General features: G+C 40.6%; 2 protein-coding genes across 6 annotated transcripts; one reads left to right on the forward strand and one right to left on the reverse strand.

The window, feature by feature from the left end:
* The first annotated feature begins 352 nt into the window (after positions 1–352).
* Positions 353–43,047, forward strand: AKNA (AT-hook transcription factor). 4 transcript variants are annotated; one of them, XM_075184887.1, is made up of 22 exons: positions 353–444; positions 6,117–6,538; positions 6,650–7,560; positions 8,363–8,437; positions 9,815–9,971; positions 10,919–11,067; positions 12,503–12,562; positions 12,979–13,106; positions 14,438–14,636; positions 14,905–15,044; positions 15,299–15,778; positions 19,260–19,476; positions 25,516–25,616; positions 26,047–26,267; positions 28,222–28,357; positions 33,715–33,825; positions 38,362–38,453; positions 38,851–38,940; positions 39,027–39,128; positions 40,941–41,045; positions 41,398–41,536; positions 42,553–43,047. In XM_075184887.1, the coding sequence occupies exons 2-22, from the start codon at positions 6,169–6,171 to the stop codon at positions 42,791–42,793; spliced, it is 4,224 nt and encodes a 1,407-aa protein (XP_075040988.1). In that variant the 5' UTR covers positions 353–444; positions 6,117–6,168; the 3' UTR covers positions 42,794–43,047. The 4 variants fall into 4 exon arrangements, with proteins under 4 accessions (XP_075040988.1, XP_075040986.1, XP_075040989.1 ...); XM_075184885.1 differs by lacking the exon at positions 353–444 and adding an exon at positions 5,578–5,667; XM_075184888.1 differs by lacking the exon at positions 353–444 and adding an exon at positions 5,578–5,667 and having other exon boundaries at positions 40,944–41,045.
* Positions 43,048–55,885: 12,838 nt separating this feature from the next.
* STXBP1 (syntaxin binding protein 1) lies at positions 55,886–109,866 on the reverse strand. 2 transcript variants are annotated; one of them, XM_075184889.1, is made up of 20 exons: positions 109,713–109,866; positions 93,327–93,376; positions 90,207–90,288; positions 88,457–88,533; positions 86,202–86,280; positions 85,977–86,080; positions 81,048–81,196; positions 80,297–80,381; positions 78,949–79,079; positions 77,290–77,397; positions 76,487–76,547; positions 76,322–76,387; positions 71,618–71,698; positions 71,353–71,491; positions 70,101–70,210; positions 69,594–69,695; positions 69,190–69,275; positions 68,829–68,983; positions 63,320–63,452; positions 55,886–57,495 (listed from the first exon to the last, which is right to left on the reverse strand). In XM_075184889.1, exons 1-19 carry the CDS (start codon positions 109,747–109,749, stop codon positions 63,343–63,345), a joined length of 1,812 nt encoding a protein of 603 aa, XP_075040990.1. In that variant the 5' UTR covers positions 109,750–109,866; the 3' UTR covers positions 55,886–57,495; positions 63,320–63,342. The 2 variants fall into 2 exon arrangements, with proteins under 2 accessions (XP_075040990.1, XP_075040991.1); XM_075184890.1 differs by lacking the exon at positions 63,320–63,452.
* Between the last annotated feature and the right edge of the window lie 34,313 nt (positions 109,867–144,179).

Raw genomic sequence — 144,179 nt, forward strand, 5'->3', positions numbered from 1 at the left:
GTGATACAGTGAGTGGCTGTGGTGTGTGTAGCAGGCACACTGTGTATAATACAGTGAGTGGCTGTGGTGGGTGTTGCAGGCACACTGTGTATAATACAGTGAGTGGATATGGTGTGTGTAGCAGGCACACTGTGTATAATACAGTGAGTGGATATGGTGTGTGTAGCAGGCACACTATGTATGTGATACAGTGAGTGGCTGTGGTGTGTGCTGCAGGCACACTGTGTATAATACAGTGAGTGGCTGTGGTGTGTGTAGCAGGCACACTGTGTATGTGATACAGTGAGTGGCTGTGGTGTGTGTAGCAGGCACACTGTGTATAATACAGTGAGTGGCTGTGTTGCTGTGGAGACACAACCCTTCCCTGACTCGAGTTTGTATTGCGCTGCTCCTGGCAACCTGGACTGAGCTGGGACACTGGGAGCCGCAGGACCCTCATCTCAGGTCACAGTCATCTATTTTCCCATAAACTATTTATTGCTCTTTGTATGTAACTTGTAGTTCTCACCTTATCCTCTCTCCGGCCCTTCTACTTCCCCCAGTCGTTCTTCTGCCTCCCCCCTGTCTTAGCCTAGTCCCGGCGTGATTTATCTCCTTCTCCGCTTCCACCTTGTCTATTGTTGTCTGCTCCTATCTACTAGTACTAATACTTCTTGCACCTTCTGCCCCTAATCCCTCTATTGCCCCGTGCAGTCTCCCTCCTTGTATTGCTCTCCCACCCTCATATAAAACTTATTGTTCCTCTTTTACTTTTGCACAAGAAATGTGCGGTTTTCTGCTCCTTCCGTCTATGCTGTGTGTAACCCCTGCCCTGCTGGACGGGATTGCAGAGAATGAGTAAACACTGAATATATAATTTAAGTGGTAGGGCAAAGGGGGGATGGGGTGTGATGGGATTGGCATATTGAAGGGCCATATAAAGCATGCCTATTGGTATGCACTTTGTGATAGACAAATGTTGCAAATCGTTGAAGCTTGAATGATTTCATTTATTGTGTCTGCTATAATTAGGTCTTTGTTGTTAGTGGATTTGGAATAAAGTCACGCTTGTGTCTGCTCAGAACTGCCATAGTATTGACAGTGGTGGCTATGTTTGTATTGTGCAAATTTGACCCATTACCTAAAAAAACATAAAGCATCATTAAATCATTGGTGGAAACATGTACAAACAGGTCAGCCAGATATGAGCATTGTCATGCTCATATATGAAACACCATCTGCCCAGACTGTGGGGACTGTTGTGTAATTACAGCTGGTGGACCAGCTACCGAGCATTGTATATAGGCTGCAAGCAATAACTTTTGTATATTTAGGGCATTGTATAGAGACTGTAAGACATAACTTTTTCCTATTGTAAGTAAGGGGCTTCATACACAGTACTAAAGCTGATTTGTGGCCTTCCACTCAGCCTTGCCTTCTGAGTGCTATATAAAAAATAATTTCAGATTTTTACAGCCAAGGTACAAGAGAAATACACACAGTATTAAAAAAATGCGATGCCCTTTAAAATATATTCTGCACTCCCAGTTTAGCTGTTAACAGGAATGATGCTTATCACAAATTATGATTACCAGCAGGCTGTAGAAAAAATGTTTTACGATTTTCTCATCAGTACAAAACATAGAGATTAGTAAAATAATATATATATATATATATATATATATATATATATATATATATATATATATATATCTTGCACATCTAAACTGCACATAATATGAGCTTAATGAGCTTAGTGGTTTGATCTTGAGTTCTGAGTTTATTTTCAGTTTCTGAGACTATTTTTGTCCTCTACATTGCAGAATAAATAACATTTTTTAGTACATTTTCATATTACAGAAATAATATGGCTGTAAAAATGTTTGGTTATTAGTATGTTTTCAGAATGTTTTTTTAAAAAAGATTTTCAAGGGTTAAACCTACCACAAATGCAAACAACAAACTACTGCTATGAATAAACCCAAAACTTTTTTCAAGTGAATATTTTTAAAGTAACCAGATGACATGAAAGCCTGGATTTGCATTGTTTTTGGGGTATGCATTAAGCTTATAGCATCTTACCAGCTAAAGGGGTGAATATTTTCGTTCACCTCTTTAAAATTACTCCAGAATGGGGGCGGGGAATGGGAGTTCCAATCAGAAGCTGCAATGCGTGAGTGGGAGGACCAATCAGAAGCTGCAATGTCCATGATTGGGCCTCCTTCTCTCACACCCCTTTTGTGCGAGTTTCACTTAAAAGCAGCAGGTGTTCCATCATAGGGCCCCTGTTTTTGTACTAGATGGTGAAGGAGAATGATGGTGCAAATATGTTTAGGAAGAGTTCCCCTTTAAGTACGGTGCCTTTCCACACTTTTTCTTTTCTATACCTGTGTTGTGGCTGGCGGTTCTGACATGAACTCCTAGAACAGATGGTAGAGGTCCTCGCCTGTAGCTGCCACCTGACTCGTAGAGCATGTTATGATCACAGGTACTCGGATACCCCCAGGTCTTCAACTCAGTGTAGTGGGAGCTTATGTACAGAAACCGTAGCACAGGGAATAGGAGGAGTAACCGGAATACGAGGGACTAAATCAGGGACAGACCGAGGGACATGGGAACGAAGCAGTCAGAATAACCATAGATAGGCCAAGGGTTAGGGCAGGATGCAGGCAAGGAGAGTCCAGTAAATAGGCAGAGGTCAGGGGCAATCGGCAAACAGCTGGGTCCAGAACAACAGGTATCGGTCAGATTACAGGCAGAGTATCCACAGGGATATGGAGCCGGTCAGCAAGTGTGTGAACAGAAGCTATAACTGGCAGGGAGGCTAGGCCCTCCCTGCCCTATATACCCACACTGACCAATGAGAGACCAGAGCTCAGATTGGCCTAATACCTCCTCAGGAGGCTACTAATTAATGCCACAGAATGCGCACAATTATGTGCTGATTAGAGAAGTGACCCGGCCGTTGCCTTGGTGACGGCCGGGACGGAAAAGAGGGAAGTGACGTCCCGGTCACCATAGCGACGGCTGGGATGACCCGCTGTGGCGCGGGCAACGCTGGGACTCGTGGCAAAATGCTCTATAAAAAAACAAAGATATAAATCATTCTGTACAGAGACATCTTTTCTTCCATGTATATTTTCATTTATCTATATGAATAGGAGCTGCTGTGTATTCAACTGAGGTATATTTAAAATATTGGTACTAGACCCCACTGAAATAGTGCTTCCTGTAGCCAATCGTTTACATAAAACTGTTGAGAACTTGCTTGGCATTATTAACTGTTTTTTGGGCATTATAATTTGTGCAAGTGTTTTGACCATACTTGCCAACTCTCCCGGAATGTCCCGAAATCCGGGTCGGACTCCCGGGAGAGCAGACAACTCTCCTGCATCCGGCAAATACCTGGCCAAAATAATGCGATTCGCAGTGAATGGCGTCATTTTGGCCCTGCTCCCCGCATCAAAACATCATTTTCAATGTGGGGGGGGGGCAAAATTACGCGATTGACCGTGCCCCGCCCCCTCCCGCCCTCTAGTCACGCCCCCTGTCCAGGATCTCCCGGACTTCAGTGCTTAAAAGTAGGCAAGTATGGTTTTGACTTTTACTTTTATACTGCTCAGTTTTACTGTTGCTTCTCTCTCTCTCTCTATCATGGGCCCATTTGTTATAAAGGAAAGATAGCTAAGTGATATTCAGCTACCCAGCGATACTGGCGGGTAGCGGTAAGAGAAGACTTCGCTGGTCTTGGTGGATCTCCGCATGCGTGACCAGGCACGCCGGCTCACACATGCACAACTGAAAGCCCTGACATGAGCTCACAGTTCAACATGTCAAAAGAAAAAGTAAATATATATAAAAAAATAGTTAAAATATTTTTTTTTAATATTAGTTTCAAAGTAACTGTAAAGAGTAAAGACATTCTAGAGAGGAAGATTGGAATACAAAGAGAATTGCAAAAGCCTCTTTTTGTTTGTTTATTTTTTTTTACTTATGTTTTATTGATTTTTATAATTATACACAACCTTAACTTACAAAAATAACATTGATTTACTTTATTCAAACACAGAATCATACATATACAGTTGTAGTTATAAAACATTTTGGGCTTGCGTCATTAAGGAGAGTTAAGCATTAAAAAGGAGCAACTTTGCACCTGGGCAAAGCCATGTTGCATTGGAGGGGAAGTAAATTTAAAAAGTGGGGACAGGTTTATAGTTGGGGTAGGACATGTCCTATATCAACTTTAAATTTCAGTGTAAAAATAAAGCTATCAAGTATTTGTGTGCTAGATGAAAAAGCAGCCAGTATTTATCTTATGTGCAAAATAATAAACTAATTTGCACCCCTTGCACTGTAGCATGGTTTGTTCAGGAGCAAACTTACTCCTTTTATTTTTTGCTTTGCTCTCCTTAATGACTCAGGCCCTTTGTGTTTATCACATACGCTTTAGGCTGGGTACGCACTACCTAGCCTAAACGACTGAAAGTCCTGATCAGCAGCCGATTCATGTGTACACACTTACACGATTTTACACGATTTACTGTCAGATCTGTGCTCTTCATCTGTCATAACCATCGGCTGAAAGACTCTGTACACTCTATGGAGATCTGCCCACACTGCTGGTCCTGAGTGCATACACACTGCAGAATTTGCCATACATGCCAACTCTCCCGGAATGTCCGGGAGACTCCCGAATTCCGGGTAGGTGTCCCGGAATCCCGGGAGAGCTGGCAATTCTCCCGCATCTGCCGGCATGGAGGGGTGTATGGGCAGAAGGGGGGGCGGCCCGTTGCGATTCACGTCATTTTGGCCTCGCCCCCCATAATGCCTGCTTTGGGTCTTTTTACCACTGTAACAAGACCCCAAACAGGCATACATCACTGGGGAGCGGGGCCAAAATGGCGCGAATCGCGAAGCCCGCCCCCTTCCGCCTTCCCTTCACACCCCTCTTCAGTGATCTCCCGGAGGGAGCCTGTCAAAAGTAGGTAAGTATGGAATTTGCTCGACATCGTTCCATCATTTATAGAGATCTTTAGTCAATTTATAAAATCAAATCAAACGATACAATGTGCTTTGGTACGGTAAATCATGATTGTTGGAGCTAATGCGATATTGGATCTAACAGTTGTTTATCGTGTGACCAGCCCCGATAGTTGGGTGAAAAACCTGTAGTGTGTACCCAGCCTTACAAGTAAACTTCACATACTATATTGCACTTGTGTCAGATGTGACTATGGGTAATGATAAACATCACTTCTTTATAATGAAACAAAACATATTAGAATGATGAAGTCATCGCTCTCTAGTACTGCAGCCCTGAGCCAGCGACACATCACTAAAAATACTTTTAAATGTCTGCCAGTAAGAAATCCTATTTATTAAATGGGACAGCATGTGTGTCAAAAGGGCAATTATCAGGATAGCCAAACTGTCTGCTCTGTACACACATAAGAAGTTACAGGACGTGGGTTTGGTAATTGCAGTGTCCACAGGTCAGCCCTAAGGTTCTGTGGGTATAGTACTTTTGCTTCACTGGTGGAGGGGAAGTAAAGGGGGGAAGCTGGGGATGTGGTAAGAAGGGGGAGGGATGCTAAGAGAAGCTTTTATTTTTCGTCAGCTGACTTAGCCGGGAGAATCAACAGAAATGGCTGTGAGACGGAGAAAGCACTTGGAGAAGAGGCAGAGGTATGTGTGAGAGAGAAAGAGAGAGAGAGAGAGAGAGAGAGAAAGAAAGAGAGAGAGAGAGAGAGAGTTGCAAAGCATCTGGTAGAGTTAATAAGGGAGGAAAAAGTGACAACGTCTGAGAAAATGTGTGCAAAACTGCAAGAGGTTGTAAGAGATGGAGAGGTATATGAAAGAAAGAGAGAAATAAAGTGGATGATGAAAGAGATGGGCAATGTAAAATGTACTAAACTAACCGGAAAGAACTGAGAGAGTAGAGGAAGAAGTAGGCAGGAAGAATCAAAATGTGAAGGGGGGGGGGGGGGAGGACAGGAAGAAAAAAGAGCAGAGAGGATTGTGCATCTGTTAAAAATACAATCAATTCATTCTCGTGAAGCATTTGAGCAATTTCTGATTGGAGCCCTGCTCGTTTAATGTTTCTCAGTTGATAGAGATGTGTTTTTTGTCTACAGGTGATATGTCCTCGTGGGATGACGTGGGGAGCACGTGTCCCTCTCCCTGATCATGGACAACCACAACAGGCTGCTTCAGAGTGATAGTAGTGAGGATGAGGGTAACCACTTTACAAGGTACATGGATGACAATGGAATCATTGGAATGGAGGAAGGAACGGGTTTGGAGCTGGCTGACCAAGAGGTTTTAGAATCGGAAGAAGATGAAGAACAGAAGATGTTGGACTTTGGTGTGGAAAGGATGGTGGAGCTATATGAAGATGGTTTGCCATATCCAGAATCTCCTTCGGAAGGTGACGGATCAGGCGCGCAGAGCTGGAAAGAAGAGTTCAGTTTCTCCCAAATGGCAGAAGAACAAAGTCATAGCGTAATAGATACAGAAACTTTGAGGAACAGTGATATTATCATCAATCATGATACAGGTAAGTTTGTCCTACATCAGCCTGAGTGTCCCATTTAAAGTACCAGAGTTGTATTGCAAAAGAAAGAACCTTTGGTATCAACCTCTCACTTATTCACTCTTAACTTTTCAGATGATCTCAGCTTTGCAGAACACCCCAGTATGTCGGTCACTTTGCCTTCTGCATTAAACCGACGTCCTCCAAGCAGAGACCTGCAGTTGGATATGACCGAAGATGAGGTGGATAGAGGGAGTTCCTTGGGAGCATGGGATGGGGATGAAGATGAGAACTGGAATCGGGAGCACTCAGAATCTCTTTATGGTGAAAGTCCTGGACTTGGGCGATATGAGGAAACTTCAGTACGAGAAGAACAATGGGACAACAACCCTGGGTCACCTGAACAAGAATATTCTGAAAATCAAGGGAACCAGGAAGATGAAGCTGTTAGTGAATCTTTATCTCCATCTCCCCCTCCCATTCCCAGCACCTGGGGCACCAGAATTATGAGCCATTTTGGTAGGTTGAGCCTGACCCCCCGTATAGAAGATGAAACGCTTCCAGAATCCTCATGTGCAGACAGCGGAGAAAGCCCAACAGCCGTTCCTGCTAGAGCCCCTACCATTGCCTCCAATCTTACGAAGGTCTCCAAACAGGACAACACTTTAAGAACTAAGCCCACCCGCTCACCTTCTTCATCTCTCAGAACCCAGCATGCAGATAACTTAAATGTGAAGAAAGCTAAACGTTCTAACATTCCACTCTATGGGAAAGGACAACTTAACTACCCTTTGCCTGATTTTTCCAAAGTTGGACCACGGGTCAGATTTCCCCGCGATGAGCAGGGTTATCAACCTCCTCAGCCGCGTAGAGTAGACAAACAAAACCAAGGGGCTCCTGTTATCTTCAAATCACCAGCAGAGATAGTGAGGGAGGTCCTGCTGAGCAGCACCGAAAAACCTATCCAGGAACCAGTCATACCACCGACAGTACCGCGAGAATTCAAGTCCCCACAACAAGCCACTGAGTTGGTCCATCAGCTGCAGGTGATTATTATAGTGTCTTGTCAAGTTCATAGTAGGTCCTAATAGGAGGTCCTATGTCCTCTTTATTTATATATTTTCTTACATTTTTTTTAATACAACCAAATAGATTTAGGTTATTTTGCTAAAAAAAATGTATCTCTTCTTAATATAAAAATCATACTTTGGCTTATTAAATATCATGGCACTTCAGTTCATAGCAGCTAATTAGATATTAGAGTTGATCTGCCCTTTGCAGAAGGCTACTTAATCAATCATAAAGCATATGGCAGTATTTATCAAATCAAACCTGGTGCAAAGAAAAAAAATTGCTACACCCAAAAGCAAGTTTCTACCTGACATTTTTATTGCAGTTTAGAAGATAGAAGCAAACATCTACAGATTCAGGCGGTCATGATGAATGTGACACAAATTGTGTTTTTTGGCGCATAATTTGCCTATATATATATATATATATATATATATATATATATATATATATATATATGATCATGTGCACAAAGTACTATTTTCGGAATCAGTGGTTTGTGCGGTTGTCCAGAAGTAAAATATAAAATCATTCGCCAAATAATTTGTGTCCAACTATACATGAGCCCCTTTAGTGTATAAAATTGTGTTGTTCCTTTTTACACTGTAAGTGTGACTAATAAGAAATGAATTTGGATAAGGAAAGTAACATAGTTTATTATTACTCCTAGATGCACTCATTACTCAATTCTGTTTTTCTTTAATTGACTATTACACTTAATATGTAATCTCCCTTCCTTAACCTATATCCCCCGCCCTCCTTCTCGCTTCCTTACAGGAGGATTACCACAAGCTGCTCACTAAGTACGCAGAAGCTGAAAATACTATTGACCGTCTGCGACTAGGAGCTAAAGTAAGACCTCTAACATGGAGATGGATTGTCTAGCTCTGTCAGCTCATCTCCGTCTTAAGTACATACTGGAGGTTATGTTGGCCTTTAGTTGGTTGAAGCATGGGGGGGGGGGCATTTTGCTTGTCCTTTGCTCTAAGCGAGGGTTAGTTATCAGTATGTCGTTCATTTTGGAGAATTGTTTTATTTTAAGTTTTCCTGTTGTCTACATGCAACGCAGGCGGCCATATTGTCGGCTTTATCAGTATACGTGAGAATGCTTCTGTAGTGTCACCGCTTCCTAGTGCATTGTGCATTTCCATCAATATTGGTTACACACACAAAATGGCTGCCTCACTGTTTTTGCAATAGGTGCACTTTACATACAGAAATAACTGTGCATAAATTATGAGAGCACTCAAGTGACAGGGCCCTCTTTTAATGCTTATTATTAAAAAAAGTCTGGCTAGTATGGCATTACAGCCACTGCTGCGCCCTCCTTCTCTGGCTCTGTGTCAGCACTCTAGTCCAGTAAGTCGTGCTGGCATGGAGCAGCGTGGGCGACGGTGGAGAGAGAGAGTACTTCTCAGTATGAGGTGAACTTACTGAGCATTCGTCCTAGCGTCCCCTCTTCCTGGCAGGCTGGTGGAATGGGAGCACAGTGGCTCAGTGGTTAGCACTTCTGCCTCACAGCGCTGGGGTCATGAGTTCAATTCCCGACCTTGACCTTATCTGTGTGGAGTTTGTATGTTCTTCCCGTGTTTGCGTGGGTGTCCTCCATGTGCTCTGGTTTCCTCCCACACTTCAAAAACATACTAGTAGGTTAATTGGCTGCTAGCAAAATGACCCTAGTCTCTCTCTTTGTCTGTGTGTGTGTGTGTGTGTGTGTGTGTATATATTAAGGAATTTAGACTGTAAGCTCCATTGGGGCAGGGACAGTACAATCGAGTAATCGATTCCTTCTAGTCATCCCTGCTTTAAGGCTTATTTAATAGCATAGTTTAGATAGCACAAATCTGCTATAATCATAATCAAAGACCCAATCAGACATTAATTTTCAGTAGTTTCGCTTGAACTGAGACTGGATGATCTGGGCCAGCAAATTTGTGTTATTTTTTTGCATCATGTTATTCAGCTGTTGTTTTACTTATCACATTTTTTTTATACTTTAGTGTGTGTGTGGGCCCTTTGGCAATAAGGTGCTTACAATGAAATGTACTTATGTATTCCTGTGCTGTGTATCCCTATTTGTTCTATTGCTCTCAGTTAGCAGTTGGGTTGCTAGGCTATAATGTGTAAATCCCAGTTTCACAGAACACCACTTTGCATATAAAAGACTGGAACAAGGAAACTGTATTACTTCAATAACTGTGCCTATACATCATGTTCTCACCCTTCCAGGTTCATCTCTACTCCGATCCTGCACAACCAAGTCACAGTGTTCAGATGGGAACAGTCGTCCACGGGTCAAAGGTTATGGAGTTCACCATACCTCACATGCAGACAGCAACTATCACCTCAGCAAATGAACATCATGTGTTAACTGAAGAAGAAACTGGTAAGTGAAGTACTTTTACTGCTTGGGTGTATAAGAGTGCCTGCATATACAAACATTAAACTCTAAGGAACATATTTTTGTGAATAAAATCACCAGCCTGGCTGATTTCCTCTGTTAGATACATTCTTTGGTAGAGTACATCTAACAATTTCTCTCACCTCAGTGCCTTCATCATCACCATTTATTTATATAGCGCCAATAATTCCACAGCATTTTACAGAGAACTCACATCAGTCCCTGCCCCATTGGAGCTTACAGTCTAAATTCTCTAACATACACACAGATAAAGAGAGAGAGAGAGAGAGAGAGAGAGACTAGGGTCAATTTGATAGCAGCCAATTAGCCTACTAGTATGTTTTTGGAGTGTGGGAGGAAACCGGAGCACCCGGAGGAAACCCACGCAAACACGAGGAGAACATACAAACTCCACATAGATAAGGCCATGGTCGGGAATTGAACTCATAACACCAATGCTGTGAAGCAGAAGTGCTAACCACTTAGCCACCGTGCTGCCCTTAAGCAGTTTCCATGGGAACAAAGAGTTCAGGTTCCGAACTCGGCTGCATAGAAGCTCTGTCTAACAGTACTATTCCTTTGTGAACAATTTTATTTTTGGGAACTTTAAATATAAAATAATTATTTTTTCCCAATTAAACCCCCCTACCTATCTAACTAAATACACTCTCTTGTAGAGTGTGCTTAGTATTAACTGAAACAAGCAACAATCATGCTCTCCTCTGGGTTCGGAAGGATAGCCCTTTATGGGTACCAATAATACCTCTACTGCCCCCACCACAGCCTCATCGAGCCCAACACAACACAGCCCCAGCTCACCAGCAATCTACACAGCCCTTATGGTATTGACCTGTAGACAATATAGATAAGGTCTGAGTAATGCGGAGCCATAATAAATGTAATTAAGGAAAACTTTCTGTATTTGGTTGTAGATTCTTTTTCCCCTTCAAAACTTTCATTGACTCCCTCCGAACCCACCTACCCCAATACCTCTGGTATATCCTCTCTACATCCACCTGAAGATACACCTGAAGATGTCACCTCCACCCTCATGGAACACTTAGAGACCCTTCACCAAGAGGTTAGTGATGTGTGTATTGTGTTGTACACCTTTGTCTCAAGTGACTATTACTTTTGTATTATAATCATTCTTAGGTAGTACTGAGAGAAAGCTAAAAAGTACTGACATATATATATATATATATAATACTATCTGATATGTCGTTTTCCATGTTCCAAGGTCACACTGGCCCTTTCCCAAGGTCACATAAGTTGTCGGTCGTGACATGCAAGAGTAGGGCAGGAAATGTGCCATTTAAAGACTGCTCTTGCAGAGTACGTAGAAATATCTGCACATCTGCAGTGTGTAAACTACCGCTCTAGGTGCAATATCACTGCTCACCTGTGGGTTTTGGGGCCATTATGGTTTAACAGCTTGTTTGATGCTCATATTATTATTAAAGAATTTGGAGGTGTGAATGGCCAATAGGACTATGCTTTATTCATTTCTTTTTTGCCAACTTTTATTCCATTATTTTGTGCCAATGATTTTCCCATTGATTATCCCACTTTATGTCACCATGGGGCACTGGAAGATTGTCCAATTAACTCCCCCTGTGCTCATTATTTTCTTAAAATTATATTTATTCTGTGGTAATATGTGGGGACTTTGGTAAGAATCGTACTTACCACTAGCTGGTATTTCAGCACTGTGTGCCTCTACTGCCATCCTTTATTAGTCATTGGTTTACTAGGCACTAACTTGCATAGCGACCTTCCCAGTTCCACTGGCATTCATGGGAGGTTGATAGAATGTGTTTCATCAAGTGTTAGTTAAACTGAGATGGTTACTGTGCATAGCAATCTAACAGGTCTTATAACAGGAGGATTCTGGGAGTGCAGTAATGTGCCTGATTTTGCACTTGAATGCAAACATGAGATATTCTAATGAGCTACTAGAGGTTGAGACTGCACATAATTGGAAGCATTGGCAGTCTTATTAAAGCAGTATCTTTTCCACACAGCCTTGTAGGTTGTGGGGCACCTTTTAAGCCCTCTAGGCTCAATATGCACTATAATATGAGAAAAAGGGAAAAAGTTGTTATTGAATAAATGGGAAATCCAACTTTATCTGCCAAGCCCACAGAAATGATCTGTTGTTGTATCACCATATTCTGCTGTACAGAGAATATTTAGTCAATCACATCAATCCCTGCCCCATTGGAGTTTATGGTCTAAATTCTCTGCCACACAAGCCCACACACAACTAGGGGGCATTGTTGCCAGCAGCCAATTAACTTACTAAGATGTATTTGGAGTGTGGAAGGAAACCCACGCCAACACGGGGAGAGCATGCAAGCTCCACACATATAGGGCCTTGGTCAGACCCGAACCCATGAACCCATCTCTGTGAGGCACAGCGCTTCCCTTGTCATTTGAGGTGACGTGGTAATGTTTGCTGACATGCATATTTCTTTGGTGGACCAACACTTATAATAATGTTGCGTCATTTGCAGGTTGAACTTTTTGAGGAATTGTTACATGGTGGTAATTTGACCCCTGGAGAACAGCGACAGGTAAGATTTCCATTATGAAAGCCTGTTGGAAGGAACATGATAGGTCTCAGTCAGACTTTCTACCTGATGTGTTCCTAAATCCTATACTCGGAGCCGAAACAAAATTGCCGCCCTCCTAGCCCTCAATTTTAACCAAACGAACCTAAAATATTCATAAATTGTGCCCCCTTCAGCGTTGCGCCCTGTGCTGTCTCCCCTATCGCACAGCCCTAGTTACGGCCCTGCCTATACCCTTTTTTGCTACAATTTCTTACGGCTTGAAGGTGTAGTCTTTACATATCTACTGTAATATCCAGTCCTATTATTCTTTTCTGGTTCCAAGTCTTTGCTCTTTCTCTATCGCTCTGTTCACTTAATACCTCTCTCTACTGCCAGTCATTCCCTATGACCCTCTATCTTCTCCGTGACACCTCTAGGCTGTGAGGGAGCTCCGTGGTTCTCTGGATGTGCTGGAGCGCAGGTATTTAAAGGCGCAGGAGCAATATCGACAGGAGCAGAGACGCACTGGTACTGGGCACCCGCCTAAGGAGCTAGATCCCAAAAGGTAAGGGAGGAACATGACCAGTCTGCATAAGCCGTGCAGTCATGTCCAAAACCCAGGCTTGCCCTTCTTGTAATATTATCATGTGGATAAAAACCTTGTCCTACTAATCCTAAATACTAATTCCATTATGTCAAACAGCTTATAACACACTTATTTAGCAGCTTATCACAACTGTTAAAAATTGATATCAAGTTGTAGTTGGAGGAAGGTAGTAAACAGCCTTCTCGTTTGTCAACTTAGCGAAGGACACCGCAGTCATCCACTTGCTTGGCCTCAGCTTCATAGCATATGTAAATGAATGGTAATTATCCCAAATTTAGATTTGTGAATATGATTGATGACTCGTTTTATATAAAACAAATTATATTCTAGTGGTAGTGGCCTGCTTGTATAAAGAAATATCTGTGTTACCTTCATTAGGCTTACCAATACAAGTGCCGAATGGGCCCACTAATCAAATATAAAAACCTCCTCCCATGTTGGCTATAATAATCCTTATTTCACAAGTAGTGGTCTTCTACCTGTACATTCCTTAATTCTTCCACCCGAGACACCTATCAGTTAGCTAAGGACTCCATGCTTCCTGTAATGCTCCTAGCTACCATATTGCTTTCAGTGCCCTTGTTCTGTCTGCTCCTGCAGTTCAACACACCTTTAAATGTTGGACAGGCCAATATACCATCATGGGACCATAAAGAACTTAGCACATGTATTCTGTCAGTGTGCTGTAGCTTTGGTGAGTTAAATTGCATCTGGTAAAAGTGCTGGATAGTGTATGATCTACTCTCCGATAAACAATAATTGCACCTGATGTTGGGGTATCCACACCTAGTTAATTTGTTAATTTGTTGGTCTGCCCATGCAATCAAGTTGATTGGCAGAATTTGGAAAATGTATTGATCCATCAGTCTGCCCTTCTTAAGTTGATATGTCCTGCTTATGAAGTGTACAGACCTGTTGGTGATGTACATATATTTGGGCAGCACGGCGGCTTAGTGGTTAGCACTTCTGCCTTACAGCACTGGGGTCATGAGTTTGATTCCTGACCATGGCCTTATATGTGTGGAGTTTGTATGTTCTCCCCGGGTTTGTGTGGGTTTGCTCCCACACTCCAAAAACATACTGGTAGGTTAATTGGCTGCTATTAAAATTTACCTTAGTATCTCTCTCTGTGTGTATGTTAGGGTATTTAGACTGTAAGCTCCAGGGGCAGGGACTGATGTGAGTGAGTTCTCTGTACAGCGCTACGGAATTAGTGGTGCTATATAAATAAATGATGGTGATGATTTGCTCTTCACATTGTGTTTAGAATTGGCATTATGTCTCCACAGGGAACTTGAAGAAGTCATATTCCAACTGGGTGTCCAACTGGATGAGTTACAAGAAAGAATACACAATTCTGCCCTGTCCTCTCCAAACACCCAATTAAAAAATAATTCGGTGGACATAATTACAACTCACCATTTGGGAAATGCCCCAGCTCCATCAGCTGTGGTGCCCATGCCAGCTCTTCAAACTCCATACCCACAGGTGAGCAATACAATCCGCACACCTTCATCTTGTCTAAGCTGGGCAATCTTCCAACTACAATATAGGCTCTCTACTGAGCAGGGCCCTTCCCACCTTTGTCTTCATATCTTCGTTTACCTTGTATGTCCCTGTTTTTCCCACTGTCCAGCTCAGTGGCACCTTACAAATCAACAATAATAATAGAATAGTCTCTCCATACCACACAATAACTAGCACTCTAGCACTAGGTCCACATCAACCTAGACCTCTTACATTACTATCCCTGCAGGTCCCGTCTCCAGAGCCCCACGGACTCTCTGGTGCAGATGTGGGGACGTTAAATAAGGAGGATCCTGCGGAGTACGTACCTCAGCCTATACGCCACAAGCACATGCAGGTAGAGAGAGACTACGGCACCTTGATGTCCACGTAAGTTTTCTGACAGAACTCTTGGGATGTGTAGGCAACATGTCTCTGTTTTTGGTGCATTTGTGTTAGCGGACTTTTTTTTGCCATGTAATTAAGTAACTAGACCAAAACTTATAGGGGATATCCAACCTCAAACAGGTTGTATTAATTCATAGGTATCCATATTCTCTTCATCTTGTTTCTTAGTCATAATCATTATGTGCATTTCCTTAAGTATTATTACATTTGTTACCTGAGTATTGTTCATGCCCCAGATACAGCAGCTTCAAGTCTCTTCCTGATGCTCTGGGTTTAGAGCAGGACGAGTGGCCACAAGAGCTCCCACAGAATGCCAGACCCCATGGCCAACCCCAAGATGTCAGTACTCAGGGTCATGTGCAGTCTATCAGGTCGCAGGACCATACACAAGCTACAAGACCACTTCTAGATCCTATGACATCTGGCAGGCCACAGGTTCATCAGGATCACTTACAGGCTGTCAGTGCACAAGATCACCCGGCAGCTCCGAAAACCAGACGGCACTCACAAACGGCCAATCAGCAGAGGCGTCCCAGGACTGTTACACCGCAGAGCGGTCAACCGTCTGGGAGTTCCATGGACAACCTGCATGGCGGTAGACCAACTAGTGGGACCAGTGTTCGGCACACACCCACTCCCACCCACCAGGGGAGAAAAACTTCTATATCAAGTGTGCAGAGGACTCCAGATGAAGGGAAATACTCAGCGACCAGAAGGTACTGGTGCCAACAGTGAGGTCATGTGTTTATATGTAATAAATTGAGACTTATTTATTTGCCTTACATTTACTATAACCTACCTATCACATATTGGAAAGAGTAATTTCTAGATCTTGCCTACTACCTCTTAGGTCCACCACCTTCATTTATTTCATCTTCCTTTTTCACCTAAAATACTGCTTGGTCAACCCTAGTTTTCAGTATGCTCTTAAATTAATCATGAAAGTGTGGTGGCATTAAAACTTTATTTATTACATGTGTCACTTGTGTGTCTTTGAATGTTTTTATTACATAATTATTTGTGCACATATAAATACACTTAAATGCATCTGGATGGTACAACACATGTCCCACTGATAGTATAGGTTTGTCTGTCTATCTATATGTCTGTCTGTTCTGCCTGTATGTCTAGTCTATTCTATCTGTTCTATATGTCTGTATGTCTATCTATATGTCTATTCTATCTGTCTGTATGTCTATCTATATGTCTATCTATTCTGCCTGTATGTCTATCTATATGTCTATTCTATCTATTCTATCTGTGTGTTTGTCTATCTGTTCTATCTGTCTGTATGTCTATCTATTCTATCTGTCTGTATGACTATGTATTCTATCTGTCTGTATGTCTTTCTATTCTATCTGTCTGTATGTCTATCTATTCTATCTGTCTGTATGACTATGTATTCTATCTGTCTGTATGACTATGTATTATATCTGTCTGTATGTCTATCTATTCTATCTGTCTGTATGACTATGTATTCTATCTGTCTGTATGACTATGTATTCTATCTGTCTGTATGACTATGTATTCTATCTGTCTGTATGTCTATCTATTCTATCTGTCTGTATGACTATGTATTTCTATCTGTCTGTATGTCTATCTATTCTATCTGTCTGTATGTCTATCTATTCTATCTGTCTGTATGGCTATCTATTCTATCTGTCTGTATGTCTATCTATTCTATCTGTCTGTATGTCTATCTATTCTATCTGTCTGTGTGACTATGTATTCCTATCTGTCTGTATGTCTATCTATATGTCTATTCTATCTGTCTGTATGTCTATCTATATGTCTATTCTATCTGTCTGTATGACTATGTATTCTATCTGTCTGTATGTCTATCTATTCTATCTGCTCTATCTGTCTGTATGTCTATCTATTCTATCTGTTCTTTCTGTCTTTATATCTATCTATATGTCTATCTATTCTATCTGTCTGTATATCTATCTATATTAGAGATGCTCAGGCTCGGTTTCCTGAGAACTGAATATACCCGAACATAGAGGGATCCGAGTACCGAGCCGAGACGCACCTCTGCACCTTTGCGTTTTTTTCGGATTTGAAAACGAGACAAAACGTCATTGTGACGTCGTCGGATCTCGCAAGTTTTGGATTCCTTTTTAAGATCCAACATAACGGAGGGTGGGAGGGAGGGTGGACCCCCATTTTTCTTATCTGCCACTGCTGTGTGCCAATGTGTCCTAGATGTGCTAGGAACTGCAGTGTGTTTGTGTCATTGCTCTGTCGCTTACCATCGAGCCAGGTCGCTGCAGTATTTGTCCGATAGTGTGTAGACAATAATATTGTGACCTGTGAGGTGGTCAAAATTGACTGCAAATGACTTGAAATTAGGGGTATTGAGGTTAATAATAATTTAGGAATAAAAAAAGAGCAAAATTATGTGATTTTAGCATATTTTAGGATTTTTTTCTAAAAAATCCAAAACCAAAACACACGAGGGGCGGTTTTGCCAAAACCAAAACAGGAAGCTAATCCAGATCCAAAACCCAAACCAGTTCATGGAGGTCAGTGAGCATCGTCTAATCTATATGTCTATCTCTGAAGCGTAAATGAGGAGCTGCATGAAAACATCTGGTGGTGCCAATTAATTTGTACTTATGTACTTTAGTGTGTTTGACATTTTGCACAACGTGCCTCTTCAGATTTCTCATCCTCCGCACACGCCTAGCGCCTGTCAAGCTGGTGGAGGTATCTTCAGGAGCAGTAGATGTGCGCTGGGCAGACCCTTTAGGTGCATCTGTGCAAAACCAACGTTATCATCCATATATATCTGTGTATCAGTCTGTCTCCCATCTATCTATCTGCCTATGTTTTCTCTGATACAAGAGGCTCCAGAGACCTAGGGCTAGATTTACTAAGCTGCGGGTTTGAAAAAGTGGGGATGTTGCCTATAGCGACCAATCAGATTCTAGCTGTCATTTTGGAGAAGGTACTAAATAAAAGAAAGCTAGAATCTGATTGGTTGCTATAGGCAACATCCCCACTTTTTCAAAACCGCAGCTTAGTAAATCTAGCCCCTAGTCCCCATAGCTATTACTCTGTAGATTGGGGATGTTATACATTCCATCGTCTACTACACTTTCAGAATGAGTGACGCTAGCCAGTGGGAGGGGAAGAGGATTCAATTGTGCACATGAGACGTTGCGGGATGTTACAGTTCTAATATATTGCTGATTTTTGACCACATCTCATAGACCATGTCTTACTTTCTGTTATACCCAGACGTGCGCACACCACGCGGGGCCCCGTTGGAAATTCGCGCACAATTGAATTCCCCCTAGGTGTCATTCCTCTATATAGGAACATGTTTACAGAATTGTCAGATGTGCACTCTGAGGATATAGAATAAATATAAAATGCACTGAAAACAAACACTTTGCTAGCTTAACTTCCATATAGTGAGGAAAATAATTATTAGCTCTGTTTGTTTTTCCTTTAATTGTGTGTTGTATCTCTAAATATATGGCAAAAACACTGTTTGTGTTTTTGTTCTATATCAAAGAAATTAAAACAGTATCGTGGGGTTGTATTATGTTCACACCATGTTGTTCGAGTGAATGTCAACTCAGACTGCTACAGACTAAGGGGTCTATTTATTAAGCTGTTTTATCCACAGAATGGCCATCACAGCTCTTAGTTTTTAATCTATAAAGGGGTTAAGTAGGAGAAATCAGAGATATCTTCTGCCTTAACCTTTTTAATGCTGGTCATTGCAGTCCCCGTAGACTTCTATGGGGACTGCGATATGACCCAATTTAACAGGCAAAGCTTTTCACTGCCAGCCTTTTAAAATTAGCGCTCAAGATGCTTGAGAAAGGGCGTTTTGGCGAGTCGTGGCAGTCACGGTGATTGCTGACATGATAAATACAAGCGACAGTGCATTTTGTATCTCTGCAGTGTGCAGTGATTCAAAGAGACACTGCTGCCAATTACCCACCAATGATAAAAAGAATATTATTACCTATATATTTATTCATTAGAGAAATACTGTGAGTATATAAAAGTAATATAAGTAAAATATCAGTGGTTCATTTGAGTGTGTTCAGCCCGCCTCATCTATCACTACTCATTATGTATCCATCCATATTGCCTAGTATGTGAAATAGTCTGTAGTGTGTTACTCTGATCTCTCCAGCTGTGGGTGTATTATATCTGTGTCTCTCTGTGTTCTGTCAGGATGTCACATGGCTCAGAGACATTTCCACAACCTGTTTCTCTGAGGTCTCCATCGCTCCGGCTCAGAGAGCAGTCCTCCAGCGCTCCCAAAGCTGTGCTGTCATTCAGTGAGGAGAGCACTCAAGGTCCCCAATCTCGTAAAAATAGTAGCAGCAGCAAGAGTGTCAGCCCTTCAGCCCAGAGAGAGCCATCAAGGAGTAAAGGAGACATTGCTCAGGTAAGACAGGGGATGGGACTGTATATGCACATTGATGTTTATCACTCTGTTGTTTTGTATTTTTCATTCAAATATTGTATTATATTTCCATTTCATGTGACATTTTCATTGAGGTTTATGTTCAGTTGTTCACGTTTTCTCTGTGTAAGTGATCACCAAATCCATGGTCCTCCTCCTCCCCACACGGTATAGCAGCCAGGGTCCTCCTCCTCCCCACACGGTATAGCAGCCAGGGTCCTCCTCCTCCCCACACGGTATAGCAGCCAGCGTCCTCCTCCTCCTCCCCACATGGTATAGCAGCCAGGGTCCTCCTCCTCCTCCTCCCCACACAGTATAGCGGCTAGTGTCCTCCTCCCCACACGATATAGCGGCCAGTGTCCTCCTCCCCACACGATATAGCGGCCAGTGTCCTCCTCCCCACACGATATAGCGGCCAGTGTCCTCCTCCCCACACAGTATAGCAGCCAGGGTCCTCCTCCTCCCCACACGGTATAGCAGCCAGCGTCCTCCTCCTCCCCACATGGTATAGCAGCCAGTGTCCTCCTCCTCCTCCTCCCCACACAGTATAGCAGCCAGGGTCCTCCTCCTCCCCACACAGTATAGCGGCCAGTGTCCTCCTCCCCACACGATATAGCGACCAGTGTCCTCCTCCCACACGGTATAGCAGCCAGTGTCCTCCTCCCACACGGTATAGCAGCCAGGGTCCTCCTCCCCACACGATATAGCGGCCAGTGTCCTCCTCCCCACACGATATAGCGGCCAGTGTCCTCCTCCCCACACAGTATAGCAGCCAGGGTCCTCCTCCTCCCCACACGGTATAGCAGCCAGCGTCCTCCTCCTCCCCACACAGTATAGCAGCCAGGGTCCTCCTCCTCCCCACACAGTATAGCAGCCAGGGTCCTCCTTCTCCCCACACAGTATAGCAGCCAGGGTCCTCCTCCTCCTCACATGGTATAGCAGCCAGTGTCCTCCTCCTCCTCCTCCCCACACAGTATAGCAGCCAGGGTCCTCCTCCTCCCCACACAGTATAGCGGCCAGTGTCCTCCTCCCCACACGATATAGCGACCAGTGTCCTCCTCCCACACGGTATAGCAGCCAGTGTCCTCCTCCCACACGGTATAGCAGCCAGGGTCCTCCTCCTCCCCACACAGTATAGCAGCCAGTGTCCTCCTCCCCACACGATATAGCGGCCAGTGTCCTCCTCCCCACACGATATAGCGACCAGTGTCCTCCTCCCCACACGATATAGCGGCCAGTGTCCTCCTCCCACACGGTATAGCAGCCAGTGTCCTCCTCCCCACACGATATAGCGGCCAGTGTCCTCCTCCCCACACAGTATAGCAGCCAGTGTCCTCCTCCTCCCCACATGGTATAGCAGCCAGGGTCCTCCTTCTCCCCACATGGCATAGCAGCCAGGGGCCTTCATCTCACATGGTATAGCGACCAGTGTCCTCCTCCCCACACAGTATAGCAGCCAGGGTCCTCCTCCTCCTCACACAGTATAGCAACCAGGATCCTCCTCCTCCTCACACAGTATAGCAGCCAGGGTCCTCCTCCTCCTCCTCCCCACACGGTATAGCAGCCAGTGTCCTCCTCCTCACACAGTATAGCAACCAGGATCCTCCTCCTCCTCACACAGTATAGCAGCCAGTGTCCTCCTCCTCCTCCCCACACAGTATAGCAGCCAGGGTCCTCCTCCCCACACAGTATAGCAGCCAGGGTCCTCCTCCTCCTCCTCCCCACACGATATAGCGGCCAGTGTCCTCCTCCCCACACGGTATAGCAGCCAGTGTCCTCCTCCCCACACGATATAGCGGCCAGTGTCCTCCTCTCCACACAGTATAGCAGCCAGTGTCCTCCTCCTCTCCACACAGTATAGCGACCAGTGTCCTCCTCCTCCCTATACAGTATAGCAGCCAGTGTCCTCCTCCCCACACGGTATAGCAGCCAGTGTCCTCCTCCCTATACAGTATAGCAGCCAGGGTCCTCCTCCTCCTCGCACAGTATAGCAGCCAGTGTCCTCCTCCCTATACAGTATAGCAGCCAGGGTCCTCCTCCTCCCCACACGGTATAGCAGCCAGTGTCCTCCTCCCCATACAGTATAGCAGCCAGGGTCCTCCTCCTCCTCACACAGTATAGCAGCCAGGGTCCTCCTCCTCCTCACACAGTATAGCAGCCAGGGTCCTCCTCCTCCTCACACAGTATAGCAGCCAGGGTCCTCCTCCTCCTCCTCCCCACACAGTATAGCGGCTAGTGTCCTCCTCCCCACACGATATAGCGGCCAGTGTCCTCCTCCCTATACAGTATAGCAGCCAGGGTCCTCCTCCTCCCCACACAGTATAGCAGCCAGTGTCCTCCTCCCCACACAGTATAGCAGCCAGTGTCCTCCTCCTCACACAGTATAGCAGCCAGGGTCCTCCTCCTCCTCACACGGTATAGCAGCCAGGGTCCTCCTCCTCCTCCTCCCCACACAGTATAGCGGCCAGTGTCCTCCTCCCCACACAGTATAGCAGCCAGGGTCCTCCTCCTCCCCACACGGTATAGCAGCCAGGGTCCTCCTCCTCCTCCTCCCCACACGGTATAGCGGCCAGTGTCCTCCTCCCCACACAGTATAGCAGCCAGGGTCCTCCTCCTCCCCACACGGTATAGCAGCCAGGGTCCTCCTCCTCCTCCTCCCCACACAGTATAGCGGCCAGTGTCCTCCTCCCCACACAGTATAGCAGCCAGGGTCCTCCTCCTCCCCACACGGTATAGCAGCCAGCGTCCTCCTCCTCCCCACACAGTATAGCGGCCAGTGTCCTCCTCCCCACACGATATAGCGACCAGTGTCCTCCTCCCACACGGTATAGCAGCCAGTGTCCTCCTCCCCACACGATATAGCGGCCAGTGTCCTCCTCCCCACACAGTATAGCAGCCAGTGTCCTCCTCCTCCCCACATGGTATAGCAGCCAGGGTCCTCCTTCTCCCCACACAGTATAGCAGCCAGGGTCCTCCTCCTCACACAGTATAGCAGCCAGGGTCCTCCTCCTCACACAGTATAGCAGCCAGCGTCCTCCTCCTCCCCACACGGTATAGCAGCCAGTGTCCTCCTCCTCACACAGTATAGCAGCCAGTGTCCTCCTCCCCACACAGTATAGCAGCCAGTGTCCTCCTCCTCCCCACACGGTATAGCAGCCAGGGTCCTCCTCCCCACACAGTATAGCAGCCAGGGTCCTCCTCCTCCCCACACGATATAGCGGCCAGTGTCCTCCTCCCCACACAGTATAGCAGCCAGTGTCCTCCTCCCCACACGGTATAGCAGCCAGTGTCCTCCTCCCTATACAGTATAGCAGCCAGGGTCCTCCTCCTCCTCACACAGTATAGCAGCCAGTGTCCTCCTCCTCCCTATACAGTATAGCAGCCAGGGTCCTCCTCCTCCTCACACAGTATAGCAGCCAGTGTCCTCCTCCTCCCCACACAGTATAGCAGCCAGGGTCCTCCTTCTCCCCACACAGTATAGCAGCCAGCGTCCTCCTCCTCCCTATACAGTATAGCAGCCAGGGTCCTCCTCCTCCTCACACAGTATAGCAGCCAGTGTCCTCCTCCTCCCCACACATTATAGCAGCCAGGGTCCTCCTTCTCCTCACACAGTATAGCAGCCAGGGTCCTCCTCCCCACACATTATAGCAGCCAGTGTCCTCCTCCTCCCCACACAGTATAGCAGCCAGGGTCCTCCTTCTCCCCACATGGTATAGCAGCCAGGGGCCTTCATCTCACACAGTATAGCAGCCAGTGTCCTCCTCCTCCCTATACAGTATAGCAGCCAGGGTCCTCCTCCTCCTCACACAGTATAGCAGCCAGTGTCCTCCTCCTCCCCACACAGTATAGCAACCAGGGTCCTCCTCCTCCCCACACAGTATAGCAGCCAGGGTCCTCCTCCTCCCCATACAGTATAGCAGCCAGGATCCTCCTCCTCCTCCTCCCCACACATTATAGCAGCCAGGGTCCTCCTTCTCCCCACACGGTATAGCAGCCAGGGTCCTCCTCCTCCCCACACAGTATAGCGGCCAGTGTCCTCCTCTCCACACGGTATAGCAGCCAGTGTCCTCCTCCCTATACAGTATAGCAGCCAGGGTCCTCCTCCTCCTCACACAGTATAGCAGCCAGTGTCCTCCTCCTCCCCACACATTATAGCAGCCAGGGTCCTCCTTCTCCCCACATGGTATAGCAGCCAGGGGCCTTCATCTCACATGGTATAGCGACCAGTGTCCTCCTCCCCACACAGTATAGCAACCAGGGTCCTCCTCCTCCCCACACAGTATAGCAGCCAGGGTCCTCCTCCTCCCCATACAGTATAGCAGCCAGTGTCCTCCTCCTCACACAGTATAGCAGCCAGGGTGCTCCTCCTCCCCACACAGTATAGCAGCCAGGGTGCTCCTCCTCCCCACACAGTATAGCAGCCAGGGTCCTCCTCCTCCTCCTCCCCACACAGTATAGCGGCCAGTGTCCTCCTCCCCACACGATATAGCGGCCAGTGTCCTCCTCCCCACACGATATAGCGGCCAGTGTCCTCCTCCCCACACGGTATAGCAGCCAGTGTCCTCCTCCCCACACTATATAGCAGCCAGTGTCCTCCTCCCCACACGATATAGCGGCCAGTGTCCTCCTCCCCACACGGTATAGCAGCCAGTGTCCTCCTCCCTATACAGTATAGCAGCCAGTGTCCTCCTCCCCACACGATATAGCGACCAGTGTCCTCCTCCCCACACGATATAGCGGCCAGTGTCCTCCTCCCCACACGATATAGCGGCCAGTGTCCTCCTCCCCACACAGTATAGCAGCCAGTGTCCTCCTCCCCACACAGTATAGCAGCCAGTGTCCTCCTCCCCACACGATATAGCAGCCAGTGTCCTCCTCCCCACACGATATAGCGGCCAGTGTCCTCCTCCCCACACAGTATAGCAGCCAGTGTCCTCCTCCCCACACGGTATAGCAGCCAGTGTCCTCCTCCCTATACAGTATAGCAGCCAGGGTCCTCCTCCTCCTCACACAGTATAGCAGCCAGTGTCCTCCTCCTCCCCACACATTATAGCAGCCAGGGTCCTCCTCCCCACACAGTATAGCAGCCAGGGGCCTTCATCTCACATGGTATAGCGACCAGTGTCCTCCTCCTCCCCACACATTATAGCAGCCAGGGTCCTCCTTCTCCCCACATGGTATAGCAGCCAGGGGCCTTCATCTCACATGGTATAGCGACCAGTGTCCTCCTCCCCACACAGTATAGCAACCAGGGTCCTCCTCCTCCCCACACAGTATAGCAGCCAGGGTCCTCCTCCTCCCCATACAGTATAGCAGCCAGGGTCCTCCTCCTCCTCACACAGTATAGCAGCCAGGGTCCTCCTCCTCCTCACACAGTATAGCAGCCAGGGTCCTCCTCCTCCCCACACAGTATAGCAGCCAGGGTCCTCCTCCTCCTCCTCCCCACACAGTATAGCGGCTAGTGTCCTCCTCCCCACACGATATAGCGGCCAGTGTCCTCCTCCCACACGGTATAGCGGCCAGTGTCCTCCTCCTCCCCACACGATATAGCGGCCAGTGTCCTCCTCCCACACAGTATAGCAGCCAGGGTCCGCCTCCTCCCCACACATTATAGCAGCCAGGGTCCTCCTCCCCACACAGTACTTAAAGGAAATCTCATTTGTGCACACTTTCAAGTTGGTTTCAATAAAATAATTATAATAATAATAATAGTTGAAGTGAAAGAGTTAAATTAAGTTCTTGACTACCGTTAGTGGTCTAGTCTGGACATTTCGATCAAAGTAAAGGTCATCCAATGTACAAAACATGGTGTGAAATATAGACCCATTTTAGTTATTAGTATGCATGTGTCTCTTTTGTTTTTCCTTGTTGGCTTATTTTTTCTTATGCTATTATTTATATATTTTTGTGTTTTTGTGTGAATTGTTTTTAATACGTTTGTTATTGTGCCACTGTCTTCCCCAAACTGAAAAAATTCTTTCAATTTTAAGAAAAAAAATCTCTTGACCTTCTATTTCACAGAGAAGGATTTTATCCCCAGAAACTGATAGCGGCTTTCTTGGGTCAGAAAGTGGTCGGTCACTTCTCCTCCAAAAGCAGAGAGATCAGCTAAGCCTCAACAGGTAACACTGCCTGCGCTGGCTTTAAAAGTATTCGCCCCCTTTGACATTTTTGCATGCCATCATCACTATCACTCGGAACTTACACCTGTAGCTGGTTCAAGTCATACAACAGAAGATCATGTACCTTAGAGATGACAATAGCTTGAATTGTGTGCTGCTGTGCTCGAGCTTGGCCATGCCCTTACTGTACATTGACTATGGGCATCCTCCTATTTCCCTTCTCAATCCACCCATGAAATCTTAGGCTGCTATAGGCAACATCTCCATGTTTCAAACTTGATAAATTTACCCCAAAGCGTCATGTGGTGAAACGAAACAAAAAAGACCATTGGACACCACCCTCGGAAGCTACGCCCCCTGTCCCCCATGCAGTTTCTTTTTCCTCTGTATACAACCAACATCTCTCATCTCACTCTCCATTTCCCCTCAGGGACAATCCTGCAGAATTACCAGGCTCCTCTGCCCATTCTCCTATGAAGAGAGGGAGACGACTCTCTAAACCTGAAAATGACCAGTCATCCAGGACACGCAAAGCATTATGGGAGAGAACAAAACAAAATGGCCACTGGGCGGGTCTCTCTGAGGTTAGCTCTCCTTCCCCGGGCCCCAAGAGCCTGACTGAAAGTGAGAGCAGGGATCGGAGTGAGACTGGTGAGTGGTTTACTTCATGTATTCAGACCTTGGGGTTTATTTTGAAATTATTTTTAAGTTTGTTCTTTTGGTTTAATCCATAGCCATATTCTGCTCTGCATCTAATGAGCTGATTTAATGAATTTATAGAATATTGTCTCATCCCACAAAATTACCACCTCTGTGTGCCTCAAGAGGGCCTTCAGCCTCTATTCCTAGTGAATTCACGGTTTGAATTATCATGACTATTGGTTTCGTCCAGAAAATGGCTCTAGAATTGATGGCTCTCCTCCACCGCCTCTGTGTTCTATTACTAAACTCACATGGCCTGACTAGAACTGCTCAATCACAATACCTCAACACACTAAAAATAATACTATTGTCTGTACACTGACACAGGTGCCTGAACTATATACTGTATATATTTATTTTACCCTCCGTAAATATTGAGTGGAATTGTTGCTTGAATAAATCAGGGTTGTTGGCCTCACATTCAACCTGGCAATCTGCCTCTGTTGGACAGCCTGTATAACGTGCACCCTAAAATGCATGATTCTCCTAAATGGTCCACGATGGTTGTCCATCTCAGGAGATGTCTCTGCAAACTCAAAGTGCTCATAGCTGTGTGGAGAGGCGCCCTGTGCAAATGTCCCAGCAAGTTTTAACCCCCCTTTCAATAAATACAACTTTTCAGTATTTTCCCTGAAGTACTGCACAGTTTAGCTTCATTTAAGGTTTGCTAAGTGGTTAGCACTTCCGCCTCACAGCGCTGGGGTCAGGAGTTCAATTCCCGACCATGGCCTTATCTGTGTGGAGTTTGTATGTTCTTCCCGTGTTTGTGTGGGTTTCCTCCGGGTGCTCCGGTTTCCTTCCACACTCCAAAAACATACTGGTAGGTTAATTGGCTGCTATCAAAATTGACCCTAGTCTCTCTGACTGTCTGTGTGTGTGTATGTTAGGGAATTTAGACTGTAAGCTCCTATGGGGCAGGGACTGATGTGAATGAGTTCTCTGTACAGCGCTGCAGAATCAGTGCCGCTATATAAATAAATGGTGGTGATGATGATGATGATGATGAAATCATGAGAATCTTTGGACATTTGGGACATTGGTTACTAGATGTAGCACTTTTGTGTGTTTGAAACTTTACTTTATATTGTGCAAAGGAGAAATGCGTTACTCTGCCCAAATGCATCCATCAGCTCAGAGCTAGTGTAGAAATCAAGTCCTTTTACAGAGTAGGAATGGCCATACGTCTTTCCACACAGCAAGGAACACTATCACCACCCCTTCCTTTCATTTCAATAATCTCGGCAAACTGAATTCTCGGTTTGGCACTGTTCTCCAAAACAAGTTGCACCAGCGGCCTCACTCCACCCATCGGCTGAAGCAAACTTCCGCTCCGCCTCAAACGTGGTCATCTTGATCCATAACTCTGTGCGCTTTGGAAGAAATCTAAGCACGCTTCCACAAGGTGAAGATCACGGCACTACCAAAGAGGGTTTTGTGCTGCACCTTGGCCGTTTTTTTTAATTTGCTTCATAAATGAGGCCCGTTGTGTATGGCTGCACTATAACCACTGACATTAATGTTCCCAAATTGTTTTGGTTGAGCTGCCCTATGCAATATGTCCTAGAAATATATTTTAAAATTGGACATTTCATCAAATATCATATTTGGGGAAGGGGGGGAATTCACTATTACCAATTCACTATTATAGTACGGTCATTTTAATGCGGACTTTTGCTTGCGGCTCACGGGGCGTTGAAATTACCGTACTATTGGTAATAATTTACACTGTTACCGTAGTAACTTTAATAGTGCGCGGAACATCGCGGTCAATTGAATCCTCCCTTGTTGTAGTGATAATTATTACAGTGAGATGTATAATATTCCGTATAGATACTAAATAAAATGAAATGTCAGTCACTGTCTAGACATTGCCCATACTTACCCATCTTTCTCTTGTTGTTAGATGAATCAGACTCTGAGCAGGGAGCGTTTAATGACGTCATGAGGGACCCTTCCTCTGGGGTTACCCCATTACTTTCACCTATTGAGGAGCTCTCCCAGCCTCATGGAAACGTTCTGGAGTCTCGCACAGCAAGAGAGTAAGTCAGGACAAACTATATATATATGTATTTTCATTTTCTTCTTAATGTTAATCCTCAGGTAAATCACATCCTTCGCTTCTCTTACCTTAATGATTTTCCTTTTTTTTTTCCTTGTTGCTACATTTTTCTACTTTTAATTATTTTTGTGTTTGTTACCCCACCTCCCCATAGCATACATTATTCCCAGGCACAGCTTTGCAGATACATTTAAAATATAAAAATGTGATCACTAAGAAAGGAAGGAAGGGAATAATTGGCGATTCCAGATTTTATCTTCACAATCACAATCTCCCTTTCTTTTGTACCTCTCTCTTCTAACAATATGAACTTTTAGGCCTATATTTTAATGCAGCTATTTATTCACTAGAAACTAGTGACATCACTGAGGGATCGGAGATGACACTGATTCCTTGGAGGGAATTCAACTAGCCATGAGGTGTCTCCGGAACGTCCGTATGACACTTCATGGCAGAGATGTGACAGAAATCTCCGCTCATTTTTTTTTAACACCCCATAGAGGCGTCGATGGAGAATGAGCGGAGATTTCTTCCATGATTGCCGGCAATGTGCGCGGCGCAATGTCTGCATGCCACACTGCCGGCAATTGAATCTCCAACCTAGTAAATAGGTATGCACATTTTATTATTTGTTCGGTGCACCAAATCTTTGTCTCCGCTGTGCCTAGATGATACATCCCCCCCAACATGTCAGTCATCAGGAGCATGACAGGGGGTGTGGCCACCTCACGATGCGCTACCTATTAGATATCTCTCTTTGCCCAACATTCCCTCCCGCAGGACAGACATGACCCCAGGCAGGACAGCAGGACAGAGCCCTAATATGGGGACTGTCCCACTGAAATGGGGACAGTTGGGAGGTATGATGGGTCACTTCAGGGCATCCAATAGGCTGACTCGTCTGCAGCCTAGGGCGCAAGGCTTTTGGGGGGCGCAAAATTGGAGGCGGTATAAACTGAAATTAATTTTAAAATATAAGAGAATAGTTGTTCTCCAAACCCATGAGAAAAATTGAAAGAAAATTTTAGTAAGGTTTTAATCTTGATGTGTTCCCATGGTAAAGACAATGAGTCATCCTAGGGCGGGCACTTGATGATAAGCAAGTAGGAGAGACAAGGATGGCGAGGGTGCAGGTGTGGTAGCCCCTCCCCCTCTTCACCTTCAGTCACTCCAGGTGTTGTGAAACTTCAAGTCCCAGCATGCTCTGCCAATATATAGCAGCTTATTGCTGGAAGGATATGCTGGGACTTGTAGTTTCACAACACCTGGAGTGTCACAGGTTAGCCAACACTGTGCTATACAGTTCTGATTTGCAAAGATTGCCATGATCCTTTTAAAAACCCAAGTGGAGCTGAGTTTTTAAAAGCACGGGAACATAAACATTGGTGGGGAGGTGATATAATCCGGATTTTAAATTAAGGATGAGTTAAGTTTATTCCATCGCTTATTAGTCTGTCATGGAAGGTGAGGGGTCCCTACGAGCTTATTAGCCTGGTGCGATCTGAACCCTTAATCAGGACCTGGGCCAGTTACTATATAGTCCAGTGCTCCTCTCAACTGTGCACGTTTTGCTAATTTTGTACCAATTCATTTCAGCTAGATCAGAAAATTATTTTTTTTTTGCCTGCAGTGATATCACATACTTGCCAACCTTTTGGAACTTTTTTCCAGGAGATCCCAGGCAGGGGCGCGGGGTTGGAGGGCGGGAGGGGGTGTTTTTGTTGCGGGGGCGGGGCCAAAATGCCACGATTCGCCGCGAATCGCGTCATTTTGACAGGAAGATGCTGTTTGCGGGATATTTGCCTGCTCTCCTGGGAGTCCGGGAGACCTACCCAAATTTCGGGAGTCTCCCGGACGTTCCAGGAGAGTTGGCAAGTATGTGATATCAACCCAATCTTATATTTTTTTATGTACCTGTATGTTCCTTCCAGACTGGACAAAATCCCTAACTAGCGTTCACTTAGTTCTAATGGATAAATAGTTCACTACAAAAAAATAAAAATTTAAAGAAGTCTTACAGCAAATTAAGTCACTATACTGAATTTGATGCTTTTACTCCACGAATGTAAGACTATATTCATGCGAATAAATATTATGTTGAATTTAAAAATGAAAAAATACAATGATTTTCCTGAATGAATATACTGAGGACCAAAGTCTTCCAGGTGATCTCCTTTACTCTGGTACATTGGCGCTAAGTCTTTCATCTAATTGGGTCCCTGCAGGATTTCTCAGTTCGCTAATGCACCTGTGTATATGTTAGTTAGCAAAGCCAGTAATTATTCCACTGTTCGGAGTGGGATTTGACGAACACATCGTCAATTATAGATGCTTGTTCTAAATAACAATCTGTTGTATTTGTTTTACTGCAAAACTTGTTTATATTTAAATACAAAGAACGTGTATGGAAGTAGAATACTCTTATTATACATTAGTCATCTTACAGGCATTATAGTAAGTAGTGTCTTCAGGTTTAGAGACAGTAATAATATAGTCATTTCAGGCTAGGCTATATCTTCCCTTTAATGGATTTAGGCATAGTTGGCAGTACAGGCAGTTTGGCCCTACGGGGCCCGGGGGTTAGGGGAGCTTAGCACTGAAAGTGAGCGACAGGTTACCAGCTATTTGTAAGTGCCAGGATCCTGCTAATAGAGAGAATTGTGGGATCCCAGCCAAAGTGCTACTTTGGGTTTCCTCCGGGTGCTCCGGTTTCCTCCCACACTCCAAAAACATACTGGTAGGTTAATTGGCTGCTATCAAAATTGACCCTAGTCTCTGTCTCTCTGTCTCCCTCTCTGTCTGTCTGTCTGTGTGAGTGTGTGTCTATATTAGGGAATTTAGACTGTAAGCTCCAATGGGGCAGGGACTGATGTGAATGAGTTCTCTGTACAGCGCTGCGGAATTAGTGGCGCTAAATAATTATATGATGATGATGGATAAAGAAAGTTATTTAATAAGTGAAAAATCAATTTAATCTTCCATTTTTAGCATGACCACACCATTATGCTTATATTGTGCCGGTAAAGAGGACATTATTGCCGGTTTATTGTATTATTATATATTTTGATAAGTATACATGTACATGGTCTTGTGGAGTACATTTTATATATGGAAAGACATTTGAAACGGACTAGAGAGAAACAAATTTGATGATAGGTTTAAAGAGAAGTGAGAAGCGGATAAGGGATTATCATCATCATTTATATATATAGCGCCACTGATTCCGCAGCGCTGTACAGAGAACTCATTCACATCAGTCCCTGCCCCATTGGAGCTTACAGTCTAAATTCCCTAACACACACACAGACACACAGAGAGACAGAGAGAGAAGGAGAGAGAGACTAGGGTCAATTTTCTAGCAGCCAATTAACCTACTAGTATGTTTTTGGAGTGTGGGAGGAAACCAGAGCACCTGGAGGAAACTCACGCAAACACAGGGAGAACATACAAACTCCACACAGATAAGGCCATGGTCCGCAATTGAACTCATGACACCAGTGCTGTGAGGCAGAAATGCTAACCACTGAGCCACTGTGCGTCCTTCCCTCTCTGTAACACTCCTATGTCTCCTCCAACTTCTGTCTAACCCATCTACTCTCATCCTCCAAGCGCTCCTCTCTCCCTCTGTGCTGTGTGTTCCGGAACAGGCCATGTTGCTGCGTTCTAGGGAGGCAGGATTCTGGCTCTGCTGTCTATATTCATGCAGTGTATACATCATGTTCCTTATTGTGGATAAACCGTCACCCTGTATGGACTGTGTATATAATTTACGTCCCTTTACTTGTACACGTGTGTGTCTGATGAGACATGGAAGACCCTGGTGACCTTGTCCCTAGAGTACAAAGGATGATCTTGCGTTTCTCACTTTCCCTTTCTCAATTCATCCACATATTCATCCACCCCTGTCACTGCCCATCCCAGTTCTTCTATTGTAAGTCCCATCCAGAATCTTTCTACAGGATGACTTCCCTCCTGTCACCTCCATCCCACATATGACTTTTACCTATATCCTCTCGGATCTGTTCTTCCAAACAGTTCTTTTTTTTTTTTTTTCATTACACCCCCCGCCTTTTATTTCTATCTCCCATCCTGTATCTCTCTTACATCTAGCCAGCTCTGGACAGTCCTGAAGTATTGGGGCCCACATGCACTTTTTCTGTAGCTGATCACAGGCTGAAACACTGCTGGGGGTCCGAGGGGAGGTACTATAATTATCATTAAACCACACTGCATGCCCTTCATCCCAAATGTATAAATATACATATCAGGACTTACATTCCTGTAATAACGTCTCACCAAGTATATTGGGATATATAGCAAATAATTCATCCTAAGTTGACCTTTTCTTTTATCGAGGTCATACTTGGACCCCTGAGTTTCAGTGGGAAAGATCTAGCTACCACTTCAAACGTCCTTCTAATTTACCACTGTTTGCATCCCACCTTCTTCCTAAGTTTTCTATATTTTCTAAACGTTTCCTTCTCATCTTCCTGAGAAACTCTCTTCTGGTCTGTCTTTCTGTCTGTAGATGGTAGAGGTGAGCTGTCCGTCTATCTGTCTGTACAAGGAATGTATGTACATGTTTATTCTCTCCTGTGTGACGAAACAGACCTATCATTTTTTAAATGTAAATTAATTAGTTCTAAGAACTAGTCATCATATATAGGCGTGTTTTACTTTCCTCAATTTGCTATACATTCCATAAGAGATTATGTTCAGGTCATCCCTAGGCTAATACACTGATAACACCCCTACACCTTCCACACCAGGCTAGTGTGCAGAAGGTAAAAACTAACTTAAAATGACTTTCACATTATACCTCTCCCTATTACAACTTTGCAACCCCCAAAATTTTGCACCCCCCAAAAGCCTTGCGCCCTGGGCTGCAGCCTAGTTAGCCTATTGGCCAATCCGGTACAGCCGGAGTAGTTGAAGCATATTAAGTGTGATCACTAGGCAATTATTTGAAAAATAGGCCTATAAATATTTAGGGGTAACACATTTCAGCAGTGTGTTGACCACAATGTCTACAACGTAAGATGACCAATCTGGATTCAATTAAACACAAATTTTGCCAAAATTGGGGGATTCCAACCTGATGACAAACTGAATCCTGGATTTTGGTGGTTCTACAGAATTTTTATTTTTGAAATATTATCAGATTGGTGCCACGATGTGTGTCTGACAATATGTTGTGCAATTTACAATGGGTAACATTCCAAGAAAAGAAAAATCACAATGGGTTTCCTGAACGCTTTGTTCTTTTCTAACACTTCACTTACTGTTATATATTCCTCTATTGCTGCCTTTATTTTACATTTCATTCTCTCCCTCCAGTCGGGCTATCCACAACCTGCAGAAGGAAGTGATTCAGCTCCGTCAACATCTAGAGAACAGCCTGAACCGGTCACCCACACGAGGAATACTGGGACAGTCAGCCGCCAATCAGTGAGTGACGTTTGATGGGCTTGGGCTGTGCTTACATCATAATGCTGGAATCTGAAAAATTACTAGTGACCAGCATTCCCTAAAATAAGTTGGTTCCTATCACAACTGCTCTTCCTTTTCACCACTTAAGGCATGTTTACTTATTTTTTTTTTGCAATCAGGTTTTTATTGAAAGAACAAAAAAAAAATAATGAAAAGACAACAGGGTATATTTACTAACCTGTGGGTTTGAAAAAGTGGAGATGTTGCCTATAGCAACCTATCAGATTGTAGCTGTCATTTATTTAGTGCATTCTACAAAATGACAGCTAGAATCTGATTGGTTGCTATAGGCAACACCTACTACAAGATGGGTCCCAGGGATCGTAGCCTAATCTTTTATGAAGGTTGGCTATAGGGGTTAAACAAATATTAACCTGTATAAAAAATAAAATAGTTCATATCATAGAAAATGATAACTTATTTGGACAAGATGACATGTATCTCAGATTCTTGAAAGTCTAACCATCTGATCTGAATAGTATAGTAGTAGGCCTGTTTAATGCATCTAAATACTTTGCTAAGCTGTGAATGAGCAAGAGTGTTTATCATAGGGATCAATGATCGCTCAGACATAAGCATCACTCCAGGAGCCAACACTCAGGTATAAATGCATCCTAAGGGAAGGATTGCCTGAAAATCTACAGAATAAACTGTTTATCAGTTATTAACTTTATCGGTAACTGATTAAATGATTTTTCTATAGGGCTCCTAGCAACTAATTCCTGGAAACCAGCCTTAGTAACACAAAGGGATATATTTACTAAACTGCGGGATTGAAAAAGTGGAGAAGTTGCCTATAGCAACCAATCAAATTCTAGTTATCATTTATTTAGTATATTCTTCAAAATGACAGCTAGAATCTGATTGGTTGCTATAGGCAACATCTCCACTTTTTCAAACCCGCAGTTTAGTAAATAAACCCTAAATTCTCTCTTGTTTGATCACTGGACTTGTGCAACTTATTACCTAAGGGCTTAAGTGAATAGCAGGATATTATTTTGTATCGAAGCAGCAATATATTTTTTTAAGTACCTCTTTAAGAATGCATCTTTTTTCTTAACTATCCCTTTACAAATCATTATCTTCATTTCAAATTGCGTCTCTTTAGCAAACAAAAAATGTCTGCCAGGCACAGAAACAGGTCAGGATGCTACACAGACACAGTCTCAGCGTATCATGTGATGGTAGAGGTGGGTTGAAGGAGGATGTCACAGTGCTGAAAGAGCTCAGAGGGGTGTTCCAAAGCCTCTCTGCTCTCTACAGCATGTGACTGTGGTTGCCATGGTAGTTCAGAATTATAAATCATTACTTATAAATCAGCCTGAAGAAAAAAAATGAAGAATAGTAAATACCAACATTCTTCTTATAGCCTGCTACAGTGACTTATATTAAAAAGTGTGATTGCTGCTTTTAAATGGGCAAGATAGAAAAGTGGTGATTGATTTTGGGCTTTAGTGCACAAAAAGAATGCCCTGGAACTAGAGAGAAGTAGAAATAAATTAATAAGGTATGAAATCCTCAATGGCTGCCAAGCCGTTTTATTTATGTAATGTTAATTAAGAATAGATATGATTACTATGTATAAATACACTCTTTGCTCAGTGTCAGCTTTTTGCTGACAACACAAATGTTTCACCTTCAACTGCAGCAAACGTTCCTTATAATTCTAGTTTTCTCTAATAAGAGTAGTAATCAATGGAATGCACAACCACAAGAGTTGGCCGTACCAATAATATAAATGCATTTAACAAAACACATTATCACATTATACTTCCTCTGGATCAGCTGACTAGGAGTTATGCAGATGAAGGGTTGACATTGAGGTCATCTGTTTTGTGTTCAATCTAAAAGCCATAAAGCTATGGTTACACACATTGTACATTCTCTAACAATGCAACATTTCAGCCCAAAAAGCAGAAAGTACTATAATAAGTACCAAAGTGGAAGAATATGTTCTTATACCAAGTAAAAACTATTTTAATTGGTAGGTAGAAGATAAATTGTTGCATAAAATACCTTTATTATAAATAAATAGATTAAATCATCCTAAAAAGGTTGCAAGTTGATTCCCTATGAGAATTTATAGCAGTCCTCATCAGCTGTGAGACGGACTCTGCAGTCTTCAGATTTGAGAAAGTGATAATGAGTTTTCGTTAGTGACTTACTGATTTCCAACCATTAATAGTAGAAAAGGTTAAGTCCGCACTAGACAAAGACTATCCTGTGTTATTCTGTAACGCAGTGTTTCCCAAACTCAGTCCTCAGGGACCCCTAACAGTGCATGTTATCCAGATCTCCTTGCTGGAGCACAGGTGTAATCATTACTGACTGATACAATGTAACAGATCCACAGTAGGTATAATTACAATGTGTCAGCCAATAATGGATACACCTGTGCTCCAGCAGGAGATTGGAAAACATGCACTTTTAGGGGTCCCTGAGGACTGAGTTTGGGAAACACTGCTGTAAGGCATTCAATTGCTACTCACATTTTGTTAGATGGGGTGCTCTTCCAACTAAATACATAATTACTTAAACTTCAAGACTAGAATTGTATACAAGAAGGCACACCAGTCCACTGGATATTTAAAACATACAATTTTATTCTTATTTATTTAAAACATATGTATATGTATACATCTCTACATTATTGGATATTTGAAAGATTTCCAACCATGCCACCTTATATACCAGTATGTTGTTGGGGAGATCCTCTGGTCACAAGTTCAGAGCCAATCAGAGGAGTAATAAAGTATGTTGTATTTACAAACAATATGAAGTTCTTTGAAGAATGCAAAAGCAAACAGGAAATAAACACAATCTCTAAAGTGATGTTGGTATGATGATTAAACACAAGGTAACACACTAATCACGCAGTAATATGACAGTCTGAGTCAATGCAAAATCTAAAGTATAACACTGAAGATATTTCTGGTGCAAGGTTACACAGTCTTAGGCAATGTGAGTTAGTAATTATTGGCTCTTGTAGCAAGGCTGGTGCAAATGTTCACAGTGTCCAATAATAATCATTATTATTATTATTATCGTAGATTTGTAAGGCGCCACACTGTTGGGCAGAGTGGTACAGTAGGGAAAACGGGACATACATAAAACAGGGACATACATAAAACAAGGACATACAAGGCAGACAAAATAAATACAGACATGAAAACAAAGGGTATGAAGGACCCTGCTCATTAGAGAGCTTACATTGTAAGTGGAAGAGGACACAGCTGAAACAAGAGGAGCGAGTGTGGCTCAGAGTGGAGATTGGGACAGTTGTGAGGGTGCATTAGTGTAAATAGTGTTATCGGAGATAAGGTCATCTCTGAAAAAGAGATGGGTTTTTAAAGAGCGTCTAAAGATTTGAAGGCTATGGGAAAGTCTAATTGAGCGTGGTAGGGAATTCTATAAGTGGGGAGCAGCACGGGAGAAGTCTTGTAGGAGGGAGTGAGAAGTGGTTACCAGAGACGAGACAAGGCGCAGGTCAGGGGTAGATCTAAGTAGATCAATAATAACTGGGAAGCCCTACTGGAGGGCAAAGAATAACTACTGCAGTCCTTGTCTGAGGATCCTGAGTTGATACAGAGCAGAAGACAGAAGATAACAGAAGCAATAAAACAAATTGAATAAAGCAACCAGGTTTCAGTTATCTAAAATGAGTAAAGCCCAAACCAGTAAAACTGTATGGTGTAGCCCATACATTAGGATACAATTAATGTTGAAATATTAACTGATGCAGGGACAGGAACAAACAGGTCAGGATACAGGAGCCAAGAACTTGCGTATAAAACGCATACCAGTGCAGGTCTAAATAGTGAAGTGTTCCAATAAGCTCCCAGGGGAAGGCACACCTGCACTGCAGCTCAGACTTCCAGTCTACGAATACCCTTAAGTTTCAAACAATGTACCAATGCGTTTTGTCTTTCATCAAACTTCACCTAGGGGATGACACTGGTCCATTCTTGCTTCTTTCTAAAGGGAACATGGAAGGGACAAATGTGCATCACATTATATGGTTAAGATACATCTTCCACAAAATATTATTCATAATAAAAAAAACTCTACAATAAAAAATAGTATTTAATCAATATGATAAATTACAGCAATACCAATAAAAGTAAAAATAAAAATACCAATAAAAATCAATAAACAAGCAAAATGAAATAAGCAGTGACTGACATAAGGTCCGTCATATAAGATTTTAATAAAATATATAGATATATAAATAATATATAATAATATAATAAAATATGTCAGAGTTTGTCCATAAAAGCAGAAATACCAACTGATAAATCCAGTACAGTAGTACTCAGGTAATGAAAGTAGTTCCTTATAAATCATACAGACCTGGGAGAATGTTCTACCCTAATAATTAGTCCTACTGCTCTATATTTGATTATTTGAAGGTCTGTTTAACTTATTAGTGATTTGGTTTATATACTATATATTGAGGACTGACTGTGTTTTATATGTATTGTTAATTATCTACAGGAATCATCATGAAGAGAAAATTGCTCACTTTGCCCCTGGCTTGGGTTCTCCTATATCTACACGCGGAGCTCCTCTGAAGGAATCTAGAGCAGGTAAGTGTCTCAAGGAAGAAAGGATTCCCGTCAGTACTAGAACACGAGGACATGCACTTAAACTGGAGGGAAGTAGGTTCAGAGGAAATATGAGGAAAAATTACCTCACAGAGAAGGTAGTGGATAAGTGGAATAACCTCCCATCAGAGATGGTAGAGGCTAATACAGTAGAGCAATTTAAACATGCTTGGTATAGACATAAGGATATCCTTACACAGAACTAGGGATCAAATAGGGTTTGAGGTTACCATAGGTTATAATATGGGCAGACTAGTTGGGCCAAGTGGTTCTTATCTGCCGTCAAATTATATGTTTTTACGTTAGCTGCCCAGGGATTTGCCTTTTTGGTTGATACTGAGCTTTTAGGGTTTATTGTTCCCTTACTTCTTATACACAGAGCATCTGTTGTCCAGCGCTGTGTCACGTGATCGCGATCCTGCTCACCGAGCAGCACAGGCTGGAAGAGGAGTCCGGGGGCCGTATACAGGTGGGCTAGCGGAAGAACTCGCTTTAAACGTGAGTCTGTGGCTTTTATTATCTCATTTATCCTATTTTTTTCATTTCCCTTTTTAGGGTCTCGGTACCACCTGCTAGGATCCCCTTCCCTGGACCGGACTGAACAGGTCACTGTCCCTCACTGTCAGAGATGTCAGGAGAATGAAAAAAAGGGTCCAGGTATAAGCAACAATGACCCTTCCTCCATATAAAGACTATATAAACACGGGTGGTTTTACTATATAAATGAATAAGAGAAAAAAGGTGGAAGGAGTTTTTTTTAGTTATTAATACACCATACAGTCAGTAATTGAGCAAATGGACTTAACCTATGAAGACAATAAGCAATGTCTGTTCTCACACAAAATTGACTGTACAAATTAATTACAAACTCTTATCACCTTCCATTTTTCATACAAAAATTGTTTTTATTACTGGGTGTTTATTCTATAAAAATCACTTAAAAAAAAAAAAACAGGCGGAAAGTCACATTCTAAAAACATTCACTCCCTGTTACTGTCACTTTTACCATATGAAAGTTGAATTCTATGTTAATGGGGTATGCTAATGAGATATGCTAATGAGGTATGAGCGTTACATAACACTTAAACAACATAATACAGTACACAGGACGACATTCATCAGAATTATACATCCCAGATGTATAATTGCTCATATGTATGTATCCTGAATGGGAAAGGAAATTAGGGGGGTACTATAGCAGAATGGGGAAGGGTATAACAGATACATACTGAGCTGTAAGAACGAAGGATAAAGTGATAGATTTATCAAACTTTAAAAGGAAAAGTGGAGATGTTGCCCATATCAACCAATCACATTCTAGCTATCATTTTATATAGTGCATTCTAGAAAATGATAGCTAGAATGTGATTAGCTGCCATGGGCAACGCCCCCACTTTTCCTTAATCTACTCCACAGTATCTAAATCCCGTTATGTATTGTTGAAGTAATAATTAACAAAATATATATATATCAAATATATACTTATATATTACTAATACAGAACTAATCTAATTTTATGTGTCTGTGCTTTTAAGAGGAAAAGTACTGACCTTTACTCTACATATTACACAATAGAATAAAACAACAAGAAACAGGTTTTTAGTAAATTTCCATTATTTCACAATGGCCGGACAAGGCCAAGGACATTGTTGCTCCAAATAAGGTCAAGAAGACCCTTCCAAAAGACCCCTCCAAGAACATGTCACTTTAATGAAGATTAATGGTACAGACTTAGGGCTAGATCTACTAAGCTGCGGGTTTGAAAAAGTGGGGATGTTGCCTATAGTAACCAATCAGATTCTAGCTGTCATTTTGTACAAGGTACTAAATAAATGAAAGCTAGAATCTGATTGGTTGCTATAGGCAACATCCCCACTTTTTCAAACCCGCAGCTTAGTAAATCTAGCCCTTAGAGTGCCAGCAGTGATGTTAGCTGGAAGGTGTGTTTTAAGTAACGATGAGTAACATTTTCTATAAAAGAATGACTTAATCTAATATAGATTGTCAATTGGCATTTGACACCCTGGGCGTATGTCTGCTTCGTCCAGCATGGCTGTATCTATGCATAATATATTTAAATAAAGAATATAAATATTATATTTTGGAAATCTGCTCATTTATTATTTAAAGAGAAGAATAGAAAAATCTTATACAGTATATATACTATATGTGTACCACCCATTTAGACTAAGGAAAGGAATGAAGATCTACCAAAAATATTTTACTGTCTCCATAATAATACATTTGCCTCTGGAAAACTATGATAGGTATCGGTGAGTGCAATGATTTTGATAAAGGTAAAGCTTTGTCCTAGTAAAGAGCAATGGTGATGAATTTGTGAGAGGTGGTGTAATTAGTTATAGCACCACTGCCACTTCTACAGATGAGGATCTTCCATTAGAATGTGATTAGACTGGAGTGCATTTTGTTTGTTATCCTTCCTGACATATTCCATACTTGTGTTCTCAGCAGTGTCCGTGAAAACACCACGGGAGGCTGAAAGTGCTCTGCCCATACATCCAGCCTGTCCACTTTGCCATGGGAACAATGAATCTGATAATACTCCAAGAACTGGTGAGTCTCACTTAGACTGCAGAATCACATTCATGTCAAGTGAGAGAGATACTGAATCACTTCCTGCAGCAATGATATGTGTATCACATCTCTTGTGTAATGACTCACATCTCTGCAGGTGCTTACAGAGATGGTTGTTGAAACATGATTATTGCACGTTTTTACATGGTACAAAGAGAAGGACGTGTGTGACCATCTCTATAGATGCACAATTGCACGTATTCTTATAGGTCAATGTATACACAAAATATAAAAATTTAAATATATGCAGTCTCCTCCTCTTCCTAATCATGTAGTATAACAATTGCCTTTGGGTAGGTTTGTGTCTGACTGTTTTTTTCTTTCGTTACAGGAACGTCTCACGGTCAGTCTAACAGGCGTCCGCGCAGCAGACCCAGGAGACATCCGCACTGCAGTCATGTGATCATGGGTCATACTCCCCCAGTGAGCTACATTCAGGCCCCTCTGGTCCCGTACAGTCCCCCAGTCATGTGAGTTATTCATCTTGTGGATGTATTTACAGAAGTAGGCTAAAAAGAATTGTTCATTTCTTCAGTCTTAGCTCATCCTAACCTAAAAATGAGAAAAGATGCAATTTCGTTTTTATGAGGGATAATTCAATATTTCGGTCATCACCATTTACTTACAGTATCTCTAACTACAAGGTAAAGAATTGGTTGGGGTAGCGGAACAGAGGTCACAACACAACATGAGCCTTTTTGGATAAAATTTGTATATGTGGTATATAGGGCAGCATGGTGGCTTAGTGGTTAGCACTTCTGCCTCACAGCACTGGGGTCATGAGTTCAATTCCCGACCATGGCCTTATCTGTGAGGAGTTTGTATGTTCTCCCTGTGTTTGCGTGGATTTCCTCCAGGTGCTCCGGTTTCCTCCCACACTCCAAAAACATTAACCTGGTAGGTTAATTGGCTGCTATCAAAAATTGACCCTAGTCTCTCCCTCTCTGTCTGTATGTGTGTGTGTTAGGCAATTTAGACTGTAAGCTCCAATGGGGCAGGGACTGATGTGAGTGAGTTCTATGTACAGCGCTGCGGAATCAGTGGCGCTATATAAGTAAATGGTGATGATGATGATGTACATGTATATAGCAAACACTAGATTTTATGCAGCTAGTGGCATAACTAAAGGCCACGGGCCCTGGTTCAAATGTTAGACATACCCCTTCCCCCCATCCACACACACACACACACACACACACCTTCAACTTGCCCCATGCATCACTAGAACCCCAATCCCCTTTTATTAAATGTAAATATTTATATTTAGGGTATCCCCCCATTTCCATTATTAACTGATTAAATGTACACTTGATAATTGTAGACAGTAATAGTAAAATGATAAACCAGGTACTATTAGATCCTTATAGATTTCCATGGCTCTAAATTGTTGCCTGTTACCTGTTTAGGTCACCCCTAAGTTTGCCAGATCTCACCTTGTACTCATAAAACACATGTATATTCAAGTTCTCCACCTCTCTCTCTTCAGATACGGCACCTCACCCGGTGTCTATGTTCCTGTGGGATATAACGTAGCTGACCTACGACCGCCTTGTGCTGTGGCTCCTCCCCCTAAACCAGACGTCGTACGGCTGGATGATCTAAGCTGGCCGCTGAGTCAGGCGCTAGAGGCAGCCAAAGAACTGAAAACAACCAGCAAACGGATGTGTCAGTCCCTGACTATGGACCTCAGTATGCAGCGTCATCTGCGGAGCTCCTGTCTCTTCTAGCTCGGAGATGCCTCCATAACGTTTATTTTGGCTGTGACCCAAGTTATGCCTGTGAATCAGCTTCATGGCCTCATTCCATGTAGAAAGAATAATGTAAATCCTTATTACTTGCATAGCAGCTGTCTAAAGATGTTAAAGTTCAACTACACACAAAATAGAGGGGTGTGGTACGATAAATTGATGCCGAGAAGAGCGACAAGACTCACCCCGATGTGACTATCCCGAAGGAGCTGGTTCCCGACCCTGAGGTAAGTATGCACCCATGTACAATGTATAATCCTTCGTAAAATACATTGTACATGGCTGCATACTTACCTCACCCCCTTAACAACAGCGATAATGCCGTCGTCATGCTCAATGACGTCATCGGCTGCAGCCGCCTTCTTGCTTCATCGTCATTGGCTGCTGTCGGGGCGAAGAGGAGTCGTCATCGGGCAGGGTCGGGAACCAGCTCCTTCGGGATAGTCACATCGGGGTGAGTCTTGTCGGGGTAGTCAGCATCGATATGCTGACTACCTTCGAAATAGAGTTTAATCTCTCCAACCTGGGCAGTAGCTGATGGTACTGCAATTTTTTGAGGCCTGCAGGAGTCACTGGTTTCCAGGAAGAATGCAGCACCTGAATCACTGGTGCACCATGTGTCACTTTACGTGCACATTTCCTGTTCAGTTTTACCCAGTTGCTACACCCCTCCCGGGGGTGTGAGCCTCAGAAACGGGCAGCCTCTGCTTTGCTTCCAGCAACCAATGTAAGATAAGAGATAGGGTCCAAAGAAAGGAACCTTCACTAGACATCCACCCAGTTTAAGCGGAGTTCTTCTTTAATTATAGTTAAAACACCTAATTAATGGACAGTTTTGGACTTGCAAAATAGTAATATCAAAACATAGTAATATCAAAACATAACTAATAATGTGTTTATTAGAGGCTAGTACAGAATCAGTTTGCAAAAAGAGGATCAGAGGGACCTACCAGGTAGAAGTGCGACTCAATGTTTGGATCCCAACCCGCTTGTAAAGAATCCCTGGCAGCCTATTATAGGCTCAGAATACTTCCCCCTCCCCACCTAAAATAATGGATTACATAGAAAGATGAAAAGTAGAAACATTGAGTTAGCCCTCTACACTTTGATGTTCTTGATACCACTTAATAACTTCTGTACCATATAGTTCATAAAATGTAGCAGAAAAATGAGATTTCACCCACGCACTGGTTACTTATTACACAGGTAAATATAAGGTGTTTTTATTTTTTAGATATTTATATTTTTGTATCCAGAGTTTTGGTACGAAAACGATAGTTGCTATTTATGTATGCGCGTTTGCTTGTCTGGGAAAGTGCTCTTAATCCTAGGACTGTTCAGGAAATATTTTGTCGCACTCTCTGGTTCTAATTCCACAACGTACATTCCCTTATTTCTGGTTATGTGATATTTATCAAAGAGTAAGCTATAATTAAGTTATGTTGCCATGGCGACTGTAAACGAGTGTGTTTACAGTACAATAATATTGAGTCACAACTCGCTAATGGCAAATTCAGCTAATTGCTCTTCAAATTCTTTCCAAGCTATTTATTTTTGGTCTGCTGTATGGTATGTTTGCTGGTAGGATGATGTTTTAAAAACAGCGGAAGCGATGTTTTCATTTTTTTGTTGATGTTTTTGTCATTTCAGTTTCTTTAGGCTCTTTTATTTGTACAAAAATGTTACAAGTTTTTAAACTGTCTGTATGTAATCTGTGGGTTCAAGGAGACATTTTGGCGTGTTAAAGATGATCTCATGTTTTTGTGAAAAGAAGCATTTGTACAAATCTATTTTTTCATCTAATGTTTTATATTATATAAAAAAATAACAATAATAATATATGCTGTCATTACTTCATAATTTAACCACTCATTTAACACTATTTCTCCATTAAGTTTATTTGGGTTATTATCACAATGAGAAAAAAATAACTAGTTGTCATTATTGAAGTGTAATGACTATGTAGACCAGTGATAGGTGCCCAGCCAGCCCCCACCAAAAGCCACAAGTTCTACCCCATGCACTAACTTACTGTCTGCTTTATTTGGGGGTCTGAACAAATGTTCAGAGCCCTGAACCTAGAGATGCCCGGCCCAGTACTAAGGTGCACTGGGCCCCTTCCATAGGCAAACTGAGGGGGCGGGAGGGGGGGGGAGTTCCTACTGCCTGGAAACCCACCCCTCCCATCCTGGGGTACTGTATGCTTGAGGTGGCTGGACCCTGCTCCGCGACCAGCCACTTTGCAGCTTGTGCGCAGATCGTTTCTGTCTGCACTGTTCACAGCCATCTCTCCCCAACAAATATTGAAACCAGCAAGAACAGGTAGGAGAGAGCAGGACAGTCTGTCAACTGTTCTGACACACTCAGTCAGGACTTTGTCCTGATTCTAGGGACCGTTGGGAGGTATGTCCAGCTTCACACGGCTCTGCTGCAAAAGGGAGAACTGTGTGCCCCTAACAGTAGTGCACGCATCATTGCCCGTGGATGTTAGGAACCCCTCCAGCCAGTACAGCAAAACCCGGAGTCTGCTCTGTAGTCTGGTGTTCACTGAAGCCCCTAGTGGTGGGGACAGACTTGGCTGCAGACAAACAGAGGGTCATGAGATGTGTACTGGCCAAGGAGAACCCAGGTAGAGAATGCTATGGCAGACAGCAGACAACGTATCCAAGGAACTAACCAAGGTCAGGGGTCACAGGCACAGGTTCTGAGTCCAGAGACAGGCGTAAGATCGGGGTCACAAGCAGAGGTTCAAAATCCAGGTTCAAGCAATAGGTCGGGGTCAGAAGCAGAGGTTCAAGGTCCAGAAACAGGCAAAGGTCATACACAGTAGTTCAATCCAGAAGGCTTACACCAAATAGTACAGGAGCAGGTTAGCAGACAGGGAACTGGAAGCTATAACCGGCAGTGAAGGTCAGACCTCACTGCCTTAAATAGTACTGAGAGCCAATCAGGACAGAGGAGAACAGGACTGACAATCAGCCTCAGGAGGCTGATAATTAATCACTAGCTAGAACTGGCATAGGTAATAACATAACCAGGAAGCATGTATAAAAATATAAATGAACCAGTTTAAATAATATGACAGCTCCCCTTGGAGTTGGAGGATGTCACTACACCCTCCTGCATCTATGCAACAAGGATAATCACAAAGAATAAAAACAGAGCATAGAAATAGAGCACGCGCCCAGCTGCTAGATCACGTCAGGATGTGGCGTACCACCGCGGCTCGTGACAGTACCCCCCCCCTTGAGGAGGGGTTAAGGAACCCCTTAATCTAGGCTTATCTGGAAACTTCTGATGAAAAGCTCTTCTTAACTCATTGGCATGCACGTTCCTGGCAGGTATCCATGATCTTTCTTAAGGGCCATACCCCTTCCAGTGAACCAAATAGTGGAGTTGGCGTTGTTGAATCAAGAATCTTTTCGATCACATATTCCATGTGACCATGCACTATCACTGGGGCAGGTTTGCTTGGCTGTTTCCTGGGAAACCTCCGGGAAGTAAGAGCTGGCTTCAATAAGGATGCATGGAACGTACGGGGTATCCTTAAAGAGTTGGGCAGTTCCAACCGAAAAGCAACAGGGTTAATCTTCCTGATGATCTTAAATGGACCAATGTATCTTGGTCCGAACTTAAAGGAAGGCTGGCGGAGCTTGATGTTCTTAGTGGAGAGCCATACTCTGTCCCCTTCCTTGAACTTACAAGGACGTCTGAAGCGATCCTTAAATAACTTGGCTCAAGACGCAGCTTGCTTCAATGAGAATTTTATCTTTTTCCAAATTCTCTTCAGAGAATGAGCAATGTGTCTAATCTCAGGGTGGGTGGGTGGGATGATGTCAGAAAATGAAACAGACTTGGGATGTCTCCCATAAATGCAGAAAAATGGGGCATAACCAGAGGAAGAGTGTGGTGAATTATTGTAGGCAAATTCCGCCCATGGCAGGTTTTCTACCCAGTTGTCATGTAATTCAGAAATGTAGCATCTTAAATACTGTTCCAAAGACTGGTTTACCCTTTCCGTCTGTCCATTAGTTTGTGGGTGATATGCTGATGAAAAACTTAGTTGAATGTCAAGCAAGGGACAAAATGATTTCCAGAACTGGGCCACAAATTGAGTACCTCTATCTGATACAATATTAGTGGGTATTCCATGTAGTCTGAAAACATTTTGAATGAACAGAGGAGCCAAAGACTTAGCAGATGGTAGCTTAGGTAAAGGAACAAAATGAGCCATCTTCCTAAAGCGATCGACTATCACCCAAATGCAATTACACCCTTTAGACAAAGGCAAATCCGTAATAAAATCCATGGAGATGTGGGTCCATGGAACACTGGGCACGGGTAAAGGCATCATCTGTCCCATGGGCAAATCTCTGGGTGTTTTCACCCTGGAACAAATCTCGCAGGACTGTACAAAGTCTCTAATGTCTTTCTTCATAGAAGGCCACCAAACAGAACGAGAGAGTAATTTGATAGTCTTAGTGATACCTGGATGTCCAGATATTTTGCTATCATGGACCTCAGACAAGACAGACTGTCTCAGACCAGCTGGCACAAACAACAAATTGGGAGACATGCCTGATCCTGAACTGCCTGTAACTGAGTTGCCAAACCCTGAGTTAGCCCTGAAACAATGGTTTGAGAAGGTATGATAGGAGTGTTATAAAGGGGATCCTCATGTTTCTGTAAAAAACTTCTGGATAAGGCATCTGCCTTCAAATTCTTAGAACCAGGGCGATATGTGATCACAAAATTAAATCGAGAGAAGAAAAGAGCCCAGCACGCCTGTCTGGGATTCAACCTCTTAGCAGTCTCAATGTATTGGAGATTTTTGTGATCCGTGTACACCATGATGTTATGCTCCAGCCAATGTCTCCATTCTTCGAATGCCCATTTAATGGCTAGTAACTCCCGATTTCCCACATCATAATTTATCTCTGCTGCTGAGAATTTCTTAGAAAAGAATGCGCATGGGTGTAACTTTTCATCAGAACTGGACACTTGTGACAGAACTGCCCCCACCACAACCTCAGAAGCATCCACTTCAACAATGAAAGGTAGCTCTGTATCAGGATGTTTGAGGATAGGAGCAGAAACAAAGGCCTTTTTTAGGGTATCAAATGCTTTGACAGCTTCTGGCGGCCATACCGCTGAATCAGCTCCTTTCTTAGTTAATTGAGTGATAGGTGCCACAATTACCGAGAAATTGCGAATGAATCTTCTGTAGTAATTAGCAAACCCAAGAAACCTTTGGATGGCTTTTAGGTTACTGGGAAGGCTCCAATCAGTGATGGCTCGGACTTTGGCTGGATACATCGTAAATCCGTTGGCAGAAATGAAATACCCCAAGAATGCCACAGTGGAGGCTTCAAACTCGCATTTCCCTAATTTGGCAAATAGATGATTGTCTCTAAGTTTCTGTAGTACCAAACGGACTTGTTCCCGGTGTTGGGGCAAGGACGAGGAATAGATCAAGATGTCATCCAGATACACAATGACAAATTTACCCAGATAATCTCGTAGAACATCATTGATCAAATCCTGGAACACGGCTGGCGCATTAGAAAGACCAAACGGCATAACACAATACTCGTAATGTCCAGAATGAGTGTTAAAAGCGGTCTTCCATTCATCGCCCTTCCGTATGCATATCAAATTGTACGCTCCACGCAAATCAATTTTAGAAAATACCGAAGCACCTCTTAACTGGTCGAACAACTGAGAAATCAGTGGTAGAGGATATTTGTTTTTAATGGTGATCTGATTCAGACCTCTGTAATCAATGCATGGTCGTAAATCTCCGTCTTTCTTTTTTACAAAGAAAAATCCGGCACCCAGGGGTGAACGAGAAGGTCTAATGAACCCTTTTTTCAGGTCCTCAGAAATATAGTTCTCCATGGCTTTGGTCTCTTCCACGGAAAGAGAATATAAACGAGTCTTAGGAAATTTACTCCCGGGCTGAATATCAATAGTGCAATCATACGGGCGATGTGGTGGTAATGTATCTGCAGCTTGCTTGGAGAAAACATCAGCAAAATCTTGATATTGCAGCGGGAGTGTGAGACCTGATTTGACTGAAGCAGTAGCAACCTTAACAGGTGTTGCTAGGCATGTCCCTTGGCAGTTTTTCCCCCATGCCACCAGTTCTCCTGTGGACCAATCAAGGACTGGGTTGTGCTTGCACCCCAGAACCACAGGGTATGTGGGCGAATGGATAAGGTAGAATGACAGCATTTCCTTATGGAGTGCTCCCACTGTCAGGGTAAGAGAGCTGGTACTCTCTAGCACACTTCCGCCCTTAACTAGGTGGCCATCCAAACCACAAACAGATATTGGAACTTTTAATGGTCGGGTCGGAACTGCAAACCGCCGGGCCAGAGAAATATCAAGAAAATTTCCAACTGCTCCGCTGTCCACGAAAGCTAGGACATCAACACTCCCAGAGACCAGGGAAATCTGGGCAGGTAACTGGAGGGAATTTTTATTCTGTACAAGGTAAACGCCTAGATGAACTTTTCTAGTATCCCCGGTATTAACTGAGTTGGAGATAGGGAAAAAGTTCTGCGGATGAAATTCCTTTTCCAGTCTTCTTTCATTTATTCGCCGATCAATGCGCATTGCCAAACACATAAAGGACTCCAGAGAATCAGGAACTGGATATTGCACTAATATGTCCTTTATTAGATCTGTAAGGCCCAAACGAAACTGACTGCAGAGAGCTGGATTATTCCATTCGCAATCTGAGGCCCACCTGCGAAATTCAGTACAATATTCTTCAGCAGAACGACGCCCCTGTTTCAAAGATCTAAGTTTAGACTCAGCAGTAGCGACTTTGTCAGGATCGTCATACAGGAGACCCAAGGCTTGGAAAAAGGAATCTACAGATAACAATTCCAGGACTGTCAGGGCACAATTCAAATGCCCAGGTTTGTGGATCTCCTTGCAACAGTGATATAACAATACCCACTCGCTGCTGTTCCAAACCAGAAGACAGTGGACGTAGCTTGAAATATAATTTGCAACCTTCCTTAAAGTTGTGGAAATCCCTTCGGTTGGCAAAAAATCTGTCTGGCAGATGAAGCTTGGGTTCTTGAACTTCAACCTCCTGAGAAGAGGTAATCCTGGAGGCTTGTTCCTGTACGGACAATCTGGTAGAAATGTCTTGAACAATCTGAAATTGAGCCTGCAGTTGATTAGCCAGCACTTGTGCAAGGGAAGGAGGAGTAGGATCCATGGGAGTGAATACCAAGTATGTCGGCCGGTTATAATGTTAGGAACCCCTCCAGCCAGTACAGCAAAACCCGGAGTCTGCTCTGTAGTCTGGTGTTCACTGGAGCCCCTAGTGGTGGGGACAGACTTGGCTGCAGACAAACAGAGATGTGAGATGTGTACTGGCCAAGGAGAACCCAGGTAGAGAATGCTATGGCAGACAGCAGACAACATATCCAAGGAACGAACCAAGGTCAGGGGTCACAGGCACAGGTTCTGAGTCCAGAGACAGGCGTAAGATCGGGGTCACAAGCAGAGGTTCAAGGTCCAGAAACAGGCAAAGGTCATACACAGTAGTTCAATCCAGAAGGCTTACAACAAATAGCACAGGAGCAGGTTAGCACTTAGCAAACAGGGAACTGGAAGCTATAACCGGCAGTGACGCTCAGACCTCACTGCCTTAAATAGTACTGAGAGCCAATCAGGACAGAGGAGAACAGGGCTGACAATCAGCCTCAGGAGGCTGATAATTAATCACTAGCTAGAACTGGCATAGGTAATAACATAACCAGGAAGCATGTATAAAAATATAAATGAACCAGTTTAAATAATATGAGAGCTCCCCCTGGAGTTGGAGGATGTCACTACACCCTCCTGCATCTATGCAACAAGGATAATCCCAAAGAATAAAAACAGAGCATAGAAATAGAGCACGCGCCCGGCTGCTAGATCACGCCAGGATGCGGCGTACCGCTGCAGCTCGTGACAGTGGATATGATGGGGATAGGAAGAGTTGGAGAGCAGCAAAGCACTGTCTAAAATTATAGCCATGCCCCAAAGCATGCTGGCCATGCCCACTGGCGGTGTACCATGGAAACCCCTCTCTACAAATCCTGCGTTTGCCCCTACCTTCTGGGCCCCCTGGCTGGTAGGTACCAGGGAAATAGTAAATCATGTTTACATGTTTGCTCAATAATAAATCAATAAAACATATTGCCCCTTGATCAAATAAATAATAGTGGCCCTGCTGAATAATTTATAGTGGCATTGTTCAAAATCCAATTAATTGCCCTCACATTTTTCTGAGGTGCAGGGGCACAATAAATACTTACCTACAATCTTCTTTTTTTCCTGATCCAACGTAATTCATATGTGGAAAAAATACCATACTCGAAAAACTGCTCTTGTGGTACTCCCAATGCCAAATAAGGTACTTAATAGATAGCCAGCCAATCGGAGTGGTCTTTCATGGATGATAAACCGTTTCTGATTGGCTGCCCAGGTTCTGTGAGGGACAACATTGCAAACGATAGGTGCAGCGCAAGAGACATTCTGGATGCACAAATGGGATGAGGATGCATTTGGGATATTTAATAACAAGACTTATATGTAAAATTTTCTCAGATGAACATTCCAGATACCGTAAATCATTCTGAAGTTGCAGTGGCTAAAGTTAAAAGAGGCGCTTTTGGGAATCTTCTAAACATAATGTTCTAAATGTCATTTGTTAAAAAAAGTTCTGGTGGAGGGCAGGTCTTGTCATGTGACCCGTTTTGGCGGAGAGGCGTGTTTACGGCCATCTGTAATGAAGATTCCCCATAAACACTGCACCGTTTGAAGTAAAAAAAATCATCATTATCATAGTTTATTTATAAAGCGCCACAGAATCTTCAGCGCTGTACAAGCAACAAAAATACAAATACGTAAGGGGCAAGGGAAAAAAACAGCATCAGTAAAAATCAATACAAGATGAGAGATTAGAAAAAGCAAATACTAGGGCTGGGTACACACTACAAGTTTATCACTGATTATCAGCCCAGTCATACGATAAATGACCATTCGGCTCGATATTGCATTAGTGTGTACACTCCAACGATGATCGTTCCAAAGTACATCGTATCATCATCAGTTATTTATATAGCGCCACTAATTCCACAGCGCTGTACAGAGAACTCAGTCACATCAGTCCCTGCCCCATCGGAGCTTACAGTCTAAATCCCCTAACATAGACACACATAGAGAGAGAGAGAGAGAGAGACTAAGGTCAATTTTTATAGCAGCCAATTAACCTACTAGTATGTTTTTGGAGTGTGGGAGGAAACCAGAGCACCCGGAGGAAACCCACGTAAACACGGGGAGAACATACAAGCTCCACAGCGATAAGGCCATGGTTGGGAATTGAACTCATGACCCCAGGGCTGTGAGGCAGAAGTGCTAACCACTAGGCCACTGTGGTTAGCATTTCATTTGATTTTATAAACGGACTAAAAATCTCATTCAGCGATGGAACTATATTGTTCCAATTCTGCAGTGTGTATGCACTCATGACCAGATCTCCATAGAGTTTCCAGAGTCATGATCTTTTCAGCAGATGGTTATGACAGATGAAGAGCACAGATCTGAGGGTAAATCTTCTAAAACGTGTATAGTGTGTACACATGAATCGCATGCTGATCGGGACTTTCAGTCGTTGGTAAAATCGTTAATCTTATCACATTGGGAGAAATTTTCTGTAGTTTGTATCCAGCCTTAGAAGACACAACTAAAACAAAGGAAAACCTATTGAAGAGGATGGGGAAACTTCTTCACTGGCCCTTTAATTCTTTTTCCACAAGTTATTAATGCAGGAAACAGGCCGTATGGAAATATCACATATATACTGTTTTTGCAAACATATTAAAATCCAGAAGTGGAGCATTGTACACCGTGTGCTTTGATTTAGAATGAGATTACACTTTCCCCATTTCTTCTTCCAGTTCACCTCCCTCCATCTAAAAGACCAGCCGATTCCTTCGTGGTCCCATTCCCATGATTCGTAAGATACATTTGACATTTGTTGAAAAATTATTCAAAATAAACTGTGTAGCTCCATATTTATTGTGCCAAGGAGGGGATTGAAGTAGAAGTTCACCGGACAAGTTGCATGTGTCTTCTCACACAGTGAGAGTTGGTAGCAACATTGATGGGGAAATGTGGTGAGGAATGTTCTTGAGTGGGACTAAAGTGGACAGAATTTGATAAAGGGTATGGATTTTCCTGTATAAAACAAATATGTAAACCAGTTCTCTGGTAGCGGTCTCCCATTATTAGGAGAAGAGGTCATAACAGAATGTCATGGTATGGACTGCTTTGCTTAGCTCCAGGAGTCTAGTAGGCATCATACTCAGAGATGAATTTATGAGTCGTTGTCCCTCTATGATTCCAACAAGCAATTCTGCCAGAGACCTTGGATGCTCCTTCTACTGCTGGTCGTTCCATGTCAATGCACAGGGTCGGATTAACAATTTGTCTGATGGAGCTGCAGTCCCAGGCCTCTACAGAAATTTTTGTTTTATGAGGGTAGGGAAGGTGGGTTCAGGGTGATGAGCGGTGAGGTGGTGATGTGGACTGCCGGTGGCTTACCAGGGGGATGTTCCATCATTGGAGAGCAACAGGCAGCCTCACAAATGTCTGCCTGTTGCTGAGTGAGGTGCGGGCTGCACCTACAGAGGCTGTGTATGACTTGTGCTGTACCAACTTCAACCCACTTCCAGACAGAGGTCAACGGTGCTCAACACAACAGGTAAGAACAATTTATTTTTAACAGGGAATACATGACAACAGGCCCAACAACGGATATGTGACAACAGACGATATGTGACAAGGGATATGTGAAAATATAGTATGTATGTGTGAATGGCCTGTGTATATTACCATAGGGATCCGTTCTTTTTCTTACAACAAAATTAACAACTTTATCAATGGAGATAATACCCTGTTACCACTTGCATTTAACTGTGTTTGACTATTTGTATTTTGAAGTCTACTCAGATGTATGAACACTTGAAAAATGAATAATTATATATAACAAATATTATACATTCCCTTTTGGTCATTTGAAGTGTTAGAAAGTATTAAAATGACCAACAGCTGATAATTACGTTCTCACACAGTAACTGCACAGTTTGTATCAATAAAAATCATATTTTGCTCTCTGTATTGAGTGGAAATCTCACGGTTGCCCTCCGTATTGTGCGGTGGTCGCAAGGTTACCTTCTGTATAGTGTGGTACTCACAAGGTTGCCCTCTGTATTGTGTGGGGGTAACAAGGGTGCTATGTGTTGTCTGGTGGTCACAAGGTTGCCCTCTGTATTGTGTGGTGGTCACAAGGGTGATATGTATTGTGTGGCGGTCACAAGGGTGCTGTGTGGTCTTCTGCTGCTGTAGTACATCCATTCCACCTATGGATAATTGAGCTCCTGTCGCCTTCCTGTCAACTTGAACCAGACTGGCCATTCCCTTCTGACGTCTCTCATTAACAAGGCGTTTCCACCCACAGAACTGCCGCTCTGGTTTTAAGCACTGTTCTCTATAAACTCTTGAAACTGTTGTGTGTAAAAATCCCAAGAGATCAACAGTTTCTGTGGTACTGAAACCCGTCCGGTACCAACAATCATTCCACAGTAAAAGTCACTTAGATCACATTTCTTCTCCATTCTGGTGTTTGGTCTGAACTACAATTGTAATTTTTGACCATGTCTGTCAGGGAAGGGGTGGCAAATTTTAGCCCAGGGGGCAAGACTCGACTCGGCAGCTTATTAGGAATATTTTAATGGAAGAAAAATGCAGATGGCCCAGCGATTCAGCCCAAGGTAGCCCACTATGGTACCAGCCTTGTGAGCAGATGCCCTCCAGCCCAGCCTGCCCCTGATCTCTGCATGATTTTATGCATTGAGTCTCTGTCACATGATTGGCTGATTAGATATTTGCATTAACCAGCAGGTGTTTAGGTATACCTAATAAAGTGGACAGTGAATGTTTATATATTAGGATCAATATGGATACATACAATAGACAGTGTATTATATATATATTTATACATATATTCAAATTTTATTTTTTTATTTATTTTTCTTGTTTTCTGTACACTACTTCGTTCAAAGTTAAGAACCTGAAAATTAGCATTTTTCGTGTATGTTTCTGTTAAAGCACTTTATAAATAAAAATAATCAACCATTGTTTGTGTTTTTGTCTTCAATGGTCAATAAAATAACATACCTTTACCACTCAACTGTCCGATTCCATCAGGATAGTCCTGAATTTAGGGGACTGTCCTGATTAGCCAAGTGCTTGTCCAGGGATTGGCATAAAGGACAGCTGGGATGTATTTCCACTCTTCACTTTACATACATAGGGGGGTATTCAATTGTTAGCGACATCGCGGAAATACTCGCGCTCCAAAAATATTACCGTTAATACAGTAATATCTCGCTGAATTTCAGCTTGCAGCGAAATCCAGCGAGTAAATTACCGTATTAACGGTAATATTTTTGGAGCGCGAGTATTTCAGCAATCTCGCTAACAATTGAATACCCCCCATAGTGTGTGAACCAAGTTAGCGGTGCACACTTTATATAAGGGAAGATGGGAGGGAGATGTAGCTGGTTGGAGGGAAGTGCAGGCTATGCCCTCCATGGTGCTGGCCACGCCCCCACCCAGCTGACCACACCCACACATGTCTGGCCACACCTCCGGCGGAATGGCACTGAATGATTATCCGTGAGCAGTTTCAAATGCTGGATTGTGGGTGTGCACCTATGTAAGTGTGAAGTGAACACATAGGTTCATTTGTGCAAATACAGATGTTTCCAGGCGCTCATTATATGCACTTTGTATGTGACCTTCAATATTATTGTTGGGGGAGACTAGCGCTTCGGTAGAGGTGGTTGTAAATAATTGAACTTGACTTTTTGCTAAAGCTGTAGTGGAAATGAACAATTATATATGATTTGCATATGACAATGTCATTTTTTTCAGTCTAGTTGTCCTATGAACAAAACGCTCAGTTGTCGGATTTTATTGAATGAAACAAAACTTCTCAGGCTTGTTTAAATCTCTTTATTATTTGCAGGCAAAAATGACAAACTGTATCACAGAACAAATATTACAGGGAATGGAGGAGTGAGGCTGAGGGTTCCCTTCATACTTATAGGATTTAACATGGGTTCATCCATTTTTTCTTACTCATGAATCTGTATAATTAATAGAGGCGTTGACCATGTACAGCAGGCGTGAAGCGGGGTGATGTAATTTCACGGTAAATAATTAAATACGTTCACAGATTGCCTATTACAACAGCAACACAGGGCATTTCTAGACTTCTCACAAGGAGCCCATTTAAGGGGAAATTGAGCCACAGGGCGTGAGGCAGTGGCCACATTCAAATAGGTGGTAGCCTGTAAGAGTTTCCTCAGTAATTCAGTGTAAGCGCAAACAGGCCTCACTTCCTGTTCCAGAAATAGGCCTCACTTCCTGTTCCAAAAATAGGCTCTTTAGGCTTATCTTATGTACTGGTTCAGTATCTACACACCTACATTAGGTTCCGTGTGAGAAGGAATGGCGTTGAGCAGCAGTTAATTCCTGAATATAATCTGGATTAAATACTAGGCAATTTATTACAAAATTGTGAATTAAGGGGCAACGTCAAGTTTAGGTTGCTCTCTGACCTTAGCCTCACCCCTTCTATCTAGAAACATAAATATCTCTTTATATATTATATAAGACAGAACTTAATTCAAACATTTAGGTCGCTACACACAATAAGGATGCAAGCATTCATTTCCAAGTGGTGAGGCAGGACAAGCTCACTCAAATACAGAAACACACATTTCCTGAACAGATAGGAGAGAGGTTTGGGAAAGTTTGCTCGGGACTAGTTGTATGAAACAATACACTTTATGAGTAAACGGGTATGGATGCAGCATATTCTAGACTGTGTTAGACATGGTGGGTGCTGCAGGCTAGTCAGCTCTGCCACGCTCCTGTGTGGCCAGTGAAAACGTGGAAGCAAAGTGCATTATGGGAAACAAATAGAATTACGATGAAAAAATAAGCAACATAAAGAGAAGCAGTATAGAAATCCAGAATATGTCGAATTACAGGTTACATGTTGAAAAGGGATTTGAATGCAACTGTGCAACAGAGAAAAAAAATCAGTGCATGGGAGGTGTGATATGTATACATCCTGGCAACATGACCCAGGATATAATACATGAGAGATAGTCAATAATCCAAAACACAAGACCCAGAATGCACTGGGATCATCACAAATTCCAGGACGAACAGACAGACTACAATCTCCACAATGCAGGGCTCAAAGGTGAAGGAGGGGTGGAGAGTACAAAATGGCCGAAAGTACATCCATGCCTTAATGTTAAGAAGCCTCTTTCAGAGGCTGAAAATTAGAGTTGGTTTAGAAGTAGGGTAGGACTAAGGGAGCTCCCTTTCTGCTGGTGGGCAAAGAATAAACTGAAGACTATTGATCCTCAGCAGCCAGTGGTTTGGGCTGGGGGTGGGATAAGAGAAGGTCGGGGGGAAGGTGGGCTATAACAGTTTGGGGAGAAAGGAAATCTAACTGCTGATTTCATCATCTGTCTTATTCATTCTCTTCAGAGCGTCCAGAAGTTTCTGAGGGGTGAGGACATGGGTAGAGCCTGCAACAGAATAGAGGAAGAAAAGAGAGAGAGAGAAAGGAGCAGTAAGTATATAAAGGGTGAGAGGTCTCGTCTTCCTAATATCCAGATATACATCTCCACTTGTGATCACAAGACATGCTAGGCAGTGGTCTCATGTGCGACAGAAGGACAAAAGACAAGATGGTTTAGAATTGTTACCCTACAATTTGGGACAAGGAAGCATAAAAGTGTAATACATTGAACCATTGTCCCAAATAACCGAGTGCTCCGGAGAAATGCTTAGAGGAGCTTTAGTCCAGCACCTTTATGGCTTCCAGTCTCAAATCAAGGTTAAGTACATTTAATCCGTCTCTGATGTTGTCACACGGAAGACAGATTAGGACGTAAAAGCTCTCTTAGTGTTATGTCTGATTAAAGGGAAGCTACAGGTACAAGATGACATTTGCTGCTTTAAAATGAACATGGACATGTCTGAAACTTGACAGAACCAATGATATTTGATATCTGAGGAAAGTACAAGCAACAGATCCTTGGAAACTGCTGGAAACGTGTCGCTTGAACTTGCTTTCCTATCGGGGTATGAAAACAATTGCAAGTGCATTTATGAAACAGCAAATGACATTTTAGCTGTATTTCCCATTAAAGTGGATCAGTCTCCTACAATAAACGGAGCCATCCATTTAATGCTCTGAACATTCAATTCAAAACTTGAATGTATTCAAGTTACATTCATTAGAATGTAACTTATAGATTGAGTAGGGAGAAGTAACTCAATCAATACAAGTTCAGCCTCATGAATATAAGTAATTCAGCACCTCAGTGGTTCCTAACAAATCGTTCAGTTTACAAAATAGATGTCACCACTCTGTGTAGGAGACAGGGGCACTTTAACAAAGAATTCAGCTGATACTATGAACCTATATTACGGGCTGGGGTGAAAAATCCCCCTACCCATGGCTCCCCCATCGCAGACCCGAGGGCTGCCCCAAGTTTTTGTTGCGCCTTTCCAGGGCTCGATTTTCCATCTAGCTGTGCCGGCCGAAAGTCGGGGCTGTGTGACACTACGAAGGGGTGTGTGGTCATACTGACAAATACGAAGCCCCAAACATGGAGCCTATTGGGCAATATATCCATACCTCCTTTAAGATGCAATTTTATAATGGCAAACTAGTAGCACTCCTACAGCTAATTGGGAGTGCAACTTTCAACGGAAAGGCATTTACAAAAACTAAAGACAACATCAGAATTACCACAATGTTTTTACTTTTTTCCCAGTCTTATCTATACTAGTATCATTACTTTAAAAACAAACTATTTATAAGGATGTTTTAGAACAGGAGTATGCAACCTTTAATTCTCCAACCGTTGCCAACCTAAAATCTTCATTAATGTCTGTTGAACCAACTGGAATATGAATAAAAGTGGGTTCAGAGTGAATTCAAAAGTCTAAAGCGCCATCAAAACAGTCATTTAAATGAAAAGTAGCAAATCACCCTCTGCCAACATAAAAACTGAAACAAAAACATTTGTCCAAACATTTCAAATTAACTAACAATTTGTAGAAATCTAAAAAAAAAAATGATAAGGTTCAAAAACACTTGCAAGATATTAAGCAGCGTATCGCATATAACTAAATATATAACTTAGCTTACAAAACATAGCTAAAATACCAGAGGTAGCCAACAACTCAAAAAATGCACAACAACTGTGCTGTCACATTGATTTTAAGAAACAAGCATACCTTTTTGGTCCCGATAGAGCTTATAAATCTGGATTAACACAACTAGAATTTACATAAGGTTAAGCTTGATAAGCTTGTGTCTTTTTCAATCCTACTAACAAGGAAACTATATGAGAGCTATATATTAAATTCGCTAAAAGCACATCTCCTACGAGTTCCGACTATAGAATCGGCACAAATTGAGCCACATCTCTGATTTGCCCACACCACTCCTCAATCTCGCCGTGCCCTTTTACCATAATGACACCCTTCTTTCCTGGCAGACCACTCCTTGGGCCTGATTCAGTAGGGAACTTAGGCAAGAAATTGAGTAAGTTTTCTTACTTAAGTTTTCTGGACAAAACCATGTTACAATGCAAGGGGTGCAAATTAGTTTATTATTTTGCACATAAGTTAAATACTGGCTGTTTTGTCATGTAGCACACAAATACTTGATTGCTTATTTGTTCACTGAAATTTAAAGTTGATATTTGTGTGCTACATGAAAAAACAGCCAGAATTTAACTTATGTGCAAAATAATAAACTAATGTACACCCCTTGCATTGCAGCATGGTTTTGTCCAGAAAACGTAAGTAAGAAAACTTACTCAAATTCTTGCCTAAGTTCCTTAATGAATCAGGCCCCTTATATCCAGACAAAAGGGACAACATTTGCATAAAAAGAGACATTTGTAAGGAAAGAATGAGAGAAGAATTTGGCTTTAAAAGGGAGCGACTGGTATTTACAAAACCAATTCCTGTCCCAGAAGGACTGATTCAAGCCAGAGGCCAAGCACAAATGCCCTCGTTGGTCCTACACCAAAACTGGTTCTGCCTGTTGAGATTTGTAGTTCAACAACAGTTGGAGAAGTTCAGGTTGCTTATACATGGCTAAAGAAGAGATTCTTAGCAAGTGATTTAATGTAACCTATATAGATAGATACCAGTAGAGGATTTCATAGTTCAAGATCTTAGGCAACCTAATTTGACATTGTTAATCCTGCCACGATCACGTCAGTCCCATTTGGAGCTAAACAATGCCATTGGTAAGCCACAAATGGTTGATTCCTAAAACATGCACTACAATTTGTACACCAAGGCCAAGGGAGAATTTACCCCTTAGTGTATTATTTTGTCTCTCTTACAAGTGGAATGAATCATTACTATTGTTCCACATGGGGCTGACATTGTAAATATCTTATACAAAGACATAATTACATCAAAATGATCACTCATATAACAGAAAGAACCCAACGCAAGGCTTCCCACAATCCCCGGCATGCAATGTCCCTTTTGGATGCCCCTCCCAACTCTCCCACAAGATAACAAAGCACCGTCTTAAAATCAACCCTCCCCCCCCCCAAATCAATGCTTGCTGAGGTGGAATCCATGACATGCACAGATCCCGTGAACGAGCAGTAAACTTAAAAAGTGCATTGCATGTGGTGTAGCCCATTCCCCACCACACCCCCAATGGAGAGAAGGGGTTAATGTAACAGTTCTCCCTTGAAAAACGTAGTCAATGACAGTAACTGTGCTGGAAATTAGGAGACTGACACCTCTTATAAGAAAAGTACTTTAAAAGTGACTTGTCTTCATTCACCAGGTCAATCGTTTTTAAGACTGCGAATCACAGTGATATACTTGTACACAAGACACATAGAGAGAAAATCTTGGATTTTGGAGTCTAGGAATGGTGTCAAGCAGCCAGGTTCGATTCTTCTGGCCATATGTTAAAGTGTAGCTGTTGCCTACACACACCGTAACTATATTCAGCCTATCAATTCACTAAGGACTAGTGACATTATTGAATAAAACACCAAGAAGCTCATTCCTCAGTGATGTCACAAAGTTTAGCGAATGTTTTGATAGGCCGAATCTTACTTTCTTCAGATAGCAGTGACTGCCCCTAGTGCCTGTAGGCGACAGGTGCCGTTTAAAACTGTTTTCGGGATAGGGAACTGTAACATTAACCCTTTCTGTACCATAGCAGGGAAAGAGCGAGCGTTCCTTGCCTTGATTGGTGAATCATGATTTCATGCAACCAGTGGAGATGTTTCTGGGGAGCTGTATGCCCCCCACTGTAAATTAAACTTACAAAGATTGCTGTGGGGCTGACAAGTGAACCGCTTGCAGAGCAAAATACTTGAAAATGTTTGTCCCATGGGGAAGATGGCACAAGGATTTATGGAGGAGAGGTGGAGGGGGATAGGTAATGAATTCAGGTAAAACGTTAGATCACCATAAACAGGCACAGGGTGACTGACAGGTTGGCAAACTTGCTCTGCAGAAATGCATGGTGTGAATTGGTCAATTCAAATAAATGGAACAGGGCCAGTGATGTCACAGCAGCACAAGTGACTGCAGTCTCAGCAACTTGACGTGTATCGGATCCCACAAGGATGTCCTAAAGGTGTGGGAAGTGACTTCGGCTGTTTTTGGTAAAGCCACTTTCAGCCTATTTATCATAAGGAGAAAAACCCTTTAAGGGGCCTCCAGCAAAGCTTTCTCCATGCAAAGCATGACATGGGGCTATTTAACAAGAACAGAGGCGGTACAAGTACCGCCACTGTCCTTTCATCGCCATCGCCATCTCAGGATGGTGACAGCAGAGGCGCTCAGAAGAAAAATATGCTTTATTATTAAACTAAATTTTCCTTGTTTTTTTAAATAAAGTTATTTTTGGGGAGATTTTTTTTACTTTTTTTTTTTTTTTAAATGAAGTCCGGGATTTTAGTTCCAATGCGCATGCACAGAGGGACCATGCAATGGCCTGGTAAGCAGTAAGACTCCTCTTACCCCTGCCAGTCATAAGCAGCAATAGAAAATCTTTCACATTGCCAAACATTGATACCTAATTCCTATCAAAGACTGTGCATTACTGTGCTAAATACACTAACTAAAATAAATAATGTCTTTATATTTAATTAACTAGGTCGAGCATGTTAAGTGTTCCATCATTCAGGCATGGTTTTGGATGGTGGTGCTTCTCTATCTTCAATCATTCTACAGCAGTATAAAGCTAGATCTTACGTGAATGACTTCTCAATACCTTAAGTAATAGGAAAGTTCTCTGCAGTTCTGCGAGTGAAGATTGTGGATTCATACACAGGGCTTATTAACGCTGATGCCAGACACTTTACACAGCCAGCTGTGTAAAGTTCTGTTTTGGCGTCAGCGAGACTCTATTTAAGACAGCACTTGTGAAATTACAGATAAGAATGGTCTCTTTACAATGGGATTATCCCCGAAATGTTGAGGGTTTTTTCCTCCCTTTACCGCTGTGTAATGTGCCTGTTTGTCACGCTGTATTGTTTTGTTTGTGGTGTGAAACTCAATATTGATTACGTATAAGTATAAGTCTACATGTATGTTTAGCATTGTGTACACATTGGTATTCTGTCAAAATTATAAATCCAATTTTGCTGCTTCATGATTATTAATGGGTGTGCTACTATTATATCCTATTTTGGATTCATAGACAGGAGCATTAAGAAAGGTTACAGCAAGCATAACTGACATGCAGTGCTTTATAATTTTAGCTCTTGTCCTAAATCTGATCCTCTTGGTAGACTGTCTAAGTTCTGAAGGTTGTTGTAGCGATTCCCGGTGGGATTTGACAAAAATACTTAATTGAAAAAGCAAATCTGCAGTGGAAAATCAGAGTAACACTGATCGATGTATAATATATGAATTGAAAATGTCAATGGTATGGTTTAACTGTCTGACAACAGGAATATGATATCTAAAGGTCATGGAGAACATGAGATGAGGATGGGGAAGGTTAACCGGAGAACAGAAAAGGCAGCAAAAATGGAATACGGTATAAAGAGTTATGACATAATAAGCTGAAAGGAAGATATAAAGAATGGGAGAAGATGAGACAAAGATCGATCATGGGTGACATGATCAGCGAGAGGTGACATGATCAGCGAGAGGTGGAAGGACACATTTTCAACTGTTCTTATAAATGACATTTCCAACAGAAATTAAAAACCAGCAAGCATTTTCTTATTGTAAAAACAAGAGAAATTAATTGGTGATGTCCGAGCTGAGGGTGAGTGGGGCAGAGAAATCCACGAAGGGTGGAGGGTTTTTGGGGGTATTAAAGTCTCTCTTTACTTTTTGTCCCAGCTCGTTAGACCTCACTCCATGATGGGAGCCGGGTCCTCGAATGACACCCGACTGCTGTCTCGGAAGTCTGGGTGTCTGAGGTCTCCAAGAAATTTGATGGGTGTTAATATGTGAGTGGAACCTGTGAGAGAAGAGAGGGGGGCTGACAAAGGCCTAACACAGACAGGGAGTAGCAGGGTAGGGGTATAAGGAAACGACTGTAGAAAGACTAAACACAGACAAGACATACAGGGAAGAGGAGTGCTGACAAAGACCAAATATAAAGAAGACAGCAGATTGTGCAAGTAGAAATATGACAAATATTTGGAGGAAATTAAATTGTGAGGCTAAATGAGATTAGAATCTAATAGATACAAGGGAGGCAGCAAGGGGAAGCACAAGGGAGGCTGAGGCAGCAGGGGGAAGCACAAGGGAGACTGAGGCAGCAGGAGGAAGCACAAGGGAGGCTGAGGTAGCAGGGGAAGCACAAGGGAGGCCGAGGCAGCAGGAGGAAGCACAAGGGAGGCCGAGGCAGCAGGGGAAGCAAAAGGGAGACTGAGGTAGCAGGGGAAGCACAAGGGAGGCTGAGGTAGCAGGGGAAGCACAAGGGAGACTGAGGTAGCAGGAGGAAGCACAAGGGAGGCTGAGGCAGCAGGAGGAAGCACAAGGGAGGCTGAGGTAGCAGGGGAAGCACAAGGGAGGCTGAGGTAGCAGGGGAAGCACAAGGGAGGCTGAGGTAGCAGGGGAAGCACAAGGGAGACTGAGGTAGCAGGGGAAGCACAAGGGAGACTGAGGTAGCAGGGAAAGCACAAGGGAGACTGAGGCAGCAGGGGAAGCACAAGGGAGACTGAGGTAGCAGGGGAAGCACAAGGGAGGCTGAGGCATTAAGAGAAAGGAGAAACTTTGAAGGCAGTAAACACACAGGAGGCTGAGCAAGCTCTAGTACAAGTAGAAACCCTAATACTGAAATAATTAGAGGAAACACAAGTGAGCATAAGCATGCAAAAAGAAATACAAGACCAAATCAGCGAGAGGAAACAAGAGGGATGCTAAGCCAATGAGGAAACAAATTATTTGATTCTGAGGGGCTGAGAAATAGATATTCAGAAGAATAGATAGATAGATAGATAGATAGATAGATAGATAGATAGATAGGAGTCAGCTAGAAAGATATGAGATAGGTATCTATGAGATAGATAGATAGATATGAGTCAGATAGATAGATAGATAGATAGATAGATAGATAGATAGATAGATAGATAGATAGATAGGAGTCAGTCAGATAGATAGATAGATAGATAGATATATAGATAGGAGTGAGATAGATAGATAGATAGATAGGAGTCAGATAGATAGATATGAGATAGATATCTATGAGATAGATAGATATGAGTCAGCTAGATAGATAGATAGATAGATATGACATAGATAGATAGATAGATAGATAGATAGATAGATAGATAGATAGATAGGAGTCAGCTAGATAGATATGAGATAGATATCTATGAGATAGATAGATATGAGTCAGATAGATAGATAGATAGATAGGAGTCAGCTAGATAGATAGATCGTTAAATAGATATTTATTAGTCAGATAGATAAATAGATAGATAGATAAATAATGAGTCAGATAGATATGAGTCAGATAGATAGATAGATAGATAGATAGATAAATAGATAGATAGGAGTCAGCTAGATAGATATGAGATAGATATTTATGAGATAGATAGATATGAGTCAGATAGATAGATATGAGTCAGATAGATAGATAGATATGAGTCAGATAGATAGATAGATAGGAGTCAGATAGATAGGTAGATAGATAGATATGAGATAGATAGATATGCGTCAGATAGATAGATATGAGATAGATATCTATGAGATAGATAGATATGAGTCAGATAGATAGATAGATATGAGTCAGCTAGATAGATAGATCGTTAAATAGATATTTATTAGTCAGATAGATAAATAGATAGATAGATAAATAATGAGTCAGATAGATATGAGTCAGATAGATAGATAGATAGATAGATAGATAGATAAATAGATAGATAGGAGTCAGCTAGATAGATATGAGATAGATATCTATGAGATAGATAGATATGAGTCAGATAGATAGATATGAGTCAGATAGATAGATAGATATGAGTCAGATAGATAGATAGATAGGAGTCAGATAGATAGGTAGATAGATAGATATGAGATAGATAGATATGCGTCAGATAGATAGATATGAGATAGATATCTATGAGATAGATAGATATGAGTCAGATAGATAGATAGATAGATATGAGTCAGATAGATAGATAGATAGGAGTCAGATAGATAGATAGATAGATAGGAGTCAGATAGATAGGAGTCAGATAGATAGATAGATAGATAGATAGATATGAGATAGATAGATATGCGTCAGATAGATAGATATGAGATAGATATCTATGAGATAGATAGATATGAGTCAGATAGATAGATAGATAGGAGTCAGATGGATAGATAGATAGGAGTCAGATAGATAGATAGATAGATAGATAGGAGTCAGATAGATAGGAGTCAGATAGATAGATAGATAGATAGATAGATAGATATGAGATAGATAGATATGCGTCAGATAGATAGATATGAGATAGATATCTATGAGATAGATAGATATGAGTCAGATAGATAGATAGATAGGAGTCAGATAGATAGATAGATATGAGTCAGATAGATAGATAGGAGTTAGATAGATAGATAGATAGATATGAGATAGATATCTATGAGATAGATAGATATGAGTCAGATAGATAGATAGATAGGAGTTAGATAGATAGATAGATATGAGTCAGATAGATAGATAGATAGGAGTTAGATAGATAGATAGATATGAGATAGATATCTATGAGATAGATAGATATGAGTCAGATAGATAGATAGATAGGAGTTAGATAGATAGATAGATAGGAGTCAGATAGATAGGTAGATAGATAGGAGTCAGATAGATAGATAGATATGAGTCAGATAGATAGATAGATAGATAGGAGTCAGATAGATAGATAGGAGTCAGATAGATAGATAGATAGATAGGAGTCCGATAGATAGGTAGATATGAGTCAGATAGATAGATAGATAGGAGTCAGATAGATAGGTAGATAGATAGGAGTCAGATAGATAGATAGATAGGAGTCAGATAGATAGGTAGATAGATAGGAGTCAGATAGATAGATAGATAGATAGATAGATATGAGATAGATAGATATGTGTCAGATAGATAGATAGTTAGATAGATAAATATGTAAGTTGCTGTCAGAAAAAAGGGAAAACTAAGGGATAGAAAAAGACAAAGGCTGACAAAGGACAGCAAAAGACAAAACACATAATAACATAGACTGAAAAAAACAAGTAAGGGTCAAAAACAGAGTTCAGACATACACTTCTCTAGAGGTGAGAAAACTGTACTATAAATTATCAATTCATAGAAGTCGATGAAAAAACTCTGTTAGCTCTTAAGTATTCATAGCTTCTATATAGAAGGTACAATTAATGCTTTTATGCCAATACATTTTGTTTTATCATCCAACATTGGATAACATTAGAATTAGGGCAACTTAGGTACAGTTTTTTCACCGCATGAAAAATGTGAGCCCTAAAGAGCCATAAATACAGCGACAGAGACAGACATTAAGAAAACAAAATCATCAAAAAATAGACAGACTTAAGACAGGACTGTCAGTAAAGAAGAGAGAGACAAAGAGGCAGTCACAGGCCATATCATCCATACACACCTGGATATGTACTGACATAAAACATACACACATTCCTACAGCTACAGACACACAGACCTATACAACTACAAAGACTGGTCACAGCCCAAGCAGTGTGTCTGTATCAGGGCCCTGAACGTGGTGCTAGATAGGTCTGGTCAACAGGCGGTACAATCAGACTCACAGCAACTAAGTACAAGCAGCCTGTGCTGTCACTCGTTGTGCTCCTGTTGCTTTTCATTCAGTGTCCTCCAGTTGGGTTATGTAGTTGTATTATCTGGCCATGGGGCGATATTATCTGGTCATGGGGCGATATTATCTGGTCATGGGGCGATATTAACTGATCATGGAGCGATATTAACTAGTCATGGGCTGTATTATCTGGCCATGAGGCTGTATTATCTGGCCATGGGGCGATATTAACTGGTCATTGGGCTGTATTATCTGGCCATGGGGCGATATTAACTGGCCATGCGGTGATATTAACTGGTCATGGATCGATATTAACTAGTCATGGGCTGTATTATCTGGCCATGGGGCTGTATTATCTGGCTATGGAGCGATATTAACTGGTCATTGGGCTGTATTATCTGGCCATGGGGTGATATTAACTGGTCATTGGGCTGTATTATCTGGCCATGGGGCGATATTAACTGGTCATGGGGCGATATTAACTGGCTATGGGGTGATATTAACTGGCTATGGGGTGATATTAACTGGCAAGGGGCAATATCATCTGGCTATGGGGCTGTATTATCTGGCCATGGGGCGATATTAAATGCCCATGGGGTGATATTAACTGACCATGGGGTGATATTAACTGGCTAAGGGGCAATATCATCTGGCCATGGGGCTGTATTATCTGGCCATGGGGCGATATTAACTGCCCATGGGGTGATATTAACTGGCCATGGGGTGATATTAACTGGTCACAGGGCTGAATTATCTGGCCCTCGGGGCTATATTAACTGGCCATGGGGCTATATTAACTGGTCATGGGGCTATATTAACTGGTCATGGAGCGATATTAACTGGTCATGGAGCGATATTATCTGGCCATGAGGTGATATTAACTGACCATGGGGCGATATTAACTGGCTTAGAGGCAATATCATCTGGCAATGGGGCTGTGTTATCTGGCCATGGGGCGATATTAACTGGTCATGGGGCTGTATTATCTGGCCATGGGGCGATATTAACTGGTCATGGGGCGATATTAACTGGCTTAGGGGCAATATCATCCGGCCATGGGGCTGTATTATCAGGCTATGGGGTGATTTTAACTGGCTAGGAGGCTTTATTAACTGGCCATGGAGCAATATTAACTGGCCATGGGGCAGTACTAACCAGCCGTGGGGCAGCATTAATATGCTGTATATACGCCTGTACAATACAAGGCAGCAGAATGTGTCCAACATATATATTCTTGTGTTATAGGGAGGCAAATAATCATAAGTTGCTGCAGAGCTAACCAGCTTCTCATGTTTTAATGCATTACTGACAAATACACAGCGTAACACACATGTAAATAATAACAGACACATATACACAGTAACACGCACACAAACGTAACCTTTAATAGATGCACAAACATGGTAGCACACATGTAGTTTATAACAGGCACACATACATCATGAAAAGCATACACATATAAATAACATCGACAAACACACATTGTTACAGACACACAGTAAAAGGGTTCTGTTCTTAGCTCACTAGCAGATCCCAGGACACAGTCCTTCACAGTATGGATAATCTACATCATCGCCACTCACCTATAAGGACCTCCCACTTGCCGCTGGCCTGTGATACCTCATATGCACAGCGCATCTCATTCAGACCCACTCCACCCAGGATGAAGATGATCAGACGAGGACCAGCTCGATACTCCCCTGGCGCCTTGTTCTTGTGCCAGTGTCCGTAGCGGGCACTGAGGATAAAATGTCAATAAATTAAGGCATTCAAATATTTCACAAATAATGAGGCTAACTCCTCAACAGGAAGCAGCTACCTACTGCCACTAGGTAAAATATGGGTTTTATTTGACATTATTTGCTGTATACAGAGGAACCAACTGGGACTAAGCAGAGTATAAATGTAATTTTGTTCGAACCAAAGTGGTATTTTCACACCAACCTTACTGCTGTTGTACTAAAAGAGGCGGAGGAACGGGTGGAGATGTATGGGTAGTGTTTTGTGTCCAGCTTGTCCTCAATGGTGTCCTGGATTAATAGGAAATTGTGGAAACAAGAGAATTATTATAAGAAAAGGATGAAGAAATATAGGCGGAATTAGTGGTCGAAGTGGACATTTAGATATGGTGGTATGGAAAATGTAAGTCAACAGAACACTTCAACCACTGGGTATAACTAAAAAAAAAACAACAAAAGCAAACCAATATAAAAATGAACACAGAAAGGAAGAAAATAAAATGTCATATAATCAATGGATATCTAGTTTCCATCATAAAGGGTATCCCCAATCCCAGTGGCTGGGGTAAAAACCCCTTAGCTGCTCCCATCCAAGCCTGACCCCCTTACCTCCATGATATCTTTGACAACTGGGGTCCACCGAGACAGCTGATAGGTCTGTTCACTAATTCTCTCTTTGCGGTCTGGTTTACTCCTACGACGGAGTGTGGACTACGGATTGAACAGATTGTTATCATGTGACATCACACATTTGGAACTCTAGAATGAAACACATACCCAAACCAGCGGAGGCAAAACATATCTAGTTATGAGAAGTGTATTCAGCTCTCTGTTATAATGATACATGTTGTTTGTAGTACTGGGAAAAGCAAACAGGCTCTAAACAAACAATCATACACATAACAAAGGGCAGCCCATCACCTGGAACAGGTCACAATTTGTATGTAATATGAGATATTATTAGCCACTGAGGATCTGCCTCTGGGAGTTTCGCTTTGTTAGGATGACGTTGTAATCACAATTTCCAAGTTGGTCCACTCTATCCTGAACAAACGTTAGAGCCCATCGATGCTGGTTTCTCTCCCCCCAGACCTTATCGCCAAGAACTATACCTACATCAGTGATGATGGGGATTCCTAAGTGGCCCATGTTGGTGATGATCTCACTGTCTTCTGGAGGAATCTGTGCGTGTTGGATCAACTTGTTCAGATTCTCCTCGGTAATCCCTGAAATAGGTGGAGAAAATTACTCATCCATCTTGTTACTCTTCTTTCCCTTACTTCATCGATGTACTTTGTTCCCTAGGACTTTAATTTCCCAGCAGATCCTCAACTTAAAGTCTTTGATATGGCATTGTTGTATTTTTAAATATGTGTGGGACATATGGCTTGACACAAGAGCAATAGGTGCTTTCATTTTTAATGTCCAAAGTTACCATTATCCACTAGTCAACCACCTCCCATCTCTATTGTAATTGTTCACGTCCAATCCCACTCTCCCTATAGCACTATAAAACAAAATCTTCCAAACTCACCACTTCATGCTCCCCTCTACTACCACCTCTTGAACATCAAGTCCATCCCCTTCCTTTGCCCACAATCTCAATTTTATCCTAGTTGCTCCTATTGTCTCTCACTACCCCTCCCTCTAGAATGTAAGCTCTTACGGGCAGGGTCCTCTCTACCTATTGTCTCATAACTGTCTACTGTCCGTCTTCCACATATGTCCTGTCATGTCTTTTGCTACATTCTAAGTATGTCCTATCTGTATTTGTACGATTGTCCGGCACTAAGGAATTAGTGGCAACTTATAAAAAAACAATAATCTAGAATACTTATTAAATAATTAAGAAAGGTTATAAGAGAGGTGGCAGCCTACAATCTCTCCAATTCTGCTGCCATAGGGCTGTACAGAAATCAGGGCCTGGGGAGTTGGTATTCTCCTGCTAATCATGGAGCCAGGGTGAAGCTGGCAACAGAGTGGCCTAGTGGTTAGCACTTCTGCCTCACAGCACTGGGGTCATGAGTTCAATTCCCGACCATGGCCTTATCTGTGTGGCGTTTGTATGTTCTCCCTGTGTTTGCGTGGGTTTCCTCCGGGTGCTCCGGTTTCCTCCCACACTCCAAAAAACATACTAGTAGGTTAATTGGCTGCTATCAAAATTGACCCTAGTCTCTCTATCTTTCTTTCTCTGTCTGTCTGTCTGTGTGTGAGTGTGTGTCTATATTAGGGAATTTAGACTGTAAGCTCCAATGGGGCAGGGACTGATGTGAATGAGTTCTCTGTACAGCGCTGCGGAATTAGTGGCGCTATGTAAATAACTGATGATGATGATCATCTAAATGTAGATCTGCATTCTCCCACTTACCGTTCTTAAGAAAGATGTACAGGAGAATGATGCGGATCTTATCGTATGTACTGACATTCCCATCCAGGAGGATAGGGACGATGGCCCTCATGGGATCCTTAATCTTTTCCCCCTCTGCATCTGTGCCCATCGCAAGATCCTAAGAAATAATCACATGAGGAATCTCTGTGACTGCCTATGGCTCCGAGGCAGTGATTGTAACCAGCGCCTCTGAGCGCACCGATTATCGGTATATGTTATCTATACATGGTCGTCTGTGTCTCACCTGTTCTACGCGGCAGAGTTTATCCACAGTTCCTTGATAGTGCTTCATGCAGTCTTCAGCCAGGTGTAAGTGAGTGGAGTACTGCAGAGAAAACATGGTGTTACATCCTGCGTTTTACAGGGCATGTTTACATAGACTGACACAACAGGAAGGATGTCTACATGTACAACCTAGTAGTACATGAATGATAACTGCATGTGGGAAATGCATAAGTGCATTCACTGGAAGAAGATATTTATGCTGAGTGTACAAACTGGCAGTCAGGGGAGATCTGAGTGTATGAACTGGCACAGTCAGGAAGTGTCTGCATACATGAACTGAAGAATAAGTATTATGACCCTATATGAACTGACTGGAACATGATCAGTATTTCATATATGTATTGACTATGACAGGAGAAGTGTTACCTTTATGTACTGACTATGACAGGGGCAGTGTTACCTGTATGTACTGACTATGACAGGAGCAGTGTTACCTGTATGTACTGACTATGACAGGAACAGTGTTACCTGTACGGACTGACTATGACAGGAGCAGTGTTACCTGTATGTACTGACTATGACAGGAGCAGTGTTACCTGTGTGTACTGACTATGACAGGAGCAGTGTTACCTGTACGTACTGACTATGACAGGAGCAGTGTTACCTGTACGTACTGACTATGACAGGGGCAGTGTTACCTGTATGTACTGACTATGACAGGAGCAGTGTTACCTGTATGTACTGACTATGACAGGAGCAGTGTTACCTGTGTGTACTGACTATGACAGGAGCAGTGTTACCTGTATGTACTGACTATGACAGGAGCAGTGTTACCTGTATGTACTGACTATGACAGGAGCAGTGTTACCTGTATGTACTGACTATGACAGGAGCAGTGTTACCTGTATGTACTGACTATGACAGGAGCAGTGTTACCTGTGTGTACTGACTATGACAGGAGCAGTGTTACCTGTACGTACTGACTATGACAGGAGCAGTGTTACCTGTATGTACTGACTATGACAGGAGCAGTGTTACCTGTATGTACTGACTATGACAGGAGCAGTGTTACCTGTATGTACTGACTATGACAGGAGCAGTGTTACCTGTATGTACTGACTATGACAGGAGCAGTGTTACCTGTGTGTACTGACTATGACAGGAGCAGTGTTACCTGTATGTACTGACTATGACAGGAGCAGTGTTACCTGTATGTACTGACTATGACAGGAGCAGTGTTACCTGTATGTACTGACTATGACAGGAGCAGTGTTACCTGTATGTACTGACTATGACAGGAGCAGTGTTACCTGTATGTACTGACTATGACAGGAGCAGTGTTACCTGTATGTACTGACTATGACAGGAGCAGTGTTACCTGTATGTACTGACTATGACAGGAGCAGTGTTACCTGTATGTACTGACTATGACAGGAGCAGTGTTACCTGTATGTACTGACTATGAGAGGAGCAGTGTTACCTGTATGTACTGACTATGACAGGAGCAGTGTTACCTGTGTGTACTGACTATGACAGGAGCAGTGTTACCTGTACGTACTGACTATGACAGGAGCAGTGTTACCTGTACGTACTGACTATGACAGGAGCAGTGTTACCTGTACGTACTGACTATGACAGGAGCAGTGTTACCTGTACGTACTGACTATGACAGGAGCAGTGTTAACTGTGTGTACTGACTATGACAGGAGCAGTGTTACCCGTGTGTACTGACTATGACAGGAGCAGTGTTACCTGTACGTACTGACTATGACAAGGGCAGTGTTACCTGTACGTACTGACTATGACAGGAGCAGTGTTACCTGTACGTACTGACTATGACAGGAGCAGTGTTACCTGTACGTACTGACTATGACAGGAGCAGTGTTACCTGTACGTACTGACTATGACAGGAGCAGTGTTACCTGTACGTACTGACTATGACAGGAGCAGTGTTACCTGTACGTACTGACTATGACAGGAGCAGTGTTACCTGTACGTACTGACTATGACAGGAGCAGTGTTACCTGTATGTACTGACTATGACAGGGGCAGTGTTACCTGTATGTACTGACTATGACAGGAGCAGTGTTACCTGTATGTACTGACTATGACAGGAACAGTGTTACCTGTACGGACTGACTATGACAGGAGCAGTGTTACCTGTATGTACTGACTATGACAGGAGCAGTGTTACCTGTGTGTACTGACTATGACAGGAGCAGTGTTACCTGTACGTACTGACTATGACAGGAGCAGTGTTACCTGTACGTACTGACTATGACAGGGGCAGTGTTACCTGTACGTACTGACTATGACAGGAGCAGTGTTACCTGTACGTACTGACTATGACAGGAGCAGTGTTACCTGTACGTACTGACTATGACAGGGGCAGTGTTACCTGTATGTACTGACTATGACAGGAGCAGTGTTACCTGTGTGTACTGACTATGACAGGAGCAGTGTTACCTGTATGTACTGACTATGACAGGGGCAGTGTTACCTGTATGTACTGACTATGACAGGAGCAGTGTTACCTGTGTGTACTGACTATGACAGGAGCAGTGTTACCTGTACGTACTGACTATGACAGGGGCAGTGTTACCTGTATGTACTGACTATGACAGGAGCAGTGTTACCTGTGTGTACTGACTATGACAGGAGCAGTGTTACCTGTACGTACTGACTATGACAGGAGCAGTGTTACCTGTACGTACTGACTATGACAGGAGCAGTGTTACCTGTATGTACTGACTATGACAGGAGCAGTGTTACCTGTATGTACTGACTATGACAGGAGCAGTGTTACCTGTATGTACTGACTATGACAGGAGCAGTGTTACCTGTGTGTACTGACTATGACAGGAGCAGTGTTACCTGTATGTACTGACTATGACAGGAGCAGTGTTACCTGTGTGTACTGACTATGACAGGAGCAGTGTTACCTGTACGTACTGACTATGACAGGAGCAGTGTTACCTGTACGTACTGACTATGACAGGAGCAGTGTTACCTGTACGTACTGACTATGACAGGAGCAGTGTTACCTGTACGTACTGACTATGACAGGAGCAGTGTTAACTGTGTGTACTGACTATGACAGGGGCAGTGTTACCTGTACGTACTGACTATGACAGGAGCAGTGTTACCTGTACGTACTGACTATGACAGGAGCAGTGTTACCTGTACGTACTGACTATGACAGGAGCAGTGTTACCTGTACGTACTGACTATGACAGGAGCAGTGTTACCTGTACGTACTGACTATGACAGGAGCAGTGTTACCTGTACGTACTGACTATGACAGGAGCAGTGTTACCTGTACGTACTGACTATGACAGGAGCAGTGTTACCTGTACGTACTGACTATGACAGGAGCAGTGTTACCTGTACGTACTGACTATGACAGGAGCAGTGTTACCTGTACGTACTGACTATGACAGGAGCAGTGTTACCTGTACGTACTGACTATGACAGGAGCAGTGTTATCTGTACGTACTGACTATGACAGTAGCAGTGTTACCTGTACGTACTGACTATGACAGGAGCAGTGTTACCTGTACGTACTGACTATGACAGGAGCAGTGTTAACTGTACTTACTGACTATGACAGGAGCAGTGTTATCTGTGTGTACTGACTATGACAGGAGCAGTGTTACCTGTGTGTACTGACTATGACAGGAGCAGTGTTATCTGTGTGTACTGACTATGACAGGAGCAGTGTTACCTGTATGTACTGACTATGACAGGCGTAGTGTTACCTGTATGTACTGACTATGACAGGACCAGTGTTACCTGTATGTACTGACTATGACAGGAGCAGTGTTACCTGTACGTACTGACTATGACAGGGGCAGTGTTACCTGTATGTACTGACTATGACAGGACCAGTGTTACCTGTATGTACTGACTATGAGAGGAGCAGTGTTACCTGTATGTACTGACTATGACAGGACCAGTGTTACCTGTATGTACTGACTATGACAGGAGCAGTGATACCTGTATGTACTGACTATGACAGGAGCAGTGTCACCTGTGTGTACTGACTATGACAGGACCAGTGTTACCTGTATGTACTGACTATGACAGGAGCAGTGTTACCTGTACGTACTGACTATGACAGGAGCAGTGTTACCTGTGTGTACTGACTATGACAGGAGCAGTGTTACCTGTATGTACTGACTATGACAGGAGCAGTGTTACTTGTATGTACTGACTATGACAGGAGCAGTGTTACCTGTACGTACTGACTATGACAGGGGCAGTGTTACCTGTATGTACTGACTATGACAGGAGCAGTGTTACCTGTACGTACTGACTATGACAGGGGCAGTGTTACCTGTACGTACTGACTATGGCAGGAGCAGTGTTACCTGTATGTACTGACTATGACAGGAGCAGTGTTACCTGTGTGTACTGACTATGACAGGAGCAGTGTTACCTGTACGTACTGACTATGACAGGAGCAGTGATACCTGTACGTACTGACTATGACAGGAGCAGTGTTACCTGTGTGTACTGACTATGACAGGAGCAGTGTTACCTGTGTGTACTGACTATGACAGGAGCAGTGTTACCTGTATGTACTGACTATGACAGGAGCAGTGTTACCTGTACGTACTGGCTGAAATGTAATGATCACACCAGGGAATTGCACAGTGAGACAGTGGTGTCTGAATGTAACGAACGTCAGGAATGATTTGATATTTATTAACATTCTGTTCACCTTGCTCAGCTCCTTCTGATACTGCGGCATCTTCTTCAGCATTTGGGAGAGATCTCTCATGGTTGTCTATGAAAGAAAGAATGAGACCAATTATCATTTCCCCATCATGTCATAGAGTAAGACATGTTACCGGATAGATGTATGATATCCGTGTGAATCAGTCACCTTGTCACCTGTGTTCATCCTCTTGCTAGATGAGAAGTCCTTTAGAGAGCGAGTTACTTCTCTGCATAGAAGAAGAAAGAGGACATCACATCAGTTGCTCTATGACAGGGGTCAGGGAACTTTTTTACTTTTTACCCCAAAATATATTTAGATACGCCGACGTTACCCCTTGATTTGAAAGGAAGGAAATCATATACTATTAATTATTTGAATTCAAAATTTTATTGAATCTATTCAAAATTTCTTTGAAAGCTTCAACTGCAAAACTTCAGGTTTTGGAGAAATGATGTTGCTTTATTTTTGATACGAGAGCATCAATATTGGGGCATTTTGATGTCAGAGCAATTTGGATACAGTCTTCAGCGTCCAATCGATTTCTCTGCTTTATTTTTATGTTCGTTAGAGTGGAAAATCCTTGTTCGCAAAGGTAGGTTGTTGCAAAAGGCAGCAACTTTTTGACTGCTTCCTTATGTGCAATTTTGAATGCCTTTGCAGCTGTTGACATCCAAAAATATGACAGATCTGCTTTGTTTTCAAATGCAATACGTGCTTCATTATTGCATCGAAGCTCAAGAAGTGCCTCTGCCAACCCTTGAGGATCTTCTGGTACAACAGCAATTTCACATTTAAAGGGGTCAACAATCCAACTGACAGCATGTGAACCGGCAGCATTACCCCCAGGAATTTCATTTTTACTCCATTTGGGGTAATTTACCCCTGTTCCCTGACCACTGCTCTATGAGTATCTTTTATGGCTTTATTTGAAATGTGTCTGGACCCAACAATTCGACTACAGTACTTACTGAGACACTTCAGCAATGTGCTTGTGACGTAAGCCCACCCAGAGATCATCATCTTCATCTAGCAGAACCTCCTTCACTCGCTGCTCTCCTATACCGCTGGTCTCATACCTGTTGAAGAGAAAGGTCTTGAAGAGAAACCGTCACGGGTGTCTCATTCACCCGACTGATAGTTTAAAACAGAAAAGCTGTTGAGTTAAACCCTTGTGAGAGAATCCTTAGTCTTGTGCAGAATCCATCTGTCTTCTATGGTTTCTTATAATTGACCCACCAGTCATGTAGAAACTGACCCACAACCCTCTAACTATTAAAAGCTTTGATACAGATGACAATAATTGGGTTGGTTCAGACCTAGTTGGCTGAGTGTACGTGCTGATCCTGATCAACACTTGGGGGTAAACTTATCAAGCTGCGGGTTTAAACAAGTGGAGATGTTGCCTATAGCAACCAATCAGATTCTAGTTATCATTTATGTAGTACATTCTACAAAATGATAGCTAGAATCTGATTGGTTGCTATAGGCAACATCTCCACTTTTTCAAACAAGCAGCTTGATAAATTTACCCCTTGATCAGGATCTATCAGATGTCAATAACGACTGGTGGAAAATAGTCAGAAGATGACTATATGTACCATTATTGTCCATCTGCGTGAATTGTGCGGAGAGCCAGATCTGTCCCATTGGGTGAACATGTTTGTGGCTAAATTGTACATATATCCAGGTGCTCATTACTCGGGTTAAGATCATGCAAAGTTAATAAATCATTGCACAACCATGGGCATCTTATTTTAAAACAATAATATGTGCAAAAAACACTTTAATTTTGTCACGGGCTGCGGCGGTACGCCACATCCTGGCGTGAACTAGCAGCCGGGCGTGTGCTTTAGTTTCTGTGCTCTGTTATTATCCTTGTGGCATAGATGTTAGGGGGTGAAGGGACATCCTCCAACACAAGGGGGAGCTCTCATATGATTTAAACTGGTTCACTTATATTTTTATACATGCTTCCTGGTTATGTTATTACCTATGCTAGTTCTAGCTAGTAATTAATTAGCTGCCTCCTGAGGCTGATTGTCAGCCCTATCCTCCTCTGTCCTGATTGGCTCTTAGTACTATTTAAGGCAGTGAGATCTGAGCCTCACTGCCGGTTATAGCGGCCTGTTTTCAGTTCTGCTGCCTGCTACCTTGTTCCTGTGTTGGTGTTTCTACCTCTGATTGATTACCCGTTTATGACCCTTGCCTGTTCCTGGACTCTGAATCTGTGCTTCTGACCCTGATCTATTGCTTGGACTCTTACGCTGCTGTTTTGCCTGTGACCTCTGACCTCGGCTTGTTTACTGGTTTCGCTGTCTGCTGCCAGCCCTCGACCCTTGCTTGGATTCACTCTCCTGTTTGCTCCTACACACTATCGCTGGGTTCTCCCCAGTCAGTGCACATCTCATGACCCTCTGTTTGTCTGCGGCCAAGTCTGTCCCCACCACTAGGGGCTCCAGTGAACACCAGACTTTCAGAGCAGACTCTGGGTTTTGCTGTACTGGCTGGAGGGGTTCCTAACAAATTTTAACTGTATACACAAAATTCTTAAAACTAAAAGGTATCCGAACTATATTTCACCAGCCAACATTATTAGACCTAGGTAAGGCAACAATGTCCCGTCTTACTTATAGACATCATTCTCCACCGGCAGGAGGTCGTAACTCATGGCCTGGAAAGTTAGTTCATGCAGAACTGGCGAGGCTGGATCAAAACCTCGGTCTAGGATGATGAGTTGTGAACGAGCCTTGTCTGGACCCTGTACAAAGAGAGAGGATTTTATAGGTGACACATCTAAAACATACTGGGGGGTTCGCTCCCAATATTGTGGTCCAGATATACTGTATAGAAAAAATGACTTTACTTTTTAGCCCCAAATTTGGCACTGCTACATAAAACAGGTTATTTTCACAATCCACACTATTTTATTCCTCAAATCATTTTTTTGAAAAGATAAAACAAAACAAATAAAGTATTGCTGTACGTTAAAACATTTTCTCAGCTTAGAGCATTAACACAGTATAAGAAAATAATCAAATCCCAAACTCCATCTATTATAAATTAAATGATGTTTTTACTGGTACACCAATATTTATTAGGAAAGAAATCAGAGACCATGATGTGACAGGTTATCTTATTATTATGGACAGAAATCTAAAACTAATTTTCAAAACGTAAAGCAACGTTACAAAGTATTCACTGGTGTAAAAATGTACATGTAAATAATAAAGACATGCCCTCCCTAATAACATATGTATCCAGTATACTGCATGATAATATACAATGTAACTTGACTTTTTAAATATAACTTACATCAATAAATAAATAGACATCTCATGAGGTCCCAGAAGAAATAAGTGCTGTGCTATGGTGCCATATACAGTGCTTCTGGTACCCCTCTCACCGGTGCAGGAGTCGACTGGGCAGGGGGACATCTACCCCCGGGCCAGTCCTATTGTGGGCTACATTGGGCTGGGTCACTGGGTATCTGCCTTTCTTTCCTTTAGAATGTTCCTAATAAGCTGCTGAGCCGAGTCTCACCCCCCTTGGCCTAAAATTTGCGAGCCAATCCCTGCACTGGTGCATGTTAAGGCAAAGTGGTCTGGAGTACCGATAGAACATGCACCTCAGGCTTCTGCCAACTGGCCCCTTGGCCTTCAATCAAGGTAGCCTGTCGGTGGGTCTAACACAGGTACACTAGATGTTAGCCAAGAGGCCGAGAAGCGATATGCTGCAACAACTCTACATACACTTATCGTCTAAGGACAATTATTTTTTGGACTGAACCAATATTCACAAGAATGCAGAATATTGGGTTTACTAGGATCTGGTGCCTCATGCTTCTGTGATGTTATTGATTCATCATATTGCACAATATCCCATAGACATGCTTTGTTACAATGGCATAAACTTCTTAACTAAGGGATGCGTTATCAAAACATTTGTTTTTCAATTTTTCTCTTGTCCATGACTCACCTCTCCCATAGTCGGATCATCAGCCTTGTAAGCATCCAGCTTATCTTGGATCAGCTGTGCAAGCATTGCATTATCCTTATAATCTCTGCGGAGAAATACCACGGGTCATTAATGCAGTTATGCAGCCTACTTACATAACACTGCACTAAACATACTGCACAACGTCAACTCTGGAGGGTGCTTCACTCATATCCTCCTTGTCTAACATCCGCACCTCCCACCTGCCCCTCTTACTATAACTAGGAACAAGAGCCCAGCCATAATAGCTTGTGAAATAGATCCACAAAATCATCATCACCATTTATTTACATAGCACCACCAGTAACGCAAATGAAAAAAAATATACATAAAAAGCTACAAAATGTAAAACACAAATCTTCATTAATGAAGTAAACAATTAGAAAAATAAAGGAAATGCTTAAAAAAAGCATGTATTTCCTTCAATAATTATAGGATCATTAGATATTGAGCAAGTTAATAGTGGATCAAAAATAAGCCCACAGTCCCTGATCTGGCAAGTTACCAAAAGTAAATTCAATCAATAGTTATAATGGGGTAGAGACAAAATGACGTGATTCACCGCGAAACGCGTCATTATGGCAAATAAATTCCAGTATGCGGGATACTTTCCTGCTCTCCCGGGAGTCCGGGAGACCTACCTGGATTTTGGGAGTCTCCCGGACATTCCGGGAGAGTTGGCAAGTATGCCCTATTGTAGAACCCTATTCGTACCCCGGTAACCCTCACTCACCCACGGTAGCGCACGGCTGGGTACTCTTTCAGGGTGGCACACAAAGTGGCCAGCTGCTCGGCAAGACGTTCCAGGATCGGGTTCTTCATTTGAGCCTTGTGAGGGCTGTAAAAACTGTGGAAGGAGTCAGGGTAATCCAAGGAGAACACCTACAATGGATGTGGGGTAGAGCAGGGTTAAAAGGGGAAACCTTCTGGTCGCTACATAACTGGAACACTATAGACTTACATATGGTACATTTTTAATATTACAATAATACACAGTCATGTTAATATTTGTATACACACCTGTATAACCAGCGAGTCCTGGGGAGTAATTGTATTAACCTCCGATTCTAGCAAATTGCCGATATTCGACGACTTTGCCGACAAATTTAAAACGGCAATTTATTAAAAGGCAAGTTTTGCTTTTAAACACATTTCCGTTTCAAATGTTGCCGGCAAAGTTGCCGAATATCGGCAATTTGCTAGAATCGGAGGTTAATACAATTACTCCCTAATGTCATTCTTTCTAACTGATGTTGGCAATTCAGTGTTCTTAAGGAAAATGTATATTATAAAGAATAATACTCCTCTCCTGCAAACTACTACATATATTATACACAGAAATAGTAGAAGAAACAGCTGATGTGTATAATCAGGGCACTCATGACTAATTAATATCAATTTATAGATTTTAAAATATGCATTTCTTCTTTATTGATATTATAATTGGAGATTTCCAAAACTTTTTCTCCACTTTATGAATAACTAGCGAAATATTTAAAATGAGATATTTGAAAACACTATATATTGCATTAAGGAACCGCTGTTAAAATTGCAGACTATTGCAACCAAGCCACGTCACTAAAATATATATCATGGCTAGTACTTCTCATTAATATATTATGTTGGAATATGATACAATAAAGTTGCTTTTAATCTTTTTTGTTTTTGTTACGAAATTTATGACCCATAGAATTACTCCAAGAAATATATTCTCTTATATGAAATTACATATACACAATTTGTTAGTCAAATCGAGAGACTTAGTAAAATTATCCTTTTTACTGGCACTATTTTTTTATAATTTGTATTGTCAGATGACAGTGATCTCTTCTCCTGCAATGTTTTTAATTATCACATGGCCACCAAGTCGCAATTACTCCATATAACATTGCTCATAAGGATCACTGCAATTTAATGGGCAGCAAATCACAGACGATTGCCTTAAAACAAGTTGCCTGGCTATTTTTGTTAGAGGGTTGATTTTATCTCTCTCTCTCTATTTGGTAACAATTGGTCTGATAGCAGATAATACTAGCTAATGCGCCTCATTGAGCGATTCTTTAGTACATTCCCCTTTTGGTTAAGAGCTACAGCTGTGCAATTAACTAGTCTGCCCCAGAGTAAATGGCTATACTATAAATAGCTGGATGTATTGCATTGCTATTTACGGAACACACACATACTACATTTCACACTCGTCCTATTAGTTCATTTTAGTATTGTCCCCTGATTATCCAGTATAATAACTGGCAATGTGGGATCAGATTATTAGCATTAGTGTAATTATTGAGAGAACGAACGTGGCCTCTTGCCGACGCGCGTTTCGCAACACGCTTTTTTAAGATGGTTAGAACTGACAAGCCTTTTATAGTACCAAACCACGCCCCCTTGATTCAATATTCACTCCTCCTTAGAGACGCTTGTTAGCAACTGACTCTCTATTGGTACATTCAGTGTGGGACTAGTATTGGCTCATTAATTGGAGCATTAGTTTGAAAGGCTGCGATTCCAGCCTATAGCATTAATTGTCCTTTCTAAGGGCCTCTTCTATTAGTTCACACTTGTGTTTACATTTAAGGTTACATACATCGGGGCTAATATTGATTGGTTATAACTCCGATCAAGTTATATTGACCTTCAATAAGATTCATTTATAACTCTGATCCATTTATTGATCCTCAGATCATCAAGAATAATCTTTGATCGGAGATGTCGATTAATGTAGTGATATTGTTAAGTTATCCAAATATGACAGATATCCTTATGTGTTAGATTAATGATTTCAATATGTGCCACTCTATATTAATATAAAATAATAATGGGCCTGACATTATTTGAGTTAATATTTGATTATTGTGATTATAAATAAAAGAAGGACCGATCCTTTTTAGTCATGTATTATAGGAAATGTACTAATTGTGATAACGATTATTAATTTAATAGTGCAAAATTAATTTTTTGGTGTTGATATCCCACATTATTCGTTGCTATGTAAACCATACTGTGTTTGTATTAATAAAGATAAGGTGAGTATGAATAGTGTAATAAAGTGAAAAAAATAGTGATGAAACAAAAGTGGAATAATTGTGTGGCACAAAAGGTAAAAAAAGGTAAGTGAAATAAATGTGTAAATTAATTGCATTATAGCCTTTGGTGATAAATAGAAATGTTTTTTCTCATGCTATGATAATTTAGACGAGTAAATAAATTTATCATTCACTATTGATGGTATTTAGATATTTTTAGTAATATAGATTACTATGCCCCACAAAGGGGATTAATAAAAAATATATATAACATTATTTATATTTATGTAATAATATTATAGGAAAGCAGAATAGTTGTTATGGTCCTTAAGGCCATGGTGTCAAACTCCCCAGTAAGAAGATTTTTCTTGTCTCCCTTTTCAAGAGTTCTCGTTGGAGGTCACCTCCTCTGATGCCCGTAATGACCTGTTCCATCGCATATGCCTGTAGAAATCTGGGATTGCCATCATGATACTTAAGTGTCTAGCAACCGTAGTAAGTTGCTTAAAATTCTTCCTATCTCTTTCCCCATTTTTTTCCCCACATATTCTAAAATGCGTTTTTTGAAAGGTCTACTCGTCATGCCCACATAATTCAGTTGACATGGACACGTCAGACAATCATCATCATTTATTTATATAGTGCCAACATATTCCGTAGCGCCTTACAATTGGGACAATACGATAACTCTAAGAGAATCACAGTTCAAAAATTCCTGGATGCTCCAAATTTTTGAACATCTGTCAGTATATTCCTTAACTTGTTTCATATACTGACATGCTTTACAAAGGCTATATCTCCAATATTTTAAAACCTATAAATTGAAATAAATTAGTCAGGAGTGCCCTGATTATACACATCTGCTGTTTCTTATACTAAGTCTGTGAATCATATTAATGTGTGGGTGCACCCCCCCCCCCTCCTCACTATTAGAAGCTGTACTTAGCAATAACATATTGAATAGAGCGGTTTATGGCTTTTCTCAGTGCAGTGTGAAATCTCCTAACATATAATATACGTGACAGAACGACATTGACCTCTAATGTCCATCGGGGGCGGGCTGGCCCGGGGGACAGGGAGGCAGCGCCCCCCCCGGGCCGCTCAGTCAGACCGCTATTAGGGCCAGGGGGTAGCCCGGGCCTGATGTCCATATTATTAACAGGAAGGAGCACATTATCCCAGTGGCAGTAGTATCATTGGTGAGGTAGGTGCAGTGCATCGGGTCCTATGGAGATAATGGGGCCCGCTACATGGCAGAGGCAGAGGGCCGGGGCTCCAGATCCCTCCACCCTGTCTCCCTACATTGGGACCCATAGCTTGCTAGTTCCACCTCTGCATTATCCCATATACAAGAGGGCCCGCAGGGTGCCCTTGAAGCATGGCACCCTCCTGCCACGCCAGCTCTGTATACAGTATAATAACATGCAACAATATATATGATAATACACTGTGGGTCTCATTTAGAGTTAAGAGGAAAGGAAAAAACAAGGAGCATATTTGAACTTTAGCAAAACCATGTTGCACTGTCTTGGGGAAAAATTAAAATGTATGGGCAGATTTAGAAGTAGTTGTAAGTGTCATTTACGTTCAGCCGTGAATTGCGCGTCGTTGTGTTCACCGGCGTAAGGTCCGTTTTGGAGCTTGAGCAGAACAAATTGATGCAAGATACAGTGTGCAAACAGACTTACATCCGAACATGAATCAGGCAACATAAGCGCATCATCTATCTGCACACGGCAGTAGCAGCCATTTTCTGGGCTCAACAAACCAATATTTATGTCAATTAACTCGGAATTAACCTGTCAATTAATTAGGCATATATATATAAATTGTAATTGTACTTCTGAGCTGCTCTGTCTTGTTTAAGTTTGCTGTGTTTCTATCCTCCATAGTAAAAGTATAAAATTTTAAAAGCATGTCATTTGCCAATTGATATATTTCTAACCACAGATACCATAGTAAAGTGAATATTCCCATCCGTGAGCATTATAAAAGTAAAAACAAGCAACAATATAAACAAAGCACTTTCCATGATTCTTTCATACGCCACTTTAACAAAATTAATTCAACCCAGGAAATACTGTATACCTCTAGTTTTATTTTATGACAAAAAACATGTCTTTTTATAGTGTCTTGGAGCTAGATTTACTAAGCTGCGGGTTTGAAAGAGTGGGGATGTTGCCTATAGCAACCAATCAGACTCTAGCTGTCATTTTGTAGAAAGTACTAAATAAATGAAAGCTAGAATCTGATTGGTTGCTAAAGCCAACATCCCCACTTTTTCAAACCTGCAGCTTAGTAAATCTAGCCCTTGGTCTACTTATGTAGGGCAAAAAAAATTGCATCAATTCAAAATACAGCCCCGGCCACAACTAGGTCAGTTTTAAGGGTGATTATCTCCACAAAACTAATGTGCTTCCCCATCCTTATGAAGCTAAAGACCATGGGGAGTATATTTACTAAACTGCGGGTTTGAAAAAGAGGTGATGTTGCCTATGGCAACCAATCAGATTCTAGCTGACATTTTTAGAATGTACTAAATAAATGATAACTAGGATCTGATTGGTTGCTACATTGCCTGCACTGGCCAAAGATTTCTCGTGAGTGTGATTATTCCTGGCCATGTGACCACTCACCTGTGACTCGTAGGGCAGGAAAGCAATGTTTATCTCAGTCAAAGTCTTGATAACCTTGGATGCCCGTGACTTGACCAGCTCATTAAACAGAGTGTCTGGACAGGCTGTGGAGAGAGGTCGATACCCAATAGTGAGCAAAGGGAAAAGATACAGGCAAGACGGAGGCATGCACATGACAGGGGAAGAGATGGAGGGAGACCAGCTCTGTGTTACTGAAGCACTTACAATCAGTAAAGAAGACGTGTGCAGCTTTGTACTTAGCTGAAGGAGGATCTTTGAAGTCATTGATGAGAGAGTGAACAGACTGCAAGAGAAAGAAGGAGCGTAAGAGAGAGAAGGAGGTGCGAGGAGAATGTGACCCAGAAAGACACAATTGCAGCGTTTGTGCATAGAGTGATAGATATAGACATATTCACCATACAGGGATTCAATTATTGTCCCAACACTGAAGATGTTCTATAGACCGTCATTGTGCATATGGTAAACTGGCTTCATAGAAACAGCCACAGATTGCTAATTGTTGACCCCCCAGGTCGTATTTTGCTGTGTTGCCACCTGCTCCAAGAGTTTCAAATCTCAATGTCTCCACGTCCCATACTCTATAATGTGAGAAGCAGGGTGGCCTAGTGGTTAGCACTTCTGCCTTACAGCGCTGGGGTCATGAGTTCAATTCCCGACCATGGCCTTATCTGTGAGGGGTTTTTATGTTCTCCCCGTGTTTCCGTGGGTTTCCTCCGGGTGCTCCGGTTTCCTCCCACACTTCAAAAACATACTGGTAGGTTAATTGTCTGCTAACAAATTGACCCTAGTCTGTCTCTGTCTGTGTGTGCGTGTATGTTAGGGAATTTAGACTGTAAGCCCCAATGAGCAGGGACTGATGTGAGTAAGTTTTCTGCACAGCGCTGCGGAATTAGCGGCGCTATATAAATAAATGGTAATAATAATATATAATGAACGTGTTCTGCCAGTAATTAAAATGATTCTACAATGGTTTTTATGTTGGCAAACATAATGTATATAACAAAGATGTTATAAGATGATGAAAGGCTAAAGAGAATAACTGAACAGTAATTATGTGAAGTAGCAACAGGAAAAAGAAGAAAGTTTGATATTTGATGTGAGTGAGGAAAAGGCAAAACTGAGACCGGATACAATAAAACTGAAATCCTCTGTAACCCATAGCAACCAGCCAGACGCATGTTTTGATTGGTGTAATGCCAAGTCAAATTAATAAAAGCGAATGTTTGATTGGTTGCTACAGGTTACATTGGTCGTCATATTTATAAAATAGTCCAATGTGAGAATTCATTACATTGTTGTCGTAATGAAAGGGGATTATTCTGTGTATGAAGAAGACGCTTTCAGGTTCATTTAATAATGTGGTGCAAGTTACTAGAGCACCTTGATGTACGTTTTGTTTTCAAGTAGAAATGTTGCTGGATGAAACAAAAAAAGTCACAATGCAATAAAAGACAATTGCAGGTGATTGTTAAACACAATTCTCATGCATTAACAAAGTGACATGTCGTGAACCTAGAAAAACTGTTACTGAAACTCAGTAAAGTTTAGGAGACATTGCACAACTTGACAGGTAATTACAAACCAGTGAGTCTGACATAAGCTGCAAACGTTATTTGTCTATTAGAAAGTGGAGGTGGAAAGTTTACACAAATGTGAGAAAAACACGGCAGGAACAGAGGTCTATCTGAAGGGACTCTACGCTATATTTCTTATATTCCCTTTGTACTTGTCTAATGTCAATATTAGCAGACGATGGGCCTCATTTAAAGGCAATCTAGCTAAAGGGTGCAAATATGCACCAGGACAAACCATGGGCCTGATTCATTAAGGTACTTAAATTAAGAAGTTTCTTATTTCCGTCTCCTGGACAAAACCATGTTACAATGCAAGGGGTGCAAATTAGTTTTCTGTTAAGCACATAAGTTAAATGCTGACTGTTTTTTCATGTAGCACACAAATATCAACTTTAAATTTCAGTGTACAAATAAGCTCTCAAGTATTTGTGTGCTACATGAAAAAACAGTCAGTATTCAACTTATGTGCAAAACAAAATCCTAATTTGCACCCCTTGCATTGTAACATGGTTTTGTCCAGGAGACTTAAATAAGAAACTTCTTAATTTAAGTACCTTAATAAATTCGGCCCCATGTTATGACGCAAAAGGTGCAAATGCAATTGCAGGGAAAGTACTATCTGCTTTTATATGCAATGCACAGCTATTGGGTAGCTTTATTTTAAGACTGCAAATTAGCGTTAAGCTAGGACACGCCCCTCCCAACTCTAAATCTACATCCACGCATTTCGCATTTGCTTTTTATTGACCTAAACATGGTTTTCACTATCTGGATTTAATCTGAACTCCAAATGAGGTCCAATATGTTTAGCGTTACCCATAAGAAGTAAAGTTTAACAAGTCTTAATTTAATGAAAGTACTTGATGTATATTACAATCCTGGTACCTTTTCAGAGGGTGTGATCAAATACACCGCCTCCAGGCTGGGAAGCGGCTCCCTCCGTTTGTTAATGTCTTCAACAACTGTAAAAGACAATATCAATTATAACAAACCGCTTGCACCAAAACAGTTTTAAAATAATCGCTAAGCCTAAAGTAAAGTTGCTTTACATAAAAGATCTACTGATAACATTCTCAAATGTGTTTCTGTCTCTTGGCTCAGCTTGAGATATTTGCCATTGTGAACGTAAGCTGTTGTTCTTGGTTGTCAGCCATGTACTGCAACAGGAGGCTAAACAACTCTGGCAGCAGTCCCTTTCAATAGAAATTGTGGGTGTGGAATATATCTTCTCCCATAATAACAAGCTCCGAGAACATAAATATTTCCAGAGTGAGGTGTGCGCTTTCCAGGCTTGTAATAAAAACTTATATAATAAAACACACAAACATATACACTGATCAGCCACAATATTAAAACCACCTGCCTAATATTGTGTAGGCCCCCTCATGCCGCCAAAATAGCTCTGACGCGTTGAGGCACGGACTCCACAAGACCTCTGAAGGTGTCCTGTGGTAGCAGCAGATCATTTAAGTCCTGTAAGATTTGAGGTGGGGCGTCCATGGCTCTGACTTGTTTTTCCAGCACGTCACAGTTGCTCGATTAGATTGAGATCTGGGGAGTTTGGAGGCCAAGTCAACACCTTGAATTCTTTGTCATGTTCCTCAAACCATTCCTGAACAATTTTTGCAGTGTGGCAGGGCGCATTATCCTGCTGAAAGAGGCCACTGCCATCAGAATATACTATTGCCATGAAGGGGTGTACTTGGTCTACAACAATGCTTAGGTAGGTGGTACGTGTCAAAGTAACATTCACATGAATGCTAGGACCCAAGGTTCTCTAGCAGAAGATTGCCCAGAGCATCACACTGCCTCCGCCAGCTTGCCTTCTTCCTATAGTGCAACCTGGTGCCATCTCTTCCCCAGGTATATGACACACAGGCACCCAGCTGTCCACATGATGTAAAAGAAGTGATTCATCAGACCAGGCCACCTTCTTCCATTGCTCCATGGTCCAGGTCTGGTGCTCAAATGCCCATTGTAGGCATTCTTGGAGGTGGACAGGAGTCAGCATGGGCACTCTCAACGATCTGTGGCTATATAGCCCCATATGCAGCAAGCTGTGATGCACTGTGTGTTCTCACAACTTTCTATCATAACCAGCATTAACTTTTTCATCAATTTGTGCTACAGTAGCTCTACTGTGGGATTTGACCAGACGGTCTAGCCTTCACTCCCCAACGAGCATCAATGAGCCTTGGGCGCCCATGACCCTGTCGCCGGCTCACCAGTTGTCCTTCCTTGGACCACTTGTGGGAACACCCCACAAGACCTGCCGTTTCAGAGATGCTCTGACCCAGTCATCTTCCCATCACAATTTGGCCCTTGTCAAAGTCGCTCAGATCCTTACACTTGCCCATTGTTCCTGCTTCCAACACATCAACTTCAAGAACTGAATATTCACTTGCTGCCTAATATATCCCACCCCTTGACAGGTACCATTGTAACGGGATAATCAATGTTATTCACTTCAGTTGTCAGTGCTGCTAATGTTGTGGCCCTAATGCCACTTCCCCTACTGCTCTTAGAAAAATAAAACGCTCTTGCAATTCGGGTTCAGTGGTCAGTAAAATATAACTTGCCAATTACTTTTACTTCCGTACTACTGTATACAAGCTCCTCCCCTTCCATCACTCACTTGTAATCCCTTCAGTCATAATATCAGTCATCTTGCAGCATGATGACAACATGCGTGTGCTGAGCTGATCCACCACTAGTACCTGGAAGAACACAGTGAGACAATTACAAAGAGATACATCACAGCTTAAATGTAAACGGTAAACAAAGAGGGTTTGGGTCCCAGAGTCATCTGACAAGCATTTTTAGAGTTGATGATGATGACTGTCGGCTTTAAGTGTATCTTACTCCCCCATATGCATTTTTAAGTACTATGCAGAGTGGTATAATAATGATATTGGGCCTGATTCATTAAGGAACTTAGGTAAGCAATGTCTTACTTAAGTCTCCTGGACAAAACCATGTTACAATGCAAGGGGTGCAAATTAGTTTTCTATTTTCCACATACCGTATATACTCGAGTATAAGTCGACCCGAATATAAGCCGAGGCACCTAATTTTACCACATAAAACTGGGAAAACTTATTGACTCGAGTATAAGCCTAGGGTGGAAAACAGCGCTAATTTAACCACAAAAACCTAAATAAAAATGATAGGTTCAATCTATGAAATCATTTTTAGCTAAACCATAAATAACAGTACATGACAAGGAACATTCATAAATGATTATAAAATCATTGGGTACAACCTAACCTAAATAAATCAAAGATAATGTAAGCAATACCCTAGGGTGCTCTTTTGTGATGTAAATTGATGGGTTTGTAAAAAAATGAAAAGTACAGTTTTGACAGGTGACATCCCTGTATATATGAGAGAGAGTTGTAGAATGAAGTACAGTTTTCACAGGTGTCATTTTTGCTTTTACTGAAATTTCATTTTAATTTACATCTGTATTGGGACTTATTTTTATATATGTTTAACCCCAAGGGAAAGGTGTTTTAGGTCAATAAAAAGCTTCATTTACCCATATAGCTTTTCGATTACCATAGCCAGTTAAACCTTTTAAAGATTGAAATGAGCACAAATTACTCCATGTGTGCGTCCAAAATGAATCTGGCAATCTCAATTAACATTTGATTGAGATAATTTAGTTTTTGATCAGGACTGTCGAAAATGACAGCTATGATTATGAAGTCATCATCACAGTGGAGTCTGTGTACTCTGTGTTTGTGTAGGTGTCCTCAGGTTTTCTCCCACAGTCAATTCATTTGCTGTTGACAAAAATGGACCTCACTGTGTGTTTTTGTAATAAAGAACTTCAACTATAAGGGGTAGGGATATAAATGTATGAACATTTTCTCTAAAGTGCTACATAACATGGTGGCTATATATAAATAATAATAATTGCTCGACATAGAATCAGGCCACTCAGCTTGAGGGCTAAATAGCCAGGTCTTTCCATTTATGGCTGCACATGTGTCCTAATTTGCAATTTGACAGATCTGTGTGCCTGGGTTGAGTAGCAGGAATACTAGCTATAGGACTTTGCCTGTATGACTTTTTTTTTTTTTTTTTCAATTTGACTTTACAATATCTACTCAAGGTTGTACTCTGCTGACAAAAAACACATTTATTTTGCAATTAAGTGTTGTATTGTTTGTTCATTATCTAGTTTTGAAGTGTAACCTTATTTTGCAAATTTACAGTGCACTGTAAATAAAAAAAATAAAAAAAAGGAGAGAGAGAGTTTTTTTTACTTACCCCACAGTGGAACGCACGTGCGCAAGTTTGCGTTCCGAATGCCGAACTTCCTGTTGTTGGAACGCATATGCGGACCGGACACCAGGTAAGTTCACCCGTGTATAAGCCGAGTGGCCTTTTTCAGCATACAAAAATGTGCTGAAAAACTCGGCTTATACACGAGTATATACGGTAAGTTAAATACTGTGTTTTTTTTCATGCAGCACACAAATATCAACTTTAAATTTCAGTGTACAAATAAGCTGTCAAGTATTTGTGTGCTATATGAAAAAATAGGGCCTGATTCATTAAGGAAAGTTAAGTAAAAAAATTGAGTAAGTAGTCTACTGGACAAAACCATGTTACAATACAAGGGGTGCAAATTAGTTTTCTATTTTGCACATAAGTTAAATACTGTCTGTTTTTTTATGTAGCACACAAATACATGATAGCTTATTTGTACACTGAAATTTAAAGTTGATATTTATGCGCTACATTAAAAAACAGAAATAAGAAATTTCTTGCCTAAGATCCTTAATGAATCAGGCCCATTATATTAAGATCTTTAAGATCACAGGGTCTGATTCATTAAGGAAAGTTAATCGTATGTAAGTAATGCAAAACCAGGTTGCATTGGAGGGGAGGTAAATTTAAACTGTGATGGCAGATTTATAGTTGGGGTTGAGCATGTCCTAGATCAACTTTAAATATCAGGGTACAAATAAGCTTTAAAGTATTTATGTGCTACATGAAAAAACAGCCAGTATTTACCTTATATTCAAAATAATAAACTAATTTGCACCCCTTGCAATATAACTTACTCATTTTTCTAACTTACTTTCCTTAATGGATCAGGCCCAATGACACCAGTTTATTAAAATGCCCAAAAGACCATACAAAGTCATTATTTATGAAAAGACTCTGAACCTTCTCAGAAACTTATCCCAAGAGTAATACTTATTTCAAGCGTCATTATCTGTCGGCCAATAGTGGCCCAGAGTTATAAACCAGGCATTTTGCGGAGTGCAAAATACTTCAAGGGTACTCCATCATGTTTGCCCAATTTCCACCCATTGTAGGCCATGGAAATAATTAGATACAAAATTGTTTCTGCACTGTGGCGTGCAAGAAATGACACCTTTGTCATTATGCCCTAACCCAGAGGTGCCCAAACCCAGTCCTACCAACAGGACATGTTTTCAGGATTTTCATCTGTAGAAACAAGTGGGATAATTACTGACCAGGAAAAATAGATTAGCTTGCCTGTGCGTGATTAAAGAAATCCTGAAAACATGAACCATTGGTAGCTCTTGAGGACTGAGTTTGAATAACTCTGCCCTAAGCTAACCCTAACTTGTCCACCATCCAGAGTAGTCCAGTGCACGTAGGGAACAAATCTTCCTGGCTAGCAAAGCCTGGAACTGTAATACAAAGGCAGGTGGTAGAAGGGCAACCACAGAGCGTTATAACATGACGCAACGACACACAGACAGGTAAGTACCTTCCACTCTCCTTTCTTCTTAACCTTCCGGATCACATCGTGCATGATCTCTGCAAGAGAAATGGGCATTTCAGTCATACTGCTGACATACATGTATCTAGCTGCCAAAACAGTAAACTCCACATAACATAGTCTTATTAGGCATGTACCTAAAGTATTATATATCTATAAAGTTCTGTTAGAGTTTCATTAGCATAGACTACTAAAGTTCATAGGCAGCTTTACAAATTAGCCATGTGATACATGTGCACAATGTCCATTTTTAAAGTACATACATGTAGGGGGCTGGTCTTGTTTCCATATCCCACCAAGGAAGAGGCTTATGTCTGATTTAGAAAATGCTACTTAGTTCCGAGTCATCCTTCATTTTTTAAGCTGTCGGAGTTCAAGTCTGTACTACACAAGGAGCACACAGTGTACTATGGGTTAATATAGGAGTTGCTTCCTTATTTGCACATTTAGGGAAGGTAGGTCTACCCTCTGGAAGGATACCCATGAGCTATGAGGGGAGATTAGTTCCCAGATTCAGAAAGAGCTGTATGGACATTGGTTTGTGTATGTATCTTGTCTCCCGTGTTGGGATCTCCCTCCTATCAGGCGAGGTGGGAATCTTATCCCAGTGGCATATTGCAGGGAATTCTGGGAAACTCTCACCAGTCCCCAGACTGCTCCTCCTCCATAGCGCTGACTGTCGTTCACTGCGCTGACTGACTGTAGCAACACTGTGACTGGCAGCTTGAGAGGAAAGGAATGAGGGAGGGTTGTCCCTTCCCAGTATCTCTACTCCCAATACCTGTATTCACGCTGCCAGTCACCATGATGTAGTGACTGCAGGAAGTACAGGTAATTGCAGGAAGTAGAACAATGTGACATCAATCAAGTACAATGACCAACAGAAAGGCAGAGAGTATTTTAGTGTTACTATTATTATGTGTGTGACAATGGGCGATAGGAAAAGGATTTTGATTGGACAGCATTGCAAATCCCGCCTCAGGTAGCTGAAGAGAAAAGAACACCCCTAATGCCCTCCAAACCACATATAGCCTGTCAGTATACACTTTATGCAGGGGCTGGCTGGCAAATGTTAGCCCAGGGGACAAGACTTGACAAGACTAGGATCATTATAAAGGAACAAAAATGCAGGTACCCCAGTGCCTCAGCCCACGGTAGCCCACTATGGGCCTAGCTAGGCGGCAGATGCCCCCCTGCCCCCTAAACTTATGTGATCTAAAAAGGGGGGAACTGCTAAACTACTGAGAATTCTCCTTACTCAGCCAGTGAAGTGTGGAGCCGCGTTACATACAAATAACAGACATAGCACAAAATATATGTTCCCTAATTTTGACACTATGGTGAAGGTGTGATGTGGTCATTACTGGACTGAGTGTCTGCCTTGGAATGATTACAGCACTGATAAAATATCAGACATCTTCATGAGATACAGGATGGATTGTGATCTCAGGGACCACCAATGTTTTGTCTACTTCCTTCAGGTTTTTCTTTCCTTTCGGAAAATTTAAAGAGAATGTGCAACATTGCCTGCCAACCTCAAGCCTGAAAACCATACTTGCCAACCTTTCAAAACTTCATTCCGGGAGATCCCGGGCAGGGGGCGTGGTTGGAGGGCGGGAGGAGTGGGGCGCGGTGAATTGCGGCATTTTGGCCCCGCCCCCGTGACAAGATGCCATTTTTGTCGCGGGGGGCCAGGCCAAAATTTTGACAACAAGTTGCCATTTGCGGGATACTTGCCTGCTCTCCCGTGAGTCCGGGAGACCTACCCAAATTTCGGAAGTCTCCTGGACATTCGGAAAGAGTTGGCAAGTATGCGAAAAACTCCTGTCTGATATCCTCGCTACCACATCATGGCAGAGATATAACACATCACAAAACTGAGTGCTCACAATGCCATCCAAGTACAAGACCCCCTATAAAGTCATTTCCGATCATTTTCACGACACTTCAATCTGTTCTTTGTGCATCCTCATTGACAATATAAAAGACATCACATTTACAGCAATGAGATAGGTTGCTGCCTTAATCTGCGTGTGCGCTACAGAGATGCTAATATATGGCCTCATTCTTTCTCCTCTTCTGCTGCCCACACAAACACTCTCATGATAAACAACTCTACTCTACAATTTAAAATGCAGCTGCGGTATCAGCAAGGTCGTCTCAATTATTAAAATGGAACACCACACATTTTAAATCTATATCCTCCAACTGTTGAGGATTTTCAAAATCGTAGTATTATTTTCTGCTGCTTTCTGTAGGAAATAAATCATATATTAACACTAGGGGCTAGATTTACTAAACTGCGGGTTTCAAGAAGTGGAGATGTTGCCTATAGCAACCAATCAGATTCTAGCTGTCATTTTGTAGAAAGCAATAGATAAATGATAACTAGAATCTGATTGGTTGCTATAGGCAACATCTCCACTTTTTCAAACCCGCAGTTTAGTAAATATACTCCTAAGGCTTCTTTATATATGTAAATATGTCTACTTTCATCAAGGTATATGGCCATTTCACTGCCTCGTATAAGCTAGCTGTGACTAATGTGTAAGTTGGCAAACACTCTGGAAAAAGTAGATGGCAGAAAAAGATAAAACGTCACATCAAAGTCCAACCTATTAGCAGTTTAGGGTCATCCTCTAAATTCATTAATAATTTTCCATTCAGTTCAGCTTCATTTATGTCTTAAAGCATAAAATCCCATGAAAAATGTGTCAGGCAATAAGAAAAATGTTGGTATTTATCATTTTCCCTTGGTTTGTTTCTTCTGCCTGCGCTTAATGATTTATAATTCTGCACAGTGTCACGCGACTACCATGGTAACCACAGCCACATGGCAGAGAGCAGAGAAGCTTTGGAATGCGTCTATGAGCTCTGGATGTGCAGTATACTGTGAAATTTTCCTTTTACCCCCTCTGCCTTCACACGACATGCTGAGAGCTGTGAGCTTGTGTGTGTCTGGCAGCGTATTGTGTATCCAGAGAGATTTTGAAAAGGAGATAATGGTTTGTAGGACAGCTAAGAAAAATTACTATTTGTATTTTTAATTAATAAAAACTATTTTTTACTTTTCAATTGAACTTAAAACACTAGGGTGATATAGCAAGATTTGGGGGAGGGGCCCAGTAATTCCAGTCCAGCAGTAAATTTTAGGGATGAGCGCACTCGGATTTATGAAATCCGAGCCCACCCGAACGTTGCGGATCCGAGTCGGATCCGAGACAGATCCGGGTATTGGCGCCAAATTCAAAAGTGAAACTGAGGCTCTGACTCATAATCCCGTTGTCGGATCTCGCGATACTCGGATCCTATAAATTCCCCGCTAGTCGCCGCCATCTTCACTCGGGCATTGATCAGGGTAGAGGGAGGGTGTGTTAGGTGGTCCTCTGTGCTGTTTAGTTCTGTGCTGTTTAGTTCTGTGCTGTTTAGTTCTGTGCTGTTTAGTTCTGTGCTGTTTAGTGCTGTGCTGTTTAGTGCTGTTTAGTGCTGTTTAGTGCTGTTTAGTGCTGTGCTGTGCTGTGCTGTGTTCTGCAGTATCAGTCCAGTGGTGCTGTGTGCTGTGCTCTGTCCTTCTGAGGTCAGTGGTGCTGCTGGGTCCTGTGCTGTGTCCTGTTCAGTCCAGTGGTGCTGTGTCCTGTGCTCTGTGCTTCTAAGGGCATAGTTATTTCCCCAATATTCCCCTGTGTTTAAAAAAATAAAAAAAAGTTTTTTTTAAAAAATACCAAAAACTACTTTAATTTTTTTTAATTACCACAAAATTTGCACAACCAATCCTGCAGTATAAGCCCATTGGTACTGCAATATTACCAAGTTCACACATTCAGCAGTAAAAGTCCAGTGGTACTGCAATATTACAAAGTTTACACATTCTGCAGTATCAGTCCAGTGGTGCTGTGTCCTGTGCTCTGTCCTGCTGAGTTCCGTAGTGCTGCTGGGTCCTGTGCCGTGTCCTGTTCAGTCCAGTGGTGCTGTGTCCTGTGCTCTGTGCTTCTAAGGGCATAGTTATTTCCCCATTATTCCCAAGTTTTTAAAAAATAAAAAAAAAGTAAAAAAAAATAAATTTTTTAAAAAAAAAAAAAAAATATAATAATTATAACCAAATTTGCAAAACCAATCCAGCAGTATAAGTCCATTGGTACTGCAATATTACCAAGTTCACACATTCTGCAGTATCAGTCCAGTGGTGCTGTGTCCTGTGCTCTGTCCTGCTGAGTTCCGTAGTGCTGCTGGGTCCTGTGCCGTGTCCTGTTCAGTCCAGTGGTGCTGTGTCCTGTGCTCTGTGCTTCTAAGGGCATAGTTATTTCCCCACTATTCCCAAGTTTTTTAAAAATAAAAAAAAAGTAAAAAAAAATAAAAAATTTAAAAAAAAAAAAATATATAATAATTATAACCAAATTTGCAAAACCAATCCAGCAGTATAAGTCCATTGGTACTGCAATATTACCAAGTTCACACATTCTGCAGTATCTTGTGCTACATATAATGGAGACCAAAAATTTGGAGGATAAAGTAGGGAAAGATCAAGACCCACTTCCTCCTAATGCTGAAGCTGCTGCCACTAGTCATGACATAGACGATGAAATGCCATCAACGTCGTCTTCCAAGCCCGATGCCCAATCTCGTAGTACCGGGCATGTAAAATCCAAAAAGCCCAAGTTAAGAAAAAGTAGCAAAAAGAGAAACTTTAAATCATCTGAGGAGAAACGTAAAGTTGCCAATATGCCATTTACGACACGGAGTGGCAAGGAACGGCTTAGGCCCTGGCCCGTGTTCATGACTAGTGGTTCAGCTTCACCCACGGATCTTAGCCCTCCTCCTCCTCCCCCCCCCTACAAAAAATTGAAGAGAGTTATGCTGTCAGCAACAAAACAGCAAACAACTCTGCCTTCTAAAGAGAAATTATCACAAATCCCCAAGGCGAGTCCAAGGGTGTTGGTGGTTGTCAAGCCTGACCTTCCCATCACTGTACGGGAAGAGGTGGCTCGGGAGGAGGCTATTGATGATGTAGCTGGCGCTGTGGAGGAACTTGATGATGAGGATGGTGATGTGGTTATTGTAAATGAGGCACCAGGGGGGGAAACAGCTGATGTCCATGGGATGAAAAAGCCCATCGTCATGCCTGGTCAGAAGACCAAAAAATGCACCTCTTCGGTCTGGAGTTATTTTTATCCAAATCCAGACAACCAATGTATGGCCATATGTAGCTTATGTAAAGCTCAAATAAGCAGGGGTAAGGATCTTGCCCACCTAGGAACATCCTCCCTTATACGTCACCTGAATAACCTTCATAGTTCAGTGGTTAGTTCAGGAACTGGGGCTAGGACCCTCATCGGTACAGGGACACCTAAATCCTGTGGTCCAGTTGGATACACACCAGCAACACCCTCCTCGTCAACTTCCTCCACAATCTCCATCAGATTCAGTCCTGCAGCCCAAGTCAGCAGCCAAACTGAGTCCTCCTCAATACGGGATTCATCCGAGGAATCCTGCAGCGGTACGCCTACTACTGCCACTGCTGCTGTTGCTGCTGTTAGTCGGTCATCTTCCCAGAGGGGAAGTCGTAAGACCGCTAAGTCTTTCACAAAACAATTGACCGTCCAACAGTCGTTTGCCATGACCACAAAATACGATAGTAGTCACCCTATTGCAAAGCGTATAACTGCGGCTGTAACTGCAATGTTGGTGTTAGACGTGCGCCCGGTGTCCGCCATCAGTGGAGTGGGATTTAGAGGGTTGATGGAGGTATTGTGTCCCCGGTACCAAATTTACTACCGGGGCCACTCCACTGTGCAGTCCATATTTAGGTGTATCAGATATTAAACAACGGTGACAGTTGATGCCCAATTTTTTAATTATATTGTGGCCTCGGTACCAAATTGTGTACCGGGGCCACCACACTACGCAGTCCAGATACTTGTTTGGTGGAATTCAGACCAGTTGAGGGTTTTATTATTATATTGTGTGGACCACTCTATCTATACCACACTACAACTCTATACCACTCTATTTCATACTTTAATTCTATTTCATACTTTAATTCTATTTCATACTTTAATTCTATTTCATACTTTAATTCTATTACTAATTAATTACCATAAAGAGGAACAAAATAAACCAATTTTACCAAAAGTATAATATGACTTAGACTTACAAACACTACACTTGAAAGATCGTGCCTTTAAATGAAAAAGTCAGTCTTCATTGCACGACTATGTGCAACAGGGACAGTTTTTTGGGTTTACAAAGTCAAACAATAACACTTTGACCCTGTCTGTCTGGGATCTCAATGACGAATTGTCTGTACCATGTTTGGAGGAGGTATTGTGGCCCCGGTATCAAATTGGGTACCGGGGCCACCCCACTATGCAGTCCAGATACTTGTTTGGTGGAATTCAGACACGTGGAGGGTTTTTTAATTATATTGTGGCCTCGGTACCAAATTGTGTACCGGGGCCACCACACTACGCAGTCAAGATAGATAGATGCGTATTGCGTATCATAGATAAAGTACATTCAGTGGTGTGGGGCAAATTGAAAAATATTCAAAATGCACTGACATTATCAAAAACAAGAGGTTGTCACACGCTAAAACTCCAACATGTATATGATGGAGAGGATGGAGGAGCAGCCGTATGTGTAGTGTAATGCAGATCTGTTGAAGGTTTTTTATATATTTTATTGTGGTGCCCAGTGCCCACTCCTCTACGCAGTCCAGGTACAATTATTGGTGCGAATCATAAAAGTTCAGGGTTTTTAATATATTGTGGTGACCCACTCCTCTACGCAGTCCAGGTACAATTATTGGTGCGAATCATAAAAGTTCAGGGTTTTTAATATATTGTGGTGACCCACTCCTCTACGCAGTCCAGGTACAATTATTGGTGTGAATCATAAAAGTTCAGGGTTTTTAATATATTGTGGTGACCCACTCCTCTACGCAGTCCAGGTACAATTATTGGTGCGAATCATAAAAGTTCAGGGTTTTTAAGATATTGTGGTGACCCACTCCTCTACGCAGTCCAGGTACAATTATTGGTGCGAATCATAAAAGTTCAGGGTTTTTAAGATATTGTGGTGACCCACTCCTCTACGCAGTCCAGGTACAATTATTGGTGCGAATCATAAAAGTTCAGGGTTTTTAATATATTGTGGTGACCCACTCCTCTACGCAGTCCAGGTACAATTATTGGTGCGAATCATAAAAGTTCAGGGTTTTTAAGATATTGTGGTGACCCACTCCTCTACGCAGTCCAGGTACAATTATTGGTGCGAATCATAAAAGTTCAGGGTTTTTAAGATATTGTGGTGACCCACTCCTCTACGCAGTCCAGGTACAATTATTGGTGCGAATCATAAAAGTTCAGGGTTTTTAATATATTGTGGTGACCCACTCCTCTACGCAGTCCAGGTACATTTATTGGTGCGAATCATAAAAGTTCAGGGTTTTTAATATATATTGTGGTGACCCACTCCTCTACGCAGTCCAGGTACATTTATTGGTGCGAATCATAAAAGTTCAGGGTTTTTAATATATATTGTGGTGACCCACTCCTCTACGCAGTCCAGAAAGATACCTTGTTGCAACGTTTTGGACTAATAACTATATTGTGAGGTGTTCAGAATACACTGTAAATTAGTGGAAATGCTTGTTATTGAATGTTATTGAGGTTAATAATAGCCTAGGAGTGAAAATAAGCCCAAAAACTTGATTTTTAAACTTTTTATGTTTTTTTCAAAAAAAATCCGATTCCAATACCTTAAATCCGAACCGAGACCTTATGTCAAGTGTTTTGCGAGACAAATCCGAACCTCAAAAATAACGAAAATCCGGATCCAAAACACAAAACACGAGACCTCAAAAGTCGCCGGTGCACATCCCTAGTAAATATGGCAGCTACCATTCATTCTGGTAGATGTGACCATGCAAAAAAGGTTATATTTGAATTTAAAAGTCAAATCCTATACCATGATACAACTTGAGCAATATATTGAATGTATATTAACACTTTATCATTCTTCATAATTGTCTGTTTTGGATAAATATATAATCTTGTGAGCTAATTACTTTTTTTCTACTGTATATTCATTTTTAGAGGAATAATAAGACATTGCTTATTCATACTTATCAACTTTAGAAAGTTGGTTTCCGGGAGCCTGCTGGGGGAGGGGGCGTGATGGGGGGGGGGGGGGGGCTCCAAAATACGCGTCATTTTGGACCCGCCCTGTGACGTAATGATGCAAACGCGTCATTTGACAGCGGGGGGCGGGGCCAAATGCCACAAATCACCGGGAATTGTGGCGTTTGGGACCTAATTCTGCCCACTTCACTAGGAAGTGGGCACTTCCTTGTGAAATGGGCAGATCCGGGAGATTGCCACACTCTCCCAGGAGTCCGTGAGACTCTCGCAAAATGCGGGAGTCTCTCGGACATTCCTGGAGAGTTGACAAGTATGTGCTTATTTTGTTCTGCCTACACTGTGACAAATGTGCTATAATATATAAAAAATTCAATTGACCCACAATTCTAGTATAGGCTGCTTTCCCAATTAAAAACCACAATTTAATTACCATGCCAAACTGGTCCTAATTGTTTTAACAGCTAATCAGCGCTAAACTCTGCCCGATCAACCAGATAATTGTATATAATCCATCTCTACAAGAATGGGCCAATCTAGTTATGGGCATTGTCAGTGGAGGGCACATATCCAATCTGTTTTAATAAAGTCTGATCTCCACTGGCATTTCACTAAATCCGTATTGTCTTAACATTATGGGCTAGATTTACTAAGCTGCGGGTTTGAAAAAGTGGGGATGTTGCCTATAGCAACCAATCAGATTCTAGCTTTCATTTATTTAGTACCTTCTACAAAATGACAGCTAGAATCTGATTGGTTGCTATAGGCAACATCCCCACTTTTTTAAACCCGCAGCTTAGTAAATCTAGCCCTATGTCTTCAGTTGCTTCAAATAGCCAGACATAGAGACACAAATTTACAACAGCAATGTTAAGAAAACATACGGCTATTAATATTGTAGTCTGCATTATATTGTTGGTAAACAATCTATTCCCATGCATAACACGTTTTATCAGTTGCTTGGGGAAAAAAAAGTGGGTGTGGCTATATTGACTGCAAATCCAATATAAGCATTTGTGAAAAATTCTTCTTAAAGACAATCAATATTTTAGGGTAGTGATGGCTAACCTGTGACACTCCAGGTGTTGTGAAACTACAAGTCCCAGCATGCTCTGCCAGCTACCAGCTAGTTATCTACTGGTAAAGCATGCTGGGGCTTGTAGTTTCACAAAACCTGGAGTGTCACAGGTTAGCCATCACTTCTTTAGGGATGCATATATCTGAAAATAAATATGATACACATTTGTGATGATGTATATTTTATCATGGCTATTTGTTCTCACGCATTTTACACCTTTTTTTACTAGCGCTTTTGGATAGGTCTTGATAGCTGCGGTTTGCTAGCACCCAAGACACCTCCAAATCACAGTAAAGAATATGTCCATGTAGACATAGTCTTAGTATCCATCATAAAACGGTACTTTTATCTATCATAGGATTCTAGATTACAATGTATGGATCTCCTTCTCTAGGGCTCATTCACCTCATTCACCAGATTGGATTTAGGTGTAAATTTGTACTAAACCACAACAACCAATAAGCTTTTATCTATCTAGTGCAGGTTAGACAATAAGCAAGTGTTTGATTGGTTGTTGTGGTTTGGTGCAAATATTTTTTAACCCAAATTAAATGCTAGTAAACAAGCGCTCCTGTCTGTAAGGACTTACAGTCTGCACCCATACCGGTATACTGGTACCATAAATACACGAAGTATGGAAGAACTGGGCCCTATTTAAGTGATTAATTGCTGTGTCGTCAGAGCACAAGCCGATTAACGGCTTACAATCTGTCATTAATGGGGGTGAGGGAGGATTATCGTGTTCTAGAGATGCGGCTCTTACTGATTTGGTCTGTATACCACAAGGCAGCCCACTAGCCAAACCTTACAATACAACTTTTGGCAGACAAAATAAAAATGTTTATTTTTAATAGATACTGTTTTCTCCTTCTTTGGAGATCTTTGCAGACAGGTCTTTCCTTAAACCCTAGAAGATCTAAAACATGCAGAGAGACTGATTAAAATAAAAGGGTAAATTATTTTGCATTATCCCTGATTGACAGTTTTGATTGGTTAGCAGTCACAATTTTTCAGGGGTCAAAATTTGAGGCAAGGTCTCCGTTAAATGTGGGTGTGACTGGGTGCATCAATACGTGGTTTTGTGGATCAGAGATGTGACCAATTGATTTCCTAGGAACGTTGGGATGTGTGTCGTAGTGATGTCATCTCTTACTTATCACGAAAGACACTACACCCCTTCTGTACGTAACCGAGATATAAAACATTAGTAGTGTAACTGTATAAACAGCTGTCAAAAAATGTCCTCTTTGCCACTCTCTGACATCACTAGGCAAACAAAACAATATAATTTACTACAATGTCCTTTTTTAGACATTTTTCAACCGTACCAGACAGTTCCAAACATAAGATACTTCATAGTTGTCCATATATTGTGTTTGAACAATACTTACTACTTCTCTGCTTCATCCCTGATAGTGCTGTTTCATTACCATATGTTATCTCAGCCAGATATTATAATATCCACAATACACCCACCCCCCCCCACATTCAGAAGCCTGTCAGAGAATCAGAATAAAAATAGAAAATGCACAGTAATAAGTAAGTAAACTGTAATGTCATAATTAAAAACGAATGTTTATTTTTCATCAAAGTCTGCTCATGTAGTGAAAGGAATAGTGAACCCATAGCGTGAGTTATAAGGATATTAGAAATCACCCTGGAGTTATCTGCACTGTATAAACCTACAACCTTGTGCTTTTATATGGACACTACATTACCCGACATATTCAAAATAATATAAAAAAAAGATAATAATCTCTGGCCCACTTTAAAAGAATCCATCCTAAAGTCTGGTCCCTTTCATACTGTACAAAATGGTCCATCTCTTACTACTTATGATTCAATTCTAATAATGTTAATTGAATTAACTAACATAATATTATTATTATTATCGTAGATATGTAAGGCGCCACAGTGCACCGCAGCGCCGTACAGTAGGGAAAACAGAACATACATAAAACGGACAAAATAAACGCACACATAAAAACAAAGGGTATGGAGGACCCTGCTCATTAGAGAGCTTACATTGTAAGTGGAAGAGGACACAGCTGAAACAAGAGGAGTAAATGTGTTTCAGAGTGGAGATTGGGACAGCTGTGAGGCTGTATTAGTGTGAATAGTGTTATCGAGGATAAGGTCACCTCTAAAAAAGAGATGGGTTTTCAAAGAGCATCTAAATATTTGAAGGCTGTGGCAAAGTCTGATTGAGCGTGGTAGGGAATTCCATAAGTGGAGACCAGCACGGGAGAAGTCTTGTATGTGGGAGGGAGAATTGGTTAGCAGAGACGAGACAAGGCGCAAGTCAGAGGTAGATCTAAGAGGGCGGGAGAGAGAGTATTTTGATATGAGATTTGAGCTGTATGCAGGGGTAGTGTTGTTGAGGGCTTTGTAGGTAAGGGTGAGTAATTTGAATTTGATTCTGGAGGACACAGGGAACCAGTGTAGGGATTTGCAAAGTGGTGCATCAGATGTGGAGGGTTCTAACACAGATGCTTACTATGTGCCTGCTGTATGTCCAGCCTTAGCTAAAATCAATGCAACTTTACATTTACAATACATGCCTCAATATCTGTGAATTAAAAACAGGGACAATGGTTACCAAACCCACAATCTGAAAAGGCCATGTTAAAAATCTTTCTAGTAGAGTCTATTGGCGAAAGGGTTGGTTTGGATATAATGGTGTTCATTGATCCCCATAGTAAATTAAATTTTTTAAATGCCTGGTAGAACAAGAATAGATTAAACTGCATTCTCGGGCCCTCGAGCATTCAGAAAAGCATAAATCTCAACATTAATCACTGGAAAATCTATTGGCACACGCACATGATCTACCCAGACATTGTCCCTTTACCCCAAGCCCAATACTCTTTCAGACACCAGAAATGAGGATTGTCTCTGCAAAACCAGGACATATTGGGGGGAGGTCCTAAAAAAAGGGGAGTAACTCGCAGTAAACAGGTACTGCTGCACGTGTAAAAGCAGGAGTATATTTAGGCGAAAGGAAGGGCACTGTATAATTGGAGTGTATTTAAGATAGCACGTCCAAAACATATTAACATCGCTTATGTGCCATGTACATTTAAATGCATTGTGTTGTCATAATCAATTTTACAGGACAATAAAGTGTCAACATTTTTAAGGCTTAAAATATTTAATCTTCAGCTCCATCTCCTCCAGGATGTTCTGTTTTGAAGTGAGCTTGGATTGAACTACCTGTGGCCAATCAGATCATTGCAATGCTCACGCTGATTTTGTGACATGTGGTGACCTGTTCATTCATGTGATTATGTTCATGATGACAGGGCTGCATATGACAGAGGCAGTGCCATACAGTGAGGAGGGGCATAGAGGCAAGTAGGAAGTCACCGTGAGTGAGAGTTAGACAGGGAAAGGGCAGGGCTTCTGCAGTGATGTTTGGTTCATATCAAACAGGCGCAGGGGAACTGTGGTGTGAAACGCGTCGCTCTGTGAAACCAATTTCATCCAACCAGTTTTATATTCTTTTGATCAAACCATAAATGTAAAGATATAAAGATATGACATTAATGCTAAAATGCAAACAAGAACATTTCTCAATAACTATCTTAAGGCTGTGACCACATTGACAGAAGGAGTAGTATCCTTTTTTCCCTAAAGTATCTCAATCGAGAAGGATGGAGGTGGCGGAGATTACCACAAATTGAGTACTGTGCTTTTAAATGTTAGATTAAGAGCTGTCAGATGTTGGGGGATAGGGAGAAATATTTCTATGAATGATTTTTCACAAAAGATGAAAAGATTGTCTGTCCCTCTCAGTTTAATTGTCTAGAACCCAGATATAACTATCTGATATTTGCATGTTAGTGTTGAACACAATCTGAAACTAATGTTCTGAAATGTACTAGGGAATGTACTATATGTTTTGCCTGTTGCTAACTGACCGCTGATATATTTCTAGGAAAGTCCATCCCATATTCCATGTCACTTTTATTCATCTTTATCTTTTTCAATATCACAAATATACATTAAGAGCAAATAATTTGTATTAATATACAATTGTTGCTGGTCTTGGTATATGTAATAATCACTTTCAGCAATATAATCTTGGCAGCACTTGGCAGGAAAAGTAGAGACTGTAGATCTTATGCAATTTTAGGGGTCCATACACGGCAGAGTGCCAAGCAGTTGTTTTTATGCCAATCTGTCCACACATATATCTGCCTAATGTCCGTAACCCATAGTGCACAGCTACTGTGTGCAGATTATGACGGCACACGCAGTGAGATAGCGGTCATCAACCGACCGCGTGTGGCTGCAGACCCAATCAACATCTGAATGTTCCCTATCAGATGGGGACTGGGATCAGCAGTTAATTTTTGGGCCTACACAGTTTTGGGGTTTAGTTGCCAAATCTCCCTGAATGTCAGGAAGACTCCCTGAAATAGGGGTGATCTCCCTCACTCCCTGAAGAGTCTGGCATTCTCCCTGATGCTGAGCCAGTACAAGACATGATTGGTTTCGCCATCTGTGGCATGATGTAAAAGAAATGTAAAAGACACTTCAGTCTCTAGAGATTCATTAGCTGCTTTTCTTTAACGCATAGTTGCCTACTCTCCCGGAATGTCCGGGAGACTCCAGCATTTCTGGGAGACCTCCCGGGCTCCCATGACAGCAGGACAACCTCCCGGTTCTCATCCCCTTAATAGATAAGTGATGTGGGCGGGGCTTAATGATGTAAATATTGTGTCATCTTAGCCCCACCCCCTGCTGTAATTTACCACAATTGTGACAATCGTTTAGGGGCAGGGCCAAAATGATGCGACTCGTCGAGCCCCGCACGCCCACCTCCCCCGGGATCTCCCTGAAGCCAACGAGGAAAAGTTGGCAAGTATGGTTTAGTTTCATTTTAACAATAAAAAAAGTTTTTTTCAATCAAGTTCTTAAGTTTGTTTCCTTAGCAGCCGTGGAATTAAAATGATCAGTGTGATAAATAAACTGGACACTACCTATAGTAAATTGAATCTACTGTTAACAGTAGTGGGTAGCGCCCCAGATGTGGAGTGAACCGTAGCACCAATCAGCTTTGACTGATATAGTTAGGTTAGAAATTAATGAAAACAAAATATCTTGTTGCTATAGGTTACTGCAAATTTGCAACGTCATACCATTTTAGTAAATATAGATTATTTATTTATAAGAATGGTCTATTAATATTTAATTTTCTATCACTGTGTAATAAAGGAAATATGTTATAAACATTTACATTTTTAAAATAAATAAATAAATAAATAAATAAATGTATCTTTCACTTTAACACCATCCTAATACTGCCTTCACTGATACAGACTACATTATTTCACCGTTGTGTGTCAGATTCCATCTGCCTTCCGTATACACTACAGCATTCATCCAGTGACAGGGTTTGTGTTGACCAGTGTATTCACTCACTGATTGTACCGGTCACTCATGTTTTTTTATTATTATTATTATTATTATTATTTTATATGGTTAACTTATAAATGGAAAATGTTTATTCCCAATTCCTATTGACTTCATTATCAACTAGAGTGCTCCAATTTCTAGGGTGTTTAATATATAATATTACTACACCCAAAAACACGCACACTGTATCATAAAGGGGATAAAATTATATATTTAACTACAAACAAACACGGGAAAAATATAAAATAGAATGCAAAGCAAATAGCAGCAGTAGAAAGACCAAATTATACATCCGATAATCCAATCAATCCCCAATATAATGTCTATATGAAGTATTAGATAGTTAAAAATGATGAATTCGCCTAAATGTAGACTACAGTTTTACACTGCCAGCGTACTCCTGTAAATATAACTGAGATTTTATGACTTCGACACCAATTATTCTACGACTACTCTCTATAGGTCCTCTCCTACAGCTGTACCTTATGACCTTTACTTATAACGCCTTCCTATAACGGGCCATCTGTCAATATAACATGTCGCTTGCCACATTATAAATTATGCACCATAACAATCTGTTTAGCTTCTATGGTAGCAAACTTCATGACTTGCACAAACAGCAACATAGGCACAGAAAATGGAGAGAGAGAGAGAGAGAAAGAGAGAGAGAGGTGCACATACATGCATGTGTGTATATATATATATGCATGTATGTATATATATATATATATATATATATATATATATATATATATAGCAGGTAAACAGTAAATATAAGGCCAGTAAACAGTATATATCCAAACCAAGGACTTTGAGAGAATTCACACACATACAGCAATTCTATCCCCATCCTCTGCTTCAATATCACGTGTACCTGCAAGACATACTGCTGGGAATTGCTATTACTCACACCATACTCACAACCATTTTAGCAATTGGTGCAGTGTACAAGACAGATGGTCACTTTCACTGTGCACATATACTGTAACTAAACACATAGATATATAGCTAATAGCTATATATCGCTGTCATTTATCTTGCTGTGTCATCTGAGGATCAAAATAATAACTGTATATGGTATATTTGACCTACACCCAATGATCATGACAGGCATAATTATCCCCTGGGGATTTTGGGTAGGGGGTTGTGATCGTGAGGGGGGATTAAACGGGTGACGTGTGAAGACAGATATTGAGAATAGGGTATAATAGTAATATTGTTAGAGGGAGGGGAACCAGATAAAGGGGGTGGATTTGCAGAGGGTGGAGTTAGGGCGCATGATTGATGATGCCAGGATGACATTAGATGTTGCTAGTTGATACAATTGCTACTAATTATATAAGTTCTTTCCGTAGAAGAAAGATGCCTAAGAGCAATGAGGTGGGTGGATTGCAGGATACAATGGAAGTACAGACAGATAGAAATGGAATAGAAATGGAAGGATGGGGTGACTGTATGGAGGAGGGGTCGGGATGGATGATTGATGTTGCAGTGTACCATGGCCTCTTTTTTTTAGGGATAAGGACAAGTGGATGGGGTACCATAAATAGGATGCAAGTGCAGGATGGGTGATGGGTGCAGGCTGGGTGATGGGTGATACACAGGGAAGAGAAGAGATGGAGATAAGAGAATGTGCATGATGCAGACACAGATCCGCAGGACACAGGGAGGGGTCTGTGACATGCACATCACAAGCAATAAGGCACCTGTGCCCCCCTCCCCTCCCCCCATCAGTCTTACTTTCTCCCACCACTGCCTTCAGCCCGCTGGGTGCCATCCTGACCCGGTCCAAGCTTTAAATCCGATCCAAGAGCCAGAGAGAGAGATGCTGTCAGCTGGGAGAGGGAGGAGAGACTGCTATAGGTAGAGGAGGAGGGATGGTGGGGAGGGGGAGGGAGAGAGAGGATAGAGCTGCTATCAGCTGACCATGGGAGAGGGGGGGGTTGTGAGGAGGGGAGAGACTGACAGCAGGATGGAGAAGAGGAGGAGAAGGGTGGGGGTGCTGCAGGAGAGTGCAGGGGAGGGGGTGAGCTATCCCAATACCCTGTCATCTGGGCACATCTGCTGTGATAACCTCCACTCACTTATTTCCTGATGTATTCACTCTTACTGTACGTTTAATACAATATTACATACATCCCTCTATAAACCGTATCTGCCTTTAATAACATGTAATTCAAAGGGAAGCATTTGACCCAGAATTGCAGTGTAGATGTGTTCTGCAGTGCTGGTTCAAATGCAAACATACATCAATAAAATTGCCATGATAGAGCTAGTTAAAACAGTGAATATGAAATGTATCATTGATGGAATATTTGATATGGGTAGATGGCTGTCCAGTGCCAAACGACTAAATATATGTCTAATGCATCAACATTAGATTGTAAGCTTGATGGAGCAGGGAAACTGCTTCGATTTACTACATTAAGGTAATACATTAATTGCATATAGTAAAATTAAATGAGTATATTTACCCTGTTACTGGCCTTCATATACATTAGCCTTAGAAACGATAGCCATTGTAACAAAGTTATATCTAAAATATTATGAATATAACACAAAAATAAGCATCTTACATAATACATTTGGAATCCTCTGTTAGCCCCAAAAAATTATGAAAGGGTACAGTGCCATAACTTGTAGACTGGGTACCTTTCTTTTTTTCCTGGGTCATTGCCCCATAGCAGCCATATGGAGTGCCATTGCTTGTGCCCATGCCTTTATTCAGTTCTTACACTAATATACAGGAAGTATACTGTAATACATTGTGGACTTGTACAGCCTGATGTGTGGGATAAAATAGCCTAAAGAGTGTTGTCTGGGCTATCTGTTCAAATTCTATCAAGTACTATGGTCCGTAACAGCATTACCAGCATATTAAAAACGTTTATCACGTGAGGTTGTCTTAGGGCTGTTTGATTCCGATTAAATCTATAAGTTGAAGCCAAATGTGTGTAAAATACTGATTGGATCATTTCTAATGTGTTTATGCATTATCTGGTTATAATGGGAAGGAAAAGTTGTCATAGAGATACATGAAGTCTAAGAAAAGTGCATTTTAAAATGAGTTTTTACCCCGGAGGTGGCATTACTGCAACATTACCCCCCCCCCCCCCAGTTTCCATCATATGCTAAATATGTCTTTAGTCATATTCTGATTGCCGCAAGAGCCTCCTTAGCTCAAGGTTGGAAGTCACCACAGATACCCTCGATATCGAAAGTAGTGGCCAAGGTGCAATTCAGCTTTGAAATGGAGACAGAGGGGATGCCCTACTCCACTGCCACCTCGTCCCCGATAATGAAGTGGTTCAGCTGGCATGTGTATGTTAAGGACGGAGAGGGAGCGCGTCCAAAACGAATAGACTCTGATTTACTACCTGCATCTTCCACACTTAGCGAAGTTCCCCAATGTTCCTATTAGTAGTCCCCTCGTGACCATTCGACTAGAGTAACTTTCACGAATTGGAAGTGAACCTATTGGGTTCCCCCCCTCATGTGTTCAATGTGGTTTAACAGCAAAATTGTTTAAGGTGTTCCTCCCCACTATGTACCCCTTCAATCCTTCTCCTTTTTATTTTTGTGTCCTTTCCTTACCCCCCCCCCCATCCCTCTCTACTTTCTGTACCCCATAATTTCTGAAAAATTAATAAAAATACTATTGAAGTTAAAAAAATGAGTTTTAAACTGCTTTGGCCATGATTAGCACTTACTGTAATGTCAACAGGGCCTCACCTTATCATACAGCACCTCAAATGATACAGTATAGTATTTTGGAGCAGTATAAAATGATAAAGGACATCACAAAGCAGAGTATAGTATCATGGAACAATATAGAATACTACAGAACATCACAGGGAAGAGTATAGTATCATGGATCAATATATAATACTACAGAACATTACATGCAGAGTATAGTATCATGGAGCAATATAGAATACTACAGAACATCACAAGGCAGAGTATACTATCATGGAGCAATATATAATACTACAGAACATCACAGGGCAGAGTATAGCATCATGGAGCAATATATAATAATACAGAACATCACAGGGCAGAGTATAGTATCATGGAGCAATATAGAATACTGCAGAACATAACAGGGCAGAATATATTATCATGGAGCAATATATAATACTGCAGAACATCACATGGCAGAGTATAGCATCATGGAGTAATATATAATACTACAGAACATCACAGGGCAGAATATAGTATCATGGAGCAATATATAATAATACAAAACATCACATGGCAGAGTATAGCATCATGGAGCAATATAGAATACTACAGAACATCACAGGGCAGAATACAGTATCATGGAGCAATATAGAATACTGCAGAACATCACATGGCAGAGTATAGTATCATGGAGCAATATATAATACTACAGAACATTACAGGGCAGAGTATACTATCATGGAGCATTAAATAATACCACAGAACATCACATGGCAGAGTATAGCATCATGGAACAATATATAATACTACAGAACATCACATGGCAGAGTATAGCATCATGGAACAATATAGAATACTACAGAACATCACAGAGCAGAGTATAGTATCATGGAGCAATATAGAATACTACAGAACATCACAGGGCAGAGTATAGCATCATGGAGCAATATATTATACTACAGAACATAACAGGGCAGAGTATAGTATCATGGAGCAATATATAATACTACAGAACATCACAGGGCAGAGTATAGCATCATGGAGCAATATATAATACTACAGAACATTACAGGGCAGAATATAGTGTCATGGAGCAATATACAATACTACAGAACATCACATGGCAGAGTATAGCATCATGGAGCAATATAGAATACTACAGAACATCACAGGGCAGAGTATAGCATCATGGAGCAATATTGAATATTACAGAACATCACATGGCAGAGTATAGCATCATGGAGCAATATATAATATTACAGAACATCACAGGGCAGAGTATATTATCATGGAGCAATATATAATATTACAGAACATCACATGGCAGAGTATAGTATCATGGATCAATATATAATATTACAGAACATCACAGGGCAGAGTATAGCATCATGGATCAATATATAATACTACAGAACATAACAGGGCAGAATACAGTATCATGGAGCAATATATAATACTACAGAACACAGGGCAGAGTATAGCATCATGGAGCAATATAGAATACTACAGAACATCACAGGGCAGAGTATAGTATCATGGAGCTATATATAATACTACAGAACATCACAGGGCAGAGTATAGTATCATGGTGCAATATAGAATACTGCAGAACATCACATGGCAGAGTATATTATCATGGAGCAATATATAATACTACAGAACATCACAGGGCAGAGTATAGGATCATGGAGCAATATATAATATTACAGAACATCACAGGGCAGAGTATATTATCATGGAGCATTATATAATACTACAGAACATCACAGGGCAGAGTATATTATCATGGAGCATTATATAATACTACAGAACATCACATGGCAGAGTATAGCATCATGGAGCAATATAGAATACTACAGAACATCACAGGGCAGAGTATAGTATCATGGAGCATTATATAATACTACAGAACATCACAGGGCAGAGTATAGTATCATGGAGCAATATAGAATACTACAGAACATCACAGGGCAGAGTATATTATCATGGAGCAATATATAATATTACAGAACATCACATGGCAGAGTATAGTATCATGGATCAATATATAATACTACAGAACATCACAGGACAGAGTATAGCATCATGGAGCAATATAGAATACTACAGAACATAACAGGGCAGAATACAGTATCATGGAGCAATATATAATACTACAGAACACAGGGTAGAGTATAGCATCATGGAGCAATATAGAATACTACAGAACATCACAGGGCAGAGTATAGTATCATGGTGCAATATAGAATACTGCAGAACATCACATGGCAGAGTATATTATCATGGAGCAATATATAATACTGCAGAACATCACATGGCAGAGTATAGCATCATGGAGCAATATATAATACTACAGAACATCACAGGGCAGAATATAGTATCATGGAGCAATATATAATACTACAGAACATCACATGGCAGAGTATAGCATCATGGAGCAATATAGAATACTACAGAACATAACAGGGCAGAATACAGTATCATGGAGCAATATATAATACTACAGAACACAGGGCAGAATATAGCATCATGGAGCAATATAGAATACTACAGAACATCACAGGGCAGAGTATAGTATCATGGAGCTATATATAATACTACAGAACATCACAGGGCAGAGTATAGTATCATGGTGCAATATAGAATACCGCAGAACATCACATGGCAGAGTATAATATCATGGAGCAATATATAATACTGCAGAACATAACATGGCAGAGTATAGCATCATGGAGCAATATATAATACTACAGAACATCACAGGGCAGAATATAGCATCATGGAGCAATATATAATAATACAGAACATCACATGGCAGAGTATAGCATCATGGATTAATATAGAATACTACAGAACATCACAGGGCAGAGTACAGTATCATGGAGCAATATAGAATACTGCAGAACAGCACATGGCAGAGTATAGTATCATGGAGCAATATATAATACTACAGAACATCACAGGGCAGAATACAGTATCATGGAGCAATATAGAATACTACAGAACATCACATGGCAGAGTATAGCATCATGGAGCAATATATAATACTACAGAACATCACAGGGCAGAGTATAGTATCATGGAGCAATATAGAATACTACAGAACATCACAGGGCAGAGTATAGTATCATGGAGCATTATATAATACTACAGAACATCACAGGGCAGAGTATACTATCATGGAGCATTATATAATACTACAGAACATCACATGGCAGAGTATAGCATCATGGAACAATATATAATACTACAGAACATCACATGGCAGAGTATAGCATCATGGAACAATATAGAATACTACAGAACATCACAGGGCAGAGTATAGTATCATGGAGCAACATAGAATACTACAGAACATCACAGGGCAGAGTATAGCATCATGGAGGAATATATAATACTACAGAACATCACAGGGCAGAGTATAGGATCATGGAGCAATATATAATATTACAGAACATCACAGGGCAGAGTATATTATCATGGTGCATTATATAATACTACAGAACATCACAGGACAGAGTATATTATCATGGAGCATTATATAATACTACAGAACATCACATGGCAGAGTATAGCATCATGGAGCAATATAGAACACTACAGATCATAACAGGGCAGAGTATAGCATCATGGAGCAATATATTATACTACAGAACATAACAGGGCAGAGTATAGTATCATCGAGCAATATATAATACTACAGAACATCACAGGGCAGAGTATAGCATCATGGAGCAATATATAATACTACAGAACATCACATGGCAGAATATAGTATCATGGAGCAATATATAATACTACAGAACATTACATGGCAGAGTATAGCATCATGGAGCAATATAGAATACTACAGAACATCACAGGGCAGAGTATAGCATCATGGAGCAATATTGAATACTACAGAACATCACATGGCAGAGTATAGCATCATGGAGCAATATATAATATTACAGAACATCACAGGGCATAGTATATTATCATGGAGCAATATATAATATTACAGAACATCACATGGCAGAGTATAGTATCATGGATCAATATATAATACTACAGAACATCACAGGACAGTGTATAGCATCATGGAGCAATATAGAATACTACAGAACATAACAGGGCAGAATACAGTATCATGGAGCAATATATAATACTACAGAACACAGGGCAGAGTATAGCATCATGGAGCAATATAGAATACTACAGAACATCACAGGGCAGAGTATAGTATCATGGAGCTATATATAATACTACAGAACATCACAGGGCAGAGTATAGTATCATGGTGCAATATAGAATACTGCAGAACATCACATGGCAGAGTATATTATCATGCAGCAATATATAATACTACAGAACATCACAGGGCAGAGTATAGCATCATGGAGCAATATTGAATACTACAGAACATCACATGGCAGAGTATAGCATCATGGAGCAATATATAATATTACAGAACATCACAGGGCAGAGTATATTATCATGGAGCAATATATAATATTACAGAACATCACATGGCAGAGTATAGTATCATGGATCAATATATAATACTACAGAACATCACAGGACAGTGTATAGCATCATGGAGCAATATAGAATACTACAGAACATAACAGGGCAGAATACAGTATCATGGAGCAATATATAATACTACAGAACACAGGGCAGAGTATAGCATCATGGAGCAATATAGAATACTACAGAACATCACAGGGCAGAGTATAGTATCATGGAGCTATATATAATACTACAGAACATCACAGGGCAGAGTATAGTATCATGGTGCAATATAGAATACTGCAGAACATCACATGGCAGAGTATAGTATCATGGATCAATATATAATATTACAGAACATCACAGGGCAGAGTATAGCATCATGGATCAATATATAATACTACAGAACATAACAGGGCAGAATACAGTATCATGGAGCAATATATAATACTACAGAACACAGGGCAGAGTATAGCATCATGGAGCAATATAGAATACTACAGAACATCACAGGGCAGAGTATAGTATCATGGAGCTATATATAATACTACAGAACATCACAGGGCAGAGTATAGTATCATGGTGCAATATAGAATACTGCAGAACATCACATGGCAGAGTATATTATCATGGAGCAATATATAATACTACAGAACATCACAGGGCAGAGTATAGGATCATGGAGCAATATATAATATTACAGAACATCACAGGGCAGAGTATATTATCATGGAGCATTATATAATACTACAGAACATTACAGGGCAGAGTATATTATCATGGAGCATTATATAATACTACAGAACATCATATGGCAGAGTATAGCATCATGGAGCAATATAGAATACTACAGAACATCACAGGGCAGAGTATAGTATCATGGAGCATTATATAATACTACAGAACATCACAGGGCAGAGTATAGTATCATGGAGCAATATAGAATACTACAGAACATCACAGGGCAGAGTATATTATCATGGAGCAATATATAATATTACAGAACATCACATGGCAGAGTATAGTATCATGGATCAATATATAATACTACAGAACATCACAGGACAGAGTATAGCATTATGGAGCAATATAGAATACTACAGAACATAACAGGGCAGAATACAGTATCATGGAGCAATATATAATACTACAGAACACAGGGTAGAGTATAGCATCATGGAGCAATATAGAATACTACAAAACATCACAGGGCAGAGTATAGTATCATGGTGCAATATAGAATACTGCAGAACATCACATGGCAGAGTATATTATCATGGAGCAATATATAATACTGCAGAACATCACATGGCAGAGTATAGCATCATGGAGCAATATATAATACTACAGAACATCACAGGGCAGAATATAGTATCATGGAGCAATATATAATACTACAGAACATCACATGGCAGAGTATAGCATCATGGAGCAATATAGAATACTACAGAACATCACAGGGCAGAATACAGTATCATGGAGCAATATAGAATACTGCAGAACATCACATGGCAGAGTATAGTATTATGGAGCAATATATAATACTACAGAACATCACAGGGCAGAATACAGTATCATGGAGCAATATAGAATACTACAGAACATCACATGGCAGAGTATAGCATCATGGAGCAATATATAATACTACAGAACATCACAGGGCAGAGTATACTATCATGGAGCATTATATAATACTACAGAACATCACATGGCAGAGTATAGCATCATGGAACAATATATAATACTACAGAACATCACAGGACAGAGTATAGCATCATGGAGCAATATAGAATACTACAGAACATAACAGGGCAGAATACAGTATCATGGAGCAATATATAATACTACAGAACACAGGGCAGAATATAGCATCATGGAGCAATATAGAATACTACAGAACATCACAGGGCAGAGTATAGTATCATGGAGCTATATATAATACTACAGAACATCACAGGGCAGAGTATCGTATCATGGTGCAATATAGAATACTGCAGAACATCACATGGCAGAGTATAATATCATGGAGCAATATATAATACTGCAGAACATAACATGGCAGAGTATAGCATCATGGAGCAATATATAATACTACAGAACATCACAGGGCAGAATATAGCATCATGGAGCAATATATAATAATACAGAACATCACATGGCAGAGTATAGCATCATGGATTAATATAGAATACTACAGAACATCACAGGGCAGAGTACAGTATCATGGAGCAATATAGAATACTGCAGAACAGCACATGGCAGAGTATAGTATCATGGAGCAATATATAATACTACAGAACATCACAGGGCAGAATACAGTATCATGGAGCAATATAGAATACTACAGAACATCACATGGCAGAGTATAGCATCATGGAGCAATATATAATACTACAGAACATCACAGGGCAGAGTATAGTATCATGGAGCAATATAGAATACTACAGAACATCACAGGGCAGAGTATAGTATCATGGAGCATTATATAATACTACAGAACATCACAGGGCAGAGTATACTATCATGGAGCATTATATAATACTACAGAACATCACATGGCAGAGTATAGCATCATGGAACAATATATAATACTACAGAACATCACATGGCAGAGTATAGCATCATGGAGCAATATATAATATTATAGAACATCACAGGGCATAGTATATTATCATGGAGCAATATATAATATTACAGAACATCACATGGCAGAGTATAGTATCATGGATCAATATATAATACTACAGAACATCACAGGACAGTGTATAGCATCATGGAGCAATATAGAATACTACAGAACATAACAGGGCAGAATACAGTATCATGGAGCAATATATAATACTACAGAACACAGGGCAGAGTATAGCATCATGGAGCAATATATAATACTACAGAACATCACAGGGCAGAGTATAGTATCATGGTGCAATATAGAATACTTGAGAACATCACATGGCAGAGTATATTATCATGGAGCAATATATAATACTGCAGAACATCACATGGCAGAGTATAGCATCATGGAGCAATATATAATACTACAGAACATCACAGGGCAGAATATAGTATCATGCAGCAATATATAATACTACAGAACATCACAGGGCAGAGTATAGCATCATGGAGCAATATTGAATACTACAGAACATCACATGGCAGAGTATAGCATCATGGAGCAATATATAATATTACAGAACATCACAGGGCAGAATATATTATCATGGAGCAATATATAATATTACAGAACATCACATGGCAGAGTATAGTATCATGGATCAATATATAATACTACAGAACATCACAGGACAGTGTATAGCATCATGGAGCAATATAGAATACTACAGAACATAACAGGGCAGAATACAGTATCATGGAGCAATATATAATACTACAGAACACAGGGCAGAGTATAGCATCATGGAGCAATATAGAATACTACAGAACATCACAGGGCAGAGTACAGTATCATGGAGCTATATATAATACTACAGAACATCACAGGGCAGAGTATAGTATCATGGTGCAATATAGAATACTGCAGAACATCACATGGCGGAGTATATTATCATGGAGCAATATATAATACTGCAGAACATCACATGGCAGAGTATAGCATCATGGAGCAATATATAATACTACAGAACATCACAGGGCAGAATATAGTATAATGCAGCAATATATAATACTACAGAACATCACATGGCAGAGTATAGCATCATGGAGCAATATAGAATACTACAGAACATCACAGGGCAGAATACAGTATCATGGAGCAATATAGAATACTGCAGAACATCACATGGCAGAGTATAGTATCATGAAGCAATATATAATACTACAGAACATCACAGGGCAGAATACAGTATCATGGAGCAATATAGAATACTACAGAACATCACATGGCAGAGTATAGCATCATGGAGCAATATATAATACTACAGAACATCACAGGGCAGAGTATAGTATCATGGAGCAATATAGAATACTACAGAACATCACAGGGCAGAGTATAGTATCATGGAGCATTATATAATACTACAGAACATCACAGGGCAGAGTATACTATCATGGAGCATTATATAATACTACAGAACATCACATGGCAGAGTATAGCATCATGGAACAATATATAATACTACAGAACATCACATGGCAGAGTATAGCATCATGGAACAATATAGAATACTACAGAACATCACAGGGCAGAGTATAGTATCATGGAGCAATATAGAATACTACAGAACATCACAGGGCAGAGTATAGTATCATGGAGCAATAGATAATACTACAGAACATCACAGGGCAAAATACAGTATCATGGAGCAATATATAATACTACAGAACATCACATGGCAGAGTATAGCATCATGGAACAATATAGAATACTACAGAACATCACAGGGCAGAGTATAGTATCATGGAGCATTATATAATACTACAGAACATCACAGTTCAGAGTATAGTATCATGGAACAAAATATAATACTACAGAACATCACAGGGCAGAGTATAGTATCATGGAGCAATATATAATACTACAGAACATCACAGGGCAGAGTATAGGATCATGGAGCAATATATAATATTACAGAACATCACAGGGCAGAGTATAGTATCATGGAGCATTATATAATACTACAGAACATCACAGGGCAGAGTATACTATCATGGAGCATTATATAATACTACAGAACATCACATGGCAGAGTATAGCATCATGGAACAATATATAATACTACAGAACATCACATGGCAGAGTATAGCATCATGGAACAATATAGAATACTACAGAACATCACAGGGCAGAGTATAGTATCATGGAGCAATATAGAATACTACAGAACATCACAGGGCAGAGTATAGTATCATGGAGCAATAGATAATACTACAGAACATCACAGGGCAAAATACAGTATCATGGAGCAATATATAATACTACAGAACATCACATGGCAGAGTATAGCATCATGGAACAATATAGAATACTACAGAACATCACAGGGCAGAGTATAGTATCATGGAGCATTATATAATACTACAGAACATCACAGTTCAGAGTATAGTATCATGGAACAAAATATAATACTACAGAACATCACAGGGCAGAGTATAGTATCATGGAGCAATATATAATACTACAGAACATCACAGGGCAGAGTATAGGATCATGGAGCAATATATAATATTACAGAACATCACAGGGCAGAGTATATTATCATGGAGCATTATATAATACTACAGAACTTCACAGGGCAGAGTATATTATCATGGAGCATTATATAATACTACAGAACATCACATGGCAGAGTATAGCATCATGGAGCAATATAGAATACTACAGAACATCACAGGGCAGAGTATAGTATCATGGAGCATTATATAATACTACAGAACATCACAGGGCAGAGTATACTATCATGGAGCATTATATAATACTACAGAACATCACATGGCAGAGTATAGCATCATGGAACAATATATAATACTACAGAACATCACATGGCAGAGTATAGCATCATGGAACAATATAGAATACTACAGAACATCACAGGGCAGAGTATAGTATCATGGAGCAATATAGAATACTACAGAACATCACAGGGCAGAGGATATTATCATGGAGCAATATATAATATTACAGAACATCACATGGCAGAGTATAGCATCATGGAGCAATATATAATACTACAGAACATCACAGGGCAGAATATAGTATCATGGAGCAATATATAATACTACAGAACATCACATGGCAGAGTATAGCATCATGGAGCAATATAGAATACTACAGAACATAACAGGGCAGAATACAGTATCATGGAGCAATATATAATACTACAGAACACAGGGTAGAGTATAGCATCATGGAGCAATATAGAATACTACAGAACATCACAGGGCAGAGTATAGTATCATGGTGCAATATAGAATACTGCAGAACCTCACATGGCAGAGTATATTATCATGGAGCAATATATAATACTGCAGAACATCACATGGCAGAGTATAGCATCATGGAGCAATATATAATACTACAGAACATCACAGGGCAGAATATAGTATCATGGAGCAATATATAATACTACAGAACATCACATGGCAGAGTATAGCATCATGGAGCAATATAGAATACTACAGAACATCACAGGGCAGAATATAGTATCATGGAGCAATATAGAATACTGCAGAACATCACATGGCAGAGTATAGTATTATGGAGCAATATATAATACTACAGAACATCACAGGGCAGAATACAGAATCATGGAGCAATATAGAATACTACAGAACATCACATGGCAGAGTATAGCATCATGGAGCAATATATAATACTACAGAACATCACAGGGCAGAGTATACTATCATGGAGCATTATATAATACTACAGAACATCACATGGCAGAGTATAGCATCTTGGAACAATATATAATACTACAGAACATCACAGGACAGAGTATAGCATCATGGAGCAATATAGAATACTACAGAACATCACAGGGCAGAGTATAGAATCATGGAGCAATATATAATATTACAGAACATCACAGGGCAGAGTATATTATCATGGTGCATTATATAATACCACAGAACATCACAGGGCAGAGTATATTATCATGGAGCATTATATAATACTACAGAACATCACATGGCAGAGTATAGCATCATGGAGCAATATAGAACACTACAGATCATAATAGAGCAGAGTATAGCATCATGGAGCAATATATTATACTACAGAACATAACAGGGCAGAGTATAGCATCATGGAGCAATATATAATAATACAGAACATCACATGGCAGAGTATAGTATCATGGAGCAATATAGAATACTGCAGAACATAACAGGGCAGAGTGTAGTATCATTGAGCAATATATAATACTACAGAACATCACAGGGAAGAGTATAGCATCATGGAGCAATATATAATACTACAGAACACAGGGCAGACTATAGCATCATGGAGCAATATAGAATACTACAGAACATCACAGGGCAAAATACAGTATCATGGAGCAATATATAATACTACAGAACATCACATGGCAGAGTATAGCATCATGGAACAATATAGAATACTACAGAACATCACATGGCAGAGTATAGCATCATGGAGCAATATAGAACACTACAGATCATAACAGGGCAGAGTATAGCATCATGGAGCAATATATAATATTACAGAACATCACAGGGCATAGTATATTATCATGGAGCAATATATAATATTACAGAACATCACATGGCAGAGTATAGTATCATGGATCAATATATAATACTACAGAACATCACAGGACAGTGTATAGCATCATGGAGCAATATAGAATACTACAGAACATAACAGGGCAGAATACAGTATCATGGAGCAATATATAATACTACAGAACACAGGGCAGAGTATAGCATCATGGAGCAATATATAATACTACAGAACATCACAGGGCAGAGTATAGTATCATGGTGCAATATAGAATACTTGAGAACATCACATGGCAGAGTATATTATCATGGAGCAATATATAATACTGCAGAACATCACATGGCAGAGTATAGCATCATGGAGCAATATATAATACTACAGAACATCACAGGGCAGAATATAGTATCATGCAGCAATATATAATACTACAGAACATCACAGGGCAGAGTATAGCATCATGGAGCAATATTGAATACTACAGAACATCACATGGCAGAGTATAGCATCATGGAGCAATATATAATATTACAGAACATCACAGGGCAGAATATATTATCATGGAGCAATATATAATATTACAGAACATCACATGGCAGAGTATAGTATCATGGATCAATATATAATACTACAGAACATCACAGGACAGTGTATAGCATCATGGAGCAATATAGAATACTACAGAACATAACAGGGCAGAATACAGTATCATGGAGCAATATATAATACTACAGAACACAGGGCAGAGTATAGCATCATGGAGCAATATAGAATACTACAGAACATCACAGGGCAGAGTACAGTATCATGGAGCTATATATAATACTACAGAACATCACAGGGCAGAGTATAGTATCATGGTGCAATATAGAATACTGCAGAACATCACATGGCGGAGTATATTATCATGGAGCAATATATAATACTGCAGAACATCACATGGCAGAGTATAGCATCATGGAGCAATATATAATACTACAGAACATCACAGGGCAGAATATAGTATAATGCAGCAATATATAATACTACAGAACATCACATGGCAGAGTATAGCATCATGGAGCAATATAGAATACTACAGAACATCACAGGGCAGAATACAGTATCATGGAGCAATATAGAATACTGCAGAACATCACATGGCAGAGTATAGTATCATGAAGCAATATATAATACTACAGAACATCACAGGGCAGAATACAGTATCATGGAGCAATATAGAATACTACAGAACATCACATGGCAGAGTATAGCATCATGGAGCAATATATAATACTACAGAACATCACAGGGCAGAGTATAGTATCATGGAGCAATATAGAATACTACAGAACATCACAGGGCAGAGTATAGTATCATGGAGCATTATATAATACTACAGAACATCACAGGGCAGAGTATACTATCATGGAGCATTATATAATACTACAGAACATCACATGGCAGAGTATAGCATCATGGAACAATATATAATACTACAGAACATCACATGGCAGAGTATAGCATCATGGAACAATATAGAATACTACAGAACATCACAGGGCAGAGTATAGTATCATGGAGCAATATAGAATACTACAGAACATCACAGGGCAGAGTATAGTATCATGGAGCAATAGATAATACTACAGAACATCACAGGGCAAAATACAGTATCATGGAGCAATATATAATACTACAGAACATCACATGGCAGAGTATAGCATCATGGAACAATATAGAATACTACAGAACATCACAGGGCAGAGTATAGTATCATGGAGCATTATATAATACTACAGAACATCACAGTTCAGAGTATAGTATCATGGAACAAAATATAATACTACAGAACATCACAGGGCAGAGTATAGTATCATGGAGCAATATATAATACTACAGAACATCACAGGGCAGAGTATAGGATCATGGAGCAATATATAATATTACAGAACATCACAGGGCAGAGTATAGTATCATGGAGCATTATATAATACTACAGAACATCACAGGGCAGAGTATACTATCATGGAGCATTATATAATACTACAGAACATCACATGGCAGAGTATAGCATCATGGAACAATATATAATACTACAGAACATCACATGGCAGAGTATAGCATCATGGAACAATATAGAATACTACAGAACATCACAGGGCAGAGTATAGTATCATGGAGCAATATAGAATACTACAGAACATCACAGGGCAGAGTATAGTATCATGGAGCAATAGATAATACTACAGAACATCACAGGGCAAAATACAGTATCATGGAGCAATATATAATACTACAGAACATCACATGGCAGAGTATAGCATCATGGAACAATATAGAATACTACAGAACATCACAGGGCAGAGTATATCATGGAGCATTATATAATACTACAGAACATCACAGTTCAGAGTATAGTATCATGGAACAAAATATAATACTACAGAACATCACAGGCAGAGTATAGTATCATGGAGCAATATATAATACTACAGAACATCACAGGGCAGAGTATAGGATCATGGAGCAATATATAATATTACAGAACATCACAGGGCAGAGTATATTATCATGGAGCATTATATAATACTACAGAACTTCACAGGGCAGAGTATATTATCATGGAGCATTATATAATACTACAGAACATCACATGGCAGAGTATAGCATCATGGAGCAATATAGAATACTACAGAACATCACAGGGCAGAGTATAGTATCATGGAGCATTATATAATACTACAGAACATCACAGGGCAGAGTATACTATCATGGAGCATTATATAATACTACAGAACATCACATGGCAGAGTATAGCATCATGGAACAATATATAATGACTACAGAACATCACATGGCAGAGTATAGCATCATGGAACAATATAGAATACTACAGAACATCACAGGGCAGAGTATAGTATCATGGAGCAATATAGAATACTACAGAACATCACAGGGCAGAGGATATTATCATGGAGCAATATATAATATTACAGAACATCACATGGCAGAGTATAGCATCATGGAGCAATATATAATACTACAGAACATCACAGGGCAGAATATAGTATCATGGAGCAATATATAATACTACAGAACATCACATGGCAGAGTATAGCATCATGGAGCAATATAGAATACTACAGAACATAACAGGGCAGAATACAGTATCATGGAGCAATATATAATACTACAGAACACAGGGGTAGAGGTATAGCATCATGGAGCAATATAGAATACTACAGAACATCACAGGGCAGAGTATAGTATCATGGTGCAATATAGAATACTGCAGAACCTCACATGGCAGAGTATATTATCATGGAGCAATATATAATACTGCAGAACATCACATGGCAGAGTATAGCATCATGGAGCAATATATAATACTACAGAACATCACAGGGCAGAATATAGTATCATGGAGCAATATATAATACTACAGAACATCACATGGGCAGAGTATAGCATCATGGAGCAATATAGAATACTACAGAACATCACAGGGCAGAATATAGTATCATGGAGCAATATAGAATACTGCAGAACATCACATGGCAGAGTATAGTATTATGGAGCAATATATAATACTACAGAACATCACAGGGCAGAATACAGAATCATGGAGCAATATAGAATACTACAGAACATCACATGGCAGAGTATAGCATCATGGAGCAATATATAATACTACAGAACATCACAGGGCAGAGTATACTATCATGGAGCATTATATAATACTACAGAACATCACATGGCAGAGTATAGCATCTTGGAACAATATATAATACTACAGAACATCACAGGACAGAGTATAGCATCATGGAGCAATATAGAATACTACAGAACATCACAGGGCAGAGTATAGAATCATGGAGCAATATATAATATTACAGAACATCACAGGGCAGAGTATATTATCATGGTGCATTATATAATACCACAGAACATCACAGGGCAGAGTATATTATCATGGAGCATTATATAATACTACAGAACATCACATGGCAGAGTATAGCATCATGGAGCAATATAGAACACTACAGATCATAATAGAGCAGAGTATAGCATCATGGAGCAATATATTATACTACAGAACATAACAGGGCAGAGTATAGCATCATGGAGCAATATATAATAATACAGAACATCACATGGCAGAGTATAGTATCATGGAGCAATATAGAATACTGCAGAACATAACAGGGCAGAGTGTAGTATCATTGAGCAATATATAATACTACAGAACATCACAGGGAAGAGTATAGCATCATGAGCAATACTATAATACTACAGAACACAGGGCAGACTATAGCATCATGGAGCAATATAGAATACTACAGAACATCACAGGGCAAAATACAGTATCATGGAGCAATATATAATACTACAGAACATCACATGGCAGAGTATAGCATCATGGAGCAATATAGAATACTACAAAACATCACCAGGGCAGAATACAGTATCATGGAGCAATAAAGAATACTGCAGAACATCACATGGCAGAGTATAGTATCATGGAGCAATAGATAATACTACAGAACATCACAGGGCAAAATACAGTATCGTGGAGCAATATATAATACTACAGAACATCACATGGCAGAGTATATTGCATCATGGAACAATATAGAATACTACAGAACATCACAGGGCAGAGTATAGTATCATGGAGCATTATATAATACTACAGAACATCACAGTTCAGAGTATAGTATCATGGAACAAAATATAATACTACAGAACATCACAGGGCAGAGTATAGGATCATGGAGCAATACACAATATTACAGAACATCACAGGGCAGAGTATATTATCATGGAGCATTATATAATACTACAGAACATCACAGGGCAGAGTATAGTATCATGGAGCAATATATAATACTACAGAACATCACAGGGCAGAGTATAGGATCATGGAGCAATACACAATATTACAGAACATCACAGGGCAGAGTATATTATCATGGAGCATTATATAAAACTACAGATCATAACAGGGCAGAGTATAGCATCATGGAGCAATATATTATACTACAGAACATAACAGGGCAGAGTATAGCATCATGGAGCAAATATATAATAATACAGAACATCACATGGCAGAGTATAGTATCATGGAGCAATATAGAATACTGCAGAACATAACATGGCAGAATATATTATCATGGAGCAATATATAATACTGCAGAACATCACATGGCAGAGTATAGCATCATGGAGCAATATATAATACTACAGAACATCACAGGGCAGAATATAGTATCATGCAGCAATATATAATACTACAGAACATCACATGGCAGAGTATAGCATCATGGAGCAATATAGAATACTACAGAACATCACAGGGCAGAATACAGTATCATGGAGCAATATAGAATACTGCAGAACATCACATGGCAGAGTATAGTATCATGAAGCAATATATAATACTACAGAACATCACAGGGCAGAATACAGTATCATGGAGCAATATAGAATACTACAGAACATCACATGGCAGAGTATAGCATCATGGAGCAATATATAATACTACAGAACATCACAGGGCAGAGTATAGTATCATGGAGCAATATAGAATACTACAGAACATCACAGGGCAGAGTATAGTATCATGGAGCATTATATAATACTACAGAACATCACAGGGCAGAGTATACTATCATGGAGCATTATATAATACTACAGAACATCACATGGCAGAGTATAGCATCATGGAACAATATATAATACTACAGAACATCACATGGCAGAGTATAGCATCATGGAACAATATAGAATACTACAGAACATCACAGGGCAGAGTATAGTATCATGGAGCAATATAGAATACTACAGAACATCACAGGGCAGAGTATAGTATCATGGAGCAATAGATAATACTACAGAACATCACAGGGCAAAATACAGTATCATGGAGCAATATATAATACTACAGAACATCACATGGCAGAGTATAGCATCATGGAACAATATAGAATACTACAGAACATCACAGGGCAGAGTATAGTATCATGGAGCATTATATAATACTACAGAACATCACAGTTCAGAGTATAGTATCATGGAACAAAATATAATACTACAGAACATCACAGGGCAGAGTATAGTATCATGGAGCAATATATAATACTACAGAACATCACAGGGCAGAGTATAGGATCATGGAGCAATATATAATATTACAGAACATCACAGGGCAGAGTATATTATCATGGAGCATTATATAATACTACAGAACTTCACAGGGCAGAGTATATTATCATGGAGCATTATATAATACTACAGAACATCACATGGCAGAGTATAGCATCATGGAGCAATATAGAATACTACAGAACATCACAGGGCAGAGTATAGTATCATGGAGCATTATATAATACTACAGAACATCACAGGGCAGAGTATACTATCATGGAGCATTATATAATACTACAGAACATCACATGGCAGAGTATAGCATCATGGAACAATATATAATACTACAGAACATCACATGGCAGAGTATAGCATCATGGAACAATATAGAATACTACAGAACATCACAGGGCAGAGTATAGTATCATGGAGGAATATATAATACTACAGAACATCACAGGGCAGAGTATAGGATCATGGAGCAATATATAATATTACAGAACATCACAGGGCAGAGTATATTATCATGGTGCATTATATAATACTACAGAACATCACAGGACAGAGTATATTATCATGGAGCATTATATAAAACTACAGAACATCACATGGCAGAGTATAGCATCATGGAGCAATATAGAACACTACAGATCATAACAGGGCAGAGTATAGCATCATGGAGCAATATATAATATTACAGAACATCACAGGGCATAGTATATTATCATGGAGCAATATATAATATTACAGAACATCACATGGCAGAGTATAGTATCATGGATCAATATATAATACTACAGAACATCACAGGACAGTGTATAGCATCATGGAGCAATATAGAATACTACAGAACATAACAGGGCAGAATACAGTATCATGGAGCAATATATAATACTACAGAACACAGGGCAGAGTATAGCATCATGGAGCAATATATAATACTACAGAACATCACAGGGCAGAGTATAGTATCATGGTGCAATATAGAATACTTGAGAACATCACATGGCAGAGTATATTATCATGGAGCAATATATAATACTGCAGAACATCACATGGCAGAGTATAGCATCATGGAGCAATATATAATACTACAGAACATCACAGGGCAGAATATAGTATCATGCAGCAATATATAATACTACAGAACATCACAGGGCAGAGTATAGCATCATGGAGCAATATTGAATACTACAGAACATCACATGGCAGAGTATAGCATCATGGAGCAATATATAATATTACAGAACATCACAGGGCAGAATATATTATCATGGAGCAATATATAATATTACAGAACATCACATGGCAGAGTATAGTATCATGGATCAATATATAATACTACAGAACATCACAGGACAGTGTATAGCATCATGGAGCAATATAGAATACTACAGAACATAACAGGGCAGAATACAGTATCATGGAGCAATATATAATACTACAGAACACAGGGCAGAGTATAGCATCATGGAGCAATATAGAATACTACAGAACATCACAGGGCAGAGTACAGTATCATGGAGCTATATATAATACTACAGAACATCACAGGGCAGAGTATAGTATCATGGTGCAATATAGAATACTGCAGAACATCACATGGCGGAGTATATTATCATGGAGCAATATATAATACTGCAGAACATCACATGGCAGAGTATAGCATCATGGAGCAATATATAATACTACAGAACATCACAGGGCAGAATATAGTATAATGCAGCAATATATAATACTACAGAACATCACATGGCAGAGTATAGCATCATGGAGCAATATAGAATACTACAGAACATCACAGGGCAGAATACAGTATCATGGAGCAATATAGAATACTGCAGAACATCACATGGCAGAGTATAGTATCATGAAGCAATATATAATACTACAGAACATCACAGGGCAGAATACAGTATCATGGAGCAATATAGAATACTACAGAACATCACATGGCAGAGTATAGCATCATGGAGCAATATATAATACTACAGAACATCACAGGGCAGAGTATAGTATCATGGAGCAATATAGAATACTACAGAACATCACAGGGCAGAGTATAGTATCATGGAGCATTATATAATACTACAGAACATCACAGGGCAGAGTATACTATCATGGAGCATTATATAATACTACAGAACATCACATGGCAGAGTATAGCATCATGGAACAATATATAATACTACAGAACATCACATGGCAGAGTATAGCATCATGGAACAATATAGAATACTACAGAACATCACAGGGCAGAGTATAGTATCATGGAGCAATATAGAATACTACAGAACATCACAGGGCAGAGTATAGTATCATGGAGCAATAGATAATACTACAGAACATCACAGGGCAAAATACAGTATCATGGAGCAATATATAATACTACAGAACATCACATGGCAGAGTATAGCATCATGGAACAATATAGAATACTACAGAACATCACAGGGCAGAGTATAGTATCATGGAGCATTATATAATACTACAGAACATCACAGTTCAGAGTATAGTATCATGGAACAAAATATAATACTACAGAACATCACAGGGCAGAGTATAGTATCATGGAGCAATATATAATACTACAGAACATCACAGGGCAGAGTATAGGATCATGGAGCAATATATAATATTACAGAACATCACAGGGCAGAGTATAGTATCATGGAGCATTATATAATACTACAGAACATCACAGGGCAGAGTATACTATCATGGAGCATTATATAATACTACAGAACATCACATGGCAGAGTATAGCATCATGGAACAATATATAATACTACAGAACATCACATGGCAGAGTATAGCATCATGGAACAATATAGAATACTACAGAACATCACAGGGCAGAGTATAGTATCATGGAGCAATATAGAATACTACAGAACATCACAGGGCAGAGTATAGTATCATGGAGCAATAGATAATACTACAGAACATCACAGGGCAAAATACAGTATCATGGAGCAATATATAATACTACAGAACATCACATGGCAGAGTATAGCATCATGGAACAATATAGAATACTACAGAACATCACAGGGCAGAGTATAGTATCATGGAGCATTATATAATACTACAGAACATCACAGTTCAGAGTATAGTATCATGGAACAAAATATAATACTACAGAACATCACAGGGCAGAGTATAGTATCATGGAGCAATATATAATACTACAGAACATCACAGGGCAGAGTATAGGATCATGGAGCAATATATAATATTACAGAACATCACAGGGCAGAGTATATTATCATGGAGCATTATATAATACTACAGAACTTCACAGGGCAGAGTATATTATCATGGAGCATTATATAATACTACAGAACATCACATGGCAGAGTATAGCATCATGGAGCAATATAGAATACTACAGAACATCACAGGGCAGAGTATAGTATCATGGAGCATTATATAATACTACAGAACATCACAGGGCAGAGTATACTATCATGGAGCATTATATAATACTACAGAACATCACATGGCAGAGTATAGCATCATGGAACAATATATAATACTACAGAACATCACATGGCAGAGTATAGCATCATGGAACAATATAGAATACTACAGAACATCACAGGGCAGAGTATAGTATCATGGAGCAATATAGAATACTACAGAACATCACAGGGCAGAGGATATTATCATGGAGCAATATATAATATTACAGAACATCACATGGCAGAGTATAGCATCATGGAGCAATATATAATACTACAGAACATCACAGGGCAGAATATAGTATCATGGAGCAATATATAATACTACAGAACATCACATGGCAGAGTATAGCATCATGGAGCAATATAGAATACTACAGAACATAACAGGGCAGAATACAGTATCATGGAGCAATATATAATACTACAGAACACAGGGTAGAGTATAGCATCATGGAGCAATATAGAATACTACAGAACATCACAGGGCAGAGTATAGTATCATGGTGCAATATAGAATACTGCAGAACCTCACATGGCAGAGTATATTATCATGGAGCAATATATAATACTGCAGAACATCACATGGCAGAGTATAGCATCATGGAGCAATATATAATACTACAGAACATCACAGGGCAGAATATAGTATCATGGAGCAATATATAATACTACAGAACATCACATGGCAGAGTATAGCATCATGGAGCAATATAGAATACTACAGAACATCACAGGGCAGAATATAGTATCATGGAGCAATATAGAATACTGCAGAACATCACATGGCAGAGTATAGTATTATGGAGCAATATATAATACTACAGAACATCACAGGGCAGAATACAGAATCATGGAGCAATATAGAATACTACAGAACATCACATGGCAGAGTATAGCATCATGGAGCAATATATAATACTACAGAACATCACAGGGCAGAGTATACTATCATGGAGCATTATATAATACTACAGAACATCACATGGCAGAGTATAGCATCTTGGAACAATATATAATACTACAGAACATCACAGGACAGAGTATAGCATCATGGAGCAATATAGAATACTACAGAACATCACAGGGCAGAGTATAGAATCATGGAGCAATATATAATATTACAGAACATCACAGGGCAGAGTATATTATCATGGTGCATTATATAATACCACAGAACATCACAGGGCAGAGTATATTATCATGGAGCATTATATAATACTACAGAACATCACATGGCAGAGTATAGCATCATGGAGCAATATAGAACACTACAGATCATAATAGAGCAGAGTATAGCATCATGGAGCAATATATTATACTACAGAACATAACAGGGCAGAGTATAGCATCATGGAGCAATATATAATAATACAGAACATCACATGGCAGAGTATAGTATCATGGAGCAATATAGAATACTGCAGAACATAACAGGGCAGAGTGTAGTATCATTGAGCAATATATAATACTACAGAACATCACAGGGAAGAGTATAGCATCATGGAGCAATATATAATACTACAGAACACAGGGCAGACTATAGCATCATGGAGCAATATAGAATACTACAGAACATCACAGGGCAAAATACAGTATCATGGAGCAATATATAATACTACAGAACATCACATGGCAGAGTATAGCATCATGGAACAATATAGAATACTACAGAACATCACATGGCAGAGTATAGCATCATGGAGCAATATAGAATACTACAAAACATCACAGGGCAGAATACAGTATCATGGAGCAATAAAGAATACTGCAGAACATCACATGGCAGAGTATAGTATCATGGAGCAATAGATAATACTACAGAACATCACAGGGCAAAATACAGTATCGTGGAGCAATATATAATACTACAGAACATCACATGGCAGAGTATATTGCATCATGGAACAATATAGAATACTACAGAACATCACAGGGCAGAGTATAGTATCATGGAGCATTATATAATACTACAGAACATCACAGTTCAGAGTATAGTATCATGGAACAAAATATAATACTACAGAACATCACAGGGCAGAGTATAGGATCATGGAGCAATACACAATATTACAGAACATCACAGGGCAGAGTATATTATCATGGAGCATTATATAATACTACAGAACATCACAGGGCAGAGTATAGTATCATGGAGCAATATATAATACTACAGAACATCACAGGGCAGAGTATAGGATCATGGAGCAATACACAATATTACAGAACATCACAGGGCAGAGTATATTATCATGGAGCATTATATAAAACTACAGATCATAACAGGGCAGAGTATAGCATCATGGAGCAATATATTATACTACAGAACATAACAGGGCAGAGTATAGCATCATGGAGCAATATATAATAATACAGAACATCACATGGCAGAGTATAGTATCATGGAGCAATATAGAATACTGCAGAACATAACATGGCAGAATATATTATCATGGAGCAATATATAATACTGCAGAACATCACATGGCAGAGTATAGCATCATGGAGCAATATATAATACTACAGAACATCACAGGGCAGAATATAGTATCATGCAGCAATATATAATACTACAGAACATCACATGGCAGAGTATAGCATCATGGAGCAATATAGAATACTACAGAACATCACAGGGCAGAATACAGTATCATGGAGCAATATAGAATACTGCAGAACATCACATGGCAGAGTATAGTATCATGAAGCAATATATAATACTACAGAACATCACAGGGCAGAATACAGTATCATGGAGCAATATAGAATACTACAGAACATCACATGGCAGAGTATAGCATCATGGAGCAATATATAATACTACAGAACATCACAGGGCAGAGTATAGTATCATGGAGCAATATAGAATACTACAGAACATCACAGGGCAGAGTATAGTATCATGGAGCATTATATAATACTACAGAACATCACAGGGCAGAGTATACTATCATGGAGCATTATATAATACTACAGAACATCACATGGCAGAGTATAGCATCATGGAACAATATATAATACTACAGAACATCACATGGCAGAGTATAGCATCATGGAACAATATAGAATACTACAGAACATCACAGGGCAGAGTATAGTATCATGGAGCAATATAGAATACTACAGAACATCACAGGGCAGAGTATAGTATCATGGAGCAATAGATAATACTACAGAACATCACAGGGCAAAATACAGTATCATGGAGCAATATATAATACTACAGAACATCACATGGCAGAGTATAGCATCATGGAACAATATAGAATACTACAGAACATCACAGGGCAGAGTATAGTATCATGGAGCATTATATAATACTACAGAACATCACAGTTCAGAGTATAGTATCATGGAACAAAATATAATACTACAGAACATCACAGGGCAGAGTATAGTATCATGGAGCAATATATAATACTACAGAACATCACAGGGCAGAGTATAGGATCATGGAGCAATATATAATATTACAGAACATCACAGGGCAGAGTATATTATCATGGAGCATTATATAATACTACAGAACTTCACAGGGCAGAGTATATTATCATGGAGCATTATATAATACTACAGAACATCACATGGCAGAGTATAGCATCATGGAGCAATATAGAATACTACAGAACATCACAGGGCAGAGTATAGTATCATGGAGCATTATATAATACTACAGAACATCACAGGGCAGAGTATACTATCATGGAGCATTATATAATACTACAGAACATCACATGGCAGAGTATAGCATCATGGAACAATATATAATACTACAGAACATCACATGGCAGAGTATAGCATCATGGAACAATATAGAATACTACAGAACATCACAGGGCAGAGTATAGTATCATGGAGCAATATAGAATACTACAGAACATCACAGGGCAGAGTATATTATCATGGAGCAATATATAATATTACAGAACATCACATGGCAGAGTATAGCATCATGGAGCAATATATAATACTACAGAACATCACAGGGCAGAATATAGTATCATGGAGCAATATATAATACTACAGAACATCACATGGCAGAGTATAGCATCATGGAGCAATATAGAATACTACAGAACATAACAGGGCAGAATACAGTATCATGGAGCAATATATAATACTACAGAACACAGGGTAGAGTATAGCATCATGGAGCAATATAGAATACTACAGAACATCACAGGGCAGAGTATAGTATCATGGTGCAATATAGAATACTGCAGAACATCACATGGCAGAGTATATTATCATGGAGCAATATATAATACTGCAGAACATCACATGGCAGAGTATAGCATCATGGAGCAATATATAATACTACAGAACATCACAGGGCAGAATATAGTATCATGGAGCAATATATAATACTACAGAACATCACATGGCAGAGTATAGCATCATGGAGCAATATAGAATACTACAGAACATCACAGGGCAGAATATAGTATCATGGAGCAATATAGAATACTGCAGAACATCACATGGCAGAGTATAGTATTATGGAGCAATATATAATACTACAGAACATCACAGGGCAGAATACAGAATCATGGAGCAATATAGAATACTACAGAACATCACATGGCAGAGTATAGCATCATGGAGCAATATATAATATTACAGAACATCACAGGGCAGAATATATTATCATGGAGCAATATATAATATTACAGAACATCACATGGCAGAGTATAGTATCATGGATCAATATATAATACTACAGAACATCACAGGACAGTGTATAGCATCATGGAGCAATATAGAATACTACAGAACATAACAGGGCAGAATACAGTATCATGGAGCAATATGTAATACTACAGAACACAGGGCAGAGTATAGCATCATGGAGCAATATAGAATACTACAGAACATCACAGGGCAGAGTACAGTATCATGGAGCTATATATAATACTACAGAACATCACAGGGCAGAGTATAGTATCATGGTGCAATATAGAATACTGCAGAACATCACATGGCAGAGTATATTATCATGGAGCAATATATAATACTGCAGAACATCACATGGCAGAGTATAGCATCATGGAGCAATATATAATACTACAGAACATCACAGGGCAGAATATAGTATCATGCAGCAATATATAATACTACAGAACATCACATGGCAGAGTATAGCATCATGGAGCAATATAGAATACTACAGAACATCACAGGGCAGAATACAGTATCATGGAGCAATATAGAATACTGCAGAACATCACATGGCAGAGTATAGTATCATGAATCAATATATAATACTACAGAACATCACAGGGCAGAGTATAGTATCATGGAGCATTATATAATACTACAGAACATCACAGGGCAGAGTATACTATCATGGAGCATTATATAATACTACAGAACATCACATGGCAGAGTATAGCATCATGGAACAATATATAATACTACAGAACATCACATGGCAGAGTATAGCATCATGGAACAATATAGAATACTACAGAACATCACAGGGCAGAGTATAGTATCATGGAGCAATATAGAATACTACAGAACATCACAGGGCAGAGTATATTATCATGGAGCAATATATAATATTACAGAACATCACATGGCAGAGTATAGCATCATGGAGCAATATATAATACTACAGAACATCACATGGCAGAGTATAGCATCATGGAACAATATAGAATACTACAGAACATCACAGGGCAGAGTATAGTATCATGGAGCAATATAGAATACTACAGAACATCACAGGGCAGAGTATATTATCATGGAGCAATATATAATATTACAGAACATCACATGGCAGAGTATAGCATCATGGAGCAATATATAATACTACAGAACATCACAGGGCAGAATATAGTATCATGGAGCAATATATAATACTACAGAACATCACATGGCAGAGTATAGCATCATGGAGCAATATAGAATACTACAGAACATAACAGGGCAGAATACAGTATCATGGAGCAATATATAATACTACAGAACACAGGGTAGAGTATAGCATCATGGAGCAATATAGAATACTACAGAACATCACAGGGCAGAGTATAGTATCATGGTGCAATATAGAATACTGCAGAACATCACATGGCAGAGTATATTATCATGGAGCAATATATAATACTGCAGAACATCACATGGCAGAGTATAGCATCATGGAGCAATATATAATACTACAGAACATCACAGGGCAGAATATAGTATCATGGAGCAATATATAATACTACAGAACATCACATGGCAGAGTATAGCATCATGGAGCAATATAGAATACTACAGAACATCACAGGGCAGAATATAGTATCATGGAGCAATATAGAATACTGCAGAACATCACATGGCAGAGTATAGTATTATGGAGCAATATATAATACTACAGAACATCACAGGGCAGAATACAGAATCATGGAGCAATATAGAATACTACAGAACATCACATGGCAGAGTATAGCATCATGGAGCAATATATAATATTACAGAACATCACAGGGCAGAATATATTATCATGGAGCAATATATAATATTACAGAACATCACATGGCAGAGTATAGTATCATGGATCAATATATAATACTACAGAACATCACAGGACAGTGTATAGCATCATGGAGCAATATAGAATACTACAGAACATAACAGGGCAGAATACAGTATCATGGAGCAATATGTAATACTACAGAACACAGGGCAGAGTATAGCATCATGGAGCAATATAGAATACTACAGAACATCACAGGGCAGAGTACAGTATCATGGAGCTATATATAATACTACAGAACATCACAGGGCAGAGTATAGTATCATGGTGCAATATAGAATACTGCAGAACATCACATGGCAGAGTATATTATCATGGAGCAATATATAATACTGCAGAACATCACATGGCAGAGTATAGCATCATGGAGCAATATATAATACTACAGAACATCACAGGGCAGAATATAGTATCATGCAGCAATATATAATACTACAGAACATCACATGGCAGAGTATAGCATCATGGAGCAATATAGAATACTACAGAACATCACAGGGCAGAATACAGTATCATGGAGCAATATAGAATACTGCAGAACATCACATGGCAGAGTATAGTATCATGAATCAATATATAATACTACAGAACATCACAGGGCAGAGTATAGTATCATGGAGCATTATATAATACTACAGAACATCACATGGCAGAGTATACTATCATGGAGCATTATATAATACTACAGAACATCACATGGCAGAGTATAGCATCATGGAACAATATATAATACTACAGAACATCACATGGCAGAGTATAGCATCATGGAACAATATAGAATACTACAGAACATCACAGGGCAGAGTATAGTATCATGGAGCAATATAGAATACTACAGAACATCACAGGGCAGAGTATATTATCATGGAGCAATATATAATATTACAGAACATCACATGGCAGAGTATAGCATCATGGAGCAATATATAATACTACAGAACATCACATGGCAGAGTATAGCATCATGGAACAATATAGAATACTACAGAACATCACAGGGCAGAGTATAGTATCATGGAGCAATATAGAATACTACAGAACATCACAGGGCAGAGTATATTATCATGGAGCAATATATAATATTACAGAACATCACATGGCAGAGTATAGCATCATGGAGCAATATATAATACTACAGAACATCACAGGGCAGAATATAGTATCATGGAGCAATATATAATACTACAGAACATCACATGGCAGAGTATAGCATCATGGAGCAATATAGAATACTACAGAACATAACAGGGCAGAATACAGTATCATGGAGCAATATATAATACTACAGAACACAGGGTAGAGTATAGCATCATGGAGCAATATAGAATACTACAGAACATCACAGGGCAGAGTATAGTATCATGGTGCAATATAGAATACTGCAGAACATCACATGGCAGAGTATATTATCATGGAGCAATATATAATACTGCAGAACATCACATGGCAGAGTATAGCATCATGGAGCAATATATAATACTACAGAACATCACAGGGCAGAATATAGTATCATGGAGCAATATATAATACTACAGAACATCACATGGCAGAGTATAGCATCATGGAGCAATATAGAATACTACAGAACATCACAGGGCAGAATATAGTATCATGGAGCAATATAGAATACTGCAGAACATCACATGGCAGAGTATAGTATTATGGAGCAATATATAATACTACAGAACATCACAGGGCAGAATACAGAATCATGGAGCAATATAGAATACTACAGAACATCACATGGCAGAGTATAGCATCATGGAGCAATATATAATATTACAGAACATCACAGGGCAGAATATATTATCATGGAGCAATATATAATATTACAGAACATCACATGGCAGAGTATAGTATCATGGATCAATATATAATACTACAGAACATCACAGGACAGTGTATAGCATCATGGAGCAATATAGAATACTACAGAACATAACAGGGCAGAATACAGTATCATGGAGCAATATGTAATACTACAGAACACAGGGCAGAGTATAGCATCATGGAGCAATATAGAATACTACAGAACATCACAGGGCAGAGTACAGTATCATGGAGCTATATATAATACTACAGAACATCACAGGGCAGAGTATAGTATCATGGTGCAATATAGAATACTGCAGAACATCACATGGCAGAGTATATTATCATGGAGCAATATATAATACTGCAGAACATCACATGGCAGAGTATAGCATCATGGAGCAATATATAATACTACAGAACATCACAGGGCAGAATATAGTATCATGCAGCAATATATAATACTACAGAACATCACATGGCAGAGTATAGCATCATGGAGCAATATAGAATACTACAGAACATCACAGGGCAGAATACAGTATCATGGAGCAATATAGAATACTGCAGAACATCACATGGCAGAGTATAGTATCATGAAGCAATATATAATACTACAGAACATCACAGGGCAGAATACAGTATCATGGAGCAATATAGAATACTACAGAACATCACATGGCAGAGTATAGCATCATGGAGCAATATATAATACTACAGAACATCACAGGGCAGAGTATAGTATCATGGAGCAATATAGAATACTACAGAACATCACAGGGCAGAGTATAGTATCATGGAGCATTATATAATACTACAGAACATCACAGGGCAGAGTATACTATCATGGAGCATTATATAATACTACAGAACATCACATGGCAGAGTATAGCATCATGGAACAATATATAATACTACAGAACATCACATGGCAGAGTATAGCATCATGGAACAATATAGAATACTACAGAACATCACAGGGCAGAGTATAGTATCATGGAGCAATATAGAATACTACAGAACATCACAGGGCAGAGTATAGTATCATGGAGCAATAGATAATACTACAGAACATCACAGGGCAAAATACAGTATCATGGAGCAATATATAATACTACAGAACATCACATGGCAGAGTATAGCATCATGGAACAATATAGAATACTACAGAACATCACAGGGCAGAGTATAGTATCATGGAGCATTATATAATACTACAGAACATCACAGTTCAGAGTATAGTATCATGGAACAAAATATAATACTACAGAACATCACAGGGCAGAGTATAGTATCATGGAGCAATATATAATACTACAGAACATCACAGGGCAGAGTATAGGATCATGGAGCAATATATAATATTACAGAACATCACAGGGCAGAGTATATTATCATGGAGCATTATATAATACTACAGAACTTCACAGGGCAGAGTATATTATCATGGAGCATTATATAATACTACAGAACATCACATGGCAGAGTATAGCATCATGGAGCAATATAGAATACTACAGAACATCACAGGGCAGAGTATAGTATCATGGAGCATTATATAATACTACAGAACATCACAGGGCAGAGTATACTATCATGGAGCATTATATAATACTACAGAACATCACATGGCAGAGTATAGCATCATGGAACAATATATAATACTACAGAACATCACATGGCAGAGTATAGCATCATGGAACAATATAGAATACTACAGAACATCACAGGGCAGAGTATAGTATCATGGAGCAATATAGAATACTACAGAACATCACAGGGCAGAGTATATTATCATGGAGCAATATATAATATTACAGAACATCACATGGCAGAGTATAGCATCATGGAGCAATATATAATACTACAGAACATCACAGGGCAGAATATAGTATCATGGAGCAATATATAATACTACAGAACATCACATGGCAGAGTATAGCATCATGGAGCAATATAGAATACTACAGAACATAACAGGGCAGAATACAGTATCATGGAGCAATATATAATACTACAGAACACAGGGTAGAGTATAGCATCATGGAGCAATATAGAATACTACAGAACATCACAGGGCAGAGTATAGTATCATGGTGCAATATAGAATACTGCAGAACCTCACATGGCAGAGTATATTATCATGGAGCAATATATAATACTGCAGAACATCACATGGCAGAGTATAGCATCATGGAGCAATATATAATACTACAGAACATCACAGGGCAGAATATAGTATCATGGAGCAATATATAATACTACAGAACATCACATGGCAGAGTATAGCATCATGGAGCAATATAGAATACTACAGAACATCACAGGGCAGAATATAGTATCATGGAGCAATATAGAATACTGCAGAACATCACATGGCAGAGTATAGTATTATGGAGCAATATATAATACTACAGAACATCACAGGGCAGAATACAGAATCATGGAGCAATATAGAATACTACAGAACATCACATGGCAGAGTATAGCATCATGGAGCAATATATAATACTACAGAACATCACAGGGCAGAGTATACTATCATGGAGCATTATATAATACTACAGAACATCACATGGCAGAGTATAGCATCTTGGAACAATATATAATACTACAGAACATCACAGGACAGAGTATAGCATCATGGAGCAATATAGAATACTACAGAACATCACAGGGCAGAGTATAGAATCATGGAGCAATATATAATATTACAGAACATCACAGGGCAGAGTATATTATCATGGTGCATTATATAATACCACAGAACATCACAGGGCAGAGTATATTATCATGGAGCATTATATAATACTACAGAACATCACATGGCAGAGTATAGCATCATGGAGCAATATAGAACACTACAGATCATAATAGAGCAGAGTATAGCATCATGGAGCAATATA

The sequence above is a fragment of the Mixophyes fleayi genome, chromosome 9, assembly GCF_038048845.1.
Source record: "Mixophyes fleayi isolate aMixFle1 chromosome 9, aMixFle1.hap1, whole genome shotgun sequence".
Taxonomy (NCBI): Eukaryota; Metazoa; Chordata; class Amphibia; order Anura; family Limnodynastidae; genus Mixophyes; species Mixophyes fleayi.

Excerpts from the sequence above, each read along its gene's own strand:
- STXBP1 (XM_075184889.1), bottom strand. The coding sequence starts at position 109,749 with ATGGCACCCAGCGGGCTGAAGGCAGTGGTGGGAGAAA. Across the intron at positions 81,197-85,976 it reads TCCTGCCCTACGAGTCACAG|GTGTTCTCCTTGGATTACCC; the intron begins GTGAGTGGTCAC and ends CATCCATTGTAG. Across the intron at positions 71,492-71,617 it reads AACTCTGCCGCGTAGAACAG|GATCTTGCGATGGGCACAGA; the intron begins GTGAGACACAGA and ends ATTATTTCTTAG.
- AKNA (XM_075184887.1), top strand. The coding sequence starts at position 6,169 with ATGGACAACCACAACAGGCTGCTTCAGAGTGATAGTAGTGAGGATGAG. Across the intron at positions 6,539-6,649 it reads TATCATCAATCATGATACAG|ATGATCTCAGCTTTGCAGAA; the intron begins GTAAGTTTGTCC and ends TTAACTTTTCAG. Across the intron at positions 25,617-26,046 it reads GATCAGCTAAGCCTCAACAG|GGACAATCCTGCAGAATTAC; the intron begins GTAACACTGCCT and ends ATTTCCCCTCAG.